Genomic DNA, 144179 nt, shown 5'->3' on the forward strand with positions numbered 1-144179 from the left:
TCAGAGGCACTCAACCACTAAGCCACATCCCCAGCCCTATTTTTTTTTTAATTTTTTTTTAGTTGTTGATGGACCTTTATTTTATTTATTTATATGCTGTGCTAAGAATTGAAACCAGTGCCTCACACACGCTAGGCAAATGCTGAACCGCAACCCCAGCTCCCCAGGCCTATTTTTTAGGGACAGGGTCTCACTGAGTTGCTTTTTGCAATTCACTGTTGCTGAGGTTGGCTTTGAATTCACAATCCTGACTCAGCCTCCAGAGCTGCTGGGATTACAGGTATGCACCACCCCTGAGCTGGGCAAGCATAGCATTTTGGCTACAACATTTTTTTTTAGTTCATTTTGTATATTTCATTGATATTTTAATTTAAAAAAAATTGGTTTTGTAGTTGGAGATGGACATACACCTTTATTTTTTATGTGATGCTAAGGAATGAACCAGTGCCTCACACATGCTAGGCAAGCACTCTCCCATTGAGCTACAGCCCCAGCCCTATTTCATTAATTTTAAGATGCACTTTTTTTCATATTACAACAGTGATGTCAGGATTCACAATTAGAGATGCTGGGACTGTGGGTGCGGCTCCATGGTAGAGAGCTTCCCTAGCACATGCAAAGCCCTGGGTTCAATCCACAGTCACACACACACACACACACACACACGATGCCATCTTACATTCAATGAAATATGATAGCCAATAATTCTTATTAGCTCTATCTCAGCTGCCTTCACCAGTTTGCATATGGATCATTCTACTAGCTGTGGGCACTGTAATACACCAGTAGGTTATCTCCCTCCCTGGCCCTTAGAATCTAGCCAACATCCAGCTGATTACTCTGCATCTACTCTCTGTCCTCTGACCCAGAGCCCACTCTATAAGTTATCTGTCTAATATGCAATCAGGCTTATTACTCCTCTGCTTGTCTCCTATTAGGGTATGATATGGGTCCTTTATCTATTAGGGACAAAGTACTGTAGGGACAGCAAAGAGTGTCAGATGCTGCTTTTTTTTACTTCTATTTGTCTATCAAATCTTTGCCTAAAGTTTCATTTTTTTCTGAAACAGCTATTTATTCTCTCCCCTACTGGGCCAGGCACTCCTTGCAACCCTTGTCTTGCATAATGCCTGGGACATAAAATAGGGCTTGGGAAGTATTTGTTCAATGAAAAAACCTTCTTCCCCAACTGGTCACCTAGCCAGCACAGGATCTTTAGGAGGAAAACTGAGGCAAGAACTTTCTTTAAAAAAAGCACACTGGTAAATACATGGGCACGTAAATGGTTTCAGGGAGGAAAATCTGGTTTCTGACTTTATTACACATCCACATCAAAAAATATCTGCTAGGGGATGTAGCTTAGCGGTGGAGTGCTTCCTAATTTTAAATAAAACATACTTCTTACACAAGAAATCTAAACTGATGCAAAATATTTATTCCAAGTTAGTTATTTTATGCAGTAGTTTTTCCCCTCAACAGACTTGTGATAACCACATCTTTTAAATCTGTAAATAATGTTATCAAAATAATCTTAATCTTTGAAATCTCACAAAAATTTATATTTTACAATCCACCCTGAATATCAAGGCTGCAAGAATAACACAACATTTCCTATATCCAAATATTTTACAGCTGTACCCGAAAAGGAAAAAGAAAACAAAAACAAACAAACAAAAACCACATATGCTTTGTTAAGGGCTAAAGTTACCCGAGCAGCCAAAAATAAAATAAAATATCCAAATTATTAGCATTAATTTAATACAATTATAACTTCAATAGTCACTTTGTCATTGACAATGATTGCTTGAGCACGGGGGTGAGTGCCCCAAGGGCTGGTAGTAGAAGCTGTTGCTGCAGACCAGTGTCTCCTCTCTGCATCTCTGCACTGCCAGCTCCCACCTGTGCATCGCCCCATATGTACTGTGTGTGTGTATTTAAAAAAATTCCCACCACACAAACTTCTATTAAGCAGGTAACAGGGAAGAACAACAACAAAAGCTAAACAAGCCAACTGCTCTTTCTTTGGGATATGATTATTTCCCTTGTGCATGAAGTATTCAACAACATTAAGAAAAGGAAAAGGAAAAAAGAACGATTTCTTCTGTATATTCCCTAAACACACAAGCTGAGTTTACTGGGTCAGATTAACTGTGAGCATTTATATGCCTACTTCCAGGCATCATCATCTGATGTTTCACTGCTACTCGTTTCTGTGTCTGAGTCCTCGAACTCTGCTTTGCAAGTGCTTCTCCAAGGGGAGAACAGGCTGGAACTGCGGCTCTGCAAGAAGCCATTCTTTCCAAAGCCATTTCTTCTCAGCTGTAGTTAGTACAGGAGAGAAAGAAAACGACCCATCAATGACAACACTGGCCTGTGGGACACAGGAAAAACCCAGGCCTCAATTTGACTGGAGGTAGAATGGGACATGGGGGAACCTTAGATCTCTTAAGATCTTTGAAGATATCTCACAGTAGGGCTTTTCAAACTTTAATGTACAAATAATTATCAAAGGATGGCTTTTTTTGTATTTTTTTGGTACTAAGGTACTGGTAATTGAATCCTGGGGTGCTTTTACCACTGAGCTACATCTCCAGTTCTTTTTATTTTTTGAGATATGGTCTAAGTTGCTTAGGACTTAACTAACTTGCTGAGGCTGGACTTGAACTCATAATCCTGCTGCCTCAGCCTCCTTAGTAGCCAGTAGGCATGTGCCACCATGGCAAGGACCTTTTCAACATGCAGATTGTGATTCAGTATGCGGAGGTGGGATTTGAGGTTTTCTGAGTTTTGAGTGGTACGGTCTTATGTTAGTTTGTATGTTTTCCTTCTGTAGGACTTATCCAATTGTCATTTATATTTTAAATGTATGTCAACAGAATGTAAACTCAAAGAGGTTTACAGAAGCTTCATTTGTTTTGTTCATGGTTGTAAACCTAAGGATCTGGCAGTTTTTTTTTTTTTTTTTTTTTTTTTTTGCAGTGCTGGGTGCTGGGGATTTAATGCAGGGCTTCACCTATGTAAGGCAAGAGATCTACTAGTGAGCCAAATCCCTAGCCTCTGGCAGTGTTTTATTCAGAGAAAGTGGCCACACATTTGTTGAATAAATTCACATGTCTTTTGGTTTCTTAGTTCTCACCAGAGCACCAAAAGGACTATAAGGCTGAGTATAGAGAAAGTTCTGGCTGCTTCATAAACAGAGCTCAGACCTTTGGAATACAATCTTGAGGTTCTGATAAGGGGTTAGAGCTGTGAGGATGAAAGAACATGTTATCTTCTGGAATCTGCTAGTCACTGGCCTCGTTTATATATCTAACACTGGAGATTCTTTTGCTCAGGCAGTTTGATGCTCCTTTATACTTCTACTAGGATAATTATTTTATACTTTCTTTTTCAAGGTCTCTATCTCATTTAGGGCTTCCTGAGGGAAAGGACTGTCCTGACTCCTTTCTTAGTAGCTAACTGGTCTCCAGGGAAGATTTATGACATACCTGCTCTGTCTTCATGTGGAACTCTTTTAGCTCTTCCTCTGTGAGAGGAAGGCAATTCTCATCATTTTCAGGATATTCCTGCCATCCCATTGCTTTCAGTAACCTGGTGGAGGCAGAAGAACAAAGAAAATATGACAACAGTAAGCCTAAGTGGGAAGTCTACAGCTTTTCACAGAAAATTGGGACATTTTCACATGTACCTAAAGGTCTTTCAATTTCATGGGATTGTGGCCTCTCTCAGAACCTAATCCTAAAGTTCCTCTGGAACAAGAGCCTTCTTTAGGAAAATACTGCCATACTTGGCAGGCTCCACATGCTATTAGCTGTGCCTAAGAAAGCTGGCTACTTTATGTTCAAAGGCCTCATTTAAGCACCAGGCTCCATGTATCAGGGTTTCAAGCTTTCCAAGGCTCCTTGAAAGGGATTTTATGGTAACTGCTGACTTGGGCCAGCACCACAGTCCCAGGAAACAGATTCTCATTTCTCTCCCTCTCTGACTGCAGCCACAAACTGAGTCTGAAATTAAATGACAGGAAAACTATGGCTAGGAGATAGTGAAAAACTTGTCCAACTCTGTGAGAGAATACCCAGTTGCCAATAGGTCAATCTGGAATAGTAAAAAAGTTATAGTGCTCAGTTCAGTGCTATCCAAGATGTCTTAAGAATTTCAAGGTCTTAACAGGTCACACACAGCATTCTTTGTGATCTTGTACTCACCTGTGCTCTGCTTCCAGAGAGTGTGACAAGACCCCCCCTTCTTCTACCACAGGGAGAGAAAGACCATTCTGAAGACAGCCTTCCTCTCCATTTTCCTTTGGTTCAGGTGTGCTGTTGTCCTCCAACTGCAATAAAGAAAAGGAAGGACACACTTGATTTAGTGATCCTTTTTTTTCTTTCAGTGCCACGGATTAAAGCTAAAGATGCTTAATTACTGAGCCACATTCCCCAGCACCCCCCCCCCCCCCCGCCCTTTTTTGTGGTGCTGGGAATCTAACCCACGGCCTTGTGCTTGCAAGGCAAGCACTTTACCGACTGAGCTATATCCCCAGCCCTCCCCAGCCCTTTAAAAAATTCTAAAATTTGAGGTTGGTTTCAAATTTGTAATCCTCCTATCTCAGCCTCCAGTTACTGGGATTGTATGCATGCACCACACCCAGCTTAATGATCCTTTGTGATAAGCAACTTATAAAATCAAGGAGTCAGAACCCAGGAAAGTGCTTTCTGAAGAAAACCCCAGCCCACAGGTTTTTCCCTCTTAAAAATGGGGACCTGCTATATAAAAAATGGAGTCTCAAAGCCTATATGGAGGTGCTGGGGATGTGGCTGTGTGGTAGAGCACTTGCATAGCATGTGTGAGGCACTGGGTTCGATCCTCAGCACCACGTAAAAATAAAATAAAGGCATTGTATCCATCTACAACTAAAAATATATTTTAAAAAATAGCCTATATAGAATGGCAAAAGATCCAGAATAGCTGACACGATATCTATTGAAAGAGAAGAACAAAGTTGGAAGACTGATATTACCAGTCATTAAGGCTTACTGTAATAGCAAGAATAATTAAAAGACAGTGTGGTTATTGCAAAATAGACAAACAGCAATGGAACAGAGTCCAGAAATACATAGTAAACTGATCTTTGAAAAGGGAACAAAGGTGATAAAATGGAGAAGACAGTTTTTTCAACAAAGATAATGGAAACAATTGGACATCCACATGCAAAGAAAATGAGCCTAACTGAAGACTTTACACCCTTCACAAAAATTAACTCAAAATTATAGCTCTAAATTTAACTACAAATCCATAAAACACCTAAAAATAATATAGGAGAAAATACAGATGACTTTAAATATATCAATGATTAGTCTACATACAACATCAAAGGCATGATCTATAAAAACTGATAAGTGGACTTTATTAAAAACACATATAAAAAATTTTCTGCTCTGCAAAAGACACTGTCAAGAAAATGAAAAGACAAGCCACACAGAGGGAGGAAATGTTTGCACATGAGATATCTGATAGAAGGACTGTTATCCAAACTCCACAAAGAACTCTTAAAATTCAACAATAAAGCAACCTGATTTAAAAATAGGCAGAAGATCTGAACATAAAATGTAGATGACAAATAGGCATGTGAAAGGATGTGCCACATCTCATATCATTTAGGGAAATGCAAATTAAAACAATCAAGATACCATTATATACATAGAAGGGTCAAAATCCACAACATGGATAACATAAAATTCTGTTATGTGGAGCAATCGGAACTCTCCTGCATTACTGGTAGGAATGTAAATGGTACCCCTTTGGAAGACAGTTTGGTGGTTTCTTACAAAACTACATATGCAACCAAATACAGTGAGGCATGTCTACAATCCCAGTACTTGTGAGACTGAGGCAGGAGAACTGTCAAGTTGAAAGTCAGCCTTGGCAATTTAGCAAAAGACTGTCTCAAAAAATAAAAAGGGTTGGAGATGTAGTTCAGTATTAAACTGCCCCTGGGATCAACTGCCTGTACCCAAAACAAAAACAAACCAAACCCCTCATCCAAACCCAAAACCCCTCAACGTGCTCTTACCTTAAAATCCAGCCAGCACAGTGGCTGGTATTCACCTAAAGGACCTGACAACTAATGCCCATATAAAAACTTGCACACAGTTGTTTATAACAACTTTATTCATAACTGCTAGAACTTGGAAGCAATTAATATATCCTTCAATAGATGAACCCAGTGATCATTAAAATAAATCCTAATTTGAATTTCTGATGAACAATGAATTAAACTCACTTTACTAAAGGTTCTAGAAGGTCGATACTCTTACAGATACTATATACATTTTAAAATCTTGTCACTTCTTTCACTCTTGAAGGGTGGTGGTGGGGGGACCACCCACATATAACAAAGGAAAATACCTATACTATCCCAGAAAACCCCTATGCTCTTACATCCTCCAGCTTGTCGCAGTCTCTGTTCTCTGTAAAGTCTCCATTCCGGTCATCCTTCAGAGTCTTCAGGAACTCACTTTTTCTGTCAGTGGTTCGGCGGGTCAACTTGGTCAGCCGAGAGGAGCTGATCTCAATTGGAGGGGTAATGCTGGAGGGACTCTAGGCAAATATCACAAATAGGTTGCTCCTGACAGCAAAGAGCAAGCACTGGGATTCTTTAGATTATTTCTTACATGGCATGGTTTCCACAATTTGGTAGCCCATTTAATACTCTCACCTTTTACCAAAAAAATAATCCTTTTATTTAACAACTTATTTTTGCAGGGTTTTTATAGTTAAGACTTGCTGGCCTATATAGCACCTTTTTGATCCTTCTACAGACACCAGAATGCTGGGGTAGGTCTATCACAGAACATTTACCCTGCTCAGCTATTGCCCACTTTTGGATGCTCATAATGGGAGACAATAGCAAAGAAATAATTCTCAGTTAAGTAAAATTACCAAAGAAATGGCATTACAGCCACATAGTCATGCTGCCTATCTTAGTGTAAGTAAGTGGGAAATGGCAACTTTAGAAAAGTGTGTCCTGCATCATCCTCACTCACCTCTTTGGGAGAGCTGAGAACTGCGCCACCAGCCAGTACCACTGGTTTGGTAACAGAGATTGGATTGGTAAATGCAGACTCCCGGCTAGAGGAAAGGGATCCTGATTTGTGTTCCATTCTGCTAGATTTCCATGCATTGGGCTACACAGGAATAAATATATCAGTCAAAATAAGCACATAAACAGGAACTCAGCTTGTAAAATCATAAAGCAAAGAGTGAAATGTTATTTGGGAATGTAATTTCCCAGAGCTTACCTGTCTCAACATGTTTGGGAGGTGTGCAAACCCTTTCTGAGGTTAGACACTTGAAGGATAAAGGAAGATGGGAAACAGAGGAGCCATATGGGATGTTAACAGGTATTTCTCAAAAGAGCTCTCTACTTCAATCAGCCTGAGAGGTGCTGGGGTGATCAAAGTTCAATGGCTCTCATTACTGTGCTATTTCTCAAAGTGTTTAAATGCACAGATGAATTTGACAAGATGTCCCATTTTACCCAATTTTTCTTTTATGATGTTATTAACTTCCACAAAACACATCAGGAAATGCTGTTTTCTAGGAACTTTGAAGGCAAGAAGCTACTTCAAGGCTATCCGGGTCTTGTCAATAGCTGGACAATCCTGTTTTAGTCAAGAGCCCCCTCCCTCTTTTGGTACCAGCAACTGAACCCAGGGACACTTAATCACTGAGTCACATCCCTAGCCGTTTTTTTTTTTTTTTTTTTTTTTTAAAACAGGGTCTTGCTAAGTTGTTGAGGCTGATTTTAAACTTTCAATCCTCCTGCCTCAGCTTACTGAGCTGCTGGGATTACAGGTGTGCACCACTGTACCTAGCAGAGGCCCCTTTTTTTCTTAGCTTTGAGGTCTGGTCATAACCCCAACTGTGATGACAGCATATATCTGGAATGCTTCATTTTTTGAGTCAGTGACACTGAGACCAAGGAAGACGAAGCAGGTCAATGGAACAGGGCTGAAGCAAGAGGAAAATTTCTACTTATTTTTCCAGACTAAAATATTAGAATCAAGAGATTAAATAATTCCTTTCTTGGGTTGAGGGCACTATAGATGACATAGTAACTTTACAAAAGGAATTAATTTTACTGAATATCTACCAGGGGCTTGCCATATAATTTTATTCTTAAACACATCAGGTATAATCAGTATTATTTTTGTGGGATCAGGGACTGAATTCTAGGGTGCTTTACCACTGAACTACATCCTCAGTCTTTATTTTTTGAGACAGGGTCTCATTAAGTTGTTGAGGCTGGCCTCAAACTTGCAGCCCTCCTGTTCTGCCTCCAGAGTCATTAGGATTACAGGTATGTGCCACTGCCCAAAGCTTAGGTAAATTATGTTGATTTTACTTTATGGAGAACCACACTTACTTGAGTTTCTGCTACAGTAGTACAAAAGGTTTACCAGATAGTCTTACATGTAATAGAATGCCTGTATCTATGCTTAATTTTATTCCAACTTAATCTTTAGTAACTTAAACATATTTTGTTCCCTGCAATACTTACCTCTATCCCCATTTTTATAAAACGGCTCTTTCATAAATAACCAAAAATCTTATCCTTACATTACAAAGGATAGCTTTCAAAAATATTTCTTTGGGGAATGATATATTGCTCACTGCCAAACTTTTCTAAACCTATCTCTTCCCTTTCTGGAGTCCCTGATTCTCTAGGTTTTGTTCTTACCTCCTGAATTCCTTTCAGTCTTTTCAACTGATACAGGAATTCTATAGTTTTCTATGCTCAGTACTTTTTTTTTTTTTTTTTTTAACCTTTGTTTTATTTATTTTTATGTGGTTCTGAGGATCAAACCAGTGCCTCACACATGCTAGGTAAGTGCTCTACCACTGAGCTACAACCCCAGCCCCTGCTGTTATCTTTTCCTAGGTGACTTTCATTAGAAAAACTAATTCTGTGGAACCATTCAATCGGTTTAAAATAAAATTATGTAGATAATTTGTAAAACTGTATCTCTACCCCCAGCCTTTCCCCTTTTATAAAGGCCTACCTAAAGTCTTCTTTGTCCATCACTTCACTCATACCAGCCACACAGAATCACTTGCCTCCTCCCAAACATGGCATGTTCTGCCTCCATTTTTGGGTAATGGTTCTTTTTGCCTAGAATGTCCCACCCATTTTATTTGGTCTCTAACAAACTCATACTTTTAAAACTTTCATTTACTGAGCAATTAGGATGAGTCAGGAACTGTATTTCAGTATCTTTAAAACTTTAACTTCATTCTTTCACAATTATGTGACAGATATAATTAACTCTTTAATTTTTTAGGGAAAAGTTAGAAAAATTAAATAACTTCAAGATACTAGCCCTAGAGAGTGATACAAAGATTCCAACTTAGTCAACTTTTAACTCTGAAGTCTGAATTCTCAACTTCTTTTCTATTCTTCCTTCAAGATGGGAGGCATTCTGGAACAGTACCAAGAGGCCTGCTGTTAAGTTAGACCTGGTTTAAGAGTCTTGACTGTATTTTTTTTGGTACAGGGACTGAACCAGGGGCTCTTAACCACTGAGCCACATGCTCAGCCCTTTTTTGTATTTTATTTAGACAGGGTCTGAGTTGCTTAGGGCCTCACTAAATAGCTGAGGCTGGCTTTTAACTTGAGATTCTCCCGCCTCAGCCTCCTGAGCCATTGGGATTACAGGCGTGCACCAACACACTGGCCTGAGTCCTGACTCTTACTACTAATTAGTTATTGAATCTCAAATTACATAATTTTTTTTACCTCCCAGGACTGAGAAGTAAATGTGCTAATATGTGTAAAAGGCCTCACAAAGGTCTTAGAACACAGTAAGATGCCAACAGACAGTTCTTTTCCCTTTACCACATTTTTTTTTGTTCCCCCACAAATGGGGATTGAACCCAGGGCCTTGGGCTTACAAGGCAAGCACTCTACCAACTGAGCTATATCCCCAGCCCCCCTTTACCACATATTTGAACTCAGTTAGCTACAAAGATTTTAAGAACCCTCCCCAAGCAGAATATAATTAAAAAAACAAAACAAAACAAAAAAAAACTGTCTTTTATTTTGTGCTTCTAGTGACATAGTGCTTATTTATTTAGATACTGGGGTTTGAATACAGGGGTGCTTTACCACTGAGTCACATTCCCAGCCCTCTTTTGGAGACAGGGTCTCACTAAGTTGCCAAGGTTAACCTTGAAATTGCGATCCTCCCACCTTGCGCCCCCAAGCTGCTGGGATTATAGGTGTGTGCACCATGCTCTGTTGAGTATTCAATATATAAATACTAAATTTTAGTAACAATTGCTAATAACCAGATAAAATACATAAATGGAAAAATCAACATCTACCTATTAGTCATCTCATTTCTGCCTTCCTTTAACGTTTCACATTCAGGGTACACAAAAACCATACTCATCAATTTTCCTAAAAACTGATTTTCCATAGTTAGCCCAGTTTTTAGGTAAGAATGCTCAGTGTACTCTGCTTTCTTTCTCTAATATTCTTACAGTGTATTCTGTTTTCCCACTATAGGTCATTACCACCTCCCTTCTCTGTGAACTGTCATCATCCTGTTCAGGCTTCGTAATCTTCGAAAAGGACAGTAATGACACCTTTACATAGTTTTCTCTTCACTTTGCCTAGAACAGGACTAAAGTAATGTTATGCTCTATATCATGATTTTTATCCTTGAAGACAATGACATTGTCTTACTTATTTTTGTAGTTTCTATGGTCTTAACAGAATGCTTGCAGACATCTCAAATGAAATAACTTATTAAAACTCTCTATATACTCTTAGGGATGGGACAAACATTAAGGTATATTGACATGCTGGTAACAGGTACCATTTATTGACATTTTACTATGTGTCATTTTAAGTACTCTATTACTTAAGTCTCATTTACTCCTCACAAAAAACTTAAAAGGTGGGTATTATGTTTATAATACCCTATTTTATAGATGAAGAAACTGAAACCAAGAAGTTACAAAAACTTGCTTAAGGTCATACTACAAGAGCAAAATGGGATTTATTTATTACTCCAAAGCCCTGCTATTAACTTCCATTATAGAGTGTTTCTTCATAATACCTGCTCTCTTCACTTGAATTAACATTCTTTCTCTTCTACATCAGAGGAGTAAGTATCCTAAACCCTTTCAAAGATAATTCATACTGTTTAGATTTGAAAAGTCCATTAAAGGTAATGTGTTGAAGGACTGCTTTCCAGACCATGGGGCTATTGAGAAGTGGTGAAATTTTTAGGAGGAATGGCCTAGTGAAAGGAAGTTCAGATCATTAGGGGTTTCCCCTTGGAGGGAATATTGAGACCCCAGCCCTTTCCTGTCTATCTCCTTGCTCTCTGGTCACCTAGAGTTGAACAGTTCTCCTGTGCCACACATTCCCATCAGTCATAATTGATGCTAGACTTCTTTGTATTGTTCATAAGTATCAAACACAGTGCTTGTGCACAATGGTAAGTGAATTAATGCTCACTGGTTCTTCTTTTAAGAACACTAACTTTTAATTGTTTCCTTAGGCTATAATTCATTCAAGAAATTATGTGCTTATATAAAGGTGATAGGAATATAAATATGAAGAGGATTCAAAGCCTGCCCTTAAGGAGGTTATACATAGTTGTAAAAGAAAAAGACTTATAAAGAAGTTGGCATGACCTTGAAGAGAAAAGAAGAGAAAAAAGGGGCAGTAAGATGAAAAAGATAGAAGGCACTTAGGTTATGAAGAATTAATTATACTTGTGACCACTAAGTAGTTCGAACACTGAATTATCAGGTGAAAAATTGACAACTACCATCCTGAAGTGTTTTTGTATGGCTCAGGAGCTAATTATTTTTACATGTTTAAAGGGATACAAAGTAAGATGTAATACATAACAAAGACCATATGTAACCAGAAAAGACTAAAATATTTATTATCTGGCTCTTCATTAAAAAAAAAAAAAAAAAAAAAAAAAAAAAAAAAAAAGTACCAATCCCTGCTATAAATGGTTTAGAACCACTGAAAGGATTTAGGAAGGGATATGATATATTCAGTTTTTCTTTTCTTTCCTTTCATTATTTTTTTTGGGGGGTGGGGGTGGGGGGAGGATGGAGTCTATGTTGCCCAGTCTGGCCTCCAACTCCTGGGCTCAAGTGATCCTCCTGCCTCAGTCTCCTTAGTAGCTGGGACTATAGGTGCGTGCCACCGCGCCTGGCTGTATTCAACTGTTTTAGGATGATCATTCTGGCAGTTCTGTGGAAGATGAATATAGGAGAGATAAGAAAATAAAAGAGTACACTGCAACACTAAATGTGAGATGACAAGGTCTTAAACAAGAACAGTACAGAGGGAATCACTGATAGGGACTTTATAATTACTTGGCTGAGGGGAATGAGTGAGAAGGGTGAGGAGGAAGAGGAAAGATGCAGCCAAGGTAGTCAGCAGAGTGATCAAATGAATGTTAATGCTACTGGTGGAAAAGCAAACTAGGAGGAGTAGGTTTATGAGATGAAGCTAATCCAGCTGGCAGCTGCAGAGAGTCTGGAGATAGTACAATGCTACATATAAGGTACTGAATGAATGTCTGATGAATGATGTTTGATAGGAAAAAAAAAATTTACTAAAATGTTTTCTGATTTACTCCCAAACTTATGTTGTACAGGTTCTTACACTGATTCCAAATTATACCTTGGAAGGAGGTGGTGCAGGCTTAGGAACCAAGTTCTTATAAACACTTGGAACCATGGTTGACAATTTGTTCCCATTTGCATGGTGAGATCCTGGTGAGGTGAATGCAGCAGAGAAGGCAGCAGCAGGATCCTCTTTGGAAACTTTTTTGATAACTAGCATCTTGGAGGGTTGCTTGGCACTAGGTGGATTTTCTGTGAAATACAACAGTGGAGACATAAAAGAATATCACACTTGTTGAGTAACATAAAACATGGTTTATACCAAGGTCTCACCTTCAACAAATAAGGTGAGAGTTGAGACCAAGAGGCAAACATTTCCTGGTGTTCACTTAAAAGATATTCTTAAAAGCAAAACTACTTGGGAACTATAGGGAAAATGGCAGCATATGAAGCATGTGGTATTAAATTCAAAAACCAAACAAAAAGCACAAAGATGTTAGCAGTCTTAAGAGACAAAATTTGTCTACTGTACAATGTTATCAGTCAGACAAGGACTATATAAGAATATATCCAAAGATAGCAGCTCCTGACAGCAAAGGGAGTGAAGAAATGAGGTAACTGGGGAAAGAAGTCTGCCATGGAACTCTGTGGTGAGCAACAATAGAGCAAAGTCATACACCCCTAACAAAGAAGAGGTACAGCAATCACTCTTAATTCTATAATACTGGATTCAAACCCAGGATTTAGATATGGAAAGTCTTCCTGAATAATACACCTGGCTATACACAGAACCCATCTCATGAAGGGGCCAAGAGAGTTCAATTTGTAAATGTCAAAGGTTACAATGCCACAGATCATGTTTTGAGATACCCCGATTCTTTTTTCTTTTTTTGTGGTGCTGGGGATTGAACCCAGGGCCTTGTGCTTGCAAGTCGAGCACTCTACCAACTGAGCTATCTCTCCAGCCTTACACTGATACTTATTTCAATTTTTTGTGTATTATTATTCACCCAAAATACAAATAAACACATGCACTTATCTTTTCCCCTTGCCCTACACATTTATAATTGCCAAAAACTCAGCAACTGGAACTGAGATGCACCGGATGTGGTATTATACCACCTTTCAAAGAATTCTTCTTTTTAAACTGCTGAGGATTGAACCCAGGGCCTTGCTCTTGCCATTGAGCTATATCCCTAGCTCTCAAAGAATACTTCTGAAGTGTATGTAGTAATATGGTGGAATATTCAAGATTATACTGTTATGTAGACTCACATATATTTATGAGATATTCACAACACATAAATATAATAACAAAAAATAACTATTTTAAATGAATTAGCAATGCTAACTTTAAAATTACTTTTTATGACTTTATATTATTATTCCTTTACTTAAAATCTCCTTCCAAAATAAAGGTTCTAAAAGCTTTCAATTATCTGTACTCTGATTACATTTCAATGGTATTTTGAGGGGCAGAGTAATCTGCTATTCTTTTAGACACTTAAATTAGTGAAGAACTAACAGGAGTTAGTTACCAAGGGCAAATGGATGAGATGAGATGAGAAGCAAGAGATAAAGAAACAAGAAAAAGAATTTTTGCTCCTCTCCCTGGTAAGAAAAAATTTAAAGTTTTGCCTTTAAAATGGCAAAATCTACCTACCCCACACTCCAGAAGGGGTCCCAATAGGTCTGCATGGCTGATTCTGTTTGCCAGCTTCTGGATTCAAAGAAGGCTAGGAAAAAAGGGATATGAATGGTTGATATAAAAAGCTTATCATTTTGGGACTTTTGCAAAGTAGCCATCACCATGGAACCTATCAAATAATTACAAGTTATTAGCACTAATTCAATGTTGTATTTAAAATTATAATAAGTGTTGAAATGCAAAACCAACAGGTGTTATGTTGTATTTAGGCTCTCTTGAGTTTTACTTACTCTGATATAAGTGGGATTTATTTTGTATATTAACAGACTAAACGTCTAAGTTCCCACCTTCCTATGATAGGTACTCTACATAAGGAGGCACAGAAAGTTGAACAAATAAGGATGTGGGATCATCTTTCACAGATTTAAGGAAGATAATCTGATCAGTGAAATGCATAGTATTCAATGCACTTCTAAGACTCCATTACAGTGAGGTCAACCATGTGCCAGGTCTGGTCAGTGAAATGCATAGTATTCAATGCACTTCTAAGACTCCATTACAGTGAGGTCAACCATGTGCCAGGTATTGCTAGGAATAAAAGGCAAAAAAGGGCCTTTGTCAAACCTCACAGTTACCATATCACTATAAAGATAAACTTGTAGACACAAAAGTACCATAAAAGGTTCCAGAAACTATGATAAAAATTTGCATTAGGGAAGGACTGCTGAGGGAGGAAAGGATAATTCCACTTGAAAGAGAAATGTTGTCAGAAAAGGTTTTGTTTTAAGTGAGAACTAAGAAGAGTCTTAGATAAATTCCAAACTGGAAAATGGGTGATTCAAGGACAGAAAGTGCAATGACATACCAAATAGGAAAGCATGAAAAAGAACAGTGTATTGAGAGATCTGCAGTTAGCTAGCATGATTAGTGCTACGGAATAAAAGGAGGTCTTCTACAGGAAAACAGGTATCTGGCAAAACTGGCAACAGCTGACTTGTGGGAGCATCTTTTAGGGAGATTGTTTTATTCTATAGTAATGGGGATCCACTCTTCAGGCACAGAGTTAACATGATCCAATCATTAATTTATAAGTCACTGTGGTAGGAGCTTGGAAAGATGGCTGTAAACATTTAGTTTAAATATCGAGACTATTAGGAGACCAACTGCACAGCCTGGAAAAGTAATCAAAGCAACAGGAGTAGAGGAAGAGATGAGGGGAAAGACAGAAAAGAATTAAGAATAATAGACTGGATTGTATGTGGGTATGAGGATGACACCAGTGTTCAAGACCAAACTTTACAATGTGGTAACAGGGTAGGAAAATATCTTTCCAACACAAATGCCTTTAGAATATTAAAGAATAAAAAGACACTCAGAGGGCTGGGGAGATAGCTCAGCTGGTAGAGTGCTTGCCTCACAAGCACAAGGCCCTGAGTTCGATCCCCAGCGCCTCAAAAAAAAAAAAAAAAAAAAAAAAAAAAGACACTCAGAATCTAGTAGAAAGCATCTAAGCCAGAACCTCTAGAACAGTCAAGAGAAATAAAATAAAAGTTGTATCCCATTTGTGTACAATGAATCAAAATAATAATTAAAAAAAAGTTAAAAAAAAGAATCTCTAAAGGTGGGGTCCCAGCTGGAATATATTCCTTTGTCAAGGTGAGAACCATTAGAAGTACAAGCACAAATACATGTGACCTAGTGAACATCGTAACTTAGTCAAGCCTACCTAAAAACACTGCTTACAACACTTACATTAGCCTACTCCTACAGCCAGGCAAAATCAATATGAAGCCTATTTTATAATAAACAACACAGTCTATTTTATAATAAAATGTAAATATCCTATGTATCCTAAGTGTAAATATCCTATGTAAAGTGTCAAATATCCTATTCAGTAACTTACGTTACTTACGTTACTGAATACTACGCTGAAAATGAAAAAACAGAATGGTTGTATGGATATGCTTTTGCATCACTGTGAAGTTAAGTGGAACCATCAAAATTGGGACCATTTGAATTAAAAGATAAACACCCCATAATTTCTCTTTTAACCCTATTTGGTTTTGATTCTACAATTAATCACTTTTCACTGCTGAGTGATGCTTGAATCCAGGGCCTCACATAGACCAAGCACTCTACCACCAAGCTATACCTGCAGCTATTGACCACATATTTAATATTTACCACCATTGTTTTTGTTAGTGTCTTTCTGGTTGTCTGAAGTTTGTTCTTTAGTAACTTCCTTAGGAAAAGCAGTAGGAAAAAAATCCTGAGTTCTTACACATTGATGTTTGTGATCTTTATAACTGAGAAAGTTTCATAGAATATAAACCCTTTTTTCATATATTCTAACTCCATTTATTTTTGTTATAAAGTTTTGCTGTTGAAGCACTCTACCACTGAGCCACAACCCCAGTCCCAATATTTTTTTTTGTCTTTTTAAAAAATTTTAGTTGTAGGTGGACACATTACTTTTTTTTTTTTTTTTTTTTAATTTTTATGCGGTACTGAGGCTAGAACCCAGTACCTCATGTGTGTTAGGTAAGTGCTCTACCACTGAGTTACAACCCCAGCCCAGTCTTTTAATTCTTGAAAAATGTGTTCATTCTTTTGTATCCCTTTTTGCTGAGTCTTTTTTCCCTGGAATCTTTCACTTCTTTCCAGAGATCTAGTACCATAAGCATTTCTGGATTATGTTGTTCTTTACCATTTTTAAAATATCATTTAAAGTTTTAAGAGAATAAGTTACAGTTCTTATCTGTTTTGTGGTTATGTCCTACAGGTGTACTTTACTTTGTTAGGATGTTACTCTTTTAAAAGAAATTTTTTTTTTAAATAATAAGGTAGGGGCTGGGGATGTAGCCCAGTGGTAGGGTGCTTGCCTAGCATGTACAAGACCCTGGGTTCAGTCTTCAGCATATCACACACGCACGTGCACGCACACACACAGATACACACACACACACAAAGGTAGAAAAGGAATTTGACCTTGATTCTTTCATGTTGCTCATTTATATGTGATTAGCTTCTGTGGATGTGGTTCTAGCTAGCTTTTCATGCTCTTGTTTTCATAGTGTTCAAAAATATAGTAACTTGCTTTTCTTTAATGCTGGATGTTCTGCCCCTCCCCCCCTTTTATGTGAAATTTCCCTTTCCTTTGTCTATTATGTGTCTTTGCACAGCTCAGTCTGGATTATATTTCCAACAACTGGAGACTTTGTTGTAAATAGGAATATCAGGGGGCTGGGGTTGGGGCTCTGTGGTAGAGTGCTGAGGCACTGGGTTCGATTCTCAGCACAAGAAAGATTCTCAGTACTTCCCCCCTCAGAGAAGCACCTCAACAATTGTTCTGCCATTCTGAGAGCTATAGCTGAGTACTTTCAAACAGGGTCTGAACACATTTAATAACAATAGCAGTGACCATTAAAAAAAAAAAATCTATGTGTCATCAGGTATAGTGGCACATGCCTGTAATCCCAGCAATGTGGAAGGCTGAGGCAGGAGAATTTCAAGTTTGACCCTGTCTCAGTAAAATAAAAAGGGCTGGGGAGAGAACTGAGTGGCAAAGCATTTCTGTATTTAATCCCTAGAACAAAACAAAAACAGAAAAACCCAACTATACGTCAAGATCTGTACTAAGTGATTCACATACATTATTTAACATACATCATAGTACAATATTGTAAGGTATGCATACATTACTATCTCTACCTAATAATTCAGGGACAATTACAACAATTTAACTTGCTCAAGGTAACAATATAGGACTATTTTAAAACAAAAATAACTTTTTATTAATGTAAAGTAATACAGAAAACCAGCTCTGAACAATTCAGTCCCCAAACACCTTAAAACCTATAAACAGTGCCCCCTCACCACAGGGATTTGGGGATTGAACCCAGGGGCACTCTCCACTGAATTACATCCCAGCCCTTTTCATTTTTTGGTTTTGTAACAGGGTCTTGCTAAATTGCCCAGAGTGACCTCAAACTTGCAATCCTCCTGCCTCGGTCTTCTGAGTAGCTAGGATAGGCAGGTACCATAGCACATGGCTAATTTGTAATTTGTATATTACTCCTCTTTCTTGATATATCCTTTTCTTCTTTGGCTAATCACTTTCAGTTCACCTTATTGCTATTCCACAGGTTCTGCTCTAAGCCATCTCCCCCTCTTACTAATATATTACGTTCCTTTAGTGAGTCTATCTGCCCCAAACTGCAACTGTTATTTCTATTCCAAGGGCACATCCTTCTCACTTATCTCTTTGGCATAAGTTCTATTACCTTCTCCCACCAATTATGCATTTTCTGTTTTTCAAGTTAATTACATATCAGTCATAAATTCACTTTGGATAGATTCCTTACTTTTGACTCTTCCTTCTCCAATTACAATACCTCAGTTCAAGTCCTCTAGATTTAGCCTCCAAAACAAGGGCTTTTACAACCTAAATGTCCATCAACTAGAAAATGGATAAATACAAATATATTTACATAATAGGGTATTTACTACATAGTAATGAAAAAAATCCAGAGCAAGTTCTTTCAATCATGGTACTAATGACCTTTTGGGGTGGCTATATGTTTTTTATGGGATGTCCAGGACATTGTAGTTGTTTAGTAACATCCCTGATATCTACACCCTAGATGTCAGTAGCACTAATTCCAGGTATAACAAACTGCCTCTAAATATTATAAATTGTCCCTTGGGGGCTAAAGAGTCCCAGGTTGAGAACTACCAAACTGGAACCATATGTATCAACATATATAAAAGTCGAACAATTTTATACAATTGAAAAGAATTATAGTATGAACTACTATTCATACACAGTTCATAAACAGTTCCAAAGTTTATGGATGTATATGTACATGGTATGATTTTATCCAAACGTGCCTGAAGAAGTTAAAACAGTGTAATTAAAACAGTCATTACCTCTAGGAGGACAACAGAATTAAGGAAGCCTTAACTGTGTGCCTAGTATCTTGTCTTTTTCTAAAAGAATAGTCTAGAACAATATTTGGCAAAATGTCACTATTCCAGAGTTGAGTGATATACATAGTGGGTAGTTTTTCCCTCATATTTTTTTGTGTCTTTATTGCATAAAAATGTAAAAGCAAAGTAATTTGCCCTTATTCGTCTTTTTTAAGGTTAGATTGACAGCAAACTTCCCTTTAAATCACTTAACAGGTGAAGACAATGTCACCTTAATAAAAATTTTTTCCTGATGTCAATTAGTTTCCCAATAGGAATATTGAAGGTCTAATACAGAACTGAGTTTAAACTTCAACTCATGTTATTTCTTTTTTCTTAATATTTTTTTTAGTTGTAGATGGACACAATATCTTTATTTCGTTTATTTATACGTAACGCTGAGAATCAAACCCAGTGCCTCACACATGCTAGGCAAATGCTCTACTACTGAGCAACTCCAAGTTCCTGCATTATTTCTTGTTTGTCACAATCTTCTCTTTTTTACCAAAGCACAGATGAAATTAAAAGTACTGGGAATTCAAATAAACTTGTTTTCTATATGCTCAGTCAGCTATGGTTATAAGATGTATTTTAAACATTTTAAGTCAGATATAAATTATGTCATCATCGTGGGCTCAATGAATTATGTGGAATAAAAGCATAAAGGAAAGTTATATAAAAGCAATGTAATGGGGCTGGGGTTGTGGCTCAGTGGTAGAATGCTTGCCTAGTATGTGTGAGGCACTGGGTTCAATCCTCAGCACTGCATATAAATGAATAAAATAAAGGTCTTTCAACAAACAAACAAAAAAAGCAACATTAAGGGCTGCGACTGTAGATTGTAACTCAGTGGTAGAGCGCTTGCCTTTTGTGTGTAAGGCATTGGGTTCAATCCTCAGCGCCACATGAAAATAAATAAAGGTATTGTGTCCGTCTACAACTTAAATGCAATGCAAAATTTTTTTGTTGTTAAAGTTTTTGTTATTGGTTTGAAGGGAATTTCACAATTCCCTTAATTATGATGAGCAATTAAGACCATAGTCATTTCCACAAGTCTTTCTTGTATTTCCTCATAAATTTAATGCATAAGTAATGAAAATTACAATTTGGTCTTGTAGTAATTTGTATGCTACTGGATATCTGGGTCATTCTGGATAAACACGCAAGAGTTTGTCACGGAACTATAGACTTCCAAAGATAAAAGTTTTGAAGGACTTCCTGGAGACAGGAATTAATATATAACATTTACATCAAGGACCCTAGGACTTTCAAGACTTGGGGAAGAGAGACTGATGTTCAAACTTGACTTCTCTTTAGTTAATTTTTTAATTTTTTTGGTGCTGGGGATTGAACACAGGACCTTGTGCTTTGACAGACAAGCGCTCTCGTCACTGAGCTGTAAGTTCCAACTTAATTAGTTGACTTTATTGTTGAAGGGCTGTAATGGAAGTTTCTGGTAACTCAAGATACTGAGGCAGAAGGAGTTCAAATCTGAGGCCAGCCTCAGCAACTCAGTAAAACCCTGTTGCAACATAAAAAATAAAAAGGTTGGGGATGTAGCTCAGTGGTAGAGCTAGGTTCAATCCCCAATACCAAAAAAGAAGTGGTGAATGGTTAATATGCTACTTGAGTTGTACTATTTAAATAACTACATAGTTGCTACATGTAGTCATTAAGCACTAAAATGTACCTACGATCTATGCTAAGATGTGCTATAAATATAGAAAACAAAGTAAAGACCTAATACAAAAAATAATGCACATTATCTCAATAATTTAAGGATAGAGTACATGTTAAAGTGATAATATTCTGGATGTATTTGGTCAAATAAAATATTTTGTTAAATTTTAAAAATGTACTCTTAAAAATTCCACTTTTCATTAGATGCCAAAAAGTATATAATTCAACACGATTGCATTAAAATCTTATTGAACATATGTAACAGCTTAAACACTCAAAATTGCATATTCCTAAAAATTACTATAATTTTATATAATAGAGAGCAACATTGAAAGGAAAAAGTCTCTTATGATAATTTATGTTTAGATACCAAACTTTAGAAAACTTAAGGAAAATTATAATTTTTTTTTAACATTCCAAAAGTCTAATAGTGAAAAATGTAATAAGATTTGCCCTAAGTCACACAGGAACTTCAGTCATCATCTTCAAAGTAATCAACTCAACTCCTTTCCTTTAAAAATAAACCTAATAGGGACTCCCTTTTCTGTCATAGTACTAATAGAGTCTTGTATTTAAGACCTAATTTATTGGGTTTTAACTACAAACCTAGGGCTTCATACTTACAAAGTCTTCCTCTTCAAACTGCAACTTATCCACCTTGTCTTCTTTCTTTTCTTCCCTAATCTCTGTAGGTGGCTTTTCCTGAAAGGCACAGCCTTTCCGGGAGTGAAAGCTGCCATTCCAGTGTCGATGGTTCCCTGTGCCACCTCCACTACGCTGGCTCATGCCATCATGACCTCGGGAAGAGCTGTGCCAACCAGATAGGTTCCCTGTGATTCCAGCATATGCTCCCTTAGAGACACCAGAGTCCACAGAATCATGGCGGAACAGGGAGGGCTGGTGCCAGGAATCTAGAATAGTAAGAAAAAATAACACAGCAGATTGTTTGATTCCTGGAAATTCAGAAATTGACTGGGCCAGATGCTTCCTGATCTGGTTTATGGTACTGCCAAAAGGCCTTCAGCTGTTCAGTAAAAAGTCCATACAAAGAAACCACTAGATAAATCTTTTGTCAGACAAGTTCTAAATGAATTCTTGAACTAAAAAGATGATTAATGAGATCATAAAAGTGTTAGACCTAGGGATGGGGTTATGGTTCAGTGGTAGAGCACTTGCCTGGCCTGTGTGAGGCACTGGGTTTGAGTCTCAGTAACACATATAAATAAATAAATAAAATAAAGGTCCATCAACAATTAAAAAACTACTAGAGGAGCTAATCAAGAATATGGTCACAAAGGATTCTATTTCTTAGATATAGATACGCACTAAAGCCTGGGCTTACTTGTCCTGGACTATATAGTTTATATATAGTCATGTAAGTTGGACATAGCTCACCTCCTGTAGTTCGTAGGGGCCCATTGTTAAAAAAGCCATCAGAGGAATTGTGTCGGCGACGGCTCACTCCAAATCTACCTTCTCCTCGGGATAGGTGCTCTCCGTGCTTTTCAAAGGTGGATGTAGGTGACTAAGACGATAAAGTACAGAGAGGCAAATAGGTAAGTAAATTAGTCTCTTTTGATATTTTAATAGGTTTTGTATCAGGTGTTCAAAAAATAAGTAATAATGGTGGCAGAAACCTGCATTATGAGTATACAGATCTTAGGAGTACCATAGGACTCAAAATTAATTTAGAGAAGTGCTAGGTTACTTAAGTATTAACTCACTACCTTCATCCCAAAAGGGGAGAAAAGGTGATCACTTATTTGCCTAAGAAGGGGGGGTCATCAATATCCCTAAGTAATAAGCCCCCAAATTTTATACTTACAAATATTAATCTTATGATAGAGTAAGAGAAAAAGCAAGATGCCTGCCTTGAAAATAATTCTGAACAGTTTTATTAATTCTATAAATTAATCTAGAATTAGAGAAAAAGCAATGGTTCAAATATCACTTTGGTAACCATTAACATCTACAAAGTTTTATCTGCAAAGATTACTTAACAATAACAATTTTTGCATTAAAACCCATTTTACATATGAGAAAATAAGTCAGGGAGATTAAGTCTTTGAATTTATATAACTCAAAGAAAGCAGTTTGGCAAACATTATAAATTAACTCATATTCATTCATATTTCAAAGAACTGAATTCTATGGCTTTTTTTTTTTTTTTTTTTTTCCATGCTGTAAATGATAGTTTGTGATGGTTGATTTTAGTTGTCAACTTGTGAAGGGATGCCTAGAAAATGGGTAAAGCATAGTTCTAGGTGTGTCTATAAGGGTATTTCCAGACAAGATTTGTGTTTGGATCAGGGGACTGAATAGGAAAGACCCACCCTGAACATGGGTGGCACTGAGGGGCCTAGATAGAACACAGAAGTAGAATAGGGAAGCTCTCACTCACACTTCTTGAGCAGGTGTGGTTTTCTGCTGATATTGCTACTGCTTCTAATTTTGTGGCTTCCTGCTTCTTAGATGGAGCAGCTACCAGTTTTCCTGGCTCTCAAGCAGGCAGATGGCCACTGTGGAACTATTGAGTCTCTCTGTGTGAGCCAATAACTTCTTAGAACTATACATTCTTGTTGCTTTTATTTCTCTGGAGAAACCTAATACTATTTAGTCATGAAAAATATGGGTAGGTTTGACAATGACTTATAGAAAAATTACAGGCAGGAGCACAGACATTTTTACATCTATTTTCTTACTATCAATATCCTTAACAATACTTGCTATTGTCAGTCTTTTACCCATTCCAGTGGGTTACAAAGATCTTTTCCTATGATTATGTCCTAAAAGTTTTACTGTTTTAGTTTGTTAAATTTAGATTTTAATCCATTTCAAGTTAATTTTTGTGTAGATAGAGGTTGCAGTGCTCCACCTCACCCAGTTATTCCAGGACCATCTGTTAAAACAAACAAAAAACCAAGCAAAAACAAAACATCACTTCCCCATTGAATTTTTACCTTGGCAATTAAGTCAAAAGTTAACTGACATTATATATACAGGCCTATTTTGCATTCCCTATTACATTTCATTACTTTTTATGTCTATCCTTAACCCCAAACCATATAACTTTGCTACTGTACCTTTATTGAAAGGGTTGAAATAATATCTTTAAAATCTGTTATTTAGTTCATGGTTCTAAAACAATTATTTGCTTTTTAAAGTGTTTTTCTGGATCTAACATCCCTTCCCAAAGACTTCAGACTAGACTAAATCATGAGATTTTGGGAATTTTAAGAAGACAATTCAAAATGAAGTTCTGAACATAAGGTTTTATGCCTAGAGGAGACCAGAAACATCTTCCCCAAAATTAACATTTAAAAAAAATTGACCATTTAAAAAATACTGCTTATTAATTTTTTTCTCCTTAATTAGTTGGCAAAATGGAAAGCACTTTTAATTTTACTAGATTCACAACGGTTTCCTTTATCAACAACCCAGGATTTCTTCTGTGTCCTGTGAGTAGGTCTGCTTTAATCATATGAACTGGTTGTTCCATTTGTCTTTACCCCCAATACAAAACACATTTCCTTCCAAATGATTAATGCCTCTAAAAAAATTTCAAGGATTTTTTTTTTTTTTTAATTTCTAGGATTTAATATGAGAACCACCTAGAAGCTGAACAATCAATGTCTACCCCCTTTTCCTCCTCCTCTACTATCATAGTTGAATGTGCATTCATGCCAAAGTTCTATTTTCCCAAGGGTCATTTCCCTTTTACCTCTGCCTCTTTGTCAAGTCAATGGGTTAGGAGGTATATTATTACCAAAGTTTGCTGCAGCTAATGCAAAAAGGCTTAAGGGTACCATGTAATGATGCGAACTGCCTATTTATATGCTGTTTAAAGAAAGGTAATGAGTCTATGAAAACATTTTTTAAATCTTTAGGCAAGACTGAATACATATTAAAAAACAAGCAAAGACAATCTATGTTTTACAAATTATATCCTAATAAAGTATGTTAAAAAAGAAATCAAAGGCCTGGGGATGTGGCTCAGTTGGTAGAGTGCCTGCCTCCCAAGCACAAGGCCCTTGGTTCAATCCCCAGTACTGCCAAAAAAGAGAGAGAGAGAGAGAGAGAGAGAGAGAGAGAGAGAGAGAGAGAGAGAGAGAGAGAGAGCGCGCGAGAGAGAAAGAGAGAGAGAGAAAAAAGAAATCAAAAACCAAAACCAGTTTGAGTCTGTAAAACAGAGGCCACAGGCCAGGAAGGGAAGAAAGTAACTGGTATTTGAGTATATACTAGAGGGATGGAGATGAGTACCTTAGCTGACTGTGGTGTTGAGAAATTTAGCCAAGCAGGAACAAAGTCATGCTGCGCCATTTAGGTCCAGTGTCTTTTCAGCAAGGTGAGGCATCCAACCTCATGGCCAGGATCTGAAAATGGGAAAACTCAAATCACTTACGCTTTTAAGACTCTGATACCAGATTATAAAGTAATCTGTGATTAACCTATGATCTTTCTTTATAGAAGCCCTGTCCTCTGAGACTCTCTATAGAACCCTCTAAGGGTTCAAATTTCATAGAAGCTATAAACAAAGCAATGGTCTGTAAATATATGACCATGAAAAACATATAAACAGAAAACTATGATATAAGTTTGGAAGGTCATATGAAAGAATCTAATGCATTCTTGAGTTACAAGAGAAGAACCTGAAGAATAAATACCTGAACACAAAATAGATACTTATGAAAAGAGAACAACTTGATTCAGTCAGGTACTTGGATAAATTCTGACCAAAGAAGTAGAAAAGCTCTTCCTAGAGAAGGAATATATAACCTCTCAAGAACTTTTTCACTTAGTTCACATTAATTTCCTCAAATACCCACTAGTACCAGTCTTCCAGAGATTTGTTGTTTGAAATCCTATTGATATTCTCCAAAATTAAATACTGCAGAAAGCAACGGATATTTTTCACAGCACACATACAGCTTTCTTCCAAAATTAACGCGTCCGGAGAATATTTACCCCAGAGTGAAACTCTGTGGTCCTGTTTTCCGAATTCCTTGACGCTACCAGTTGGCTCCCTCACGAGGTCTTCTTGTTAAAAAGGTGCTTAAGCAGTCTGGTCAGCAGCACGACTTGTGATGAAGCACAAAGAAGCCTGGCTCTATGTGGCTCACTTTCTGAGTCCCTCTAATTGCTCATCCTAAACTACCTAGTTCCTGACTCGCTTCCAAAAAGGGGAAGGGGGGAGGGGAAGGGGGAAGGGGAACATAAAAAGTATTTGTTACATTTAAAAAGGGGGGTAAGGGGAAAGAGCTATGTCTATGTTCACCTCATTCAACTTCCTTGAGTAATGGCACTATGATGATGCTTAAATAGGTAATACATGGACATTTGCACAGTGAGTGCGAACTGTTCATAACAAGGTCATAGCTACACAGGTCGCCTCATGTGTGGGCAAGTAATGTCATCAAGGTGACAGATCAAAAATATAATATTAAAGCACTATAAAAGATCTGAGTAATCAACTCCAGTGGCAAATAAACACATAACAAAGCCCTTAAAACATAAATGTCATTATTCTTACACAACTGCTAAAAATAGTGTGCAGATATGTATTTATATTTGTCTTAAAGTTTAAAATCTATACATATATGAAATCTTGTTAAAAAAAAAAAAAAATCAGACAGGAACTTGATATACTTTTCCCTCCAAGAATAGCAGCTTTCAAGGCAAATTTCTTGGTATAAAGCTCCTAAATGTATATTCTATTTCTTTGGTCTTCAATATTTATAAATTCAGAACAAAATTTTAAAAAGTAGAAAGACAGGGGGTAAGGAATAGTCAAGAAGTTCCAAAATGAGGTTTTCTTCTTTTTCAGTTTTCCGTATTTCACTTGTTTTGCTTCTTCCCCAAAACTGAATTCAGCTACTGGAAGGTGATATGAAGAATCTTCTACTGCTTTGGTAGAGAAGTCACTTTTTATTTTGGATCCATTTCCATCATTACTCAATCATTAAAAAGGCCACATGAATCTACCAATCTGTAAAAAGAAAAAACAAAATAACACATACACTCTCAAGAGGAAAAATCACTGTCATACACAATTGCTGAAGTGAGACACAAATGGAGGCTGGGGGGTGCATTCTGGCAGAGGGACAAGGCTAAGCAGACTGAGGGGCTTACATGCAGCAAGATGCCTTGGACAGGTGTTGCAATCTAGGTGTGGTGAGAAGAGAATCCACACAAGAGATAGGTGGTAACCAGAGGTTGATTACATACTGGGAATTGATCAAAAACAGTAATAAGGAAAAATGGGAGCCACATTTCTTACTGTAGAAGAAAGGAGACAATGCTAAAATTTCAATACTTAAATGGAATCACAATGAGTAAATCTGCAAAATAACAAAAGCAGTACTTAACTGACCTAAAGCATTCTTTTTTTTTTTTTTTTTTTTTTTTTGCAGTTGAACCCAGGGCCTTGTGCAAGGCAAGCGCTCTACCAACCGAGCCATATCCCCAGCCCCTAAAGCATTCTTATCAATAAAATGGAAAAAAAAAAGAAAAAGCAATAAAGCAAACCTAAAAAAAGAGGAAAGGGGAGGGGAAAGAGGTAGCAAAAAAGAGAGAATAATAAACATAATTATTTCAAAAACAATAAAGATTATTTTTAAAAAGATAAATAGGAGGGAAGCTGGTAAAATGATTAAGGAAAAGGATACAAAATAAGGACAGCATGAAAAGGAGGAAATAAAACAACAAATTAAGAAATACCACAAACAGCTGGGTACAGTGGTGCATGCCTGTAATCCCAGGAGCTTTGGGAAGCTGAGGCAGGAGGATCAAGAGTTCGAGTCAGCCTCAGCAAAAGTGAGGCACTAAAAAACTCAGAGAGACCCTGTCTCTAAATAAAAATACAAAAAAATAGGGCTGGGGATGTGGTCGAGTGCCCCTGAGTTCAATCCCCAGTAGCAAACAAACAAACAAACAAACAAAACAATCAAACAAACAAAATGGAAAATCTTAAACTAAATAAATCTCTATGAAATAGCAAAACTGGCCCAAAAACATAAAACCTGAATAGACCGTAAATGTTATTATATACCCCCATGGACACTGAAAGGTGAGATAGAAAGACCCTCCTCCCTAAAAGGACCCAGGTAAAGAAGCTAAAAGTTTACCCTATAGTTTGCCAAATGGGTGCCAGTGCTGAGACAGGGAAGGGTTTATACATTGACCCAGAACTGGAGTTCTAGGCTACCCTATAGAAATAACAGCTAGTAATAATAGAGGTTCTGTGGTCCAGTCTATAGATTTTTATCAAAACTTATTGTTAAGATAGACTCTGCACAAGATCAGATTTTAATATAGACAGATTTTTAAAGTCAATTCGTAAAATATTTAGAAAAAAGTAAAACCAACAGGACTTGCTAACAGATGAGACATTGGGGGTAAAAGAGAAATATTGGTTCTACTTTCTAGCTTGTTCAACTAGGTTACAGTGTTCACTGATATATGGAATAAACAGACTGGTTATTTATTTTTTTTCTTCAGTATATTCAGTAAAAAATTATTATTCCCAAGAAAAAATGATAATACTGTCACTATAATTCATTTATTTGGGGAAAATATCAATCAAATCAAGTTTCTAATGGAAAAGACATAATTAATTGTTACATACTTTTTGTCATTAAGAACTCTGGTTGAGCCAGGCATGGTGGCACATGCCTGTAATTCCAGTGGCTCAGGAGGCTGAGGCAGGAGGATCTCAGGTTCAAGGCCAGCCTCATCAACTTAGCGAGGCTCTGTCTCAAAATAAAAAAGGACTGGGGAGGGGGCTCCGTGATTTAGCACCTTGGATTCAATCCCTTGTACCCCAAATAAAACAAAAACAAACAAAAAACCTAAGTTGAAACCACAGAGAACCTGAAGATCAAGGTAAGGATGTGACTCACCCATTAGACACAGAGAAAATGCAATACTGAATTCAGACCATTTCTCCTTTTAACACTACTTAAGACATATTCTGGTTTTCCAGTTGACACATACCACCTTTTCAGTTCTTTACATAATTCTGAGTTTGCATAGCCAACTGATGCAGTGATTGCAAAAGAAATACTGACTGGCAATGCTTTGCTACTGGTATGAAAATTCTAAAGTTGGTATATATCCCATTAATAACTACTTACCTACCACTCTCATTATACAAACATATATACATTATACATATTATACAACAGTATGATCTATGCATTCATGTGCAGAGTATGTGATGGGAGGGAACACATAAATCAGTGTTTAGTGGAAAGAAACTGCTGTAATTTGGATGTTGGAAGTCCATGTGTTAAAGGCTTGGTCCTCAGGGTGGCACCATGGGGAGGTAGTGGAACCTTTAAGAGGTGGGGCCTACTGAGAGATCTTTAGGTCGCTGATCTTTAGGTCACTGGGAGTATGACTCTGAAAAAGACTGTGGAATCCTGGCCCCCTCCTAGCTCTGCTTCGCTTCCTGGTCCAAAAGGTGAGCAGTTATGCTTTGCTCTGCTCTCCCACCATGATGTGCTGCCTTGCCACAGGCCCAAACAGATCATGGCTGAAAACCTCCAAAACTGTGAGCCAAAATAAACATTTTCTCTTTGGAAGCTGATTCATTTCAGATATTCTGTTACAGTGACAGAAAACGGAGGAACACAAGAACAAATAAAATAAGATGAAAAAGGAAAGATAAAAGAAAAATTCTTGTTCTGGAAGTAAATGACTAAAAAGAAACATGCCAAAATGTCAATAATGGTTTTATTAGGAGTCAGAATTGTGGGCATTTTGCTTTATGTTCTTCATCAGTCAAATGCTTTTTAATAATAAAATTACTTTGCTCTGCAAAAAATTTTAACAAAAGTTTGTCATTTTTCTTTTCTTTTTTTTAACTAAGGATTGAACTCAGGGCATCACAAATGCTAGGTAGTGCTCTACCAATGACCCACATCCCTAGCCCTTTTTGTTTTGAGATAAGGTCTCACTAATTTGTCCAAGCTGGCCTTAAAATTGCTATCCTCCTGCCTCAGTCTCCTGAGTAACTGAGACTAGAGGTGTGTACAACCTCTAGTTTACTTGCCTGGCAAGTAAAGTTCTTTTGGGGATGTGGCTATTTGTATACAGTGACTAACTGGAGAGTTTATGCTTATAACCGAGAATTTAAAAAAAAAAAAAAATACATGTTTTTAGTTGTTGATGGATACAATATCTTCATTTTTACACACACACACACACACACACACACACACACACACACACACACACACACAGTGCTGAGGATCCAACCCAGTGCTTCACGTGTTATACACCTGCTCTGCCATCAAGACATAACAACAGCATGATTATTACTGAAAATTTTTGAGAAAGAAAAATACACCACTTAAGACTATCTTAGAACTTTAAAAAACCATGAAAGACTAGATAGGAGGGGTGATTAAGATTCCTTTTTTTATTTGAACATTTGAAAAATGAGATGTCAAGCATGTGCTCTGGAGCTCAAAGGACAAGTCTGTTTTAAAGGTATAGTTTGGGGAATTTCCAGTGTTTGGTAGACAATGTAGTAAGTCAGAAGAGATGAGACTGGGGACAAAAAGACTACAAAAAGAAAAATTCTCAAGCCTGTTTCATTAATTTTCCATGTCTATCTGTCACTCTTCTGTCTCCAATGACAACTCAAAAAATTAACACTTTTACAAAAGCTAGTTTTTTAGGTACTAGCCTAATCTATCAGCTGACATTCTTTGTTTCTAAATTCAGGATCAAATTATATTACTATGGTGCTCAGTAGTGCCTGGTTTTTCACCAGCAATAAAATAGAATTTAAAAACATGACAGACAAGAAATAAACTTTACCACCTCTCAAGAATAACCTAAAGTCATGTCTAAGATCCCAGTGACTCAGGAGGCAGAGTCAGGCTGGCAAGTTTGAGGTCAGCCTCAACAACTGAGACCCTGGCTCAAAATAAAAAATAAAAAGGGCCAGGGATGCAGCTCAATGCTAAAGTGCCCCTCTTGGGTTCAATCCCCAGTACTAAAAACAAAAACAAACAACAATAAAAAAAATAAGCCCAGTCTCCTCTAGTTCTCTATCTAGAAGATATCTCCCCCTCTGAAATCCTAAAAGTACTATAATTATGCCTTGTAGGGCATAAACTCTTGCTCCTTTCAGAACAGTTATAAATATTTGTCTAAGCTACATGTAAGCCAAAAACTTCTAAGAATCCTGCCCTTGGCCTTCTTTGAAATGCACACAGCCTGTAACTATTGTGGTACTTCATATATGTTCACCAACAGATGAACAGATCTATCAAACACAAACACAGTATAAACATACAACAGACTATTTAGCTATAAAAACGAAGTACTGATTCATGCTATAACACGAACCTTGAGAGGGTATGGGTGCTTATAACTTAAGAGGTTTCACTTTAGTGTAATAAAAGTTCTGGAACTAGACAGCCAGCGGTGTCACGCAACACTGAATGTACTTCATGCTACCAAACTCTATAATTTAAAAATGGTTGCAATGGTAAGCTGTATGTATTTTTCCATCACTTAAAAAAAAAATTATTACACTAGAGATCTAACCCAGGGCCTTACACAGTGCTAGGCAAGAGCTCTGGTCACTGAGTCACATTCCCAGCCTACTAAATGGTTTTAATAAGGCAGTTATCATTAAATAGAATCTATACTTTAAAATATAGACAATGTACTACATCATACTTTTTTTCAGGTTTTATGTTTTTGATCCCTCCCTATGATGTGCATATAGAATCACGTGTACCTGAATACTTGATCTAGCTATTTATATTTGCTAAATACTTCAAAACCTGACTTTTCTGGTGTTCATATGTTAGGAATGTCCACAAAATATTTAATTAATTTAATAGCCTACACTGCTAGGAAAGGAGGTCCCTGTTATTTCTTCTACCTTAGGTTTCCTTTAAAATAGGTTATCACTCTGCCTCTACTCCTGAACTCAAGCACTTTAATTTTCTCCAGTCTCTGGTGTCACCAGTTACTGCTTCTGGTAACTTCAACCTCTATCTGCACTGGTTCCACCTACGCTAACAAAAAAACTCACTTCTCTCACAACATAAAACAAAATCCTTTCTAGAGCCTGTATTTTCCTCTAGGTATCTACAGTCTTTTCTCTTGGGTTTTAAAAATGCTACAGAGAGCCAGGCCTGGCAGGGCATGGCTTGGGAGACTGAAGCAGGAGGATCATGAGTTCAAAGCCAGTCTGGGCAATTTAGTGAGACCCTGTCTCTAAATAAGATACAAAAAAAGGACTGGGGATGTGACTCAGTAGTTGAGTGCCCCTGAGTTCAATCCCTGGTTAAAAAAAAAAAAAAAAAAAAATGTACAGAGGAAAGGCTACCTAACTGTCTTCATTTTCTCTCTCCTATTCCTCAATCCATAAAAAATTTAAAAAACTACTTTCCTTCCACAACTCTAATGAACACTGATATGTCCTAATTTCAAAACAGTCTCATTAAGTTACTGTATTAAGTATATGATAGGAATGAGTAACTGGGCAAATGTTTGATGACTGACAATATAAACAAAGATTTGCACTTAGGTAAAAAAAATGAATATAGATTTATAGTGTTTAAAACATTATGGGAAAAATATATATATGAAAATACTAAAAAATATTCCTAGCAAAGTAAATTAAAATGCATTTTGGGGGGATAACCAGGGACTGAACCCAGGAGTGCTTAACCACTGAGTCACATCTCCATCTCTAGCCCTTTTTTTTATATTTTCTTTAGAGACAGGGTCTCACTGAGTTGTTTAGGGCCTCTCTAAATTGTTGAGGCCGGCTTTGAACTTGTGAGCTTGAGATCCTCCTGATTCAGTCTCCCAAGCCGCTAGGATTATAGGTGTGTGCACTGTACCATGGCCCCTAAAATGTGCTTTTTCTAAAAAAGATTTTCTTAGTTGTAGATGGACACTATATCTTTATTTGTTTTTATGTGGTGCTGAGGCTTGAACCTAGTGCCTCATACATGCAAGGCAAGCACTTCACCACTGAGCTACAGCCCTAGCCCCTAAAATGCACTTTTTTTAAATTCTCAATTTTTATTTGTTCTAATTTGTTGTACAATGCAGTAGAATGCATTTATACATTTTGATAGATCATACATAAATGGAGTGTAATCTCTCATTTTTCTGATTAAACATAATATAGGATCACATCAGTCATGCAATCATATATGTACACAAGGTAACAATGTCTGTTTCACTCTAATATCATTCCTACCCCATACCCCTTCCCTTCCCTTCACTGCCCTCTCCCTAATATAAAGTAACTCTATTCTTCCCTATCCCCTCCCGGTACTTATGGTGAATTAGCATCTGCAAATCAGAGAAAATACTGGGCCTTTGGTTTTCTGGGTTTGGCTTATTTCACGTAGCATATTCTCTAACTCCATCCATTTACCATAAAATGCACTCTTAAAAACAGAATTACAAATATTCTTGAAAGGCAATTCAGGATGCAATGTGCTGTCTTTGAAACAAACAAAAAAACCCTTTTAATTCTTCCTTGTAGATAATGTAAACCATCTTAATTGTCGAAAGCATAATTTTAACTACATCTTCAATCATAAAATAAAATTTCTATTCTACAAATGCTATATAAAATAATTGAGAAGTGTTGTCTCTGTAATGCTGTTGCAGTGTGGCTGGAATATAGAGATTTTCCTCTTAATATACTATGGAAAAATAAAAAATATGCCAAGTCTGACTTTTAACCAGTCTTGTTTAATTTTGGCTCCATAAAACGTGCTTTTAAGTACAAGAGTAATAGATTCAATTTGGTCACTTGATAAGACTTCTTTGGTACAAGTTTTTGGGTATACCCCATTAAACTGAGAAGAGTTAGTTAACTAATCATTTCATCAATCAGGTAGTTTACAATCTCTGTAACCCACAGAATGGAAAAAGGATATGATCCAGTTCTCAGCTAAGAGATTATCGAAACTAATTGACAATGGTTCATGAAGTATTTGTCAATAAAAGGACTCAAAGAAGTGCATGGTACATAAAAATAGTATATTGTATAATATAAAGGTGAAAAACATGAAGTTGATTCAATATTAATTTTTTTTTAAACTAGGGATTGAACCTAAGTACTTTACCACTGAGTTTAGCTTATTCTTTTTATTTTTTGAGACAGGTCTCCCTAAGTTGCTGAGACTGGTCTCGAACTTGCGATGCTCCTGCCTCAACCTCCCAGATCCCTGGGACTACAGGTACGGGCACTGTACCCAGCATGTATTTCTTTTTATTTGCAAAATACATAGTTACTTTTGTTGATATTTCTTACTTACCTGCCATAAGAGAATACAATATACTGACCCTTTGATTATGGGTTAGAAGTATCTTCCTCCCTCTTCATGGGCTTTTTATTTATTTATTTTACTGTATTTTTTAATGAACCAAAGTTCTTAATTTTAGTCAAAACTGTACATTCCCTTTATGATTCTCATTTCTGTGCCTTATTTATAATACCCTTTCTTTTCCAAAGTCAAAGCATTTACCTATAATGTCCTCTTGGTTTTATACTTTTGCTTTTCACATTTAAGACTTCAAACATTTGGAACTGATTTATATACAGTTTAAAATCCATGTGAAATTTTATTTCTTTCCCTTTTTGTTTTTTGGTATCAGGAATTGAACCCAGGGGTGCTTAACCACTGAACCACACATCCCCAGGGCTTTTTACTTTGAGATAGGGTCTCACTAAGTTGCTTAGGACCATGCTAAGTTGCTGAGGTTGGTTTTGAAACTTGCAATCCTCCTGCCTAAGCCTTCTGAGCCATTCAGATGATAGGTGTGCACCACCTTCACGAAATTTCATTTCTTTACATGTGAGTAAGCAATCATCCCAGAAGCATTCTTTCTCCAATTACTTACAAAGCCAGCTCCATCATAAATTATTTCTACATATGTATGGGTCTATTTTCAGGATTCTGCTTCATTGGTCTTTTAATCTGTTCTTCCACTACTACCATTTGTGTCTTACCTACCTTGGTTTTATAATATTTTGTTATATAGTAGGACAAGGCTATTCCCCTTGTTCCCCATTAGTATACTTTTATTGAAGGCCTCAGCTAATGGCTTTCTCATATAAATCTTTAAATATCAGTATCAAGTTTGAGGGGGAAAATCTGTTAAGACATTTCTTAGAATAGTAATGAATCTAGATCAATACGGGAGAACTGACATCTCTATAAATCCTCCAAGATATATATGCCATCTTATATATAAAATTTAAAAATTTTCTCCATAAAGATCTTGCACACCTTTAAAATGATTTATTCTTACTTTTTTTTAAAAATAAAAGCCTTTGTTTTATGTTTTTTACATATTTTAACTCAATTTTTTTTTTTTTTTTTTTTTTTTTTTTTCCCCTGGAGGTGCTGGGATTGAACCTAGGACTTTGCACATGCTAGGCAAGTATTCTACCACTTTACTACTCCCCTGGTGCAAAAATGATTCTTTATATGATTGTTGATGAAGATGTGGTGCAAACAAGGAATTCCCACACATTGCTAGCAGAAGTGTTAAATGGTACATGACCACTTTGGAAAATAGTTTGGTGAAGGGGAAAAAAAAAAAGCTGAAGTGGTGAAACTTCTGTGACCCACTGTTTTAGTCCATTTGTTCTGCAATTATAAGATACCCGAGAATGGATAAGTTATAAAGACCAGAGACTTATTTCTCATAGTTCTGGAGAAATCGAGGAAGTCTAAGTTTGAGAGGCTGACATCTGGAGAGAACCCCTATGTGTTCATTGTCCCATGGTAGAAGGGAAAGAACATGGAAGAGAGGGAGAGGAAAAATGAGGCCTGAACTTATCAAAACAACTAATGCACTCCAAAGAAAAAGAACACTTAATTCATAAGGACAAAGCCCTCATGACATAGTAGCCTCTTAAAGGTCCCACCTCTCAACACTGTTGCCTTGGGAATTAATTTCCAACAATTTCCAACTTTGGGGGAATATATTTATAAACAGTAGCACTCACCAGTCTTAATCACACAAGGTCACAAGAAGTACTGAAGCATACTACAACATGGATGAACCTTGAAAATATTATGCTACATGAAAGAAGCCAGATACAAAAGACCATGAAGTATATGCTTCTGGATAGATGAACTACAATAGAGTACAAAAGATAGAAGAGGGGCTGGGGAGATAGCTCAGTCGGTAGAGTGCTTGCCTTGTAAGCACAAGGCCCTGGGTTCGATTCCCAGCACCCAAAAAAAAAAAAAAAAAAAGATAGAAGAAAGTAGATTATCAGCTGCCTAGGGCTGGAGAAAAATGGGAGGTAACTGCTAATAGCTATGAGATTTCTTACTGGGGGCAAGAAAAATGTTCTAATTAGTGGTAATCAGTGCACAATTTTGTAAATATCCTATGTACACTTTAGATGGGTGTGTTTAAAAAAATTTTGTAGTTGTAGATGGACAGCATGCCTTTATTTTGTTTGTTTCATTTTTATGTGGTGCTAAGGATCAAACCCATTGATGAATTCTGTGCGTGCCTCACACATGCTAGGCAAGCGCTCTGCCCCAGCCCTGGGTGTGTTTTGTTATATAAATTATAGCTCTGTATAATTTATAAATATTTACATAAATTGTACTGTTATATAAAACTGCCCTCCTCCCCAAAATCACGCTAATGACAAGTGATTGAGAATTCCCTTAGTGCCAAATGCAACACAACACAAATTATTTGTTGCAAAAGAGGAAGACTCTCTGCCTCTCATGGATCAGACTACCATTACCTTAACCGAGAATCAATCCTAGCATTACTAAAGTAGGTCAACCAGATATTATGTGTTTTATTATATGAGTAAAATGAGAAATGGTATATTCTAGCCAAAAATGTTCAAAAGTAACTACTACTTCATGCCATTAACTGTCAACTGCAGCCCCTCTTCAGTTCTGGGAATTGAACCCAGGTATACTCTACCACTGAGCTACATCCCTAGCACTTTTTTATTTTGAAGTAGATCTCAATAAACTGCTAAGGTTGACCTTGATCTGGTGATCCTCCTGCTTTAGCTTCCCAAGTGGCTGGGACTATATAGGCATGTGCCACCATTCCTTGATGACCTGTACTTAAGTTTAGAGAAAAATACAGGAATGTAAAAGGAACAAGTCACATGATGCTATAAGGATGCACTCACACAACTTTCTAAAATAGCAAGTTGATTTCATTTTAATAAAATAAAGATAGAAACCTGCATTGTGCTTAGACAATGATCTAGAAAAAATGCAGTGTTAGTAGTAGTTTCTGTAGAGGAACTATCAGTATTTACCTTTGTGTATATATACATTTTAACATCACATACTACATATACACTGCTCGTAATACAAGAATTATTACAGCAAATAATCATGTGGGAGCTTTAGTAAAACACTGATGCTCAAGCCTTACTTCAAACAAATTTTAAAAGGTTGAAAACTCCTGCTTTAAGAATTGGGGTAGAGGCTGGGGTTGTAGCTCAGAAGAGTGCTTGCCTAGCACACGTGAGGCACTGGATTGGATCCTCAGCACCACATAAAAATAGATAAAATAAAGGTATTGGGTCCATCTACAACTAAAAAAAAAAAAAAAAAAAAAAAGAATTAGGGTGGGACAGGCACAGTGAGACCCTATTAGAAGATAAATAAAATGTAAAATGGGTTGGGATGTAGTTCAGTGGTACAGAGCCCCTGGATTCAATCCTTAGTAACTAACACACACACACTGGGGGAGGATAAAACAAAAATTATTATCTATGATTGGTCTGTTAAAAAAACAAGGAAGGGTGGGGATATAGCTCAGTTGGTAGAGTGCTAGCCTCACAAGCACAGGCCCTGGGTTGAATCCCCAGCACCGTACAAAAAACAAACAAGACATTTTCAACTTATGAGTTAGGAGACAATCCTAAACAAAAGCAGTAACAAATCTTTCCAGGAATAGCAAGCTTAGAGGAGCAACATACAAATGAAAATAGACTTAAGATTGCCAGTTAATTGCAGTATTTGGGACCTGGATCCTAACTCAAAGTAGAAAAGTCAACAATCATATTCCCTGGTTGAAAATAACAATATTTAGGTAGTCTAACAAGAAAAGGAATTTATCAAAATACCCACTGAGAGTTCAAAGAATGAATGAGAGGATCCTTGACTTGGCAAATATGCAAAAAACCAAGGGAAGTGAAGCAGTCAAAACCAATGCCAAAGCTGCAACACAGGAAGAGCCTGCTCAGGAAACTGGCCCAGCTAGCAATGTCACCATCAACTGGAATGAATTCCAAACTGTCATTTTTTTTGCATCTTACTTCAGATGCACATTCCCAGTCAAGTGCATCTGATTGGCACAGCTTGGGTCACACAACCCAGCTTGGCTGTCGCGGGGGTTCTATACGTTATGTATACACAGTCTTTCCAGCTCCTCTCCCACAAAAAGAAAATAAAGGGGGTTAAAATGATAAGACAAAAGAAGTAACAAAGATAATTTTAAAGCCCAATTAGTACAATGTCCAACACAGGAATCCTGCTAGTCTTGCCACTAATAATAAACTTTAAACATTATGCTTTCTTATGCTTTACTGTGCCAACAAACACTTCCTGAAAAGTAATTTCAGAAGGTAGTAAATAATATTTATGCCTTCTCCAGGTAATCTTCTTTCTAATATTCTGTAATTCAAAGGTCATAAGAATTCACTGCCACCAAACCTAAATACTCATTATCCCACAATGTTAAAATAAAAAAAGCAATCTATTTAAATTATACAACAGTTCCAACTAAGAATGGCATGCTAAAATAAGACCAAGATAAGGTTAATTATATCAGAACCCAGGTTATTAAACATAAAACAGAAGTATATTTATTACCTGATGCAATCTGACCCATTAAATTCTGAATGTAAGATTCAGAAAACTAAACCAACGACATTCATACAAAATCCTGAAAACATAGGTTTTGTTTGTTTTGCAGCACTGAAGATTGAACCCAGTGGCAGTCCACCACTGAGCTGCATCGCTAGACCTTTTTCTTTCAAGACAGGTCTCACTAAATTGCTTAGACTGGCCTTTAACTTCCAATCCTGCTCAGCCTCCTACATGGCTAGGATTAAGGCACATGTCACTCACTGTGCCTGGTTAACTGCAAAGTTTTAAGACAAGCAAACTTGTTTCGATGGCATTTGCTCTGAAGTCACTATATCAGGCACACTACAAACAAGTAAGTCTTTCAGGAAAGATAATTTTTATTAAACAGTTTCAACTGCCCTGACCTTGAAAGGGGTGTTTCCTATGAATATAACTAAATAGACTATTGGTGACATTTACAAAACTACACAGTTTTCTTAACTGGTTTAACAGGAGTGACTACTATGGACTTGGGAGATTGGGGCAGGAGGACCACAAGTTCAAGGTCAGCCTCAGCAACTTAGCAGGGCCCTAAAGTAACTCAGCAAAACCCCGACCCAAAATAAAAAAGGGCTGGGGAGGTGTAGCTCAGTGGTAAGTGCCCTTGGGTTGTTGTTTTGTGTGTGTGTGTGTTTGGGGGGGGGGGGGAGTGTTTAAAGCCAACCTCGGCAATTAGCAAGACCTTGTCAGGGTAGACCCTCAGTGGTAGAGGGTCTCTGGGTTTAATTACCAGTTATTCCCTCTACGGTTTCACCCTCCAACTATTAGCAATTTATCCCCCCACTCCAGGGATTGAATCCAAGAGCACTTTACCACTGAACTACATCTCCAGTCCTTTTTATTTCTTCTTCTTTTTTGTGGTGCTGGGGATTGAACCCAGGGCCTTGTGCATGTAAAGCAAGCACTCAATCAACTGAGCTATATCCCCAGCTTTATTTCTTATTTTGAGATAGTGTTTTGTGAAGTTGCCCAGGATGGCCTGGAACTTGGGATTCTCTTTCCTCAACTTCCTGAGCTGCAGGGATTACAGACATGCAACACTATACCAGGTTCAAAAAATCCAATTTTAAGAAATTTTTAGACCAAATAGGTTTCGAGAAAACTGATAGCCAAACCAGGAAATAAAGCCACTGCAAACCTATCATAGTTGGTTCAATTTTATAGTATACAACCAGGAAAAGAAAAGAAGAAAAAAAAAAAAAAAAAAAAAAACAGGCAAACAAACTAGCTGGGAAAATTAATATTGAATTGGGCAGCAAAAGCAAACCAAACTTTTCACTTTACACAGCATATCAGAGGATAAATAACCAATACAATTACTCTATGCTGTTCAATGGAAAACTGCAAGGAAATTATATAGATGAGAACCACTGAATAAACTAGGAAAAAAAAAAAATACCCAAATTCACAGAATCACCTACACTCCTTCCCAACCCCACATCAAATTGCAATCTAAGCCTGTGTATCAACTACCAATTTACAGGAAATCAGGAAAATCTAGAATGTGAGAAACTCTGCAGAATAAATGACCTGGTTTCTTTAACAAAGTGCAAGGGAAAAAAATGAAAAGAGGTTTAAAAGTACGTTAGCCAACTGAAGTATCTGGGAACCTGGATCCTGACTCAAATTAGGAAAGTCAATAGAAAAGTAACATCTAACAAAGAAAAACTACTCTATGTGCCAAGATATCACTGAATTTCACTGGAATGATATGCAAAAGGTTCATTAATGACAATATTATCAAATAAATCATGAAGTTCTTATCATGATGAGACAATGTTTTAAGAACTCTACAAATATTACTATAACAACAACCCTAGGAGAAGGTACTATTTTCCCTACTTAACACAAGAAACACGCATAGAATCTTATCTAAGTAACTCTTCTAAGGTCACAAAGGTGTACATGATGAAGTTGACATTCAATCCCAGGTTCTCTACAAAGTTGGTGCCTTTTACTACCACATTATCCCATCTCTCTATATGATGTGGTGAAAACTGTCCTTCTGAATCACACAGAAAACTGCCCAAATCCTCATTTCTCACCATGTTACCAGATTAATTGCCTTCTGGAAAAATGTATATAAATCTGTAGAAGAGTTAATATAATTGATTTTAAACAATGTTGAAAGGAATGAGATTATGAACTGGGCTTATTTTATAGCATCTAATATGAGGTCCACAATAAATGGTTCCCACTGCTCTACCTACCATAACAAAGTAGAATAATTCATCAGGAGAATGAAAAGAGGAATAGATGTAACTTTGTGAGATTAAATCCAGGATGTCCTGAATGCTAAAAAAGTGCTCTACCTGCAAGCCAGCTCTTTGAATTCATCAACTGAAAAGCCCCAAACCAACTTTTCTGCATACTTATAAACTTCAAGGACAGCAATTACTTACAAGTTTTTAATATGCTGAAATTTAAATTTAAAGAAGCCAAACAAGGGTTTGCAAGTTAAATTTAAAACATACACTTTTTTTCCCCTTGATACTGAGGACTGAACACAGGGGTAATACTTTACCACAGAGCTATATTCCCGGTCTTTTAATTTTTGATTTGAGAGAAGGTCTTGCTAAGTTACTGAAAGAGCTTTGCTAAATTTCTGAGGCAGGACTCAGAAGTTGTGATTCTTATGTCTTAGCCTCCCCAGTCACTGGGGTTACAGGTGTGCACACCATGCCTGGCAAGATACAATCTTAAGATTTTTCTGGAGAAAAAAAAAATTTTTACTCCGCTATAATAAAATTATCGTCCAACTTTTGTGTGAGTGTGTTGGTGGAGGGGTTCTGGGGTTTGAACCCAAGGGCACTATACCACTAAGGTACCTCCCTAGTTCTTTTTATTTTGAGACAGGGTCTCAGTAAGTTGCTGAAGCTGGCCTTAAACTTGCAATCCTCCTGAGTAGTTGGAATTGTAGGGGTGTGTCACTGCCACCAACTGTCCAACTTTTTTCATTGTGGTAATTCTCTATACAGAAGTGTAGATTAACATGAGTCAATGTGGTTTTATCATAGAAAAAGAAGTGAACTTAATGAGCATATTAAAATTAACTTTTCTAAGAAAAGATGGTTGGGCTAGGGAATATAGCTCAGTGGTAGAGAATGTGCCTAAAATGTGCAAGGCTTTGGGGTAGAGCCCCAGCAACAACAACAACAACAAAAGACATGGTGTTATCCTGTAAATATTATAATGCTTAATACATTAAACTGTAAAGTTCTTCGGTGGAATAAATGTTTTATATTCATCCAAATATTCCTGGCTTCTAGTACACGGAAACTGCCACGAAAGTACAGTCTCCAGTGTTTCTTAAAAGAATGACTGATCTCTTTTGCTGAAAAGTGAAAAGTTTGCCCAATAGTGCAATTAAAGGCTGATTATTTGCTTTAGTAAAGGAAAACAACAGACACCTTTAAATACTTCTCTAGTATAGCCGAAATTACCTATAAAGATTCAATTTACATTATATTAGGTATATATGTTGCTTATTAGTTAAGGTATACCTATGGACAAAAGTAGTTCAATTCCTCTTACTGAATTTTTTTTTTTTTTTTTTTTAAAGTTTAAATATAGGCAGTTTCGTTTGGGGCAGACTTAGTGGGAAAAAAAAAATCACTGATTCAGAAGTAACGAAGCATAAGGTCTCCAACAGCATAATCACTAAAATACTAAAATACAGACACAACCAACTATAAGAACTTCTGAGGGGCTGGGGAGATAGCTCAGTCGGTAGAGTGCTTGCCTTGCAAGCAGAAGGCCCTGGGTTCGATTCCCAGCCCCCCCCCCCCCCAAAAAAAAGAACTTCTGAGACAGCAAGCATGTAATCTGTACCGTTACCTAGATTCCAACAGACCCTCATCTGTCTGAAATGTCACAAACCAAAATTTGCCCTTTTTATGAACTACTTTTTAATTTGGGATTCCTGAAAAAGATTTTTTGTTTTGTTTTGTTTCTCATCTTTCCAATAGTCTTACTTTTATGTTTAAAGGCAGCAGCCATAGGATCAAGCACAGTAACTAAGAGGTTTCTGAAATGGCATCTGTAGCTCAGAGGTAAATGGCACAGTCCTGGGTTTGATACCCAGCACTAAAAAGGAGTAGAAGGAGTAGAAGGAAAAACAAAACAAAGCAAAAAACAACAACAAACCCACCACATTGCTTAGGCTCAAATATGGTCTTCTACCTACTAGCTGAATGAATCTCGCCTCATTCTTCTCATCTCTAAAATGGGAGAATAAAACAGTATCTGCCCATAGGCATAAAAAAGTTATAAAAAGAACTTTGAGCAATAGTTTCAGTCCCGCGTACATTAGACAACAACCATAAAACCAATATATGCAATCTACTGAAATATGATTCAGAAATGTCTTATCTTTAAGCATTTAAAAATGAATTATAGGCTGTGGTTATAGCCTGTGCTTGCCTACTATGCACAAGGCCCTGGGTTCAATTCCCAGCACCATAAAAAAACAAAACTAAACAAAAAACAAACAAAAAAACCCTCATATATAAACAGAAATGTACTCTCACATTTCTCATCATTCCATATTTATTAAAATGGATGAACATGCCCTCCTCAGTTAAGATTTTTTTAAGGTTTATTGATTTATTTAAAAAAAAATTTTTTAGTTGTTGATGAACCTTCATTTTATGTATTTATTTGTGGAGCTGAGGATTCAACGCAGTGTCTCACACATGCCAGGCAAGCACTCCACTGCTCAGCCACAACCCCAGTCCTCAGATAAGATTTTAAAACAGCCACTGGTAAGAAAACTTTTGAATTCATTCAAAATAAAGGCTTCCCATCCCCCACTCCCAAAGTTTCAAGAGCTCTGATAAAAAAAACTATCCAGAATCAACTGAAAGAATATTTTTATCAACATGTTCAGTTTTGGGTACCCTGTAAGGTCTCACCCAAGTACAGTAAACACCATGTCAAAACACAAAGCAAATAATTTGTCATTTTTATAAAGAACTTTAAATGATTTTGTTGTAAAACCACCAAAGAAAGAACAGAAAAATTGCTAGGGGGATTAACAAAATAAATATGTTTGAAAGAATATATAAAGATATGGAAATTGACTCCTAAGGAAGAGGACTGTTTTACTACTAACTTAGAAGTTCTCTTTCACAATAGCATTTTATTTTTTAAAAGAGCAACCTGAAACTCAAGCTCCTTTCCAAATACTGAAATTTACTGTTTCTTGTTTCCAATCTATTAATTTTTTTTTTGCAGTTAAATTTCTTAATCTACTTTTTTGTTGGTTTTTAAAAAGTAAACAAAACGACAGTCTGTTTTAAAAGGCACAACAATCAGGTGCTACAAATCTAAACTGTTTTCACTCAAATGTCTTACACCATTGTAAATGTTCCGAATTTAACAGCACCCGATTTCAAGTATAGATAATCCAACAAATTATAAATTTAAGACTTTCACGTCATTTTGGGATGTAATTTATAGAGGCAAGTACGTTGTTATTAAACTGAAACACGACGAACTATTAACTTCCCGTTTTCCTGGTAAGCAATAAATATCAAAGTTAAAAGCAAGTATTTCAATAAATAAGCCAACCTCAGAACGACGATAGCAGATAAAACTGACACTACAGCACAATTTAAGCTATAAGCAATTACCAAAATAAAAAAAAAAAACAAAAACCGCACCCATTCTTAAGTAAACTTTTGGAGTAAGCAAACTTTCTGAGCCCTACCTTTGTTTCCACCTAATTAAAGTCTTCAGGACACCAATAATAGAAAACAAGAACAACTAAAAGAGCAGAAGATCCAGTCAATGTTCCATAGAGAAAAACGACTAAAATGTTACGACATGTTAACAAATTTAAGTTATCCAAGAACAGGGTACAGGGTACTTCCCCTCGCTACAGCCATTTTAGATTCAGCCTTTCTTTTGGATTCCACGAATTAGAGAGTAGATTTAAAACCGGGGAAAACACTGATTCGAAGACTTCAGGATCCACCAGCTTTCTCTCTCCGGGGGAGGAGGCTTGGCAGACACTGGAAAAGACAATCTAAATGAAAACACCCTCCTACCACGGAGAACCGGGACAGCGGACGTGAAAGTTCCTCTTTTCCCCTCAGATATTCCACATCTGACTCACACGACTTTTTCCTTTAAGGTTTTCCTTAATAGGAAAATAAAAGCCTTTGGCTCTCATTCTAAGGAAAGAAAAAAAAAAAAATGTAAACCAAGCCACTTCACCGCCACCAAGCCTAACGCCTGGAGAGTAAGGAGCCAAAGAGCCGCAGGTGAGCGTTCCGACTCAAGACCAGAGTGAAGTAGGCGCGCTCTCGCGGCGACGCTCGTGTGCAAAGCTCCACGCGCGCGGGGGAGGGGTGCCCGGTCCGAACTACGCGACCCATGGGTTCCGCTCGCCTCTCCTCCGGCGGACCTGCGCTCAACCACCTGTGAAAGACCTTCCTCCAACTAGTTTTAATACACGGGCCGGTGAGGCACCGGGCGGAGCCCCGAGCTGAGAAGGTATCAGGGTCCCCTACTGCTCCGTTGTCCGGAACTCCCACTCACCGAGCAGCGGCGGAGCTACAGCCAAGGACGAGACGCGGCGTCTAAGGACGCGTCCCTGGTTTCTTGGCCCTGCAAAGGTGACTAGCCCACAACCATAACAAAGCTCTTCCCAAAATGGCTGCCCGGCCCACAAGGCCCAGGAGGGGCAGAGTGGGTGGAGGAGGAGCGACAAACCAGCTCGGTCCTCCCCCACTCTCTCCGACTCCGCCTCACACACGCCCACCTGCAGGAGCGCATGCGCACAGGACCTCCTCCGGGGACACTGCCGGGGACCGAAGCGTCTCGGGCTGTCAACGTTCGGCCGAGGGAATGGCGGTTGTTCCCTGCCCCGCCCCCAGCTCCCTTCGGCATGGTTCAAGGAGGTGCACGGTCGCTCCTTCTCCTGTGCAGAGTAGAATCCTTTGCCTTTCCTCGTGCTGAAGGGCAGAGACCAGCCGAATTTAGTAGTCTTCCTTTGGATCCCCCGAGCCAACACTCGGGCCTGGGCGCGTGTGAATGAGTGAGAGCGCATGTATATGTGTACCCGGTCTTCCCCGCCCATTCTTTTATCAGCCTCCCACACCCAGCCGCTGGGCTAGCTCGCATCGCCAAACTACCTCAACCAGAACTAGGAAAATGATATTGGAGAGGCCTGTTTCCCGACCACTGCCCACCTTCCGCTTCTTCACGTGTGCGCGTCCTTGAGACTCCAGCCCCCAGCGGGCCTCAGGGCCCTGCTCCACAGGCCTGCGAGGGTCGACACGGCGCACTACCCGCCGGGAGCCGTAGTTCCTGGGTTCCACAGCGTCGCGCCCCCGCCCCAGCGTAGACCGGGCCTGCGCCTTTGCCAAAGCGAAAAGCCGTTTCTTCTACCCGACGTCTCATTGGGTATCGCAGGACGGGAAGGGGCGGTGCTACCATGACAGAGAACGAAACAAAGTGAAAACCAAGTGGACTTGAAACAGTACACGTAGAGTTTACTGAGGTCCTGTTCTGCACCGGTAGCTATCGGAATGATGGTAACCAAAAAGGTGGACAAGCCAGAATCCGGAGGAATGGAGGAACTGCCCGGCGTGGGCATCTAGACAAATGAGCTCTCCAAACTGTCTTCGGCTTTATCCTTACAGACGGAAGGACGCTCAAGTTGTCTGGTATCATTTCCTTTGACAGATTGATATAGAGACCCAGAGAAGACAGGGAACTTGCCCGAAATCACAGAGCCAAGAAATAAATTCAGGCCGAGGGTGGCAGGAGGAACGATATGACTTTATGGATCAGCCCCCAAACCCAAGGTTCTTAACGCTAACCTTAATTCTTGGAAGTGAAGATGCTGCCTCTTTGTGCCCTTTATTCCTTAGTGAAGTTTCTAGGTCCTAGGAAAGAAAATGGAAGTAAAAACACTCCCTTCCCAACAGTAGTAAAGAACTATAACGCGGAGTAAAATGTGTCCGGTCGACTCAACCCCGTTATTTTGCAAAGTAAAATTAGTTCCGGAGATGGCAATTTGGCCTAAACTCCAAGTCGCCTACCTTCCTCCACAACTGAGATTGTTTTAGTAGCTGTACTCTACCTTCCCGAACCCTGCAGGCAGATTTTGTTAGCTTGGAACCCTGGAAGAGAGAACAGATACCCTGTTCAACTCGATGTCAACTAGAATTAAGAATAACTTCAAGACAGAAAGTCAAGCGTGGGAACCAGTTAGCGCAAAGTCAACTTCCCACCCGGACTCATTTTTTCGGGTTCTAGGATGTGGGGAGTGGATAACTCCATTTTCCGGAAATGTGCTTTTCCGCTAATCCCTGTCCTTGAAGTTCAGCTTGCCATATACCAGCGGGACGCTGAAAAGTAAGTATCTGGGCCACGAGGGTGCACGTAGGGAACGCAGTCATCAAGGGATTGGTAGTAAATAGAAACGGGTACTCTTAGCCCCGATTTCCCGAAGATCCTTGCGTCCAAGCTCCTCCTCTTTCATAAAATGTCGGCTCGAGCCTTGCAGTTTGCACTTTTTCGGTGGAGGAAATGGGAACATTTGAAAGTTTTCACCTGAATTGGAGCCGTACGCCGTGGCAAACGCCAGCAGCTCGGGAGGCTGAGGCAAGAGGATCACATAGTTGAAGCCGGGCTCAGTAACTTAGTGAGTGAGGCCCTAAGCAACTTAGCAAGACCCTGTCTCAAATAATAAAAAGGGCTACAGACGTTCAATACCGGTGCCGAAAAAAAAAAAAAAAAAAAATCTCACCCGAATTGGGTAGATTAGTCCTGGGGTCTTTGTCCTTTATCTCCGTAGTGTCATCGGTCGTCTTTAGGCTATCAGTCTTTGCTTTAATACTCAAGAGTTGGAAATCAGGTGCCACAGTGTTCAGGGAGTTCCTGAAGGTGAGGGGAGGGTTGAGATTTTAAATGGTATGATTTGGAAAGTCCAAACTAAGAAATTGACTTTGAGCAAAAGTGAAGGAGTGGGATGTCGAGGTGTGGGTGTTATCCAAACTACTTGGAAGCCAGTGATTACTGGAGCTTTCTATCCTCCTGCCTCAGCCCCCTCAGTCACTGGGAATACAGGCCTGTGCCTCCAAATCTGGCAGTTTTGTTTTTTGAGACATCTCGTTTTTCAAGAATGGGACTGTCAGGGACTGGGATTGTAGCTCAGTGGTAGAGTGTTTGCCTAGCATGTGTGAGGCCCTGGTTTTTATCCTCAGCACCACATAAAAAAAAGTTATCGTGTCAAAAATCACATTGTGGGCTGGGGATATAGCTCAGTTGGCAGAGTGCTTGCCTTGCATGCACACAGTCCTGGGTTCAATCCCCAGCGCCACCACCACCAACAAAAAAATTTTTTAAAAAATGGGACTGTCACACCTAGATTCATATTTTCACTCAGTCTCTTACTGGTTGCTTAAGTTAATCAGGTGGTTAACCAGTCCCTCCAGAGTAAGGCAAAAAAAAAAATTTTTTTTTTTTTTTAATCCGGGATTGAACCCAGTGGTGTTTAACCACTCAACTATATCTCCAGACTTTTTGTATGTCTTTTAAAGACAGGGTCTGACTGAGTTGCTTAGAGCCTTGCTAAATTGCTGAGGCTGGATTTGAACTCCTAAACCTTCTGTCTTAGCCTCTGGAGCCACTGGGATTACAGGTGTGTGCCACTGCACCCGGCTTAAGAATAACTGTTATTATTGAGTGCTTACTTTGTGTTAGATAGTTCACAACTATTACATTTATTAACTTACTAAATTTTTATAACCAACTTACGAAGTAGCTGTTTTTACTCTTGTTTGTTTTTGCAGTGCCAGGGATTGAACCCAGGGCTTCCCATGCCCAGGACAGTCACTCTACCATGGATCTACATTCCCGGGCCCTTTATTTCAAAGATGAGTGAACTGCACCATAACAAGGTTGAGTAACTTATCCACAGCTAGTAAGGAGTGGAGCCAGGGTTCCAACCTGGATTGTTTGGCACCAGAGTATACCCTCTTAACAGGTCAATCTCAGTATCAAGTCAATGAGGTTATTCTGAACAGTAGAGTTAAAGCATATAAAACATGTAGTTTTGGTGCTTGACTCACAGCTAAACTATTTGTTGCTGCTATCATTATTTTGCCCCTGTAAATGTTAAGCCCCAAAGTAGATAACTAAGATTACTAAAAGGAACAGAGAAGTTCTGACCTTCAGTTTTAAAGATGGGACTCAAGAAAAAACTGTGACCAACAATCACACAACTAGGGAAGTGGCAGAGGTGGTGTAAAATTCAGATCTTCTGTGTCTCTGTGCATTACTCCTGTTAAACCGAACAGCCAAAGCTAAAAGAACAGTACAGGGGAGAAAAATATGTGTTGCTGATTCTTTGAAAATGTTCTTTTTTTTAATAAAAAAAAATTTTTTTTTAGAGGTTGATGGGCCTTTATTTTATTTAATTATTTATATGTGGTGCTGAGAATCGAACCTGTGCCTCACACATGCTAGGCAGTTGCTGTACCACTGAGCCACAACCTTAGCCCCAAATGTTGATTCTTTTCAAAGGAAATTCTATTGTATGGAAAAATTCTCATGAGTTACTACTTTTTGAAAGTTAACGTATTAAATGGAACGTGATTGGTACATATCTGTAATCCCTGTACTGTGGAGGCTAAGGCTGGAGTGTGCAGGTTCAAGGCCAGCCTCAGCAACTTAGCAAGACCCTATCTCAAAAATTAAAGGACTGGGAGTATAGTTCAGTGATAGAGCGCTTATGTAGTGTGCAAAGCCCTGGGTCAATCCCCAGCACCACATACACATAAAATAATAAAAATCAAAAAGGGGTGGGGATATTAGCATGCACAAGTCCCTGGATTCATTCCCAAGTACTGAACAAAAAATGTGTAAAATGAAAACTGATATCTTGTTTTATACACAGCAGCATGCTTCTGATGTAACCCCTCCACTTAGCTGTAAACACACAGTAATCAGAACTGCTTGGCATCTTCCTGAACAAGACTTAATAGGGGCCAGTATGCTTCACTTCATCCAGAGGTTTTCTCAAGCATCTTCAAAGGTTGGTTTATTCAGCAAATATTAAGCACTGTTTGCCAAGAACTGCTGTGGCTGAGGCAGTAATAGTAAAAAAGACAAAAATCTTTATTTTTGTGTATTAAATGGGGGAAGAATTGGATAATATACAAAGTAAAATATTTAGTAAGTCAAGTGGTAAGTACTATAGAGAACTATATAGCAGGAAAAGGGAATAAGGAGTATCAAGAATAGTGTTGCATATAGAGGGATCAGAAATGAGGGAATGGACCATACACATAGCTGAAAGAAGAGTATTCCAAATGGATACAAAAAGGGGAAAGATCCCAAGATGGGTCATTCCTAGTGTGTTTGAAGAACCATCAAGATTCTTAAATAACTGTTAACATTTTTTTGTTTCATTCAACATTTTTATATTATTGTTGTTCTGCTTAGTTGAAGTCTAGCATCTGCTTACGAAATCACTGAATAAGAAGAAAAGGTTATTACTTTGGCTATGTACCTTTAAAGGCAGTGAAGAAATATGGTCCTATTTCTCAAATCTAGTGAAATGACAGTTAACACATAGTTTTCATTCACTGTGAGAAGAATTTTTGAAGTTTGCATAGATTTACTATAGGAACCTAAAATCAGACTGGAGAGAGGTTCAGGAAAGCTTACAGACAAATTTTGAGAGATGAGGTGTAAATAGTAGGAGCTAGAACTCTAGGCAGAGACATGTATAACGGCATAGAGCTATGGAAAGTATGCAGTGTTCATAAAGCTAAATTGGAAGGTAGGTTTTTTTGCATAAAATAGCCTTCTTACAGTAATCAGCATTGCTTCTTTTGCAATTTATAAATAGAAGAGGCAGTTTAGAAGGGCTAATGCTAGAGACCTAATCTTTACCTGCTCCTCATATAGGTATTTCTCCATGGAATAAAATTAGTGGTAGGTCAAAATAGACCACTGGTTCTATGTGCTAGTTTCTTTTGCAAATTGTATAGCAATTTCTGTGTTTCAGTAAGTTTAATTATTACATATTTTTAATTTTTAGTTGAGAGTAATAATACATGTTTATGGGATATAGTATATACCTGTTTAATACCAACAGGAGACTGAGGCAGGAGAATCACAAAAAACAAAACAAAACAAAACAAAAACAACAATAACATTACTCTAGCAACGTCATGAGGGAAATTTCTAGTCAGTTAAACCTATCTGTAAAGTTGGATGTGCTAGTAGAAAGTGGGCGGTAGGGTGGGAATTGTTTGCTTTTTTGTTGTTGTTTATTTCAGATTGGAATTAAATGAGAAATCAGGTGCATTTCTTTTTTTGTCTGTTTTAATTTTGTTTTCTGGTTCTATTTTCTTTATAGATGCTGAAGTACCCATTCACAATGAGCATGGGAACCAGAAGAATAGATGCACTTTCTCTGAAGACATCTCTTCAAAAGAACCTATCCCTTTTGTTTCCAACCCCTTATATTTTCCCATCATTTCCAGGGTGTATGAACAAGACACGATGGTATCATACATCCCCATGCAGCTTTAAGAAGAAGCAGAAGCAAGCAGTACTTCCAGCCAGGCCACCAAGCACCATCACTTACCTGCCTGATAGCCCAAAACCAGCATTATATATAACTCTGGCAGGACTAATCCCTTTCATTGCTCCACCATTGGTCATGGTCATGACAAAGACTTATATTCCCGCATTAGCTTTTACTCAGATGGCTTATGGAGCCAGTTTCCTATCTTTCTTGGGAGGGGTCAGATGGGGTTTTTCTCTGCCAGAAGGTAGTCCAGCCAAACCAGACTACCTTAATTTAGCTAACAGTATAACTCCTATTGTGTTTTCATGGTTTGCCTTCCTTATTTCTGAAAGACTCAGTGAAGCCATAGTCTTAGTAATAATAGGTTTGGGGATAGCATTACAGGTTGAACTTTTTCTCTTGCCCCATTATCCCAACTGGTTCAAGGCCCTAAGAATAGTTGTCACTTTAGTGGCTTTTTTTTCATTTGTAGTCACTTTACTACTTGAAAATATTTATCCAGAGAAAGGACCCAAGAGACCTGGTCAAGTAGAATAAATATAAAACTGTTTTGTAAAGTTGCATTTTCGTATGACCTTTTTAAATTGTTTGGTTCATTTTTTTCCTTCACTAGTGGTAGTTCTTTATATGTTGTTTTTCATTTCTAAAATTTATTTCATAGTAATTGTTTGAGCAAGAACTCCAAAAATCCCTAACAGGGCCTTGTCCTGCCATATTAGGTTAGTTTACATTCAGTCTTTCTATGAATGATATGTCACTTAAACATTTCAGTGTTTTATCTTGAAAAACGTAAAATAAAAAAGGTTAAAAATCCTGTTAGAACCTTATAATTATTAAAACAAACATGTACAGCTGGAATGCACTAATAAAAACATTTAAAGAAAAAAGTATTCAGTGGCTACCCCATCATTTGTAGTATTAAAATAAAACTAGGAAATGGGGCACTAGGGATTTATACATAGGCATAAACACATAAGTTGAGCAAGGAAGTAAGTGCTCCAAATGTGTTATAGTGGTTTCCTCTTAGGGGTTGGAGAAGGTCCTTGTAAAGTCCTTCCTTACATGTGAATTACCTGGCATTAATGATGAACTGCTTCTGGGCCTGGACAGTGGGTATTTTATTTCAAAAAAATTGACTTTGAATTTATTGACTTTGAACTATATGTTTACATTTTCATATACTTCAGGGCAGAAATTTCCCAATTAAAAAAAATAATATTAAAACATAACACATATTCTCCCATTTCACAAAGAAAATGTGCATCTGTGAGTGCCTAAAAATAGGTGTTTGTATGGCATTTTCACTGCAGTTGCCCCTGGGAATTTTATGTCCAAGCTTATTTTACCTGGTATAACCTTGTTTTATGAGCTAAGAGGATCTGTGGCTCTAGAGTCAACAGGGAACAATATCATGAGGGAGAGCTATATTTAAAGAAGAGATGGATACCTACCAGTTTTTATGAGGCTGGGCATGGTATATATAGATGCAACTTTACCTCTTTAACACCAAACAAAGCAAAAAACAAAATCATTATTACATATAAATGATAAAACTCAAGTATAGCCATTTTAGTATTCTATTGTAGTTCTACATCTTTTAATTGATAGAGAAGCTTTAAAAAAAAAAAAAAAAGCAAAAGCAATACCTTGGATTTTAATTTGAAAATCTAGTCTTGAATTTCTAGTTTCACAAGAAATATGTGGTGTTAAGGACAAATCAGAAAATCATATCACTTGGTGTGTGCTATCTTTGTATAATACAAGTAATTACCAGTTAACATAAATTATATGATTTCTGTTCCAATGATTCCTACTGTGAAGAGATATATTAGAGCAGTAATTTTGTTTACTTTCTTATGGGTTGAATTGTGGGTTAAAGTCTCCTTAATCCCCTTAGCATGTGACTTTACTCAGAGATAGGGCTTTTACATAGGGAATAAGGTTAATCTGTAACTCAGATTCTATTCAGCTCCAGTATTTAGATGAGGAACTTCTTTGCTTCTAAACTGCATGCATACAATACTGAACTTTTCCTTAGTTAACTATGTTAACTTCCAAAATATGAACAAGTCATTTTTAAGATAACTGCCTAATTTCACTTAAAAATTGCTATTTTACAGGTGAATTAATGTATTCCTAAAACTGATTTTTAAGTACATTCAATTAAGTACATTGGACAGGTTGGGGGTTTTTGTTTTGTTTGTTTTTTTCTTTTGTAGTACTGGGGATTAAACCCATGGCCCAGAACATGCTAGGCAAATGCTCAACCACTGAGCTATGATGTCTCTAGCCCTTTTTATTTTATTTTGAGACAGGGTCTTGCTAAGTTGTCCAGCCTGGCCTTGAACTTATTTCTTTTTGTTTCAGCCTCCTGAGTAGCGGGGATTACAGGTATGTGCCATTATGTCTGGCTTTTTATTTTTTTTCCTCATCAGTACATTTATTGTACTTTTTATTTGTTTACTTGCTTATTTATTTTTACCCCCAAGATACAGTGTCACAAATGTTGTCCAGGATGACCTCAAACTGTTGGCCTAAAATGATCCTTTGCCTCAGCCTCTGAGAGTAGCTGAGACTACAGGCATGTGCTACTGTGCCTGTACTAAACAGGGTATTTAGAAGCATACTGAATTGTCAAATATTTTGAAGAAAGACTATTTTTAAAAAATATTTTCTTTTGTTGTTATAGATGGACACAGTGCCTTTATTTTATTTATTTTTATGTGGTGTTGAGGATCGAACCTAGTACCTCACACATGCTAGGCAAACTCTTCCACTGAACTACAACCTCAGCCCCAAGGAAAGACTAATTGTTGCTCATAAAATGGAATTAAGTGTAAAACTAAATATGTAATCCTACACCAGTTTGGAAATTCAGAAATGCAATTAATAAACTAATAAGTAATACAAGGAAAAGAAAAAAGCTAGATACTTTATTAGTACATTTTTTAAAAAAATCTGTCATTATCTGGGAAACAATAAGCATGTTTTACACATAACTATTTTCAGTAATCTGGACCTGTTAAAGCTAAACACGAATTGTTTTGATATTACATTTCTGCCATAGCAGTGTAAAACATCTCTCTTCATAGTGCCATTTTAGGTAGGTTAGTAGGCAATAATGAGAATGAAACTGTAGGAGTATTTTGTAAATCTGCTTTGAACCAGAAGGTAGATTTTCTATAACTAGAAATATTAAAGGCATGCGAGTTAGGGCTTATGTAGTCTACAGATCATCTTGATACTTATTCTTTGATATCTTACAGATTCCAACCAGGCATCTGTGACCCTTCAGACTCCCAGGATACCTAACAGAAGGGGACACAGGCTTCTCTCTACATAAGCTTTTCCTAATACAAGAATTTAAGTTATAAAAGAAAATATCCTTGTGGGCTAAACCAATACATTTAGAAATTAATGCTGATTAATTTCTGATCAGAGTCTTTAATGCTGATCAAAGGTTTTCTGTCTAATTAAGTTTTCGATGCTTCTAACAATATATGGAAGACCTTAGTAAAGAAATAGGAAATCAAATCCTTGAATTAACCTTAATGTATGCAGAACTTCTAATACATATGGCGAGTAGGAATAAAAGTGATTATCCATAAACACGATAAATCTTCAGAAATGAAAATAAAACACTTCTTTAGAATGCTTCTCAAGGGAAAGGAAGAAATTTTGAGAACAAATTTTGGAGGAGAAGGGTGTTTCAGCTTATGAGTCATTATCTATAAAAACTCACAAGTACAAGGTTGAGTATTCCTTATCTGAAATGCTGGGGACCAAAAGTGTTTCAGATTTTGGAATATTTACATAGATTTTACTAGTTGAACATCCCTATCCTGAAAATCTGAAATTAAAAATGTTCCAAAATCCAAAACATTTGGAGCATTATGTTAGCATCTCAAAAGTTTCTGACTAAAGATTTCAGATTACGAATTCAGCCTTCTCCAGGCAATAACTTGGTAGTAAACTCATACTTAGGCTTGTCTAAGTACAAATAAATTTCACAAAGCTTGATAATCTAATAAAAGTCCCTCTTCCTAAAGCCAAGCAGATAATTTTGGTGACTATCTAGAAATTAAGGAAGAAATATCTAGATGTGAAATATGCCTTGCTGTGCTCCATCACCCATTATAACATCTATTTCAATCAAAGACTGTCACTAAGGACCTCCTATCAATTACCTACTTGCATTCTCAGACTCAAAGCAAAAAATGAGGAGGTAAAGGCTTTTCTTAGGCTATCAACAAGCAAAAATTTACCTATTTAATAGCTACACACCTTCCTACTATACCTGCTGCCAATAAAATGTTTGGGGCTAATGAAAACTGCCATCAAATAAAAGTAGGAACTTGTTTCACAAGCTTTTCTCTGCAGGTTAAACTATGGCCATGGAAAACCATGCTCTGCATTGAATCAAATCTTTAAACTGTCTCATGGATCTTATTCCTACATAATGTACAGATTATGTTACAATTTGAATTGCACTGGAAAAACAGCCAACAGGGCCATTTTTCAGAAGCTTCTAGCAAACAATTCTTACAATTAGGACACTTTTAAAAAAAATTTGTAGATGGATACAGTACCTTTATTTAGTTTATTTATTTTTATGTGGTGCTGAGAATTGAACCCAGTGTTTCACATGTGCCAGGTGAGTGCTCTACCACTGAGTTACAACCTGAGCCCTTTAGGACACTTTTTAATTGGACAATTTCAGAGCATAAACAGCAATTCTATTGTTGGTAAGTCTGGCAATTTTGTGTGAGTTCTTTATTAATTTAGGATATATTCCATATCCTTTCTCATTCACATTTTTAGGAAAATTACTCTTCAGTCACTTATCTAACCAATACATGTTAAACTCATTAGAATGAAAGGTCCTATAACCAAATATATGTTTGATTTGTAAAAGGTTAGATCATACATTTTCAAAATGTTCCTTGTGCTCTTATGCCTCATGTTTCATAGTACAGCAATACCCCCTTCACAACGACTAGTGATCATGTTACCAATTTCTGTCCAGGTATCTGAATGAGGGTTATAAACTTCAACTGAGTCCAAGGTACCTGGGGCCAAGAAATCATGACTAGAAGAGCGACCTCCAGAAACGTACAGAAGACCATTGACTGCCACAACACACATGCCTGCTCTAGGCACTTTCATTGAGGCAACTTCAACCCACTTTTCCTGGTTAAAAGAGAAAAATATAAATGTTAGTGGTATCAGAAAATGGTAATAGAGTACCTCTCTTAAGAAGTCAGTATTCTGGTTCTTCTTAAATCTCAAACACATTTAAATCTCAAACTCACAATACAGGCAGATAAACATTTAGAACATTTTTAAATGAATGAGTAGGCATGGACAAAATAGTGAATTTAGAGGAAAATAATGGAAAATATGTTTGATTAAAAATTGTGATCAGGCCTCCTCAGGTTGTGGCTCAATGATACAGCACTTGCCTTGCACATATGAGGCACTGAGTTTGAGTCTCAGCACCACATAAAAAAACTAAAGATATTGTGTCCATCTACAACTAAAAATATTTTTTTAAAATTATGATCAGGAGATGATCTAGAAATCATATATAGGATGGAGTTCTGAGAAAGTAAGTCTATGGAATACAAGATTACTAATGTCTTACTTCAGGAAAACTGTCTATTCCAAAAAAACAGAAAGCTAATGATTAGGGCAAGTGGCTAGGTAACAAAGAATAGGTTATCTGTAAATGAAGTATACCATGAACTCATTTTTTTAAAAGCATAAAAGTGAACATTGGTGGTTGGGGTTGTGGCTCAGTGGTAGAGCACTTTCTTAGCACATATGAGGCACTGGGTTTAATCCTCAGCATCACATAAAAATAAATAAATAAAGGTATTGTGTTCAATACAACTAAAAAAATTTTTTTAAAGTGAACATTGATGCTAAAAATGAAATTTTTGGTAGAGATTCAATGAGCTTTTCACCTTAATACCCAGTTCAGCATCAACATATTACAGACAAATCAGAACTTCAATGAAATTCTGAAATACCAAAACCAGGGATAATTCTTTGAAATTGAAGGATCATATTAAATTTGAAAGTTATGATCACCTATAATTATGGAACACATCACAAAGCTAACAAGGCTGAAAAAACTACATCTTAACAGATAGATAAATGCACAAAATACCCATAACTGATTAATATAAATTAGGATGCTTCAGGGTTAAGTTTATAATTAGAACTAACGTTTACGCTCTCACAAAATGCCCCCAGACCCGAACGAAGGGACCATGAGGTTCGTTCTGTACTGCTGTTGTTTTTTTTTCCATTTCTATTTGTGTAATAGAACATCTGCTTTTTAGTCCAAGTGATCTCAAAATAAACTTTGTAAGACCAGAAGCATATTATATATCTTTAGGGTTTGGATCTATGGTGTAAGACTTTAGTAGATAGCAAATAGCAATATAATTTCAGATTAATGCATTAAAAAACCAAGGTAACTTATTGAAAAGGAATGATTTTAGAACTAAAACCTATTTATTTCACAACCATACAGAAAAATTAGCAACAGAAAATATCCTCAAAAAAGTTCACTTTCTATATTACATAGAGCCAAATGAGATCAATGTAGAAGGTGAAAGTTACTTGAATTATCACCAAAGTTTGAAATTTATCATAAATGAGAATCAAAATCCTTATTCTTTACAAGATATGGATGCCCCATTTTGCCACTTCTATTCAACATTGTAATAGAGGTTCTAGCAGGGAAATTAGGAAAGAAAATTAAATAAAAGGAATCTAGATTTAACACAGATTTACAAAGTAAAACAATATCTATTAATGGATGATGTAGTCTTGTATACAGAAAAATCCTGAGATACACACACACACACACACACACACACACACACACACACACACACACATATAACTCTATTAGGAATGGGTTATCTTAGTGGTACAGCTCTTGCCTAGCATGCGCAAGGCCTTTGGTTTGATTTCCACAAAATAACCACCACAACAAACTACTAACCTACAAAGACAGCAAGGTTGTCATCAACAAGATCAATATCCAAAAGTTACCTGCATTTCTACACACTTAAAATGAATTTTTGAACATGAAAATAAGAAAACAATTCAGTTTACAATAGCATCAAATAAAAGGGCTGGAGTTATACCTTAGTAGTAGAGCACTTGCCTTGCATGTGTGAGGCACTGGGTTTGATCCTCAGCACCACATAAAAATAAATAAAATAAAGGTGTATATCTACAACTAAAAAATATTTTTTAAAGGAATAAAATACTTTGGAATAATTTAAAACAACAAACTGCAAGGAACCCTCTAAAACATTGTTGAAACAAAATGAAGAAGACCTAAATAAAAGGAAAGATAGTCCATGTTTATGAATTACAACTTAATATTGTTAAGATGACAATACTGTCCAAATTGATCTCAGGTTCAATGCAAGCCCCACCCTCCCACCAAAAAAAAAAAAAAAAAAAAAAAAAACTCATCTGGCTTCTTTGCAGGAATTGATAAGTTGATTCTAAAATTCATATGAAATTCAAAGGATACTCAATTTTTTAAAAGAAGATAAGGAGGATTCACATTTTCTGATTTCAAAAGTTATCATAATGTTGCAGTACTCAAGACATATGTTCAATCAATTTTCAAAAAAGACATCATGACAATTCAATGGGGATAGAATAATCTTTTCAATAAATGGTACTGGCACAATTGCCCAGAGGTGAAAGAATAAAGGTAGATCCCTACCTCACACTATATATAAAAATTAAATCAAAGACCTAAATACAAGAGCTAAAACTATGGGACTTTTAGAAAAAATATAGGTGTAAATTTTCATGACCTTAGATTAAGCAATTTTTTAAAAATTACAACACCAAAAGTACAAGTAACAAATGAAACAAACATACTGAACATCAAAATCTGAATTTGTGGTCCTAAAAATACCATGAAGAAAGTAAAAAAACCTTTGGCTGGGTGAGGTAGTGCATGCCTGTAACACCAGCAGCTTCGGAGGCTGAGGCAGAAGGATGGAGAGTTCAAAGCCGGCCTTAGCAAAAGCAAGGTGCTAAGCAACTCAGTGAGATCCTGTCTCTAAAAAAAATACAAAATAGGGCTGGGGCTTTGGCTCAGTAATCGAGTGCCCCTAAGTTCAATCCCAGTACCAAAAAAAAAGTAAAGAAAATTCTTAGAATGACAGATTTTTTTTTTTTTTTTTTTTGGGTGCTGGGGATCAAACCCAGGGCCTTGTGCTTACAAGGCAAGCACTCTACCGACTGAGCTATCTCCCCAGCCCCCAGATTTTTTAAAAAAATCTTTTTTTTTAGTTGTAGACAGAATACCTTTATTTAATTTATTTATTTATATGTAGTGCTGAGGATTGAACTCAGTGCTTCCCACATGCTAGGCAAGTGCTCTACCACTGAGTTACAATTGCGGCCCCAAGATAATTTTTTTTGCAACATCATATATCTGATAAAGGACTTGCATCTAGATTATATAAGGAACTCTTACAACTGCATAATAAAAAGATAAATAATCCAATTTTTAAATGAACAAATTAAGTAGATATTTCTTCAAAGAAGATATAATAGTGACCAATAAACTCATGAAATGCTGCTTCAAATCCAAAATGAGATACCAATTCACACCTAATTGGAGAGCTATTAAAAAAAAAAAAAAAAAAAAAAAAAAAAACAAGCCTTGGATGTGGAGATACTGGAATCATTATATACTGTTAGGTTATGTAAAATAGTGAAGTTACTTCATAAAACATTCTGGCAGTACCTAAGAAGGTTAAAGATATTTACCACATGAACCAGCAATTCTACTCGTAAGTATATACACAAAAGCAGTGAAAAACATGTCCATATGAACACTTACTGTACCTGAATCTTCAAAGCAGCATTGTTCTTAACAGCCAAGAAGTAGTAACAACCAAAATGCTGAATTATTTCCCAATAAAGCTGTTAAATGCCGGGTATGGTGGCACACACCTGTAATCCCAGTAGCTTAGGAGGCTGAGGCAGGAGGATCACAAGTTCAAAGCCTGCCTCATCAACTTAGCAAGGCCCTAAGCAACTCAGCGAGACCCTATCTCTAAATAAAATATAGAAAAGGGCTGGGGGGTGTAGATCAGTGGTTAAGTTCCTCCAGGTGTAATCCCCAGTCTCCCCCCCACAAAAAAATCAAAAATTGGAAAAAGTCTCTCTAACCTACAAGTCTAGGGCATAACAAATCTTGTACTTCATTGTACTTCAGTATCCTAGCATTTAAAGTGTTTTAATGTAATTGTCTATTTACTTCTCCATATTCCTCATTACAGTGTAGCTTCCTTGAGAACAGTGGTCATATATGTTTAGTTTGTTCTTGTTTCCAGGCACAGTGCCTGATTCCTATTTACATACTGTGAAATCTGTAAGTATTTCTGAGTGGATAGATACACCCAACCTTTTCCTGTCTTTTTCTTCTTTTCCCTTCCAGCCAGTAACTGAGAGCATGGAGGGAACATGGACAGTACAAGACAGGTAATACATGGAGGTGACAGGTAGAGAAGGCAGAGTATGGTAGGGAGATTGGTTTCATTTAGTAAATAAACTGAATGAACAAATAAATATATTTATAATAATAGGAGCCAAATTTTTAACTGACAGAGAAGGTAGTATATAAAAATGGAAAGGAGGAAGGGAGGAGAGAACCTGAAGTGTACTGGAATTAAAACTGTCACTAGGAGCTCATGGTTTTAAAATACAAAGGCACAAAAACATATATTCGGAGTTATGGAATAATATATGCCTGAATATGTACACACACACATACATACATATAGTTCCTAGCTGTGTTTACTGAGTGCATAGAAGGAACTCCTCAGGAACAGTTAGGAACTGAAATCTGAGTTCTAAATACTGTTTTTCACTAAGAGGAGCTGGGGCTTCTTGGAAAAATGGCTGATTCCAGGGTTAGAACAGAAAAAGTATAAGATGAACTTAAAAGGTTTTATTTTGACAGAAAGTAAAGAAATGGTCAATGGATAATGGGAATATATCAAAAGTACACAGGAAGGATTTCCACTTTCAGACATGATAAATTGTTATCGAACATGCCCTCCTACCATTAAGACCTAGAAAACTGGACAAAACAAATGAAACAGTACTTTGACACTGGATAACTGGTAACATAAATCTGTGATCCCTGAGAAAAAGGAAAAAGTAAGGCAATTTTCACACCTGGGGATGCTTTTTCAACAGTAGCACAAGAAGGGGATCCCAAGTGGAGCATGATAGTCAAGATAGCTTAGGAGACAAAGATCAGTTTTAGAGAGTCTGAAGCACCTGAAATTTGCAAGTAACAGTGCCAGAGGATAGAAGTCCCTAAAGTCTTGGACTAAATACTACTCATTGGTGCATGGCTAAGGTGAGACTCCATGAGAATAAGCAAAGACAACTAATGGCAGGTGTGTGGCTGAACAATTCTCACAGCTCATACAAGGCTGGGTGATGTTACAGTTCTAACTAAAGCAAAGAGAACACCTGACAACATGTATCCCATTTGTTTACAATAAAAAAAAAAAAAAAAAAAAAAGAGAACACCTGGCTCATTCAAAAGAGGCCCAAGAAGGGTTATGCTTTAGTATTAAGCTTAAATTAAACCTGAAGGTTAGGCCATGCTAGACCTTCCCTATGAAGTTTAAGAACAAGTCTCAAAAGGATCGATATGATTTGCAAATAATTAAATTATGTACTGAAACTAAACACTAATGGAAGAAAACAAAATCCAAACATTCAGCAACATAACATTCACAATATTCAGCATCCAATCAAAAGTTACCAGATGTGTAGAAGCAGAAAAAATGTAATTCAAACCAGGAAGAAAAACAATCAATGGATACCCCAAAATTATAGAAATAAAGAAGTTAGCAGATAAGGACTTTAAAACAGGTATTAATATGCTCAAGGATCTAAAGGAAAACACCAATGTGATGGAGAGAGTACAGAAAAAAAATCTTATAGAGCTGAAAAAACATAATATCTGAAATGAAATATTCTATAGATAGGATTTGACATTGTAGAAGATTAATGAACTTGATGACAGAAGAAAAGAAATGATCCAGGCTAAAGCAGAAAGAAAAATGACAGGGAAAAAATTGACAGAGGCTCAGTGACTGTGGGACAATATCAAGTGGTTTTATATACAAATAAATGGAATCACAGAAAGAAGGTTGGAGAATATTTGAAGAAATAAGACAGAAAGCATTCTCACTTGATGAAAGCTATAATCCCAAAACTTTGAGAAGTTTAATAAATTCTAAGTCAAATATCAAACTCAAACAAATCACATCATAATTAAGTTACTAAAAAACCATGATAAAGGGAGAGTCTTAAAAGATGCCAACAAAAAAAGACACATTACATGTGGGGGAACAAAGACAAAAATCAATATGGACATCCCATCAGAAACAATGCAAGAAGAAACTAAACAGCATTTTCAAGGTGCTGAAAGAAAAAAAAAAATCAACCTAAAATTCTACTCAACAAAGTATCTTTCCAAAATGAAGGCAAAAAAAAAAAAAACAAAAAAACAAAAACAAAAACAAAAAAACAATAACAACAACAACAACAACAACAACAAAAAAAAAAACAGGAAAAAAAGGTCAGAAAATGAAAGTTCAGAGAATTCATTTCCAAAAGATTGCACTAAAGTATCCTAAGAAATTTTTGAACTGGGGATATAGCTCAGAGGTAGAGTGCTTGCCTATCATTCAGGAGGTCCTGGGTTCAATACCCAACACTGCAAGTTCCTGGGACTAAGGGAAAATGAAACAAAATCAACTCTTTAGAAGAATGGATAGAACTGGAAATGATAACTATATGAATAATTATAAAAGACTCATTAAAATTTTTGAATTACTTAAAATATATCATGAGACTTACAACATACAGAAGTCAAATGTATAAGAAGAGCACAAAGGAGGGCTAGAATTCTGGCTCAGTGGTAGAGTGCTTGCCTAGCCATGTGTGGGGCACTAGGTTTGATTCTTAGTACCACATATAAATAAATGAATAAAATAAAGGTCTATCAACATCTAAAAAAATTTTAAAAAAAGAATAGCATCAAGGATGGGAGGGGGAAATAAAGATACATTTTAGTAAGTTTTTTATATTACAAATAAAGTGGTATGTTACTATTTGAAGGTAGATTTGATACATTAAAATACATAACGCGAACCTGGAGATATATAGCTCAGGGGTAGAGTATTTGCCTAGCATGAGCAAGGACCTCGGTTCAATCCCAAGTACCTAACAATAATAATAATAACAACAACAATAACAATAATAATAACATAAACACTGAAGTATTCATTAAGAAAACAGTGAAGAGGCTGGGGTTGTGGCTCAATGATGGAACACTTGCTTAGCATGTGTGAGGCACTAGGTTTGATCCTCAGTACCACATAAAAATAAATAAATATATAAAATAAAGGTATTGTATCCATCTTTTATGACCAGAAAAGTATCAATTCATCAAGAAGATACAATAATCTCAATGTGGGGCTGGGGAGATAGCTCAGCTGGTAGAGTGCTTGCCTCATAAGCACAAGGCCCTGAGTTCGATCCCCAGTACCACAAAAAAAAAATAAAATAAAATAATCTCAATGTGTACATATCTACTAATGGAGTTTCAAAATATGTGAGGAAAAACCTGACAGAAATGAAAAGAAAAACAGACAAATCCACAAATACTGATGGAGATTTCAACATTCCTTTCTTGCTAACTGACAGAACGGTAGGACAAATCAGTCAGACTAGGGAAGACTTAATAACACTAAAAACTAACTTTACCTAATCTACATAGGAACTCTACACACAACAATGTGAGAATACAAATTCTCTTCAGGTCCACATGGAACATATCAAGACAGAATATAAAATATATTCTCTGATCAAAATGGAATTAAATGAGAAATCAATAACAAAGAGATATCTGAAAGATCCCTACACATTTGTAAATTTGATAACACATTTCTCTTTTTCTTTCTTTCCTTTTTATTTTTAATTTTTTATTTTTTTGGTGCTGGGGATTTAATTCAGGGTCTCACACACTTTACCCCTGAGCTATACCCTCAGCCAAATAACGTACTTCTCACTAGTCAAAAAAATAAATTACCAGGGAAATTAGGAAATATTTCAAGATGAATACTAATCAAAACATAACATATCAAAATGTGTGGAATACAATTAAAGCAGGGCTTGATAAAACATAATTTTAAAGGCTCATTATACAAAAAAGATCAATCATCTCTGCTTCTACTTTAAGAATCTAGAAAAAGAAGGGCAAAATCCAAATAAATCAGAGAAAGGAAAAAAATAAGAACAGAAATCAAGGAAAGGGAAAATGAAAATCAATAGAAAATAAATCAATGATACCAATGTTGGTCCTTTGAAAAGAAAAAAAAATAAATAATCAAACTCATTAATGGAATAGAGCACATCATTACAGATCTTATGGATATTAAAAAATAAAATAAAACCAGGTTCTAAACATTTGAAATCATTCAACCTACCTCTTCAAAGGAATATTTTTCTACAGTATGAAGAGCATCTTGTGTCTCATTCCACCCTCCAATAGAATAGATGCAGTCATTGAGGGCAGCCACCCCAAGATATGCTCTCCTGGTTCCCATCGGAGGAAGTGGAGACCAACGCTTAGAAAGTGGATCATAAACTTCAAAAGAACGAAGCTCTATTCCTTCATTGCTGATTCCCCCAATTACATAAATTAAACCTGGAAATGGAATGTTTTTGCTCAGATGCTATAGAAAATAAGATAAAACAATGAAAAGTAATGGTTTGTTTGCTATGCCAGTGCTATATTTAATTCCAGGGCTTACTATATTATTTTTTTTAAATCAACTTCAGTCTAGATTTTCACCTTCACATTTAAGCAGGTTGCAAAAAATTAGGGATATAATTTAAAGTGACATTGAATTCTCAAAGGACCCAATGATATTATAACAAAATAATTTGTCAGACAAGGATTTTCTATTAAATTGTCTGCTTGATGATCTCAGGTTCCAGAACCAGTGCTACCACCCATAAATAAAAAAGGAAAGGGACATGGAACACTCCCCAGCAAATGGCATGCTGGGAATGACATTGCCTTTTCAACAACAGCTTACCTGTTGCTCAAATGGATATAAAATAGAGACTTTAATTTAGAATAGTTACATATATAGGTAACAGGATCAATTACTAAAGTACAATAGAATGAATTTACAGAGTTCCTTATTAAATTTGACTTCAAGTTTTAATGGTTCTGATGATCCGAAATTATTTTTGAGTTCCTAGTGTTATTTCTCATGATCTAAACTGAGGAGCTATAAGTTATAAAAGAATGACACCTTAAGAGAACAGATTAAATGTTAGTAAACTTGGGTTTTAGCTCCAGCTTTGCCAGTAATGACCAATGAGAAAAGACAACTCACAACTTTGCTCATCTTCGGCTTTCTCATCTATAAATTAAAAGGGTTTAAATAGGTATAATTCCCAAGAGCCCTCTTTAATTTTAGATGGTAAGATAAAATATATTAAATACAATCAGAGAATACTATAATGTTAAATAATAAAAATGTAGTCTGATCATATAATTTGAACATTTAAATGCTGGTGGAAATCAGAAAAGGTACAATATCCACTAAGCAGAAGGAACATGAATTATAAACTAAGTAGGCTGAGCTGTCATACAACAATGGGAAAATTGCTTCCTACTCCACATATACATATAATTTGCTCTCTAACCTTGAACAGAATTGGGTTCTCTTTGTCAGTGCTTGCTACCTACCTCTTAAGAGTAGACAAAATAATGTCCATGCACCATTTTAATATGTAACACAGCTTTTTTTTCAAATCTGTCATAGGATTATATTCTGTGTGGATTGAATTGTGGGAAAAAAAAAAAACTAAACAAGTCTGTAAGTAGAAACCATGAAAATTGTTCTTTGGTTTTTTCATTTGTTTTTTTGGTAACAGGGATTAAACTCAGGGGCACTTTACCACTGAGCCACACCCCCAATCTTTTTTTTTTTTTTTTTTTTTTAATTTTGAAACAGGGTCTCCCTAAGTTACTAAGGTTGGCCTCCAACTTACAGTCCTCCTGCCTTGGCCTCTAGAGTCATGGAGATTACAGGCATGTGCCACTGTGCCTGTGGTGAAAACTGTTTTTGATGCTATCTCCCCAACTTTATTTTTTTTTAATTTTTATTTTTTTGGTACTGGGGATCGAACCCAGGGCCTTGTGCTTGCAAGGCAAGCACTCTACCAACTAAGCTATCTCCCCAACCCCTCTCCCCAACTTTAAAAAACTAACTCGGGTGTTCATAGGAGAGAAAATGATAATAATGGATGACATTTGAAATGCATAACCAGGTATGTCTGCCTATCTGGAATTTTTAATCTAGCTTTGTTTATTATAGAAAAAAATAAATTGTTTTGGCAATACTGAAATAAAGGTCAATAATATGAGGTAAAATATTGAACTTCTATACTCCTAATGTCAATCATTTAATACTAACAGATCTAAAATATATCATTATGAAAATAAAGCCCCAAACTCACATAGTTTAAAATATGTGTATGTGTACAGACACAGGCACGCATACACACACACACACACACACACACACACACACACGCATACACATATTTCCACATATATCTCAGGGAAAAATAGTTTATAAAGTTATTACCTTGCATTTCACAGCATCCAAAGTAGTAGCGTGACACAGCCATGTTGCCAACTACTTCCCATTTATTTTCGTCAGGATCAAATCGTTCAATGGTGTTCCCTATCTCAGCTCCAATCCATCCACCTGCAATCAAATAAAAAAAATGTTTATTTCTGGGATAAAGGAAGTTTATTTATCACCAGGACTTTAGAAAACATCTTATCTAACTACCTCACATTATGGATGAGTATTACATGAACGGGAGAGGTAATTTGTCCAAGATGACATGAAGTTAGAAAATGATTACAAGTAAAACTCATTCCCTATCTAGTCTTCACTAGACAGTAAAACGAAGCAAAAAGTTCAACATATTGCAAAGGAAATAAGGTATTTTGTAAAAGTGCCTTTCAAAATGACTTCTGCAAATTCAGAATGGTTATACTAATCAAGGCTAGTTCTAAGCCTAATCCGAGCATAACTGCCTATTTAGCATGAGTTTAGGAGCTTCAAAGAGGCCCTCATCTCCCAAAAGTATTTTCTTATCATTCTTCAATTTTTAAAATTAAAAATGTTCTTTTCTGTTATTTGAGGTATAATTGTAAAATGAAAGTACTTATGGGAGTGATAAAATATAATGGACTAAATTCACATTGAGGTAACTGGTATCTTTTCCAGAATAGGTTTTAATGGTGAGGTAGGGGGAGGACACTGAGTTCCATACAGTGAATTAAAGAGTAAATGACAAAGAAAAAAAGGGGAGACTACTATACAGAGTGCTAGAAATGTCATATACTGAATTAAAATCATGAGATTTAGCCAGTCAGCTACAGTGCTTCTTTGGATAGCTCATCTATATTTTATCTCTATCTCCTTTTAAAACTTTATACTTAAAATAAAAAAGAAAAGGTCAAAAGGAGTGATAATAGAGAAGCCCAGTAAAAACAAATCAAAACAAGGGCTGGGGTTGTGACTCAGCGGCAGAGCGCTCACCTAGTGTGTTCTAGGCACTGGGTTTGATCCTCAGCACCACATAAGAATAAATAAATAAAATAAAGTTTAAAAAAATTAAAACAAAATAAAACCCCACATTTGACAATATTCTTCAAGTAATACAAATTTGAGAATAGGAATTAATAGTTCTGAAAAGATACACATTTTTTATTGGTGGGAAGGAACATCTGTAAAGTAACCAGAATCTAAGAATTCAAGTAATATTGGTTATCCTTAAACTGAACAGCATAATTACCTAAAGCATAGATAGCCCCATAACACACACACACTCCCAAGCCACAGCGAGGGTGATTCATTGAAGCTACAGTTGTCCACTGTTTAGTAACTGGATCATAGCATTCAGTACAGTCAAAAATCATTGAATCCTTTTCACCTGGTTTAAATAAGAGACACACATCAAAAGGTTTAATAATGCTAATGGACTAGAATATTGAATACAATATTCAATAACATTCTGTTTTCAGCAATTTAACCATTATGTCTGATTTTAAAATATTAATTTCATTTGCCCATCAAGCATTACTTTGAACCTACAGCACTGTCATTAAAGCCTATTTATAAAACAAAGACACAATTTTCTCATTTTAATTCTACCACTCAAACAATCCATGTAATTTGAGGGGTGGGTACTAGAGATTGAACTCAGAGATACTTTACTTCTGAGCTATATCCCTAGTCCTTTCTATTTTTTATTTTGAGACAAAATCTCACTAAGTTGAAGAGCCTGGCCTGGAAATTGTGATTCTCCTGCTTCAGCCTCCTGAGTGGACAGGATTACAGCTCTGTGCTGCCACACCCAGTTAATCATGTAATTTTGAGGACACAATTTACATTTCAACATTACTATATTTTTTTCAGGTATTAGTTTGGGTAGCTGGCCCGGTACAATTTTTGGTTTAATGTAACCATAATCCTATGTAGCAACAAACAAAGAAAATTTAGAAATACATACATAAAATAGAATTTTAAAATAAATACTACACTTAAAAGTAAGTAGCTCAGTGGTAGAATGCTTGCCTAGCATATGCGAGGCACTGGGTTCGATCCTCAGCACCACATAAAAATAAATAAATAAAATAAAGGCATTGTCCATCTACAACTAAAAATGTTAAAAAAAAAAAAAGGTAACTCTAGGGGCTGGAAGTTGCTCAGAGTAACAGCATGTGCTGTGTACACATAAGCTGTGGGTTTAATCCCCAGCACCACAAAAATAAATAATAAATGAAAATTTAACCAAAGATTGTACGAGGCTTCAATACGTAAGACTTATCAACTTTATTTGGATAAAAATTTAAAGTAAGGAACATGTAAATAAATGAAGAAAAGTATCATGTTCATGAATTATATGTCAATATAAACATGATAATTATGCTTATTGAGCATAACTTCTTGTTGAGCACCGAATATATGCCAGATAATAAAAAGCTAAAAAATGGGGCCATGAGCAGTGGTGCATGCCTGTAATCCCAGCAATTTGGGAGGTTGAGATTGAATGATCTCAGGTTCAAAGTCAGCCTCAGCAAAAGCAAGGTGCTAAGCAACTTAGTGAGACCCTGTCTCTAAATAAAATACAAAATAGGGCTGGGGATGTGGCTCAATGGTCAAATGCCCCTACATTCATTCTCTGGTACAAAAAAAAAAAAAAAAAAAAAGGTTCATTTTGATACAAAAAAATGGTTCTTGGTTAAAAAGATCACAACCACCTGGGCTGACAAGAATCAGTCAGCAAATACTATAAGGCTAAATAGTGAAGTACTACATAATCATACTGTCAAGTGCTTTGGGAATCCTGGGAAGATAATCGTGTTCTAATCTCCTGAATTCAGTCAGGATAGAGAGAAAGAAAACTTATTGTTGATGGACTTCTTATCTATGTTTAAGAAAGTACTGAAGCAAACTCATGATCAGAGGTCCAGTTTTTAAATAAACATATTGTTTTTTCTAACTGGTAGAAAAGTAGTACAAATTTCACAAACGTAGGTCATGAAATATTTCTCAAACGTGAATTCTATAATAAGAGCAAATTTATCATTCCACTTAAAATTGCAGCCACCACTGAATATTTGAATAAGTTTTATACCATCTTTCTTTTACAACTGAGAAACGAAAACAATTAAACTAGAATTCAGGTAACTTTTCCAAGAGAAAGGCAAGAGGGACAGTGCAGTTAAACATGAAGGGAAGAATGGTAGAAGTGAGATATAAGAGCTTTGAGAGCTAGACAAAAACCAGATATCATGTAAGGGCCTTGAAGGATATGATAGACTGGATTTGATCTTAAAAATGAACAGGAAAGTTGGGCACAGTAGTCCATGCCTATAATCCCAGCAACTCAGGAGGTGGAGAAAGTAAGTTCAAGGCAGTCTGGGCTGGGCAACATAGTGAAACTGTCTCAAAATAAAGTAAGAAGGGACAGGGATGTAGCTCAGTGGTAGAATGCTCCTGGGCACAATCCCAGTACTGGGGGGCCTGGGTGGGGAGGAAGTGAACAGGAAGCCATTTCAGAGTTCAGAATATGGCAATGACATGATCAGACCTGAATATTAGAAGAATATCACAGGCCATAATGTATAGAATAGATTTAGGGAAACAAAAATAGCATCAGGAAGCTAAGGTATAGCAATGAAGAGTATACCTGCCTATATTTTGGTGAACTGGATATGGGATATAAAAAAAAGAATGGCATCAAGTATGACTGAATGTTTGTCCTAAGCCACTAGATAAATCTAGATGGTAAACCCTGGGAAACAAACAGATTTAAGACATGAGGAAATCAAAGAATTTAGTTTAGATATGCTAAGTCTAAAGTACACATTAGACATACAAGTAAAGTTCAAATAGATGGCTTACTACATTAAACAACTTTTCATTAAAACTAAACCTAAGTATTCTGTTTTGTGAAAAATCACAGGATCCCTCTGACATTCAGCAAATTGTGTTTTCTTTCTTTCTTTAAGCAATTCAATTTAAAAAATTTACTGAGTGTAACTATATCTATGTATACCACACAGCACCTAGCATTTATATATTTTTATATATATATATATATAAAACATGTAAGAATGCAGTGAACTAGGGGTTAGGGGAAGAGGGTGCTAGTAAAAAAATGTAGCCGACTAGATTAGTAAGTGAAATAAGACATTTTTATTACTACCTCCAATAGCATAGACCATCCCTCCCAGGACAGCTACTCCTAGTCCACATCGTGCCTGATGAAGTGAAGACACAGTGGTCCAGTACTGGCTAAAGGTATCGAAACGTTCTACACAGCTGAGGGCTCTGCTATCACTCCAGCGTCCCCCCTGCAACCGTGTATATCCACCTAAACAAAAGAAAGAAAGGAAGTAAACAGAAAATCCTTTACTACTCAATATGGGAATAGCAGTAATGAGAAAAATCTAGCCCCCTACTTCTAAATATTTAGTATAACTCTTATGTACCAAGAAATAAATGCTTTATTTATGCTGCCACACATAAAAAATAATATAAAAAAATGTATTATCCTTAAATGTGCCAAGTCATGAAAGATTGTGGCTTAAATGCATTGAGAAGGTTGACCAGTTTGATAATAATAGAATGTTAGATAAAATATAAATCTAGGCACTGATTAACTATTTAGTTAGGAAATTTCACTATGACTTCCATTAGTGTCTTTTTCAACCATAAATAGTAGATTGAAATCCTTGTTTTGACTGCATATTCCATCAGTAAAAAATGACAGCACGCACTCCAACAGTGAAAATTTATGTATAACATATAAAATTATACATAAATTATATGCAATTATAAATTATACATAAAGTACTTACATAAAACTATATTATGTATATTGATGTGGAAAACATTTCACTTATATGTTAAATATTTATCAGGTTTAATGCTTTTAAATTAAAAAAGAAATTTAGTATGTTCCTCAGGTATTCTGATGGATCATACTGCACGTGATACTGGAGACCACTGGTTTCTATTGTTCTCAAATGTCTATCTATGACAATATAAATAGTTCAAAATTTTGAAATTTATTCTCCTCATTTTTCACTTGAATTCAAAATTTTAACTTTTAAAGCAAGGTTTCTTTGGTCAGTCATTTGATAACTGGCTAATCCAAGAGCCCAAACGTTCAGATCACAGAATAACAGATGTCAAAATAAGTACCTATTTATTTTTAGATGTATTTACTATATTATACAAATACAATTTACAAATCTGTAACCTAAATGCAAAATTAAATATGCCTCTGACACACTTGCAAATTCTGACATGTATGTTAATAACAACAAAATATTAAAAAGTTCTTCCTGAAAATAAAGATAATTTTTGTTACTTTTTAAAAAGTTCTCACCTACTGCATACAGGTACTTTCTTGCTTTCTTCCGAGGTCGGATCTTAGATGTTTGCAGAAAACTACAAAACTTGTTCTCTTTGGGAGATTTGCACACCTCACAATACTCTTTCAAAAGTGTTTGCAGTGCAACACGAAGATTAAAATCAGATACTCCTAAACCAATATTTAAAAAGACAATGTTTCAAACAACTCTTAAATGCTATCAAAAAGACACATTTCTATAAAAATAAAATACACCTTACAATCAAATCATCATCAAATGTTGGTGTTTACTTTCTACAACGTCAAATATTTTTCTCATTGCTACTGAGGAATATGCTTTCTTTAAATCAAAAAATTGTTTTAAAAATATGCTTCAGAGTATCAAATTTGAAAACTCATGTATGGGGAGTTCCAAATAAAAATGCAAAGTGTAAGGTATTACAATTACTTAAAAAATAGTAAAAAATTATATTTTTCACCCCAATAACAAAAAACATACAAAATCATGTCACAAACTTTAAAAAATGTTAGACAAAACAGGAAACAAAAATTCTGGCAGAATGTGGACCATCTCTCTAAAAGGCTCTTGAGTATGACTGGGTAGGTTGTCCGTGCTCAAGGGTGCTTAGCTGAGGTAAACTAAGGATGAAAGTCAACCTGTCTTATTTGCCAACTTTTAAGACCTAGCCTCACTAAAAAAGCACTGTTCTCTAATTTGAACAAGGTTCTATATATGCTAGTAAGGAACTCTCTCCTAGTTTGTTCCTATTTCCCTAGCCTTATCTCTGTTTCCCAGAAGCACTTTGAGGAAAAGAAGGTCAATGAATAAAATCTGGAGAAGCCCCACCAATAATTAAAAGTTTGGAGAAAGGATGAAATGAAATGAAAAGACACATTTCTATAAAGAAATGAAATAGCAATGAAAACCAATGAAAAAGCAAAACTCAGAAAGTTGAGGAAACTAAGCCATTAAAATAAAAAGTCTTAGCTGGCAGTACTGTAGCTCAGTAGTGAAATGTTTGCCTAGCAGGCACCAGGACCTGGGCTGAATCTCCAGTATGGTGAGGGTCTTAACAAGACCATACTAGTGGAATATATTTCTAGGTAGGTGAAGTAGGCCTTGACTCAAGATCAATAATAAGACCAAGATAGCGTGAAGGAGGCGACCAGTTGTTTCAAAGTATCTCTGAGCCTGCTGAATAGACAACAAGAGCAAAGCTTAATCTCTCCGGCTGAAAACATTTATGAACACGTTATCATTGAAATTAAATGGTGACAGACATGTTCAAGGAATATTGTAGGGATTTGAACCCCTTATGAGTCCTGTGATAGATGAATGGATGGAGATGGCAACTAGTGGGGAACAGAACAACATGGAATGGTGGTAATAACAGGAAATAGTACCATCACATTAGAAATCTTGGAACAAAATACCATTAAATATCAAAAAAAAGAAAAAAAAAAACAACCTTGGAACAAGTATAAAAATGGCTGTTTAGCAGAGAAATCTACATCCCCTCTCCAAAAGGTCTATGTAGGTATGATGTAAAAATCAGGTCATGTACATTTTCATATTAAACTTTTTGTTAAATAAACTTTTTAATAGTAAAAAAAAAAAAAAAAGATCAATAATAAGACCTCAAAAGAGAGATAAGATGCCAGGCAGGATGGCACACACATGTAATCACAGCAGCCAGGGAGGCTGAGACAGGAGGTTTGAGGGTTCAAAGCCAGCCTCAGCAAAAGCAAGGTGCTAAGCAACTCAGTGAGACCCTGGCTCTAAATAAAATACAAAAATAAGGCTGGGGATATAGCTTAGTGGTTGAGTACCCTTGAGTTCAATCTTCAGTACTAAAAAAAAAAAAAAAAAAACGAAGAAAGAGAGGGAGAGATGAGAGATAAGAGCCCAAGTTCCCAAACAAGAACATTAGCCCTAGTACCCTAGTAGATCTCTATTCTACTATTTTACCACCTTCGTATTTCAGGCTAGAAGGAAGTGGTCAGAGACAACATATAGTCCTTAAATTTTAGATGGAAGAAAACAACATAGCAACATAAAGGTAAAAAGAGCGTAAAGGAGAATTAGCTTTTTACACTATCAACTCAAACACAGGATGAGATGCATTGCTAAGGAAACAGTGAAAATTGAAGCAACAAGCTGGGCACAATGGTGCATACTTGTAATCCCATCAACTGTAGAGGCTGAGGCAGGAGGATCACAAGTTTGAGGCCAGCCTCAGCAATTTAGCAAGGTCCTAAACAACTTTACAAGACCCTGTCTCAAAATAAAAAATAAAAAGGTTTGGGGAAGCAACAGTATTGCAAACTGAGTACATTAGAAACAAACACAACAGATATGACTGAAAATCAAATTATCAATTGGAGGAGAGGCTGAGGAAGCAATTGTGACTAGAGAGAAAAAATATTATAATATTAGAAGATGATAAATATGAAAGTAAGTTCCAATAAAAGGATGAAGACAACCAAATGAAACGTTTAAATATTCAGAAATTTTGTACAGGAAAATTTCCCTAAAATGGAAGAAAAATTGAAAATTTAAAAGGAAAGAGTATATTGTAGCATCCAATGAAAAATAGCAAACTTCAAAACAAATCAAAAATAATGAATGAGAGCCCGACAAGGTGAGGCACACCTGTAATTCCAGCTACTTGAAGGCTGAAGCAGGAGGATCACAAGTTTCAGTACAGTCTCAGTGATTTACTAAGACCCGTCTCAAAAAAAAAAATTCAACAGGGTGGGCTGGAGATGTAGCTCAGTGATAGAGGGGTTCAATCACTAGTAGTACAAAGAAAAAATAAGAAAGAAGAAAAAAATGAGCTGGAGATATAACTTAGAGGTAGAGAATTTGCCTAGCAGTATCAGCCCTGTGTTCAAACCATAGGGAAAAAATTAAAAAAAAAAAAAAAGAAGAAGAAGAAGAAGAAGAATAAAAGAGAATTCTTTAGGCATCCAACCAGAGAAAGTAAGTCTTTTTTCTTTTCTTTTTTGGTACCAGGGATTGAACCCAGGCTTAACCACTGAGCCATATCCACAGCCTTTTTATTTTTTATTTTGACACAGGGTCTTGCTAAGTTGCTTAGGGCCTCACTAAATTGCTGGGACTGGCTTTGAACTCTTGATCCTCCTGCCTCAGCCTCCTGAGATGCTGGGATTACAGGCGTGTGCTACCATGCCTGGCAAAAAGGCAAGCCTAAAAACAAAAACAAGAACACTATGTCTTACAAGGTTTAAGGGGAGCGGGGAGAAAGATTACATCATCGTAATCAAAAAATAATATGCCCAGCCAAATATAATTTTATTTAAATTAAAAAACAATACACAGAAATTATCAAACTTGAAAGAATTCAAGAAATATACTAACCATGAGTTTTTCTTGAAGAAAGTACTTGATGAAATCTAATCAAACAAAACAGTGAATAAAAAAAAAATACAGAGATATAAACACCATGGTTGAAAAACTGGTGGAAATCGTCAAACTCATTTAAGTACAGAGATAGAGAAAAAGGCATAGAACTAAGGGAATCATGATAGCAAATATCTATATAAATAAAGGCTATAAACCTTAACAGAGAGAGTAGGAGGAAAGAAAAATAAAAATGCTAAGTACCTCACTTTTCTTACCAGAGTTGATAACTGTTTAAAAATGGAACTATGATTTCATCTTTAAATAATTTTGCCCTTAATTTCATATGAACCTTTAAGATTATTTCTTGAAATGGAGAAATAGTTATCTGAAATTAATCATTGCTTCTGTTTCTTCTTTTAACTTTTAGTGAAACTTAACTAAATTTTTATATTATAAACAGTATATATAGGATTCTTATTCTTACTAAAATTTTTCTTCTGTTCATCCAACCATCCACTTATCATCAATCCTCATTTATAGAAAATTTAGAATGATATTTCCTATATGTGAATTAAAATTGGCTATTTCTAAGTGATTTAATAAATCACTTTGGGTGATTTATTGTTTTATTTTGCAGTGCTGGGGATCAAACCCAGGACCTTGCTCTAACATTCATTCTACCACTGAACTACATCCACAGCCCTTGTGCATATGTATATATATATGTGTGTGTGTGTGTATGTATATATATATATCTATAGATACACATATACATATATCTATACATACATATCTATACATACACACATATATACACACACATATTTATGTATATGTATATTTTTATGTATATCTTATGTATATGCCCCAGCTGGTCTCAAACTTGCAATCCTCCTGCTTCAGCCTTCAGAGTTGCTGGGATTACAGTTGTGAGCCACTGCAACCAGTTCCTGTTTGTTGCTTTTTATATATTTGTATTACCTACACTTTTTATAACAAGCATGTACCATTAATTAGGGAATAATAACTACACATTCACATAACATAATTTAACTACTTAGGTTAGTATTTTGCTCCTTCTCTGAATTTTGTGTTGTAGTCTTCTTGTTTTTCTCTAATAGATTACCCATATTTTCTCCAATATAATCAAAGTTTCAAAGTTGAAAAATATTAATGTTGACTTTTTTTAAATCCTCAATTTCAGCCCAGCATGCAGGTGTACACCTGCAATTCCAGAGGCTAAGGCAAGAGGATCACAAGTGAAAGACCAATCTGGGCACTTAGTGAAACCCTGTCTCAAAATTAAAAAATTAGCAGGGCTGCAGAAGTAACTGAGTGGTGAATCCAGGTAGTGTTCCTGGGTTCAATTCCCCAGACAACACACATACACACACAATCCACAATTTACCTCTCCCTGACACCTTTAACTTTTTTCTCCAGTAAAATACCTTTATGTGATAACTACTGGGCCTGCTTAAAAAACAGTGGACAAGCCCAGCATGGTGGCACATACCTGTAATCCCACTGGCTCAGGACACTGAGGCAGAAGGACTACAAGTTCAAGGACAGCCTCAGCAACCTAATAAGGCCCTAAGTAACTCAGCAAGACCCTGAATTAAAATGAAAAATAAAAAGGGCTGGGAATGTAGCTCAGTGTTAAAGCACCTCTGGGTTCAAACGCCATTACTAAAAACAAAACAAAACAAAAAACAGCGGGAGACTTAATTTTAATCCTAAAAAGCTGTAGGAAAATAAGCCCCAATTATAGGGAACCCTGACTTGTTCCTAGTGAAGGAATTTGCCCTCAGCACTCTGTATCCTGGGCACTTGGGAAAAGCCAACTCAGACATAAAAACCTTTATCCATTCCTAAATTCTCACAAGACTCATACAAAAGTATGTCTGGGTAATTTTTCTCCCTTGTTTTAGCATTTAAATATGGTCAATCCTCATTATTTGAGGATTCTCTATTTGTGAATAACCCTTATTCACTAAAAAGTAGTTTAACCCCAAAATTAATATTTGGAGTGCTTTTGCAGTTATTCATTGACATGTACAGAACGGTACCAAATCGGAATCTTCTTACATGTACTTTCTGGGTGAGGTCGAAGAAGGCTTCACTCTTATTTTAGCTCTCATACTGTTAATAAATACCCTTTTCAGTCTACTTAATGCCATGTTTTTTGCATTTTTTCTTCTTTTTGTTGATTTTCCTGTTTAAAATGGTCCCCAGCTGTAGTAGTCAAGTGCTACCTAGTGTCCCTACGTGCAACAAGGCTATTATATGTCTCACAGAGAAAACACAGTTGGTCCTGCGTATCTGTTATTTCCATATCCACATTCAACCAATGGCAGATAAAAATATTTGGGAAAAAATATTATCTGTACTGAACATGTATAGATGTTCTTCTTGTCATTATTCTCTAAACAATACAGTACAACAACTATTTATATTGCATTTACATTGTTTAAATATTATAAGTAATTTAGAGATGATTTAAAATACATGGAAGGACTGTGTAGGTTATATACAAAGACCATTTATATAAAGGACTTAAGTACGTGTGGATTTTGGTATCCTTGAGGGTCCAGGAACCAATTTCCCCAGGAATCTGACAGATGAGTATTTGTATTAGGTAAGCTTCATTCAGGAATAAGTTATACTGCTATTGGCTATGAGTTCAATGTTAATAATTATTAACAATATGCATTATTTAAGGCATTTTTTGATTAAAAACACACTTAAAATACTCCAGGCTTTGTACTGACTGGAGAACACAAATGTAACCAGAGGCTTGTAGGAAGCTAACCCTACATATCGTCTAGGAGAAATAGCTCAGTATTTGTTAATTTAGTGTTTGTGGCAACCTAATAGAAAATAACTATTGCAAGTAACAATTAACACTATATATACTAATAAAAAATATCACTCAGAAAAACCTACAAAATTCTCTTAACACTGCTAGGAGTGGAGGAAAAACTAGTAATCTATTATTCAAAATAACTTCTTCATAGAATTACACCTTAGATGCTTACTAGCGCTATTTAATTTGTAGGAAGATCATCTGTAATTGTTAAAACCTAACATTTCTTTTTTAAAAATACTTTCTTAGTTGTCAATGGACCTTTATTTTATTTATTTATATGTGGTGCTGAAAATCAAATCCAGTGCCTCACACATGCTAGGCAAGTGCTCTACCATTGCACCACAACCCCAGCCCACAACCTAATATTTCAATGCATGACAACAGTAAAAGTATCAAATTTTTAAACCATACCTAAAGAAGTTTTTTAAAAGAAATTTAAGTTTTATAATTTTCTAATACACAGATTAAAACCTACTTTATACTATGGTACAAATATTTTCAGAAAGAAGCTTAGAATTGGTCTGGGAATATAGCTCAGTGGTAGAGCACTTGCCTAACATGTACAAGGTCCTGTACAGGAAAAAAAAAATTCAAATTTAAAGATGATTCAAAGGTTACTCAGAGGCTATAATATTATATCAATATAAAATTCATATTATAATGAGAGGCAATTATTCAGTTTTGATTTTGTTTTTAGTGTATACATTTTCTTCAAATGTTGAAAATTTCAGAATGGCAAGAGGAAATCTTGCAGTGAATAATTAGTACTATCAACAATAGCAGAGCAGTGTTAGTTTTCTCAGTAACTTTATAACACTAATCTATCTTATTAATTTCAAGAAAGATACATAAGAATTTCATTAAAATAGGGAGTAGAAATACTGAAATACTGTTTACTCATCAAAGTTGTATCTTATAGAATCATTTAGTAGATGTTACTGAATCAAAAAATGAAAACATTTCAGAGAAAAAGCCATTTGATGGTCAATTAACTTGATATACAACAAGAAAGTTACCTTCTATATACTTTAAAAGCCTCTGAGGAGGTAATAAAGGGAATCTAATTGGGTCCAGCACTTCCACCACATGTTTTCTTCTCTTTCCCAGATCTTTCAGAATCCATTGCATTGCAGCTAAGAAGACCTGGTATTCATCCTCAATGCTAAGCTCTTCACTTCGTAAAATTTTGATTAGCTGATCTTTTGTAAGTGCCAGGAACTCTTCCCCATTATGAACCTCCAAGAAATGAACATGGATGTAGTTTTCTGTGAATTCCAAAAGATCATGGCAGGCAATTTGCTCAGAGAACTGAAAGATCCCAATGCAGTTCAATGGATCAATTTGTCCTTTGAGAAATTCACAGCAAAGATTAACAACTTCAGTCAACTGTAGCATGTCCGCTGCAACAATCAACTCCTGAACATTGTTCACACCTATGTTTACTATACCTGGGGAGTAGGGAGACAAAATAGCCAAAAGATAAAAACAAACATTTTATTTAACACACTCAAAAATATTTTACTTGACTACATTAAGAGTTTAATGTGGGGCTGCGGTTGTAGCTCAGTTGTAGAGCGCTTGCCTAGTTGGTAAGGCACTGGTTTTCGATCCTCAGCAGCACATAAAAACAAATAAATAAAATAAAGTTTAAATTCTAAAAATAAAAAGAGTTCAATGTTGGCAAAATAGAAGTTTAATAAAAAGGCAACAAAGGATTTTTGGAATGACCACAAAACTTAAATTTTAACACTTATGAAATACAGTGAACCAGACACAGTATTAATTCCTTCATACACTTATTTAACCTTCACTACGATTCCATATGGTAGGTATCTTTTTTCTTATTATTGTACTAAGGAAACAGAATCAGAAAGTTTAAGTAACTTTTCCCCATCTTACATAGCTAAGCAAGTTGCAGGGTAGGGACTGACATCTAAGTCCATGTTTTTGGTTTGCTGATTTGCTTTTGATTTTGCAGTACTGGGAATCAAGCAAGTACAGTGCTTACCACCACATGCTAGGTAAATGTTCTACATCCCTGGTCCTTTTTAAAAAGTATAATTTTTAAATAGGGTCTTGATAAATTGCCCAGGCTGGCCCTCGAATTTTTGATCCTTCTGCCTCAGCCTCCTGAGTAGCTGGGATTATAGACCAGAGCCACTGAGCTCAGCTGAAGTACATGCTTTTTACATAAAGATGCAGTTATGTAATAAACATCACTAAGGGACTAGGGAAAGTAAGATAAGGTCTTTACCTCCAATTATGATAAAGTGTTTTAAGTTATATAATGACTTTGGGAGGACATCAAAGAGCCAATTATATTTAATGGGGGGGGGGATCAGTGTAATTCTCCTACCTAATAAGAATAAACTCTTGGGACTGGGGTTGTGGCTCACAGGCACTTGCCCAGCATATATGAGGCACTGGGTTCCATCCTCAGCACCACATAAAGAAAAAAGAAAGAAAAGAAAAAAGTAAAAAAAAAAAAAAAGAAGAAGAAGAACAAACTCTCCATTCCATCTTATACTTTCCTTTTATTGTCTGCCTTTTATTATAATCGCTTCACCAAACTTCTTGCCCAAATTTTGTTTTCCTGATTAGATTTGTAAAGTCTGTCAGGACAAACCTTGCCTCCTCTGTATTCCCAATGCCCAGCACATATTATGGTGGTGCACAGCTGTAATTCCAGCAGCTCCAGAGACTGAAGCAGGAGGACTGCAAATTCAAAGCCAGCCCCAGCAACTTAGCAAGATCTGTCTCAAAAAATAAAAAGGGCTGGGAATGTGGCATGGTGGTAAAGTACCCCTGAGTTCAATCCCTTGGTACCAAAAAAAAAAAAAAAATTAAATGAAAGAATGGCCAAAAAGATTAAGGTGAGAGGAAGAATATGGCTCACAGAATGTAAACTGGAACTTTCCCAAAAGTATAAAAAATAAAATACAGCAAGAGGGGGTAGGTGGCAGTGGCTACAAAGAAAATTGGGTTAGACTACTGGAATGAAATGGGAATTCACTGCAAATTTGGATAAGATCAGATCATGGGTGACTGCTAGTAGATGGATAATACCTAGAGTTGCTTGAAAATAAGAAAAAGAATGCTCTTTAACTTAACAGAACTTTATAGGTTACTAAGAGCTTTCATGTTTCCTAAAATTTATCTCATTCAACCTTTACATGAACTATAAAGTGCTATGATCTTCACTTTATAAATAAAGAAAAAAAGATTCTCACAGACTTATTTCTATTTTGTAAATACCTAATCTGCACATCTATAAAGCTCTGTTAAGGCAGAGACCTTGTCTCATTTACTGTCATATTCTTAGTGCCTACCTCAAAAAAGTATTCAACAGATATTTGTTAAAAGAATGAATGATTGACTAATGTTAAATGAAATGTCTAGTATCACACAGTTAATTAGTGCCAGGGTTAGATCTCAAACTCAAATCAGTAGATTCCAAGTGAAGTGCATAAAAATCTAAGATGAGACATATACATTAAGACACGTTAGAACTGTGAATGGTTAATAAAGAAAAACAAGGCCAAAGGAGAGATAAATAGAATAATAGGTTTTGTGGTTCCCCACATCCCCAAAAAGGAAATGGTATTACAATGAAAATAAAAGAACATTATAAAGACTAATTGTGCCAATGGACTTCAAATTTCCCTGTCTAATAAATACTCAATATGCATTTGAATTTCATCCTTACTAAGGGAACCTTGACTTTGTTTTGGGTGGCAAGCATGCCCTGCTGAAAATTGCAGATAGGTGTGAAACTTTAAAAAAGTATGGCCCTCAGGATACAGGCAGTAGTTGTTGGTAAGGATTACCAGAAAAATCTTTAAAAAACATAGATTCTTACACTGGCAGGCCCTTTTATGTTTCCCCCTTCCTCCCTCCTGGCTGGAGTTCAGTGGGTAAGAGAATGGAATTTATAGATAATGAAGCAAACTACGAGAATATTGGGACACTAATGACATTATAAAGCCACCACAACAGCCTTGGAATGCCTACTATGTATTCATTTTTGTGGAAAAATAAACTCCTATATTATTAAGCTATTTTGTCTATTCCAGCAGTTATATGCTGTTCTTAACCGATACTGATTTTACCTCAAATGTCAATCCTCTACAATATTATTTTACCCCAATATGATCAGTAGCTTTTAGTTCTCAGCATTTTACCACCTTTAACTTCTTTGATGGAAGTGCTAATCACCAGCAATATGGTGATGAAGTCATGAATGAACATTCTTTAACTATCTTGTTTATCTGCTTCAGACAACAGAAGCAGAATAGACCACTTCTGACATTTCTTCGGTTTTTATATAGTTCAATACTAATTTCATGGGTTAATCTGGGTTGAGTCATAGTTTTTTCAAATAAATGAAGCAGGAAGAACTTAGGAATCATTTGGAGTAGTGAGTTCAAAATTCTCTCAATGTAAGAACTGTATTGTTTTTAGCAAATAAAAGATAATTAAGATTATCACTGTTTTCTAAAATTTCCCCAAAAAGGAATATGAAACAATAAAGAGAAAAGAAGTCACTTTTTGTCATTTTCCATATTTAAACACCATGCATGAAAAAAACAATACCTTCCTGGGCCACACAATTATCTTCCACCAATAGTCTCTTAAGAAGAGCATAGCACAGTGGCACATCCAGTGATTTTGGAGGCCAATTCAGGAGGATTCCAAAGAGCCCAGCCTCAGCAACTTAGCAAGGCCCTAAGCAACTTAGCAAGACCCTGTCTCAAAATAAAAAAACCCTAAAAGGTGCTGTGGGTGGAGCTCAGTGGTTAAGCACTCCTGGGTTCAATCCCAGTACCAAATCAAAAAAAAAAAAGAAGAGCATAGTATATTGTCAAAACTAGCCCAAATAAACAGGTGTTGTTTTCAAACTTTTTTTCCCCCTGATTTTAGGAGTAATATATATTCACTGCAGAAAAAAGTTTAAAACAGAAAAGTATAAAAATAAAAAGGAAAATCACATGTTTTCCACACACATACACTGTATTAACAATTCAGTGTATTTCTTTCAACACTTTTTTCTATGCATACGTATGTTGCATATTCTTTAAGACTATACATAGTTCTTGTATGCATGTCCTAATGTCATAGAAATGCTTCAAAATGTTTTAAAAATAAAAGTTTTGACTAAAATAATGCATGCTGATTATAAACAATTTGAGGGAAAAGGATAAAATAATCTTGCATATTCAACCACCTGTTGATAAACACTATTAACATTCTAATCTCTTTCTCATGCACAAATACACAAGTAGCTTTTTGTTTTTTTGCAAAACTTGGGTTGAATTTATATTCTGATTTTTTCCCTTTAGTATATTATAAACTTCTCCCATGAGACCATATTTTTAAAAATTATCTGAAATTTCTAAGAAATAGCAGGGTGTGGTGGCACATGCCTATAATCCCAGCAGCTCAGGAGGCTGAGACAGGAGAAATGCGAGTTCAAAGTCAGTCTCAGCAATGGGGAGGTGCTAAGCAACTCAATGAGACCCTGTCTCTAAATAAAATACAAAACAGGGCTAGGGATGTGGCTCAGTGGCTGAGTGCCCCTAAATTTAATCCCTGGTACCCAACCCCCAATAAAAAGAAATATGCCATTTCACATACACACATACACACACACATACACCATGATTTATTTAACTGTATAACCCACTGAGGGACAATTACCTTGTGTCCAATTGTATATTACTATATATAATGTTAAAATAAAATTGTGGTTCACAAAAAAAATGTGGTTCACAGATATTTGCCTGTATCGTTAGTCAATTCCTTAGGACTCCTAGGAAAGGAGCACTGGGTCAAAAGAAAAGAATTTTTGCTGGACATGATGTGTACTTGTGGTCCTCAATACTCAAGAAGAGACCTCATCTCAAAAAAAAAGGAACTTTATAAAGTTTACTAACATCTTTACTAAGTTACCTTTCATATTAAGTTAGATCTATTTTTGTTCCCACCACAGTGTAAGTGATTGCATCATTCTTCACTCAAAGTAACAGGCTCATGTAACATACCTGTGTAAATGAAATCTAAAAGTAGTTGAAAGATTCCAGCTTCAATTCCTAGAATCTGTACCACATCTTTTGAGGACTCTCTCATTCCTCCAGTGAACAAAGCTGCAAAATATGGACTACTAGCAGCCAAAACTAGTCGATGAACATTAAAAGTCTCCTTCCCAACTTGCAACTGCACATCGCAAAAATGCTGTCCATTTCTCATTTTATTGATCTGGGCCAAGATGAGTTGAGCATGTTTATCTGAAGCGAATAGATTATCACCAGCCTTGGAATGGCCTTCATTGGCCATGATGATCACAGATTAATTAAAAGGACTATTGCCCATAGTCTTCTCTTACCCTGAAAAACAAAATACAAAGAGATCCAAAAACATGTTTTTGTATTTAACCTTCCTTATGCTTACAATTTATTTAGCAACGTAAACTACACACAAAACAAATAGGACTAAATTGTATGGTACTACTTCCAATATGGTTTCAGAGAAGGGAATAAATCATGGGGGCTAAAACAACCAGGGGGTATCTCACAGAAGAAATGGGACCTGAATTGGATATTAAAACATAAACAGCATTAAAGTATGCAAAGAGGTCATATGCCCCTCTGGGTAAAGAAAATAAGGCACAACAGCAGAAAGTTTTAGCACACTGCAGTAAGGAAGCACACATCACAGCCAGAATGAACTTTCAAAAATCAATTGTGATCAGTTCAAATGTCTATTTAAAATTCTTCAATTTGAATGTTTCCCTTAACACACAAAGCCCTTTTTGATCTTTGTTGTAATCTAGCCTCCGTTCACATTTAACTTTCTACCGGAAGACTTCCCTGTCCCTCTCCCCTCTGAGTTTGGTGATCACCTTAAGTTTACACCTGTTTTACAGTCCATGTCTCACTCTACCTTGTCAGACACCCTACCATTCTAATCCCAACACACACACACACACAAAGTTTCTTGAAAGACAGTTCCTTAAGGGTAGGGAATGATCACCTTTCATAGCTCTAGTACCTATCTCAACATATATATTAGCTTTTCAAATGTTTGTCAAATGAATGAGAAACAATGAGAAATAATAACTTATGTTGGTTTTTGGTTACTGTTAGCTTCTTTACATACTAATTGCAATTCTCACAATAATTAAGAGGTGAGAAAAAAAGATAATCTTATCTAAGATGAGAGAGGAGGAAACTTTATGAAGCTCAAAGTTTCCCCCAGGATATAGTTTTAGTATAATGACTGTCTCAGTATCTGAATCCAGGTCTTTTCCCACCATATCACAGGACACAGAATTTATTAGACCAGGTTATAGAGAAAGGGCCTTGAAACTGAAGCATAGAAATTTGGACCTGAGTTTTTATAGGTTTAACAAGAGCAAACATGATAACAGCCATATTTCAGAACTGTTTGGGTTTTCAGAGGCATGATCTAGGGGATAACAAAGTCCTATTAAATGGTATTTGAGCTTCAGTAATGAGAGTCAGAGGGATAAATTCAAGTTACTTTTTGAATAAAGAAGTCATAATATCCTATAAGAGATATAGATATGGAAAGAAAGCACAGAGGAAACCTAAAATGACTAAGGTTTTGTGATTTAGGTATCAAGCAGAATTGGTAATGAGATTTAAAGAAATGATATGGGCTAACATTAGATAAAATGGTTACATTTATAGCATCTAGTCAAATTTATCAAAGTCAAAATAACTAAGCTGATTATCATGACTATCTAGGAATTAACTTATTGAGAAATCTGAGAGGTACTAAGGTAGCTACTAAGACTTCACATCAGCATATACATTTAACTAGCATATAAACACATTGTATTTGTCCCTTCGTAGATATTCAACTAGCAGATATTATTAAACATGACAAGGTTGTCAGACTTTTCTCTGGCTTTAGATTTCTCCCTGTCAGTAGATTTTGGATTCCAGTGGTACAGTTACAGGGGAACCCCTCTGTCCCCTACTTCAAGGCATCAAGCACAGTCACTGAGCTAAAATGTTGCCTCCTGCTACCAGAAAGAGTTTGCTGAATAACCCACTCGGGTAGCAGACAGCAGAAATCCTAGTCTGTTACTACTCTTCTGAGTAACTGCTGGTACAGCCAGTGGAGTACCTCACTGGCAGGCGGAGTGATCGTATTTCCAAATGAAAAGAGCAGGATTCTGGGACATTGCAGAGGGGTGTAAGAACATGCCTCAAGTGACCCAAACTTGAAAGGCAGATTAGGAAGTGGACACAATCGGAAAAACTAAATAAGACCTGTGTTTACTGGCCTTGGATGCACTGTTGAGAGTATCTGGAAGCTGCTTCAGCAAACGGTGTCAGAAAGAATTCTGGACGACCGTCGGAGAAGAAAGTGGAGGGAGGGAGAGAGGGGAGGGGAGGGAGAAAGAAGAGGGGAGGGGAAGGAGGGGGAAGGGGAGAGGGAGAGAGAGAGAGAGAGAGAAATAAAAACCAGAAAAACAAAACTGAGGTTCTTTGTTCTTAGTTTGAGTGCTGGACCTGTAGAACTGCCCATAAGCTCCTGCAACACTAAAGGTGGATAAGCAATCCGGAGCTACTAAAAGGGCAGGGAAGGGATCTCAGACAACTGAGGGGACAGCAGGGCAGCCAGGGACACGGCCCTCGTTTTCTCGAGTGGAGCGGGGAGAGCAGAGGCCGCAGCTTTCCAGATAAGAGGACGCTCCAGTGAGGGCGAAAATACTGCCTGTGGCAGCAGGACAGAAGAGGAGAAACCAGTTCCTAAGCTCCTCTCCGTCTACTCCTCCCGAGTCCCCAGAGCCGGACACAGCCGGACACAGCCCGACACAGCAGAAGAGGAAGTTCCCAGGCCCATCACAGACGCATCCCGGACGCAGGGCCTTCTTACCCGCCGCTTCCCCTTCCCGCCGGCGCCCGCTCAGGCCCTGCGCGCGCAGTCGTGACCCGCACAGGCGCGGAGAGGGCGGGGGAAACCCGGCGGGGTGACGGGGTGGTGCGGTCCCCAGAGGGCTGGCAGACAAGCCAGGCGGGGTAAAGTGTCTGCGGAGCTCAGCGGGTCTGGCTTTTCTCTGCGCGTGCGCCGGGCTCTTCCGCTCGCGCAGAGCCCTCTGCCGTGGCCCTGTGCCTGGGCTCGCCTCCCGCCGGGCGCGCGGCGGGGTTGCCAGCCTGCGCTGCTGCTGGCTGGGGCGGGCCCGCTCGCCCTTTCCATTCCGACCACGCTCCTGTGGCGTCCCAATCAGAACGCAGACCTCAGTGTTGCCAGATAGAAATTGTGCCTCTCTACCAGCCCCAGATCATTTTATGAGCCTCTGCTTGACTGCGCCCAGCACTGAAAGAATACCTACTTGAGGGAAGGGAGAACTTGGAACGCCTAGTTCTTTTTCACTGTTGAACCTCATAATCTGTCATATTAGTGACTTTCAAACTTTTTAAAATCCCAGCCCATGGTGAACAAAGCCGATTTATATCAAATCCAATTTTCATACAAACAAAATTTTCATAAAACTATCTTTACACTTACTACCCGCTATGCACTAAATTTCTTCTATTTCGTTACCAAAATTGTAGGAAATGTTGAGGACTTGGAAAAAAGCAAAGATTACCGAGTGCCTATTGAGCGTTAGACTGAGCATTATCTAGCAGAGACTAGAAGGATTTGAATCCCTAGGGACCCCTGGTTTTCTAGTGACTAAGCTGATTTATAGGAAAACCGATAGTATTTAAAGTAACTCATATAACAACATTACTTTTTTTTTTTTTTTTATTGTTAAGTAGCAGACATGAGCAGCTAGTCATGAGTTTCAGAAAATACATAGTACAGAGCAAATCAGTTCACCAACAGCCCTTTCTCGGAAGGTCTGGCAAAATAGGTATATCAGGACCCTTGTCTGATCCTGGCCCTATAAAATATTCCTCTTACAACAGGAGGAACATAGATAAATTTAGGGAAGGCAAAGATGTTTGCTCAGATGGATTAATCACTAAGACATCTTTAACAAGATCCTACACAAACAACATAGACCAGAGATTTCCAGACCTAGGAAAGCAGGATGATTAAGACTGGAGCCACCAATCATAAATTCTGTTAAACCAGTTCCAGTTAGGACTGGTCAGCCAGGCCAAGATGACCAAGACATGCCCTTGTTGTTAGCTAATCTACTCTGTCAATCTAGAGCCAAGAGGTGAGACCTTCTAACAATCTCCTTCCTACCAAATAAAAGCTGGGATACAGAAGTCAATTGTTGCTCTCCTCTCTGAGAGGACACACTTTCTCTTGAGAAGTGTTTCCTCCATCCCCTTCTTCTTTCTCTTCTAATAAACTTTGGTATACCTTCACCAAGTCCTATGTCTTGCTTGAAATCCTCTCATTTGAAGATACTAGAACTATGAACACAACTCAATCTCCAGTAAGATCTTATCTCAGGTATGATCTTATCTCCATTATCAATATTAAGATGCTTTTGCTCCTCTTCACCCATCCATTTCAACATTTCTGACTTTTAGTAAATTCATACAACATTCCTGTAACATGCTGCTGGCTCTCCTCTTAAGGGGATAAACAAAATATTTGCTATTTGTTTATTTTATATTTGAGAGTCATGATTTTACTTTTCAAAAAAATTAAGCCTCAGCACCACGAAAATTAATTTCACTATTACTATTTTACTTTTACTTACTATTGGGTTGGACTTGCTGATTTGAAAAACTATTTCTGGGTGTATGCCTAGAAAGAGAATTGCTGCAACATAGGATCTGTGCATCTTTTTTTTTTTTTCTGTGCATCTTTTATCTCACTAGAAAATACTTCTTTTCCAAACTCTCCAATCTACATTCCCATCAGCAGTGAATAGAGTTCCTTTGCTTTGCATCCTTGACAACATTTAATATTGTTAGATGTTTCAATATTATATAATCTGGTAGGTGTAAAATGGTATTTCATGTTTATTTTAATTTGCATTCCCTAATTATTAATGAGATTAAGTTGTAAAAAAGATGTTTATAGGGTGTTACAGACTGAATTGTGGCCTCTCTCTGATTCACATGCTGAAGCCCTAGCCCCAATGCCATAGTATTTGGAGATGGGGCCTTTGGGAGGCAAACAGGGTTAAATGGGGCTGAGAGTGGGACCCTCACAATGAATTTAGTACCCTTATAAGACCATAGAGAGCTCTCTCACACACACAAATACTTATAGGAGGTCATGTGAACACACAGTGAAATGGCAGCTGCCTATAAGCCAAGAGAAGAGGTCTCAGAATGAAATCTACCTTTGTGAGTGTGGTGGCACATGTCTGTGATTCCAGCAATTTGGGAGCCTGAGGCAAGAAGATTGCAACTTTGAGGCTAGATTCTGCAATTTAGTAAGGTTCTAAGCAGTTTAGGGAGAACTTACTTAAGATTAAAAATAAAAAGAACTGGGGATGTGGCTCAGAGGTAAAGTGTCCCTGTGTTCAGTTCCCAGTACTAAAAAACAAAATGAAATCTACTTTGTTGACACCTTAATCATGGACTTCCCAACCTCCAGAACTGTGAGGAATAAATTTCTGCTATTTAAATCACCTAGTCTATGGTATTTTCTTATGGTTGCTTGCACAAATATAGGCCAATTGAGTATTTTTTTCTTCAAAATAACTACTCATGACTTTTACCCATTTTTTAAATTGATTTTTTAATTGATTTGTAGGAGGATTTTTTGCATGGGGAGTTACTAGAGATTGAACCCAGGAACACTTTACTACTAAGCCACATCCCCTGTCCTTTTTATTTTATATTTTGAGACAGGGTCTCACTAAATTGCTGAGAGTTTTGCTAAATTGCTGAGGTTGACCTCAAACTTGCCATCCTCTTGCCTCTACCTCCTAGATCACTGGGATTATCATGCCTGGCAAGGATTTTTTTTTTTTTAATCATATGTGTTGTCAATATTTTCTCCCCATGTGGTTTTATTTATTGTATCTTTTGATAAACAAGAGTTTACAGTTTTACCAATTTATTAAAATCATTTATTTATGTTTCTCCTATTCATTTATTTTTGTGATACCGGAAATTGAACCCTGGACAGCCACATGCCAGGCAAATGTTCTACCACTGACCTACTTCACCATAGCCCTATTTTGCACTGTTGAAGTGTGTTTAAGAAACTTCTGAGCAACTTAGCAAGGCCCTAAGCAACTTAGTGAGACCCTGTCTCAAAATAAAAAATAAAATGGTCTGGGGATGTGACTCAGTGGTAAAGCACCTCTGGGCTCAATCCCCAGTACCAAAAGGAAAAAAAAAAAAAAAATAGAAACTCTTCCTTCACCATATCTTGTATTTTCTCCTAAAAATGTTAAAATATCTCTTTTCATATTTAATTCTTTAAATCATTAGAAATCAGTTCTTGTGTACCAATTGGTATAGAGATTCCATCTTTCCCTACCACCACCATATATATAACTAATTGTCATATATTGAATCGTTCTTATTTCTCCACTGATCTGCAATGCCAGCTCCCTCCTATATTGTATTTCACTTTGGTCTGGGATTCATTCTCATTCAATTTCATTGGTCTATTCATCCCTCCCTCACTGTTTTAATTACTGCAGCTTTTTGATAAGTCTTTACAATGAGTAGATTAACTTTCCCCATCTTGTTCTTCAGTACTGTTTACTATTTCTGGTACTGTTGATTCCTCTATACTGATTTTAGAATCAGTCTGCTTAGTTACACACACACACACACGCATATACATGCATATACATACACACACAGAAGGTGAGGCTCTTTTTAGGGTTTCAAGAACTCTGTGGGACAATTTGCAGAGAATTAACATCTCTATAATATTGAATATTTTCATTTAATAAAATTAAATTCTAGAAAATTTTTAGGTTTTATTTTATCCAGAAGAATTTTGTATCTTTTATTAAATTTATCCTGAGAGCATGTGCGTGTGTGCACACACACACGTGCGCGCACACACACACACACACACATATATATATATATATATATATATATTTTTTTTTATACAGGGTCTCCCTAAGTTTCTTAGGGCCTCACTAAGTTTCTGAGGCTGGCCTCAAACTTGCAATCCTCCTGCCTCAGTCTCCTGAGTCCCTGGGATTACCGTGCCCAGCCATTATCTTTTTAAGAATTGCATTTTATGCTTATTGTTGGGATATAGAAATTAAATTCACTTGAATATACTGATTTTATAGATGACCTTGTTTAACTCCCTTATTAATGTGATAAAATTGTCTAGAGTTTTTCAGATTTTTCTATGTGAATAAACATATCACTGCACATGACAGTTAGTCTACAAATCTTTTACTGTATATTTTCTTTTCTTGCCTTACTGCTGGCTAAGATCTCTACTGTGAGATTAATTACAGGAGTAGCATACTGTCAGAATGAATGCATAAACTTTGGAGCCAAATACCTAGGTCCAAAACCTGGCCTTACTACTCAGAAACCTTGAGAAAACTGCTTAAATTTTCTTGTAACTCAGATTTTTTCTAGTCAAATTATGTGTAATTCATGTAGTTTGTTGTAAGAATTAAATTAGTTAGAAACTGATTGCCGACCGCCAGTGGAGCACCAGCTGCCTGCTATTGCCTGGAAGTTCACTGTTACAGTACCTGCAGGTTTGATTACACGTGGCTGCCACCATTTTGAGACAACAGCCAGGCCCCATAGGACCCCTGGCCAGACTGACTGAGCCCCCTCTCCAAGATACCTCAGCCCGACAGATCACTCCTGCCTCTGGGGCCCTCACATCAACTGACTGCTCCTTGCCGCCAGGAGCCCCAGACCAACTGACTGCGCCCTATCACCGGGACCCCAGATCGACTGATTGCACCCAGCATCCAGGATCCCACAATCACACAAAACACACCAGACCTCTAGGACCCCTGCCAGACCAACCCGCATCCCGCCTCTAGGACCTCCAGCTGACCATGTCCACCCCTGAGCTGCAGCTCCCCATTTGCCAATACATTTGGAAGTCAGAGTGGCCATCTTGGATAATCCTGGAATCCGATCTTTGGGTGGGACACAACCCATCCTGAGACGCCTGCTGGAGGCTTGAAGCTCATTGTCAGGTACCTCTCATGCATCAGGCTACTGAACACTGGGAGGTTTCATTAGTATGTGACTGTTATAGTGTAGATTTTCTTTTTTCTCCTTTTTAAAAAATTTAAGTTTTTATTTCTTTACTTTTCTTGCTCTCTTTTCATTTTGTTTACCTGTACCCTCAGAGTCTCTTTCTCCCTTTTTTGCATGCTAATATCCAATTTCTTTTGATTACACTCTCACCCTTTCTATTTTCTAGAACTTCTGTATATTCTTTTCTTATCCCTTTAACAGCCACATTCTACATTCCTCTGCATTCTCTTTGTCCGCCATTAGAAACTGCAGACCTTATTGCAAACCTGTTTGTTTTACAGAAGATAATACTTGAACTCATTCTGTTTACTATGACAATTTTGTTCTTGTCTCCATAGGGGCTATTTGGTCTAGAATTGCATAGTGTCTGATTTGTGCACTACTAATATTGATCTCCCCTTAAAGAAAGAGTTTTGGAAACCTATAGGGCCACTATAAGCCTATAGGGGGAAATCTGCAATACCCCAGATCTGCACTGCTAGAGGGGAAGATACATGAACAACATGAAAAAACAAGGGAAGAAAATGATCCAAACAAATCTAGATTCTATAGTAATAGAATCCAATGACAGTATGTTAGAAGAAATGTCAGAAAAGGACTTCAGATTATAAATGATTAAGATGATTCACGAAGCAAAGGATGAGATAAGAGAGCAAATGCAGGCAATGAATGATAATGCCAACAAGCTGAAAGAGCACCTGCAGGAAGCAAAAGATCATTTCAACAAAGAGATAGAGATTCTCAAGAAAAAAAAAAAAGAAAAGAAAACCAAAGGAAATCCTTGAAATGAAGGAAACCATAAACCAAATAAAAAACTCAATGGAAAGCATCACCAAAAGACTAGACCACTAAGAAGACAGAACCTCAGACAATGAAGAAAACATATTTAATCTTGAAAATAAAGCTGACCAAACAGAGAAGATGGTAAGAAATCATGAATAGAATCTCCAAGAACTATGGGACATCATGAAAAGACCAAATTTAAGAATTATTGGGATTGAGGAAGGCACAGAGATACAAACCAAAGGAATGAACAACCTATTCAATGAAATAATATCAGAAAATTTCCCAAACCTGAAGAATGAAATGGAAAATCAAATACAAGAGGCTTACAGAACACCAAATGGACAAAATCACAACAGATCCACACCAAGGCACATTATAATGAAAATGCCTAACATTCAAAATAGGATTTTGAAGGCTGTGAGAGAAAAGCATCAGATTACATATAGGGGGAGACCAATACGGATAGCAGCAGACTTCTCAACCCAGACTCTAAAAGCTAGAAGGGCCTGGCACAACATATTTCAAGCTCTGAAAGAACGTGGTTGTCAACCAAGAATCCTATACCCAGCAAAACTAACCTTCAGATTTGAAGATGAAATAAAATCCTTCCATGATAAACAAAGGTTAAAAGAATTTACAAATAGAAAGCCTGCACTACAGAATGTTCTCAACAAAATATTCCATGAGGAGGAAATGAAAAACAACAATGGAGGTCAGCAAAGGGAGGAACTACCTTAGAGAAAAACCACTCAAAGGAGAAACCAAGCCAACTTAAAAACCAAAAACAAGCCCAAATGACTGGGAATACTGTAAGGCCCCCCAAAAAGGAAACCCCAACTCTGTCCCATGGATGGACGGCAACCCCAATCAACCGCAGGAGGCGTCACTTGATGCAAACCGCAAGAGGTGTTTATTCCAGCGCGCTGGGACCCAACTCCAGGAGTCGAGTCCCTAGCAGAAAATCTTGTAGGTTTATAAAGGCAGAAACCACACATCGGGAGGGGTCACACATGAAAGGGGGAAAAGGGGGAACAAAGCTGCCAGGAAATTTCAAAGGGGGTCTGGGTTTGCTGACAACATGTTTCACAATGTTTTACAACAGGCTGTAGATTCTGGTCAATAGTTTCTGGTAATCCTACTGTTTGAGCACTATCTGGCTATCTGGCTCAATTTACTCTTTTACTCTCTGTTTGGGAACAGAGAACAGCTTTAAGGGCTTTGTTCCCATTACTGGGAGGGAAACCTTAGGGAGTTGAGATAAAACAGACAGCTTAAAAAAATGTCCATTCTTTCATTTCCCCATTTTCTTTTCTGGTAAGTTCTAATCATGGAACTTCTGTCTCTATATACTCTTCTCCAAAGCTATTTCCTTGGCGGAGGGACTGGTATTGTTGCCTAAGCATTAGTACCTATACAGCACTTACTCTTTCCCTGATGAAGGTGACTAGGTGATTTCAGGCAGGCAAGAGCCCAGGGGGCGGGCCACCAATTAGCAGCCCCTTGTTTGCAGTCCTTGGTAAACAGTCCTTGATAAAGGCAGGTAAATTTGGTAATCAATGGCCTCCGGAGATCCTTGACATTCCATTCTTCCAGGGGCAGTCTCCAACTTCCAGAGGCAGATGATTTTATGGCCATTTCCTCGATTTGACCCGATCCCCTATTTCTACACTAACTACCTGTTCCCAATTCTGGCTTCATTCCCCCCTCTAATCTCAGGAACTCCATGCTGCTGGGGAAGGAGGTCGATGACCGCTCTAGCTTCTTCGAGCTGGAAGTGGGTGGCGTGGGGCAAGCAGCTTGGAGTTCCTTTTCTAAAAATTGGGTCAATCAAGGGGTCCCAGGAAGAAGCCTGGTTGGGGAAGAGCAGGTTGTAAAGTCATCTGGGGGCGGCTGCTTCTATGATAGAAGAACAAAAAGACATGAGTACTGAAATGAGATTAGCACAAAGTAAATGTTGCAGCATCTGAAACCTGCCACTGAGTATCATGAAAATGGCAGAAGTTAATCTCTCACCAGGAGGTGGAAGAACTGAGAAATTGTTCCCATAACTAGGCCTAGCAAAGGCTGGAGAGAACAAGGCCTTTATTTGGGGACTTTAACATTGTCATAGATGTCCCCAGAAAATATAGTTAAGCTACTTAATGTCATCTGATTTTGTAAAATATCCCTTTATTGGTATAACCTGTGTTTACTAGAGATCTCTATACTTCTGTTACTTAGGAATAGATAATCATACTAGCAAACATAGATTAAGTCTACCTGTGTAGCTTAGGAAGGTCTTAAACTGACTAAAAACTTCTGACTCTGGCAGTTTCTCTTGATAGTTATCAGGCATATTTGCTGAAGAATCTTTCTTTCATTTGTAGCTTCCAGCCTTTATTCTAGTGGGCTAATACAAGTGTACATCTTAAGTTACATTTAATTATTATTTCCTTTAAATGCCCAAGAATGGCTATATTTTGGTTTTAACTGTTTTGCTGGGTATCTAAGATCAAGTTGGTCAAATTGACCTGGTTCCTGTCTTGTTAAAGAGTCAGCTGAGTTCCCACAGGGGTCACTCGTACAGAACTTAAGAGCGGCTCCTTAGCTCCACCAGTGACTTTGATTAGGCAGGGTCTCTTGATGAGGTGACTTCCTTTAGAAACATCAAGGGATGTTTCCCCTTTTCCATGACCCTCCTCTGCAGCAGATGCACTGGATAATTTTTCATCCTCTAGTCTCAACAATCTCCTTGATCAGGAGGTTGTGTGACCCAGAGTTGCAACGCTCCTTAGAGAAGTTCTCTTACTCCCTGGGTTCAGGCTAACGTTGAGGGCAAGACCCAAATATGGACTTTTCTTGACCTCTGTATTTAACTCCAATTTCTAAGTTTGATCTTAATTATCCAGCAAGCCAGTCTCACCAGTCATAAATTAAGAGTAATGAGCTTTAACTTTAATGTCCATAACTTTACAGTTATTTACCCTTTTATCTAACTGGAGTCTGCATTAGTACTGGAAGTTACCACTATCTATTCTATAGGTGATGGCTTATTATCACAAGTTACCTAGGTTGTTTGTTCTTGGAGCAGCTACTTCTGCAAAACATTAACAGATAACAGTTTTACAAAATGAAATTAGCAAGAGTAAAAATATATTCAGCTTGTATAAGAGCTATCTTGAATTTTGATTGAGAACTACATTCTATCCCCTATTTGAGATCACAGTACTTTTACAACAAGAACCAATCTTTTGACTATAACTTTAAATAAGCTGAAGTCTGGCTTATTTTGGAGCTATTCTACACACAGTGAGGTGGGAGGCAGAGCCTTATCTCAGGTAAGGCATGGCTCTTTACAGATCTTAAGTGTTCTAATTCTGATGTTGATCTTTGCTTCTTTTCCTTAAATACCATTAAGTAGTTTACATATACTGTTTCCTGAGTCTATATAAACTTTATAATTAACACAATTTAACATAGTATCTAAAACATGAATCAAAGAAAGGCTGAGAGAGCTTTTAACTTTCCTTTTGTGTGATTAAGTGGCAAAATGTTTTCATGTTTCTTTCATATTTCACAATATTAACCTTTAAACAAATCAGACTCTAATGTTTAGAAATACATTTACATTTGAAATTCTTTATCCCAGTGTAAAAAGTAACAAATTTTACACATACCCTATTGATAGCAGGTCCTATAATAGAACATTAAATGATAGAAATAAATCCCCAATAAAATTTACTCTTTATAAGTTTAAGATTACCATTACAGACAAGTTTAATCTGGAGGATAGCAGAGCTTAATAAATTCCTTGCTTTAAAAACTTGTGGTCCTGAAAAATGTGAACACATTTAATATACAACTAGTGACCCTTTCACAATTACCTTGACACTTTTATCTTACCAAATTGAGTTTTTAAAGAGAAATGTAGACTCTGTAACAAAGTACAATACTCTATAATAGTTGTTTAACCATAATTGTATACACCCCAATTTTTAAGACTAATTGTTCTAAAGAATAAACTTAATAGACACAAAGTTAAGAGTAAATTAGTGTTTCAAATCCTTGTCATTTTACCATGTCATTTTACCATATAGATTAAACTTTGGTTTATATCAGAACGTTAGTATTTCACCTTAGGAAAAACCTTCAATAGTTTTAGCTGTCTCACATACATATAACCAACTTAGTTACACACAAACTTGTTGAAACTTGCCCTTTACTTACACAGACTTTCTTAGCACTTACTTAGACCCTCATGTATTTCATCACACAAGCACTTTCTTACCCAGAAACACTTCCTTTTTCCTTTTACTAAATATATTTCCATACCCAGAACCTTTTATTTTCTCTTTCCTATTCATTGTCCCCTTTTTGTTCACATTCTGAAACAACTCTTATGAAATTTCTGAATTTAGATAAATTACTCTATTTTAATAAGATTAAATATTCTGTTGTTTATAGTACTCTAATTGAAACACAGTTGAAACTTTTTGGGACCCTTTGTATATAGAATTGCACTTGTTAGGACATAACTCTTAGTAACCTTGTTTTTAGTTTAGTGATGACACAAAACAAGTTTAAACCCTTTTATTTACCAACCTATGAAAACACCAATAATGTTTAAGTATGATACCCCATGGAATTTAAGGAGTTAAAAGTACTCGATGTTATTTAACAATTAGCATTTTAACTTTGTAAATTAATCAGATGTCTCTACAAACACATTAGAGTAATCCCATACATGTTAACTCTAATTCACTTATTCTGTAAAAAAACCAAGATATCAGACAAGTGTCCTGAACAGTATTTGCTGTCTCTTCCCTGTTGAAGAAAAGTCCTAGAAACAATTGATATTAGACATTTTATTAACATCAATATTTTATTAGCTTGACACCTAGAGACTTGCAAGTTATTTTCAAAGACATTTTACTTTTATTAGTTTACCCAATTTGAACCCTTTTTAAATCACGTGAATTAAAAGTATCTGGATCCATTTTTAAATTTTAATTTTAGGAGCGCTCAGTTTTGATACAGACAAAACATGACATCAGACAGCACAACATACAAATAACACAAAATCAAGCCCTTGTAACTTTATAGGTGAATCTCCATTGCAGTGTAACAGATGTTCAAAAACTCTAGTTGAATAAAAAATAGAACTGATCAAAAAATCATGAGCTCAAAAAAACATATAATTAAAAATATAGCATTTACTTTGCTGGAGTTTTAAAGACTCTTTTTACCTTTTCTTTCCCTGGGTTTGAGACCGGTCTCCTACTGAGCCTTTAGGCTTCTTTTATTTATATTTCAATGTAAGCCTTGACTGAGATCTGGAAGGATCTAACAGGTTTTAACAGAAACTCTGTGTCTAAGGCATTTTAGCCACCTCATCAGGACAGGTTGGATGTTAAAATTATGAGACCTTATTTTTCATTACTTTTGAGACTGAAGCTACTTTGCTAAGTTACCCTTCAGGGCTGTCGGGAGGGGGAGTCCAGAGAAGGAACCTTTGGGGTCCACCCGAGAGTAGCCCGGGGTGAGAACCCCGCAGTTGTTCCAACCCTTCCTCCACCTCCGCCACAAACACACAACAGAACCAGATACAGACGGGCGCCAATCTCTGATCCACCAATTGAACCCCATCAGCGCCCTTACCGACGGAGACTACCAGGCGTCCCTGGCTCTCCTTCCACCCTTAGGGCGTCCCCCAGGGCTGCAACCTGTGGCCCCCCAGGCACGTCTGCCGGCCACTGTTCGGCCACTCTCACGATCACCGAACGGCTGCCACCGAAACCGAAAGCGCGCTCACAGAACCAGACCAACTAGCAAAACACAAGACAAAGACAGACAACTTCGGGGTACCCCTTTTTACCTCCAAGGTCGACTCCGCGGATGAGGGGGGCCATCTTATCCCGGACGAGCCCCCAAATGTAAGGCCCCCCAAAAAGGAAACCCCAACTCTGTCCCATGGATGGACGGCAACCCCAATCAACCGCAGGAGGCGTCACTTGATGCAAACCGCAAGAGGTGTTTATTCCAGCGCGCTGGGACCCAACTCCAGGAGTCGAGTCCCTAGCAGAAAATCTTGTAGGTTTATAAAGGCAGAAACCACACATCGGGAGGGGTCACACATGAAAGGGGGAAAAGGGGGAACAAAGCTGCCAGGAAATTTCAAAGGGGGTCTGGGTTTGCTGACAACATGTTTCACAATGTTTTACAACAGGCTGTAGATTCTGGTCAATAGTTTCTGGTAATCCTACTGTTTGAGCACTATCTGGCTATCTGGCTCAATTTACTCTCTTACTCTCTGTTTGGGAACAGAGAACAGCTTTAAGGGCTTTGTTCCCATTACTGGGAGGGAAACCTTAGGGAGTTGAGATAAAACAGACAGCTTAAAAAAATGTCCATTCTTTCAATACAAATCATATCTCAATAATAATCCTGAACGTTAATGGCCTAAAGTCATCAATCAAAAGACATAAACTGGCAGAATGGATAAAAAAGAAAGACCCAACAATATGCTGCCTGCAAGAGACTCATCTCATAGAAAAAGACATCCACAGACTAAAGGTGAAAGGATGAGAAAAAACCTACCACGCACATGCACTCAGTAACAATGCGGGGGGTTCCATCCCTATATCAGATAAAGTGGACTTCAAACCAAAGTTAGTCAGAAGGGATAAAGAAGGACATTTCATACTGCTTAAGGGAACCATAAATCGGGAAGACATAACGATAGTAAATATTTATGCCCCAAACAATTGTTCATCCCTGTACATCAAACAAATCCTTCTCAATTTCAGGAATCAAATAGATCACAACACAATAATTCTGGGTGACTTTAATGCACCACTGTCACCACTAGATAGATCTTCCAAACAAAAACCAAACAAAGAAATCATAGAACTCAATAACACAATCAATAACCTAGACTTAATAGACATATATAGAATATTCCATCCATCAACAAGCGGATTCACTTTCTTCTCAGCAGCACATGGAACCTTCTCGAAAATAGACCATATGTTATACCAAAAAGCAGCCCTTAGGAAATGCAAAAAAATAGAGATACTGCCTTGTGTTCTATCAGATCATAATGGACTGAGAGTAGAAATCAATGACAAAATAAAAAACAGAAATCACTCCAACACCTGGAGACTAAATAATATGCTATTGAATGAAACATGGATAACAAAAAACATCAGGGAGGAGATTAAAAAATTCTTAGAGATCAATGAGAACGACGATACAACATATCAAAATCTCTGGGACACCATGAAAGCGGTACTAAGAGGAAAATTCATTGCATGGAGCGCATTCCAGAAAAGAATGAAGAGTCAACAATTAAATGACCTAACATTACAGCTCAAAGCCCTAGAAAAAGAAGAACAGAATAACAGCAAAAGAAGTAGAAGACAGGAAATGATTAAAATCAGAGCTGAAATCAATGAAATTGAAACAAAAGAAACTATTCAAAAAATTGACAAAACAAAAAGTTTGTTCTTTGAGAAAATAAACAAAATAGACAAACCCTTAGCCACACTAACAAAGAGAAGGAGAGAGAAGACTCAAATTACTAAAATACATAATGCAAAAGGAAATATCACGACAGACACCACTGAGATACAGAACATAATGAAAATCTGTATTCCAACAAAATAGAAAGTACTGAAGACATTGACAAATTTCTAGAGACATATGCTTCTCCCAAACTGAACCAGGAGGACATACACGATTTAAACAGATCAATATCAAGTAATGAAATAGAAGAAGCCATTAAAAATCTACCATCCAAGAAAAGCCCAGGACCAGACAGATTCTCAGCCGAGTTCTACAAGACCTTCAAAGAAGAACTCATTCCAATACTTCTCAAAGTATTCCAGGAAATAGAAAAGGAGGGTACCCTACCAAACTCATTCTATGAAGCTAATATCACCCTCATACCCAAACCAGGAAAAGACACATCAAGGAAAGAAAATTTTAGACCAATATCCTTGATGAATATAGATGCAAAGATCCTTAACAAAATATTGGCAAACCGTATCCAAAAACATATTAAGAAAATTATGCACCACGAGCAAGTGGGGTTCATCCCTGGAATGCAAGGATGGTTCAACATTTGTAAATCAATAAACGTAATCCATCATGTCAATAGACTTAAGGATAAGAATCATATGGTTATTTCAATTGACGCAGAAAAAGCATTTGACAAAATACAACACCCCTTCATGCTCAAAACCCTAGAAAAAATAGGGATAGTAGGAACATACCTGAACATTGTAAAGGCTATTTATGCTAAGCCCATGAAACATCATTCTTAATGGAGAAAAACTGAAACCATTCCCTTTAAAAACAGGAACAAGACAGGGATGTCCTCTTTCACCACTTCTATTCAAAATTGTCCTCGAAACTCTAGCCAGAGCAATTAGACAGACTAAAGAAATTAAAGGGATACGAATAGGAAAAGAGGAACTTAAGCTGTCACTATTTACGGATGACATGATTCTATATTTAGAGGATTTAAAAAACTCCTCCAGAAAACTTCTAGACCTCATCAATGAATTCAGCAAAATGGCAGGCTATAAAATCAACACGCATAAATCTACAGCATTTTTATATGCAAGCGACAAAACAGCTGAAAGGGAAATGAGGAAAACAACCCCATTTGCAATAGCCTCAAAAAAAATAAAATACTTGGGAATCAATCTAACCAAAGAGGTAAAAGATTTCTACAATGAAAACTACAAAACATTAAAGAAAGAAATTGAGGAAGACCTTAGAAGATGGAAAGATCTCCCATGTTCTTGGATAGGCAGAATTAATATTGTCAAAATGGCCACACTACCAAAAGTGCTATACAGATTCGATGCAATTCCAATTACACTCCCAATGACTTACCTTACAGAAATAGAGCAAGCAATCATGAAATTCATCTGGAAGAATAAGAAACCCAGAATAGCTAAAGCAATCCTTAGCAGGAAGAATGAAACAGGGGGTATCGCAATACCAGAACTTCAACTATACTACAAAGCAATAGTAACAAAAACGGCATGGTATTGGCACCAAAATAGACAGGTAGATCAATGGTACAGAATAGAGGACACGGACACAAACCCAAATAAATACAATTTTTTAATACTAGACAAAGGTGCCAAAAATATGCAATGGAGAAAAGATAGCCTCTTCAGCAAATGGTGCTGGGAAAACTGGAAATCCATATGCAACAGAATGAAATTAAATCCCTACCTCTCACCCTGTACAAAACTCAACTCACAATGGATCAAGGACCTTGAAATCAGACCAGAGACCCTGCATCTTATAGAAGAAAAAGTAGGTCCAAATCTTCAGACTTAGGATCAGACTTCCTTAACAGGACTCCCACAGCACAAGAAATAAAAGCAAGAGTCAATAACTGGGATAGATGCAAATTAAATAGCTTTCTCTCAGCAAAGAAAACTATCAGCAATGTGAAGAGAGAGCTTACAGAGTGGGAGAATATCTTTGCCACTCATACTTCAGATAGAGCACTAATTTCCAGAATATATAAAGAACTCAAAAAACTCTACACCAAGAATACAAATAACCCAATCAACAAATGGGCTAAGGATATGAACAGACGCTTCACAGAAGAAGAGCTACAAGCAATCAACAAACATATGGAAAAATGTTCACCATCTTTAGTAATAAGAGAAATACAAATCAAAACTACAGTAAGATTTCATCTCACCCCAATTAGAATGGCGAGTATCAAGAATACAAGCAACAATAGGTGTTGGAGAGGATGTGGGGAAAAAGGTACACTCATACATTGCTGGTGGGGTTGCAAATTAGTGCAGCCACTCTGGAAAGCAGTGTGGAGATTCCTTAGAAAACTTGGAATGGACCTACCATTTGATCCAGCTATCCCACTCCTCGGCCTATACCCAAAGGACTTAAAATCAGCATACTACAGAGATACAGCCACATCAATGTTCATAGCTGTTCAATTCACAATAGCCAGACTATGGAACCAACCTAGATGCCCTTCAATGGATGAATGGATAAAGAAACTGTGGTATATATATATACAATAGAATATTATTCAGCTATAAAGAATAATAAAATTATGGCATTTGCAGGCAAATGGATGAAATTGAAGAATATCATGTTAAGTGAGATAAGCCAATCTCAAAAATCCAAAAGAAGAATGATCTCACTGATAAGTGGTTGATGACACATAATGGGGGGTTGGAGGGGGGTAAGAATGGAGGAAGGAGGGACTGTATAGAGGGAAAAGAGAGGTGGGAGGGGTGGGGGAAGGAAAAAATAATGGAATGAATCAAACATCATTACCCTATGTAAATGTATGATTATGCAAATGGTATGCTGTTATTCCATGTACAAACAGAAACAACATGTATCCCATTTGTTTACAATAAAAATAAATTTTAAAAAATTCATTAACATATGTACTTAGAGCAGCACCTGGTTACTTCTATCTTTTAAAATTATTAATTTTAAAAAAACTATTAATAGCAAGTATCCTTCCATAGTTCTTGGCTTTAAATAATGTTTTGCCATTAAATGTAATATTTGCTGTATTTGTTTTGTAGATACTCTTATCAGATTAAGGAAGTTCCCTTCCATTCTATATAATACTACTTAATACTGTAGTAGTCTTAGTGCTACTACAACTAATAATAATCAGAACACCTAACACATTTATTTATTATGATTTGTGTGTGTGTGTGTGTGTGTGGTGCTAGGGATTGAACCCACAGCCTTGTGCATGTAAAGGCAAGCACTCTACCAACTGAGCTATATTCCCAGCCCTATTATGATTTTAACCCCTATATTTATTGCATCTCCTGAGTATTTCACAAATGATTACTGACTCTTAGCAAATGTATTTTCTTATGTATTTGAGTGGTCAGATAGTCTGTTTGACGCCATCCTGCGGAGTCAATTTGGCGCGGGAGACAAACGGGCAGCGAGACTCTTGAATTTGAAACAGTTTATTGATGATTCAGGAACCTGGAACACCGGTGCTCGAGGAGAGCCAGCTTATATTCCCTCCAGGAGGCGAAGGGTAGGGCCAATGCTAGTTATGCCAAGATCAGGCAAGGAGCTAGCTGTCCAATCACGGTAAAGTTCAAATAGGCAGGAGCAGGAGCACTGGGGAATACATGTGCACACGTTGTGTGCGTGGACTTATTTGAATACGCCCAATGATAAAACATTTGGGTGTGTCTATGTTAACGGACTTCCTCACCACCCATGTGATCAAAACAACTTCTGGCTGGTTGCCAGGCGCCATCTTGGCGTAGTCCGCATGGCATAGCCCCCAACATCTGTTAATATGCTAAATTACTTTAGTAAATTTTTAATGTCAAACCAATCTTCATTTCTGATGTAAAGTTTACATGTGTCCATTATTTATTTTACATTGCTGGATTTGCTTTGCTAACTCTTTGCTTACAATATGTGCATCTGAATTAATAAGTGAGACTGACCTTCAATTTTCCTTTATTATATTATTTAAAGAACTAACTTTACTGAGGTATATTTGATACACAAAAACTGCATATGTTTAAAATGTACAATTCGTCAAATTTGGACATATGCAAACATCTGTGATACCATTCCCATAATCAAGGTTATAGACATCTCCAACTCGTCTCAAAGGTCCCTTATATCCCTTTATTTGTTTTCTTTTTTGGTTTGTTTGCTGTTGTTGTTATTTTGTGGTAACAACAGTTAATATGAGATGAATTCTGTTAAAAAATTTTTAAGTAAACAATACCATATTGGTATGTATTGACATTGTGTTATACGGTAGATTTCTAGAACTTATTCATTTAAGCATAAGTAAACTTTGTACCCATGGAACAACTAACCTCCTAACATGGATTTGGGGGCATTTCTTGTCTTTTGTTTGCTGTATGAGTTTGATTAAGACTGAAAGATGTCACTCAGCCATAAAGAATAATAAAATTATGGCATTTGCAGGCAAATGGATGCAGTTGGAGAATATCATGCTAAGTGAGATAAGCCAATCTCAAAAAACTGAAGGACGAATGATCTCACTGATAAGTGGATGATGATACATATAGGGGGTGGGAAGGGGACAAGAATGGAGGAAGGAGGGATTCTATAGAGGGATAAGAGGGGTGGGAGGGGTGAGAGGGGTGTGGGGGGGAAAGAACAGAATGAATCAAAAACTATTACCCTAGGTAAATGTATGATTACACAAATGGTCTGCCTCTACTTCATGTACAAACAGAGAAACAATATGTATCCCATTTGTTTACAATAAAAATTAATTTAAAAAAAAAGACTGAAAAATGTTGAACTCACTTAAAAAACTGTGTGAGTCTATTGCTTCCTTTATGTAGAGTTTTTTGTTTTGTTTTATTTTGCTTTTGCAGTACCAAGGATTGAGCCCAAGAGTGCTTTACCATTGAGCAACATTCCCAGCTCTCTTTATATTTTATTTTGAGACAGGGTTGCTAAATTACCTAGGTGGGTGTCAAGCTTGCAATCCTCCTACCTCAGTCTCCCTAGTCGCTGGGATTACAGGAGTACACCTCCTGTACTGGGTTTATGCAAAGGTTTTTAACTGTTGATATAGTCTCTATAATAGCTGTAAAACCATCATGTTTTCCATTTATCCTTGGATCCATTTTGCTAATTTACAGTTTTTAAAAATTTGTCCTTTTAAGTTAAATTTTAAAACTCAATAGCACAAAATGAAAACAATATTATTTTAAATAATATTCCTAACTTTTAATTTCTATGATATCTGTAGTTATTATTTCTTTTAAAATATTATTTGTTTTTGTCATCTCCCTTTGTTTCTTTTTTTTATTGTAAACAAATGGGATACATGTTGTTTCTCTATTTGTACAAGATAAGATTTTTTTTTTTTTTTTGCGGTACTGGGGATGGAACTCAGGGACTTGTGCTTGCAAGGCAAGCACTCTACCAGCTGAGCTACCTCCCCAGCCCTGTTTCTTTTTTTAAAATTCTTCTTAGTTGTAGATGGACACAATACCTTTGTTTTATTTATTTGTTTTTATGTGGTGCCAAGGATCAAACCCAGTGCCTCACACATGGTAGGTAAGCACTCTACCACTGAGCTACAGTCCCATCCCTATTAATTTCTGTTCATATGCTTATTATTTTTTCATTTTGTCTTTCTTGGATTTGTTCTGTTTTCCTTTTTTTCAGTTTCCCAAATTTTCAGTTGCTTCTTTTCTGACTTTTCAGCATTTCTTCTTTTCTAAAGCTATAAATATCCCCACTAAATATTGTTTCTAATGTGGACATGAATGGTAGGTACCCTTGGGAGTCAGGCAATAAGGTAGTCCTATTGGTGATAGTGTAGTCAGTGAGAAAGATAGAGTTCGTTAGGAGAACATAAGTAAATTACCCATCAATAGTGACTGAAAGCACAAGCTCTGGAGTTGCAATACTTGAAATGAAAATTCAGACTGTCTCTCACTAGCGTGTGACTTAGTTACCTAACCTCTCTCTATGCTTCAGTTTCTTCATCAGTAGTGGAATGAATACCTACCTTATAGTAGTGTTATAAGTATCAAATAATGCTGCAGACTGAAAGAGCATGCTCCCCACCAGATTCCTATGTTGAAATTCTAACCTCCACGGTAATGGTTTTTAGAGATGGGGCCTTAGAAAGGTCATGAAGGTAGAGACCTCATGAATGAAATTAGAGCCCTCATGAAAGACATCCAAGAGAGTTCCATCTCCCCTATAGTAAAGTTTAACTTATAAATTAGGCACAGTAAGAGAATAACAATAATTAATAATTAAATAGAATAATTATAACAATATACTATAGTAAGATATTTAAAATTTGTGAATTGTTTATTTCTAGAATTGTCCATTTAATATTTTTGGATTATTTTTTATTTTGAGACAGAGTCTCAGTAAGTTGCTAAAGGTCTCACTAAGTTGCTGAGGCTGGTCTCGAACTTGCCATCTTCCTTCCTCAGTCCCTTGAGTCATTGAGATTATAGGCATAAGCCACCACACCTGGCTTATATTTTTAGCAGTGCTGGGGATCAAACCCTGGGCCTTTCACATGCAAGGTAAGCACTCTACCACTGAGCTGTATCTTCCTTTTCCTTTTTCTTTTTTTCTTTTTTTTTTTTTTTTAGGTGCTGGGGATTGAACCCAGGGCCTTATACATGTGAGGAAAACACTCTACCAAATGAGCTATATCCCCAACCCTTCACTGGGATGAACTGAGGAAAGAAGTGGAAGGTGACTTGATAATGGTTTCTGGAGAAACATTGGTGAAAAGAAGGAGGAGTCACAGGATATGAAAACATGCTAAGAGCAGTATCATGTAGTGCCTTGGTATGACAGGAGAAGGGCTTTGGCTTCTGAGTGTAATAACTATGTTATCAGTGTGTGCATTTTGTTTTGTGTTTGTGGTTATTTGTTGTTTTGTTTTGTTTGAATGACAAATGGATCATACACATGTCAGCATATAAAAACTCAGTGGAGTTGTCTGAGGTCACAGTCTATTGGTCCTTCAAGAACTAGATGTACCCTCATGATCTGCCTGTTGAGCAGAGAGCACAGGCACACTAGGGCCAGCTTCTCTTCTTAGCTTAGGCACTCTTCTCCAATGTCTTGATCTTTTATCTGTCCCTTTTACTTATATTAGTTGTAAACTTCAGTCCTTAAGACATTTGTGTCCCCAGTCAATTCTGAAATACCAGGACCACAGATTTGGGTAGTAGCTGAGCGAATAAGTTGTAAGATTAGGTGGATGTGGTCATTGTGGGATGTGGAGCTTCAGCAGTTCTAGGTGGCAGTCTGGCCTTGAAAGTGAATGCTTTATGTAGAGCAGAGAATCTCATCTGTTGTTGATAAATGTCTAAAACTCACATAACATTTAAAAGTCATTTATTGAGGTATGGTAGTAAAATTTGCCCTTTTGGGGCATATAGTTATGAGTTTTGCTAAATGCATTGTTATTCCAGGTTATCCTGGAAGCAGATACCAATATGGTACTAAACATGCAAAGTTTTTTTGTTTTGTTTTGTTTTGTTTTGTTTTTTGTTTTTTATAGAGAAAACACTTGTGATAGAAATGAGGGCAGATCCAGGAAAGGCTAAGAGAGTCATATGACCACAATGCAAACGTGATCCTAAGTGATCAGAGAAAAGTGTAGGAGTGTACCTAAATAATAGGAAATCTAAGAAAAGTTTGGTGGGTGAGGCCATTGGGATTTTTCGAGCTTAAGTCAGTTTTCCGAGGCACTCTCAAAATAGATCCGTCTTGGTATTTTTGCTGTCACTAATCACTGTCTGAAAACATCCCATTGAATTATGCCATTGGTTCAAATGTACTGATAGATTTCTGAGCCAGGAGGCAAAGGCACTAAGTCAGTTATATTCCCTGTAGTTGAAAATCTTCAAGGCACAGTCATAAGATCATCACAAGTATAATGTCATGTAACCTACCATAATCAAGATATAAATTATTTCCATTACCTCATAGAACAAATCCAGGACTTTGTGCAACCTAGGTAAGCACTCTGTTGCTGAACTATAACTGCAACTCCAAATAAATTTTTTAAATTAACACAGTATACGTGTACATATTCATGGAGTACAGTGTGATATGCAGACAGGTGTACAATGTGCAATGAACAAATCAGGGTAAATAGCATATAGATCACTTCAAATATTTATCATTTCTTAGTCTTGGAAACATTAAAAATCATCTCTTCTCATTATTTTGAAATTTATATTAAGTTATTGTTAATTCTAGTCACCCTACTGTGTTATAACACACTAAAACTTAATTATTCTCTCAAATGGTATTTATTTTTCAAGTTTTACTTTTTAAATTTGTTCTAATTGGTTATACATGACAGTAGAAAGCATTTTGACACATTGCACACAAAGGGAGCATAACTTCTCATTCCTCTGGCCGTGCATGGTGCTGAGTCACACCAGTAGTGCAATCAGACATGTATATAGGGTAATGATGTCTGTCTCATTCTTCCATCCTTCCCATTTCCACTGCCCCACCCCTCCACTCAATTCCCTCTGCATAATCCAAAGCTCCTTCATTCTTCTCTACCACCCCCAACAATGGATCAGCATCCACTTATCAGAGAAAACATTCGGCCTTTGGTTCCATCCATTTACCTGCAAATGCCATAATTTCATTCTTCTTTAAGGTTGAGTAATATTCCATTGTGTGTATATGTACTACATTTTCTTTATCCATTCATCTGTTGAAGGACATCTAGGTTGGTTCCACAATCTAGCTATTGTGAGTTGAGCTGTTATAAACATTGATGTGGCTGCGTCACTGTAGTATGCTGATTTTAAGTCCTTTGGGTATAGGCCAAGGAGTGGGATAGCTGGGTCCAATGATGGTTCCATTTCAAGTTTTCTAAGGAATCTCCACACTTCTTTCCAGAGTGGTTGCACCAATCTGCAGCCCCACTAACAATGTATGAGTGTACCTTTCTCCCCACATCCTCGCCAACACTTTTTATTGCTTGCATTCTTGATAATTGTCATACTGACTGAAGTGAGATGAAATCTTAGTTTTGATTTGCATTTCTCTTAATTGCTAGAGATGATGAACATTTTTTCATATGTTTGTTGATCAGTTGTATTTCTTCTTCTGTGAAGTGTCTGTTCAGTTCCTTAGCCCATTTATTGATTGGGTTATTTGTTTTTTTGGTATTAAGTTTTTTGAGTTCTTTATATATCTTAGAGATTAGGAATCTATCTGAAGTGTGTGTGGTAAAGATTTTTTACCATTCTGTAGGCTCTCTCTTCATGTTATTGATTGTTTTCTTTGTTGAGAAGAAGCTTTTTAGTTTGAATCCATCCCATTTATTGATTCTTAATTTTACTTCTTGCACATTAGAAGTCCCATTAAGGAAGTCAGGTCCTAAGCCGACATGATGAAGATTTGGGCCTACTTTTTCTTCTATTAGGCACAGATCTCTGTTCTAGTGCCTAAGTCTTTGATCCACTTTGAGTTGATTTTTGTGTAGGGTGAGAGAAAGAGGTTTAATTTCATTTTGTTACATATGGATTTCCAGTTTTCCCAGAACCATTTGTTATATATGCTATCTTTTCTCCAATGTATGTTTTTTGGTGCTTTTGTCTAGTGTGAGATAACCTCAAATGGTAGTTTTGTATCCATTACATTTAACATAACTTTTGAGGATTCATTTCCCTTTTCTCCTAACCACAAGTATTTTCATTATCTCTAAAGTCCTTTTGCAAATTGCTTGGTATACTTCTGGGACCAATTATTATAGTCAATCTCAACAACTTAAAATATGGTTTCCATTAATAAATGAATTCATCATACCAAAGAGGCAGCTCCTTACTCCCAGTGGACAGTTTAGAGAGTAGGATATTTGTATCTAGTGTATAGAGTACTTTTAGTTATAGCAAATATACTTTTATACCCTCATACCAATTAGTCATTGGTTTCCAAGGGTTGCCCATCATTTAACCTCTCCCATATCTCTGAGTCATGAAACTAATGTCAAAAGTACAATTGTAAACCAATACCTGCATGAGCTGGGGGATGATTTATCAGGTTACAAGCCTAGTAAAGAAGATCTGAGAAGGACACCAACATTATCTGCCATGCTCAACATCACATTCAACTGTTGCAAAGTTCTATCTAGAGAGTTCTATCCCTTATTTTAATTTATTTGTTTATTTTTTGCAGATTGAACCCAGGGGTCCTCTAACTCTGAGCAACATCTCCAGCCTTTTTCATTTTTCATTTTGAAACAGGGCTTCACTAAATTGCCCAGATTAGCCCTGAATTTGTCATTCCCTGCCTCAGCGGGCCCCCCACAACTCCCCGACTGCCACGTAGCTGGGATTACAGGCAGGGCACACTTACAGGCATGCATCACTGTGCCCTGCCTCTCTTTAGTTATGTAGCAAAATAGGCTAAGTATAACCTACAATGGTTAATTATACATTGCAAAATTTGAAAATTCCTGATATATAGAAATGATAACATGAGAAGATGGAAATGCTAATTAATCTGATTTGATCATTTTCATTGCATACATATATTGAATTACAATACTGTACCCCATAAGTTGGTACAAATATTATATGCCAATTAAAAATAAAAAATTTTAATAAATTTAATAAATTTATTAACCCATAGACTTCATTTTCATTGTTTTCTTTTACATTTTCCACAGTGAACACTTGTTTACTAATTAGAGAAACTAATAAAAAAGTAAAAATACATAACACCATTATGAAATATGCTTATGTCATGCCAAACTGTATACTAAGCACTTTATATATGTTATTTCATTTATCCTTTGAGGTAAATACAAATCCTATGAAGAAAGTACTATTATTATCCCCATTTTAAAGATGAATGGATGTAGTTTAAACAAAACAAAAATATCTTCATCCAGTAATTTTATTAGATCTGATTAAATTATTTTCTAACATTTAACTAAACAGCAACCACTTAAAGTGAAAAATAATCTAAAAACAGAGCCTCAAAGTTCAGACTTAGACTCTGAGTTCAGATTCAGAGAAAGAGAAGGAAGAGATTTGACTATGATCAAATCAGGACACTGATAAATTGGAGATTTTGTGCCACACCTTCTAGTTTTCCTGATGTGAGCAGGAATTCTGAGACCCTTACACTGAACTCTATGCCATTTATAAACTGTGAAGGGAAAATGTTCTTTTCTAGGGGATTACACCAAGGTATGTTTAAAATTAATTAATTAATTGGTGCTGGGGATTGAATCCAGGAGCACTTAACCACTGAGCCACTTCCCCACCCCTTTTTATATTTTATCTAGAGACAGGGTGTTCCTAAGTTGCTGAGGTTGGCTTTGAAACTTGCAATCCTCCTGCCTCAGGCTCCAGAATCGCTGGGATTACAGACGTGAGCCACCTTACCCGGCTCAGCATACCTTTTAAATCAAGTGTCTCATTTTGTAGCCTTTTTTTTTTTTTTTTTTTTTTTTGGTGATGCTGGGGATTGAACCTAGGGCTTTGTGCACGTGAGGCAAGCACTCTACCAATTGAGCTATATCCCCAGCCCTCATTTTGTAGCCTTCTTCATGGAAAGGAATGCCCCATACTGCAGTCATTGGAACATGATTGATTCACGGAAGCCCTTTGCACCACACATTATTGTTTTAAACATATACATTCTTTCGCTTGACTCTGACAGGTTGGCATATTCTCTGTATAAAGTGAAATATTCTCAGCCTTCTGGACGTGTATTCTCTGCTTGTTGTGATCCAGCCAATGATGTGTCTATCATCTCAGTGCTTCCAGCAATGTGCCTGGATGCCAATGTCTCTGGTAGCCATGACGGAAGATGATGATTGCCTGGCAGAGAATCACCTGGAAATGTATTAATTTGGCAAAACCATCAGAAGCTAGTTAAATCACTACTCAGTTTAGCTGGGGTAGGCTTGAAGAAAACTGGGCTATGTGCCCGCCAAGTAAAAAAGGGAACCGAGCTGCTGGTGGAAGGACCTCCCTGCAGTCATGCCACCCAGTGGATGCTGCTCAGGTGCTTCGGCCTCTGGAGCTGGTCCCTGCGCGCTGGGCCAGCAGGCGGCAGGGGATGCTGAGGCACATAGCACGGAACTCCCAGCTACCACTGAGCCCAGGCCACTGCCATAGAGTCCTTACCCCATAGACTTTGACATTATTCAGAGTACTGCATTTGTGGCTTCCTAGACATACAGGTGTCATAGCAAAAATATCGTAATCGTAACTGAATTAGTGTATTTGATGTAAATGTGGTTTTAAAGTAAAAAAAAAAAATGCTTAAACTTGATTTTAAAATAATTAATGTCCTTAAAAATAATTTTAAAAATAAATGAGGCTGGGGTTGTAACTTAGTGTTAAAGTGCACACCCAGCATATTCAAGGCCACAGATTCGATTGACAGTACTGGGGGAAAAAAAAAGTTGTACCTAAGAACTGTAAGACATGGTAGACAGAAAACGAAGGTAATATAAACAAAAAAAATCCTGTGTTCATGAATCAAAAGACTTGATCTTGTTAAGGTGGTAATACTCCTTAAGCTAATTTCAGTTTCAATGAAAACCCTATAAAAAATCCAACTGGTTTCTTTGAAGAAATTGGCAAGTTGATCATAAAATTCATATGGAATCCAAGAGACTCATAGTGCTAGACCAGTTTTTAAAAAGAACAGACTTCCAGTTTCCATTTCCAATTGCTTTGATCTGAATGTGTCCTTGAAAAATTTACAAGTTAAAATTGAATCCCTGGGCTGGGGATATGGCTCAGTGGTAAAGTGCTTGCCTGGTGTGCATGAGACCCTGGGTTCAATTCCCCAGTATACGGTGGTGCACTGCCCCCCAACCCCCATTGAATCCCTGATTTGTTGGTATTGTGCAGTGAGACCTTAAGGAGGTGATTGGGTCTTGAATGATAATTTTGCTCTTATAGAAGAGGCCTGATGAAGCACTTTGCCCTTCTTCTGTGTGAAAATGCAGCCAAGAAGGCACCATCTGTGTAGCTGATAGCTTTCACCAATCTTCACTCTTAAAATTCGCTAAGACTCATCTGCAACTATCCTCCTCTGACATCTCATTTCTGAAGGAACTCTCCTCCACATGTGAAGGTGAAGACAGAGAGACTGTAGCCTCCTGAGGAGGAGAGATAAGAACTTGGTCTCCTATTTGAAGAGGTTGAGCCAGGGGGCCAGACAAAGGTTTAGGCAGGGAAGGGTCAGCATAGACTCATAGAAATGCTCAAATGTGGTTTAGGAGAGGAACGGATATACGAGAAGGAAGAAGGGAAGGAAGGAGCACTATCCCAGCAGGAAGGATAGGACGACCGTACATCAGCTCGAAAGGGGAAATATTAGCAGTTTTCTTTGAAGTGAACGAAGAAGAGCAAGAGACAGGAATTTAACCCAGTCAAGGTGATGTTCTAAAGAGAGCTTGGTTAAGACATTTTTAAGAGTTCAGTTGCTCTTTCTACTTTACCTGATGACTTTGGGTGAAAGGGAATGTGGAAATGCCAAGGGACCCCAAGGGCCTTGGCAAGTGGGGAAACTTGGGAAATGAATTCAGGCCCATTATCTGACTGGAAGGAAGTACGTACTCCAACATGAGGAATGATTTCATGAAGAATGAAGGTAGAGATGGTTAGTGCCCTTTTGTTGGAGGTGGGGATGGCTTTAATCCATCCTGAGAAGGTATCTACCATAACCAAAAGGTATTTAGACTTTCTTACCGTGGGCATGTGAGTGAAATCAAGTTGCAAGTCTACTCCTGGAATGGTGCCACGGGCTTGGTGAGTTGGAAAAGTGGGGGGTTTGACAGCTGTAGAATTGGTTCGTAGGCAAACTTCACATGTGGAGAGTCCCTTCAGTAATGAGATGTCAGAGGAGGATAGTTGTGGATGAGTCTTAGCTAATTGTAAGAGTGAAGAAAGGTTGGGGTGGAACAAACAGTGGAGGTAGGAAAGTATCTCCCTGTTGGGGGGGGCAGTGAAGATAAGGGATCATGGAGAGTCAAAATGGGGGATGGCATGGATGACAGGGCAGCCCTTTTAGCCTCCTCATCTGCCTTGTTGTTGCCTGAAGAGATGAATGATTGGTCTGTCTGATGGACTGGGCAATGTACAAGTAGGCCTATGGTTGCTGGGAGGCAAATAGCCTCAAGGAGGTTTAGGATGTAGCTAGAACTGGTGATGGAGTTCCCTTTTGCAGTAAGAAGGCCTCTCTCTTTCCAAATAGCAGCATGGGAAAGGAAAATGTGAAAAGCAAATTTGGAGTCAGATTGTGAGGGATTCTCCCTTTGCGAGGGCGAATGCGCGGTGAGGGCAATTAGTTCCACCTGTTGGTTGGTGGTGTTGTTAGGTAGTGGTCCTGACTCTACAACCTTTTCCAGAGAGACAATGGCATATCCAGTTCATTGGATCCCTTCATGGAGAAAAGAGCTTCCATCAGTGAACCATATGAAAGTAGGGTTGTGTAAAACTCCCTCCTGAACATTGGAGGGACATGGGAGTAACTCCTCCAGAGTCTCAAGGCAGCTATGTTGTAAGGCAGGGGTAAGAGGCTGGCTGGATTTAAAGGAGGACATGTTTTAAAGGAAATGGAAGAATCCTCAATAAGAGTGGTTTGCAAGGCTAACACCCGACAGGGTGGTAGAGTTTGCAGACCCTTATAAGTAAGAAGCTTGGACAGATGATGAGGTGAGAGCACTTCAGTGGGAGCCCCAAAGGAAAATTTCTTTGATTCCTGGATTAAGACAAATTCTGCAGCTAATACTCTAAGGCATTGTGCCCAGTCTCTTATGGTGGGGTCTGACTTTTTTGATAGGCATGCCACTGGGCCAAAGGGGACCAAACATGTGTCCTAAGACCCCCAGAGCGAACCTACTTTTCTCAGAGACAAACAGGTAGAATGGACTGGTTATGTCAGGGCCTGGTTATGAAGGAGGGCCTTAGGGTCTGGAAAGGGGCTTCCACTGTGTTGAGGAGAGGTTCAGTGGGAGTGCCCTTTGAAGCCTCATATAAGGGAGTTGCCAAGATGGAAAAATTTGGGATCCAGGATCATAAATATCCTGCTAACCCCAGAAAGGATTTCTTCCTTGGTGGATGGAGTGGGCATGTCCTGCAGCAATGCTTTTCTCTCTATAGTGATGGCCTTAAGTCCAGGTGAAATGCTAACTCCTAAGTAAATAAACTGAGGCTGGGAAAGCTGCACCTTTGCTGGATAGACCCTATACCTCCTGTCAGCCAGAAAATTTAGAAGCTTAACTGTGTCTCTTTGGGAGTCCTTGAGAGAGGGACTACATAGAAGAAGATCATCAACATACTGTAAGAGGGAGGAAGAAACGAAAGTGAGAGAGGCAAGATCCTGAGACAGTGTTTGGCCAAAGAGGTGAGGGCTGTCTTGGAATCCCTGTGGGAGAACTCTCCAGGTTAGCTGAGAAGAAACTTGAGTGAGAGGGTCAGTCCAGGTAAAAGCAAAGAGATCCTGTGAATCAGGGTGAAGAGGGACATTGAAAAAATGCATCCTTCAAATCTAGCACTGAAAAGTATGCGGTGGAAGAAGGGATAGAGGAAACCAGAGTGTAAGAATTGGACACAATGGGAAAGATGGGGACCACTGCTGAGTTAATGATGCGGAGGTCTTGTGCTAAACGGTAAGATCCATTAGGCTTCCTAACAGCCAGGATGGGAGTGTTATAAGGTGAGTTGGCAGGGCGCAGGAAGTCTTTCTGCCTTAAATCCTGGATGACTGGTTGAAGTCCTAAGAGGCTTCCTTGGGAAAGGGGATATTGGGCCTGGGCTGGGTAGGATGTTGGGTCCTTGAGGCGAATGAGTACAGGTGAGCATTTGGTTACGGAGGGTGTGTGGGTGTCCCAGGCCTTGGGGTCAACAAGGGAGGGAGGGAGGGGATATGAAGACTCAGTTTGAGTTGTATATTCCTGCAGAGTCATAAGGAGAGGAATAGCAGAGGAGTCTTGGTGGAGGCGCATGGTGGATGAGAAGGAAATAGAGGCACCCAATTTGGTTAGGATGTCCCTTCCCAGGAGGGAAATGGGACACATAGTAATTATCAAAAAGGAATAAGTGAAGCAGATTTGTCCTATGTGGCAACTTATTGGAGGGGTTCATTGCGGGTGGTATTGTTTTCCCTCTACCCCAACGATAGAGGATTTGGCAGGGGAAGTGGGCCCTCAATACTCCCACAACACTGAGAAGGTGGTTCCAGTATCTATAAGGAAAGGGAGCTGCTTGCCTGCCACCATTAAGGGACACCTGGGGCTCCTGAGCGGTGATGGTCATCAGGTGTAGAAGTCCTGGGCCCCTTCAGTCATCCATTGCCAATCCTAGGAAGTCACTCTGGGGAGGGAGCAAGGGTGACCTGGTACTTCTCTGAGCACCAGGGCAATCCACTGCCCAATGTCCCAGTTGGTGGCATTTTGGACAAGGACCTGGGGGCTGCTGGGGGTTGGGGCAGTCTCATGCCCAGTGGTCCTCTTTTCCACACTTGAAGCATGGGCCTGGAGGTCTTCTGGGAGCTAGGGTCCCCTAGTGGTGGCCAGTTGGGTAGGTCTAGCTGGCTGAAAAGCTTTGGCTAGCATTTGGTATTTTAATTTTTTTTTTCTTCCCTTCCATTATAAACCTTGAATGCTACTGCTAGAACCTCTGACTATGGGGTAAGGGTTCCCCTATCCAACTGCCTCAATTTAGCCTTTATGTCTGGGTAGCATTGGGAAAAATAGTAAGTCATAAGCAGCTGCCGTCCCTCCGGAGTTTCAGAGTCCTGATTAGTATATTTGAGCATGGCCTCTGTGAGGCAACTCAGAAATGCGGATGGGTTTTCAGTTTTGTCCTGTATTACTTCCTGAAGTATTATAATTAATGGGTTTAGAGGCAGCTTTTCGGAGACCTGCCAGGACACAGGTTTGGAAATGGTCTCACTGCCATTACCTGGCCCCCATGTTATAGTCCCACTGGGGCTCCCTATCTGGTACTGCTTCAGCCCCAATGGGGTAGGCCGGGGTCAATTGGTGAACCTCATCTGCATAATTGCAAGCCTGTTCCCAGACTCTCCTGCGCTCCTCGGGGGTCAAGGTATTGGACATAATCATGTAAACGTCATGCCAAGTAAGGTCATAAGATTGGGTAAGATATTGAAATTTCTTAATGAAGGTCATGGAGTCAGAGGTGAAGGAGCCTAGCTGCTTCTCTATCTGGGAAAGATCGGAGAGTAAAAAAGGAACATGGACTCTTATCACCCCTTCCACACCGGCAACCTCCTGTAGGGGGACTAGAACTTGTGCTCAGGACTGTGTGGTGGGTGGACTGGGTGGAGGGGCAGAAGGAGAAGTAGAGTGGAGCAAAGGAGATGGAGAAGCAGGAGCTAGAGGGGCTTCCTCTGCAGGAGACCGGTATGGGGGTGGTTCAATTGCCAGGTCGAACTCAGAAGAGGACGAGGGATCAAGAGAGAGAAGAAGCAGTGGAAAGTGAGGGTTTCATTTCCAAAAGGAGGTGGTCAGGCTTGCAAGAAGAATAAAGATCAATTTTAGTGAGCAAAAAAGAAAAAAAAGAATATAAGGAATCTCTTTCCATTTGCCCAATTGCTCACAGAAGTTGTGTAAATCCTGTAAAATATCGGGGTCCAGGGAGCCATTTATTGGCCATTTGGATTGACTATCTAAAGGGTGCTGTGGCCAAATATCATTACACAAACAAATAAGTTTTGATGGCTTTAGGCTGGGGGTCAATGAAGGGTTCTAAAGTTGTCTAATAGACATCCCAGGGGTGAATCTGCTGGAATGGAGGATCCAGATCCCATGGTGGAGACCAATAAACAGCCAAGTCAGTGCCTGCGGTGTCCTGAGGTTAGACTAGTTGGCTGAAGATGAGAAGGCAGCACAGTGATGGGGTCGTCACCTAAACATCAGTGTGTGTGGGGCAAAAGCCGAGGGGGTTAAGGACCTGGTGCCAGGAATTTCAAGAGGAAAACTGAGAAAAGGAGCCTCAACCCCGAGAGGGAATCTCCACCATAAAGATCAGGAACCCACCCATCAGATAAGACCAACTAAGGGGGCCACTGTAACTATAAAAGTCTTGGCTAAGGGTACCCCCACTCCTTAACTGCCTCGAGGGCCCTGGATACTCAACGGTCACTTCTCAGGTCAGCAGAGAGTGTTTAAGTTGGCCTAGGGGAACTCGCCTAGGGAACCCACCAATCTGAAGACAAGTGATAGATGCAGAACGGAGCGTCCAGGTGAATGAAAGGTGAGGCCGTGTCCGGGGCACTGGGGCATCAGATGGGGTTCCACTTGCCTCAGTGGGAGAGCCCATCCAAGTCACGGCACCAATGTAAGAAAAATGCAGCTCAGTTCGGGTCCCAAGGCAGCTCAGGCCATTGAATCCAGGGGAGCAAGCACTCTGGGGTGCCCGGTCTGAGTCGTGGTCCAACAACAGCACCCAGAAAGACACTCCAGACATGGGAACTCACACCAGAGATTTTATTAAGCAGATGACCGTGTCTGCTCTCAGGGCTTGGGGAGAGAGAGAGAGAGAGAGAGAGAGAGAGAGAGAGAGAGAGAGAGAGAGAGAGAGAATGGTGCAGGAGCTTCTCCTAAGTAGTGAAATTTCGTGGGCTAACAATCAGGTCAATTGCTGAGAAGGGGGCTTGCAGGCTGACTAGTGGACCAATAGCTGACTAGGATGTTCACAGACTGACAATCAAGGTTGTAAGATGGGAGAGGGAGAAATGGCTGCAGCGTAAAGCAGGGAGCAGTTTTATATTATACTGAGTAAGAAATTTCTACTGTTTATAAACTACCCAGTAGAAGTTATTTGTTATAGCAGCCTGAATGGATTAACGCACACATATGAATTGCTTGGAAGTCACCACTCTATCTTAACAACTTATGAAAACAAACAAATGAACAGACAAAAAAAACTTAAAAAGCCAAAAAATCTGAAAATGTGACAAGTGAAGTCACAGAGCAAACAGCTGCCCCCAGAATTGGAGAGAATCTCAATATATTGGAGCAGAAACATCCTTGAGAATCAGTATCAGTATTGGAAAACCTGAATTATAATAGACAAACTGCTTAAAAGTAGGTGTGGAAAAGTTTGAGAACGAGAACTCTGGGGGTGGGGGGCACCTACTTTGCTGAGTTCAACCCCCAGGAGTTTGACCTGCTTCTCACAGTAACCATCAGAGAAAAATCCCCTATCTTCCAGGATGAGGAATAGAAAAGGAACCACATTGAAATAGTCAGGTCTGCCTTTAGGAGAAACTAGTTAATCAGTATCTAACAGGCTGGGCTTGTATCAGAACCTAAGTGACCTTAGAGGAGGGGAATACCCAACTCCAGCTGACTCTGGCCTTCTTATCCCCTCCAAGAGGGGAGAAAAAGACTGAGAAGCACTTGTGAAGTTCATAGTTCAGAGGCATAGGCTCACTAAAGATTGAGACATATGATTACTGAATGTTTTCCCTATCTCCACATCTCACCACCATAATATTAAAGGCCTATTTATAATAGTGCCTTTTACCCAGAATATCATTTCAATTTATCAAGAACAAATTATAAGACCTATTTAAAGGCAAAAATTTTGAAGAGAGAGCGCCAGAAGCAGTAAAGCACAAATATTAGACTTATCAAGCAGGGCATTTAAAATAACTGATTAGTATGCATACAAAAACAGAAGGGTAAAGTAAGCAGAGAGTCATAAATGCAGTAATGGTAAAGACTAAAAACACCATGACAGAAATAAAGAATACCTTTGATGGGCTTATTAGTAAACTGGACATGATTAAGGAAAGAATCCCTGAGCTTGAGGATATATGAATAGAAATTTCCAAAACTGAAAAGTAAGGAGAACAAACTGTGTGTGTGTGTGTGTGTGTGTGTGTGTGTGTGTGTGTGTGTGTGTGTGTGTTTCCAATATGCCCAAGGACTGTGGGACAACCTCTGAAAGATGTAAATATACTTAATGGGAATTTCAGGAAAAGAATGAAAGAAACAGAAGAGCTATTTAAAATAATGATCACAGAGCTGGGGAGATAGCTTAGTTGGTAGAGTGCTTGTTTTGTAAGCATAAGGCCTGGGGTTCAATCCCCAGCACTGAGGGGGGAAAAAAGTGATTATGACTGGTAATTTCTCCAATTTTATGTCAGTCACTAAACCACATTTATAGGAAGGTCAGAGAACACCAATTAAAACAACAACAACAACAACAAAATTGCCAGGTGCCATGGCATATGCTTGTAATTCCAGCAAGTTCAAAGACAACCTCAGCAATTTAGTGAGACCTTGTCTCAAAATAAAAAATAAAAATAAAAAGAACTGGAAATGTAGCTCAGTGACAAATGTCCCTGGGTTCAATCATTAGTACCAAGTAAACAAACCACAACAACAACAACAACAACAAAACCCCCCAACACCTAGGCATATGATTTTCAAACTAAAGAAAATCAAAGATAAAGGAAAAATCCTGAAAGAGAAGAAACTTATAATCTGCTTCTCCTTGGAAGCCTTGCAAACAAAAATAGGTGAAACATTTAACATTTTGAGAAAACACAACCATCTACCTAGAATTCACTATAAAACTATACACTATACACTATAAAACTCTCCTTCAGAAATGGAGAGAGCTGAGAGCTGGGTGCAGTAGACTAAGACTATAGTCCAAGCTACTTTAGGAGATTAAGGCAGGAGGATTGCTTCAGTCCAGGATTTTGCAGCAAATCTAGGCAACATAGTGAGAAATCATCTCTTAAAAATTAAATAAAAGGAATGATACATGATGACCAAGGATGCAAGGTAAGAATATGGAGGTTACTCAAAAAACTAAAAATAAAACTATAATATTGTTATGGTTTGGATGTGAGGTGTCCCCCAAAAACTCACCTGTGAGACAATGCAAGAAGGTTTAGAGGAGAAATGATTAGGTTGTAAAAGTATTAACCTAATCAGTGAATTAATCACTGATGGGATCAACTAAGAGTTAACTGGAGGCAGGGGGAGTGTGGCTGGAGGGAGTGGGTCATTGGGGGCATGGCTAAGCCGTATATATTTCGTATCTGGACAGTGGAGTCTCTCTCTCTCTCTATGCTTCCCAATGATGCAAGCTGCTTCCCTCTGTCACACTCTTCTACCATGATGTTCTGCTTCCCTTGAGCCCTGAGGAATGGAACCAGCCTTCTATAGACTAAGACCTCTGAAACCATGAGCCCTCAAATAAACATTTCCTCCTTTAAAATTGTTCTGGTCAAATCTTTTAGTCACAGAAGCTAAAAAGCTGACTAAAACAAATATGATCCAGCTATCCCACTCCTGGGAGTACATATTCAAAGGAAATGAAATTAAAGTAAAAATATGATACTTGTATACCCATATTTAAGCAGAACTATTCACAATAACTAAGATATGAAATGTGCTTGAGTATCCATCAACAGAAGGATACAGAAAATATGGTAAATATACATAATGGAGTATTATTCAGTTGTAAAGAAAAATTGAAATTCTGTTATTTGCAGAAAAGTGGAAGGAAATGGAATATCTCATGTTAAGCAAAAAAAAAGCCAGACACAGAAAGACAAGTACTGCATGTTTTCTCTCATATGTGGAAACTGAAAAAAAAAAAAAAAAAAAAAAAAAAAAAAGAGGTAAATTCAAAAGTAGACTAGTAATTACTAGAGACTGGAAAGTGTTCTGAGAAAGGGCCAAGAAGAGTGCATGGATATGATCAATGCACACTGTATACATGTGTGGAAATATCACAGTGAGGCCCATGAATGTGTACAGTTAGTAGGTGTTACTAAAAATCTTAAATCAAAAAAATCACATGATCCTATCAACAGATGCAGAAAAATCACTTTACAAAATTCAACACTACTTCATGATAAAAATAATCAGCAAACTAGGAATAGAGGGGAAATTTGTAAAGAACATTTACAAGCTGAGTGCTGTGATGTACACCTGTAATCCCTGAGACATAGAAAGCTGAGGCAGGAGGATCGGGAGTTCAAAGCCAACATCAGCAAGTTAGCAAGGCCCTAAGCAACTTAACAAGACCCTGTCTCAAAAGGAAAAAGAAAAGGGCCCGGGATGTGGCTCAGGAGTTAAGCACCCCTGGGTTCAGTCCCTGGTACCAAACAAACAAAAAAAGAACATTTACAAAAATTATAATTAACATTTTATATATTTACTAGGAAAAATTTCACACGAAGTTCAGGAAAAAGAGGAGAATGTCACCTTTCCAACATATTACTGGAAGTCATAGCTAACACAATAAAACAAGAAAAGGAAATAAGAGGAATACAGATTGCGAAGGAAGAAATAAATTATCTTTATTCCAAGATAACATGATCATCAGTGTAGAAATCCAAAAGAAAAAAAATAACAAAAACTTTCTGAAACTAATAAACAATTATAGCAGCATTGCAGGATACAAGGATAATATGCATAAGTCCTATATACCAGCAATGAACCAGTGGTATTTAACACCAAAAACATACATTAGTACCCCACCATAAAGAGAAATACTTAGGAATAAATCTCACAAAATAGATTCAAGATCTATAAGAGGAAAACTACAAAATCTCATGGAAGATATCAAATATAAGTAAATTAAATGATATCCATATTCATGGATAGGAAGGCTCAATATTATGAAGATATCAGTTCTTTCATACTGCATCTACAGATTCCATACAATTCAAATCAAAATCCCAGCAAGTTATTTTGTGGATATCAACAAACTGATTCTAAAGTTTGTATGGAGAAGCTAAAGACCTGGAACACTAACACAGTATTGAAGTAAAAGAACAAAGTTGGAGGACTGACTGACACCACATGACTTTCAAATTGACTCTAGGGTTAGGGATGTGGCTTAGTGGATAGTGCTTGCCTAGCATGTGTGAGGTCCTGGGTTTAATCTCTAGCACTGAAGAGAGAAAGAGAACTATAAAGTTGCATTAATCAAGACAGTGTGGTATTAGTGAAAGAATAGACAAATCAATAAAATAGAATATAGAGCTCAGAAATAGACCCACGAAAATATAGTCAACTGATCTTGAACAACAAACACAATACAATGGAGAAAGTTATCTTTTTCAACAATTAGTACTGAAACAACTGCATCTACATGCAAAAAATCTTATACCTGTCACAAAAAGTAATTAAAAGTAGATAATACACTTAAATACAAAATTACAAAACTAGAAAATAACATAGGAGAAAATCTAGATGACCTTGAACTGGTGATAACATTTTAGATACAAGACCAAAGTCATGATCCATGGAGGAAAAAACTCAAGTAGGTTGGATTTCATTTAAAATTCCCTATCAAGAGAATGAGGAGATAAGTCACAGACTGGGAGAAAATAATTCAAAAAACATCTGATAATGTACTGTTATACAAAATATACAAAGAACTCTTAAAACTCAACAATAGGAAAATAAGCAATCCAATTAAAAAATTAATCAAATTTTTAAAAGGGTGAAAGACTTTAATAGATGGTTCACCAAGTAAGACATACAGATGATATGGCAGACACTTAAAATACTAATTCTTGAATGAAAGAAGCTGTATGGTTTGGTATGGTGTGTCTCTCAAAGGTTCAGTGCTGGTCTCCAGTGTGGTGGTATTGAGGAGGCAGGACCTAATGGAAGGAATTGGTCATGGAAGTTCCATTCCCATGAATGAAATAATGCTGTCTCAAGAGAGTGGGTCTGTCTCATGGGCCTAGATTAGTTCCTATAAAAATAGGTTGTCATAAACCATTCCCTCACCTTCCCTGCATTCCTTTCATACATCTCCCGCCATTTTGATGCCATCTGCCTGAGGCCCTCACCAGAACCAAGCAGATGTATGTATCATACTGTTGAATCCCAGAACAGCGAGCTAAATAAACCACTTCTTTACAGCCTTGAGTATTTTGTTAGAGCAATATAAAATGGACTGAGACAAAAGTGAATCTGAAAAAGCTACATACTATGTGATTTCAACTATATGAGTTTCTGAAAAATGAAAAACTATGGAGATGGTTAAAAAAAAAAAATCAGTGGTTGCCGGAGATTTGTGGGGAGAGATGGATGAACAGGCAGAGCACACAGGCTTTTAGGGCAGTGAAAATACTGTGTGATACTATCATGGTGAATACATGTCATTATAAATCTGTCCAAAACAGCAGAATGTACACCAAGAGTGAACTACCAGGGGCTGAGGTCATGGTTCAGTGGTAGAGCACTCACCTACCATATGTGAGGCCCTGGGTTCAATCCTCAGAGCCACATTTAAAAAAAAAGTGAACTACCATATCAATGTATCAATGATGTGTCAATGAAAGGTTCATCAGTTGTAACAAAAGTATCACTCTGGGAGGGAATGTTGATAATTAGGAGTCTCTCTGCATGTGTGAGGCAGACAGTATATGGTTTATCTCTGTACCTTCTCATATCTATGATCAACTGATTTTCAATAAGGGTGCTATGATAATTCAATGAAGAAAGAATAGTCTTTTCAAAAAATGGTTCTGGGACAATTGAATATTTATATGCATAAGAATAAAGTTGATGTTATAAAATAACAAATGTTTTTATATTTGGTTCAACTCATAGCAATCATTATTATTTTTGATACTTATCCCATTTTTAGCTGGTGGGAATTCCTCTCTGGTTGACTCCTATATTATTTTGATGTAACCCAGTAGTCTTTGTTAGCTTTCTTACTTTCAGGCACACAAAAATAATTTCAGACTCATCTTGTTATTTCTTGCCCCAGACCTGAAATCAGCCATTGCTCAAAAAAGTTGTAGATCCCTTTTTAATGGAAAAAAAAATGGTATTTAGAGACCACAATTTGGGCACCAGAGGGGACTAATTGCTACATTGTTAAATACATTATCTTAAGCAGATTCTGTGTTGTTAATATACAGTTTGGATAATAAAACTTTTCCTTGGGAGGTTATGATAAAGACTAGAGAATGGGAGGCTTTCCAATTAGGCAATATATTTCACAAAGAAATAGTCTAATTATATTAATCAAAAAGTGAATATTATGTTAGCACACAAAAAAACTGAGACAGATGCAAACTTTATGAATGAGCTTAGCTTTTTTATTCAGGAACAAAATTTCACACAGGATCAGGGGATACAGAGATGAAATTGCACCAGCGAACTCACTTTTCTGTTGGAAAATGAGCTCCAAATAAAGAAAGGGATTATATTCGAATGAACCCATATAATAAAACATAGGGATTTAATACACATGCAGTGAGGTAGAATTCTTTATAAAGGCTTATATAGGTTATCCTGAGAGGTGGTCTAGTGAGCATATCAGTTTTCTTGGGCACTCAGAAATTTGGGGTCTGTTTTATTGCTGAATGAATGTGTCAGTTTGAGTGCTCAGGAATTTGAACTTTTTGATTTGGGGGGTCTGGGTTCCACATCTGGAGAGGATTTACTCTGGGGGAGGTCACTGCCTCCCAGTGCCTCCCAGAGACTGTCACTTTAGGTGTGATGAAACACCTCCTCCCCACCTGCAGCCAGCATCTAGAAAACATTTGTCTTGTGAGATGAAGGCCGTCAGCACGTGGCTTTCTCTTTCACTCCCTTTTCTTAAGCCTCATTATTTTGGGGGGTTTGTCATTTTCCATATCTAATATTCCAGACTCTGAAAGGAAGAAATGAATTGGATGACGAAGTCTCTAGCTTCTTCCTGCTGGGAGGGGACAACATAGTAAGGTTGTCTTTCTTTCAGCGTCCTGGAAATGGATATGGTGGGCATACCAAAGGGGACGTGTTGGGGAAGTCCTGAGGTCTTTGTGAGTTATGTTAACCCCTTTTATGCTGCTCCAGGAGATCAGGCAGTAAGCAATGGGAGGAGGGATGTTCTGGGATGTTTCTCAGCAGTTGCAGCTGAGATAACCACTTTATTAAAACCAACCAACCAACCAACCCTGTAAAACTAAAAATAGGGAGAAGAAAAACATTATAGTAATATGTAAGATTAACTAGTTTTTTAGGTTAAGGGAAACAATTGTAGCATACAGAATGAAAACTAATTAGCTTACTAATATTAAGGGTATAATTCTAGTGTAAAAGTCTAATTTGTCAGTGCTAGGAAGATGATTTTTGCATGTAACATAATTGAGGGCTTTCTTATATTTAATCATGGCCCAATCAGATTTGGGATGTTTTCCCATGAGTTCATGGACTCTGTTCTTTGGCGTATAGGAAGCATGATTAATCTTGGAACCATATTTTCCTGGTGATTTGGCAGTTTTTCATCTTGCTCAACAAATTGCATAAAATAAGGCCAGGATAGTATAGTTAAGTATAGTATATACTTAACTATATATAACGTATATAACTAGTATAGTTAAGGCTAGTTATCCAGCTACATATATGTGTAGAAAAATACTTAAATCGGTTAAGGGAAGATATCCTTTCAGCTAAACTGCTCCAAATTTCTTCATTATCAAAGTAGGTGTTTGGGCATTAACCATGACCAGGACCCGAAACTGTAATTTTAAAACATCCAAAGTAGCATTATGGAAAGGATCAAGTCCCATTAAATGATTACATACACTCTGCCATTGAATCTCAGTGTCATTGTTTGGAAGTCTAGTAACACAAAAGTGAGTAATAATGAGTATAACAAGTAATAATAAGTGAGTATAATGACCCTGAAGTCTCTGAGTCCACCATAAATCTTGTACTTGCTCTCTTAGCCATATAACAGAGTCTTTCAGTTGCTAAACCTCACTTAGAATTTCCTAACCAGTATGTACTTGATTTTGCTGGTTTAAGTATAATTCTTATGAAATTGCTGAAGGTAATGTGTGGTTTGAACCTCTTGGAGTAGGGCCCCTGCTGCTGTGGAGGCAGAGGCAGTGAGGTCAGTCAATCTAACAATACGAGCTACTCCAGTGTTTAAAATGGCTTAGCAACTCTTGCATGAATGCTACTGAAGGTGTTTTCTACCACGGTTCTTTTAATTTTACAGGGAGTCAGATAGCTACTGGCCTTTTAAGAATCATAACAGTTTGTTCTGGGTTCTGCCATATGGTTGTATTCATACAGTGCTGCAACATAACAGTTTTCACATTCAACATAATATATATTTTTGTGAGGCATTATATTTGAATGAGCCAGTATAATAAAACATAGGGATTTAATATACATGCAGTGAGGTAGAATTCTTTATAAAGTGAAGAGTTAGGTAAATAAGTTTTTGATTTCCCATATTGAGACTCACCATTCTAGACCCAAAAAGGCTCCTGAGTTTCCATATTCCAGGTGGTCCTGGAGTCATTTAACCTTATCTCTTACCATTCCTGATTGGTTTACCTCCATCACTGGTTTTGTAGGATGACAGATGCTAAGGAGTCCAATTGATTTTGTAAAGTTAGTACCCAATCAGTGACCTGTTGGATATCTACAATAACCTGTGCTATTTTTATAGTGAATAGAGGTTTCTAATCCCACTGCTCCTGCATTAATCCTGAATGTTTCTAACCTAATGAGTAAGGGAATAATTTGGGAGGTTATCCTATTTCTGAGGTGTGCTGTTATTAGAATGGGTAGGCTTTGGTTTTGGGGTTAAATGTCAATTTGAGGAGCAAGGAAAATCAAGGTACAGAGGCTAGTTTAATTTTGGTAGATGGAAAAATATGAGCCTCGCACAAACCTCTGAAATTTGGGGGCATCAGGACTGTGGGACTGACACAAGTGTGCATCTTAAGTTTTATTTAAGAGAACTATTGTTTTTCTTCTAAATGCCCAGGTATGTCTTTATTTTGGTTGTAACTGTTTTTGCTAGGTGTTCAAGACCAAGTTGGTCAAACTGACATTGTTCCTTTCTGCTGTTAAGAGTCTGCTGAGTTCCCATTGAGGTTACTCTTGGGGAAGTTGAGAGCAACTTCTTAGCTCTTTTATTGCCATGTGCTAGGTTTGGTCTCCTTGATGAGGTGGCTCCCCTTGGAAGCATGAGGGATGTCTTCCTTCTCCAATGACCCTCCTCTTTGCAGCAGGTGCACTGATTGGCTTTCCATTCTCCAGTGGTCTCATTGATCTCACTGGTCAGGAGGTCATGTGGCCTAGAGTTGCAAAACTCCTTTCGGAAGTTCTCTAGTTCTCTGGGTTCAGATTAACTCAGAGTGCAAGAGCAAATATTGGTTTTCTTGGCCCTTTATTTTAACCTCAGTCTTTAAGCCTTGGTGTTAAACATCTAGCAAGCCAGTCTTACCAGTCTTAAAGTAAGAATACTGGGTTTTAACTTCAGTGTCCAAAACCTTACAGTCATTTACCCCTTACATTTAACTGGGGTCTGTATTAGTACTAGAAGTTAACCTTACAATCTATCTGTCCTGAAGGTGAAGGCTTATTATCTCAAATTAATTCAGGTTGTGTGCCCTTAAATCAGTACCTCTGCAAAACACTAACAGGCAACAGTTATAGAGTTTACAAGGAAAATACAAAACGAAATTAACAAGAGTGAAAAGATGTTCAGTTTGTGTAATAGTTATTCTTGAATTTTGGCTGCATTACACATCGTATCCCTGTTTGAGATCACAGTAATCTTTACAACAAACACCAATCTTCTGAACACAACTTTAAATGAGCTAAAGTCAGGTCTATTTTGGAGTCATTCTAACATGCAGTAAGGTAGGAGGCAGAGCTTTATCTTAGGTAAAGTGGGGCTCTTGACAAATTTTAGGTAAAGTGTTCTAGTTCTGCAGCTGATCTTTGTCTCTTTCCTAAATGTCATTTTACAAAGTTTGCATATGTTGTTTCTGGAGTCTACATGAACATTAGTTAACATAATGTAACACTGTACTTAAAACATGAATTAAAGAAAGGCTGAGAGAGCTTTTAACTTTCCTTCTGTGTGAAAAAATGGCAAAATACTTTTATGTTTCATGATATTAACCTTTAAACAGATTAGGTTCTTATTATCCTTTAGAAATACATTTACATTTTTATCCCAGTGTAAAAAGTAACATAAGATTTAGGTTCAGTTACAGAATATTAAATGATATAAATAAATCCCCAATAAAGTTTGTTATTTTCAGAAGTCTAAAATTACCATTATAGACAACTTTATTTTGGAGAACATCGGCTTGGAAAAAATGTCCTTTTAACCTTTCTAAGACTTGTATAGTTGGAAGATATGAACACATTCATTATACAAAGAACAGTAATAGCACCATAATTATGTTTTTATATTAACCAAGTTTAGCTTTTAAAGAAAAATCTAGACTCTGTAATGTAGTACAATACTCTAAACAGTTGCTGTTTAACCAGAGTTGTATAAAACCTTAATTCTTTGAAAACTAGTTGCTCTAAAGAATAAAACTTAACAGACATAATGTTAAGAGTGAATTAATGTTTTAAGAAATCCTTGTCATTTCAACATATAGATTAAACTTGGTATATACCAGTACATTAATATTTAACCTTAGGGAAAAACCTTGAATAGATTTAACTGGTAGTTCCACATACGTATAACCAATTCAGTTGCACATAAACTTGTTGAAATTTGTCCTTCATTTACATAGATCTTCTTATCACTTATTTAGATACTCAGGTTGTTTATTTCATCACACAAAGACTTTATTATCCAGAAACATTCTTTTTCCTTCTACTAAATATATTTCCATACCCAGAACCTTCCAATTTCCCTTCCTATGTGTTGACCCTTCTTTTTGTTTGCACTCTGAAACAACCATTATGAAATTTTTTAGATAGATTACTCCATTTTAATAAGAAGTACTTTAGGCTGTGGTTGTGGCTCAGTGGTAGAGTGCTTGTCTAGCATGTGTCAGGCACTGGGCTCAATTCTCAGCAAAGTAAATAAGGGTTCCTCAACAACTAAAAATATATATAAAATGTAAAAAAAAAAAAACCAGTGGAAACTTTTGGACACTGTACATCTATGAAAACACAAGCAATGTTCAAGTATATCATGCCATGGAATTCAAGGAGTTAGGAGTACTTGATGTTATATTTAACAGTTAGCATTTTAACTTTGCAAATTAATCAGATGTCTCTAGCAAACACATTCATGATTAATCTCATATGTGTAAAACCTAATTTATTAATTTTACTGTAAAAATCAAGGTATCAGACAAGCATATAAAACAGTATTTGCCACCTCTTCCTTATTGAAGAAAAGTCCTAGAAACAAATGATATTAGACATTTTATAGACATCAACATTTTATTAGTTTGACCACCTAGAGAGACTTGTGAGTTAAGTAACTTTAAAGACATTTTACCTTCATTTGTTTACCCAATTTAAATCACACCTTTTTAAATCACGTGAATTGAAGGTATTTGGATCCATTTTTAAAATTTTAATTCATAAGCACTCATTATCTACATACCAATTTTGATGTCACATACATGATATATGAACACACATATATAGACAGACAACATGATACACACATCACACAAAAGCAAAGGCTTGTAGGTTTTTGTAGGTGACTCTCCATTGCAATGTTATAGGTATCTAAAAAAACTCTATAATTGAATAAAAATAGGACTGATCAGAAAAACATTAACCTAGGTATGTAGAATCAAAATCATGAGCTCAAAAAAAAATATGGAATTTAAGAGAAAACAAGAGTCCTAGATAAAATTACATGGCCATTAATCATTTTAGTAAAGCAGCATGAGAGTGACAAAGAGGAAGGGAGAGAGATGGATGGTACGAGAGAGAAAGAGTCTTGGAATCAGTTTTTCTTTTCTTTTTCTTTCTCTCTCTCTCTCTCTTTTTTTTTTTTTTTTTTTTAAGAAAAGTGGTTTCAGCTTTTCTCCACCTTGCACTGCTGCCATCTTGTACAGCCTTACCTCAAGCCCAAAGCTGCAGTCATTCTGAAACCTCTGAATCCATCATTATTATGCATCCTGCTCTAGCAGTGGCTTCCAGGAATAGCCCTACTACTTTGGGGCCAACTTTTCTTGGGTCCTGACATCAAGCAGCAAAGCCTGAGGTTGTGCTGAAGTATCTCAAGGAGTAGTCTGATGTCCAGTGCCAATGGGTCATAGAAGAGAAACAAGACTGGAAGTGGACATTGTCAAAATTTTCTTTTGGAAATGGAAAACTAATCATCAGGCACATAATATCATAATTAGATTCTGTTCTCATCACCACTCAGTCAAAAACATTTTTTCCACTTAAGCATATGCTTGATAGTGCAGCATATCCCAAGTAGTGCAACATATTCCATTGTAAATACACCTTGCTTTTTTCTTTTGTGATGAAAAACATACAAAATAGTTTGTTGGAATTCCTTGCCTGGAGGATCTAGCCCAGTGCCTGACCCATGTGGATCTAGTATTGCACCCCCACACAGATGTGCTGCAGCTCCCCATCTATCATCACATTGGGACACCTCTGCCACCATCTTGGATTATTGCTGCTGTCACCACCATCTTTCGTTGGGGCAGCTTTCTATCTTGGGACACCTGCCAGAGACTAGAAGCTCATCATCAAGGTACGACAGGTTCATCACTGCTGCCACCACCAACTTGGGACATGGCCACTTACATCCAGGGAATAATAGCCAGAACCTGAAAGATCATCACCAAGGGCACTGCAGGTTTGGTTACATCAGAGGTATCCCTTCTAGGTGTGCTAGTAGCCACCATCTTGCTACAGAGGCAGGAGAGAGCCCTGCAAGGGGTTGGTAGATGGGAAAAGGGTGTGAGGGCATATTGATCTCAGCTCGTCCAACCAACCAGCTCAGCACCCACCCAGATCCCAGAGACAACTTGGGCAGCACTTGCTGGGACCCAACATCAGCCTGGTCCACAACTCCACCAGTCACCTGTTCCACCAGTTTGGTAATCAACAGGACCCTCTGGTTCCTCAATTCTCAGGCTCCCAATCATCCCTTAGCCACCAATCCAGCTTAGCACCAGCAGCTGTATGACTGGCCCACAACTTTCAACACCTAATTCTCATTTGCCAATACAGAATAGCTTTCAGAGACAGGCTCACAGGTCCTAGCACTTAGCCCTCAGGACCTCCAGAGAGAGAGAGATTCCTGATTGGGAAGTCAAAAGGACAGGGCAGGAGAGATACAATTTAGAAACTAAATTATAGACCAGGAATTGTGGGGTCCACAAGTGAAGGAAGGGGCTAAGCCTGCTCCTGTGTCACACCAGTGAACCCCCAAAGGAGAGTCCTGGGGTTCAGTCTTTCAGAGGGATTGGCAATTGCTACAACATGCCTCCAGGAGTCCAGCCTCCAAGTCTAATCCTCCCACTTTAGTAGCTTTCATCATCCTGAGTGTGGAGTTACCAGCAAACTGCAGACAATACCACCTATCAGAAGAGGAGGGAGGCAGAGAAGATATTAAACGCCAACAGAAACAATTGTTCAATTTTCCTTCTAGAATCTTTTTTCCCCCTATTTTTTGTTTTGTTTGTTTTTTGTTTCCCACTCTCACATCCCCACCATCTTTGAAATCAAGTACTTTTCATGCATCAGGCTATTGAAGACTGGGAGGTTTGAATAATATATTACAGTTTTATTGTAGATTCTTTTTGTTTTTTTTTTTTGTTTGTTTTACTTACTCTATTTTCCTCTTATTTATCTGTTTCCTTGGAGTCTCTTTCTCCCTTTTCTCCTGCTAACAACCAACTTCTTTTGATTCCTCTTTGACTCTCCCTATGATCTAGTACCTCTATAGTCTTACTTCTTACCTCATTAACATCATATCCTACACCCCTCCCTGTCCTCGTTTTGTCTACCATTAGAAATTGTGGACCATACTGCAAACCTATTAATGCTGTAGATAATAATCAAACACATCATCTCTGTTTATTATATCAATACTATTAACATCTTAATAGGGGCTATTTTGTTTAAGACTGTGTATTGTTTGCATTGGGTGCTGTTATTATTGATCTCCCCCTTAAAGGGAAGGTATTGGAAACCTGCAGGGACACTATAAATCTAAAGGGTGGCGGCTGTAATACCTTGGATCCACAATGCTGAAGGGGAAGATACACAAACAACATGAAAAAACAAGGGAAGAAAGCACCCCAAACAAACCAGGATGCTACATTCATAGAATCCATTGACAGCATGGTAGAGGAAATGTCAGAAAAGGAGTTCAGAATGTATATACTCAAAGTGATCCGAGAAGTAAAGGATGATTTAAGAGAGCAAATGGCAGCAATAGAAGATCACTTCAATAAAGAGTTAAAAGAGCAAATGCAGGGAATGGATCCAAGATGGCGGTCTAGAGGGAGGCTGCGTTCCTTGTCGCTCCACAACGCCGGATTCAAACAGAGGATATCTGTTTCTCGGTGAGGCAGTTTTTGCTGCTTATCGATCCCCTGCTCTTTACCCCATTTGTCTGCTGTGATCACCTGCAATCTGCCAGCAAATCGACGCCTTTTTTGAGAGCAGATTGCTCACTGTCAGGCGTCTATCATTCGCCATTTGCCTGCCTCTCACCTGTCCATCGCCTGCCTTACCCCTATCCATCACCCAACGCTCGAGGTTCACCTCCTGATCGTCCAACGCTGCCAGCAGATTGACCGCAGACCGCCAGTGGAGAACTAGCTGCCTGCTGCTGCCTGGAAGTTCACCGTTACAGTATCTGCAGGTTTGATTACATGTGGCTGCCGCCATTTTGAGACAACAGCCCCAGGCCCTGTAGGACCCCTGGCCAGACTGACTGAGTCCCGTCTCCAGGATCTCTCAGCCCAACCGATCACTCCCTGCCTCTGGGGCCCTCACATCAACTGACTGCTCCCTGCCGCCAGGACCCCCAGACCAACTGACTGTGCCCTATCACCGGGAACCCAGACCAACTGATTGCACCTGGCCTCCTGGATCCCACAACCACACCAAACACACCCGACCTCCAGGACCACTGCTGGACCAACTGCATCCTGTCTCCAGGACCTCCAGCTGACTGCGTCCACCCCTGAGCTGCAGCTCCCCATTTGCCAACACATTTGGAAGCCAGAGCAGCCTTCTTGGATAATCCTGGAAGCCGTAGCTCCGATCTTCGGGTGGGGCAAATCCCATCCTGAGACGCCTGCTGGAGGGTTGAAGCTCATTGTCAGGTACCTCTCATGCATCAGGCTACTGAACACTGGGAGGTTTCATTAGTATATGACTGTATACTGTAGATGGAGGAAGGAGGGACTGTATAGAGGGAAAGGAGAGGTGGGAGGGGTGGGGGGAAGGAAAAAAATAATGGAATGAATCAAACAGCATTACTCTATGCAAATGGTATGCTGTTACTCCATGTACAAAGAGAAATAACATGTATCCTGTTTGTTTACAATAAAAATAAATTTAAAAAAATAAATGAATAAAAAAAAAGAGCAAATGCAGGAAGCAAAAGATTATTTCAATAAAGAGATTCTGATAAAGAAACCAAACAAAACCTTGAAATGAAGGAAACAATAAACCAAATAAAAAACTCAACAGAAAGCATCACCAACAGACTAGATCACTTGGAAGACAGAACCTCAATGAAGACAAAATATTTAATCTTGAAAATAAAGTTGACCACACAGAGAAGATGGTAAGAAATCATGAACAGAACCTCCAAGTATTGTGGGATAACATAAAAAGACCAAATTTAAGAGTTATTGGGATTGAAGAAGGTATAGAGATACAAACCAAAGGAATGAACAATCTATTCAATGAAATTATATCAGAGAATTTCCCAAACCTGAAGAATGAAGTGGAAAATCAAATACAAGAGGCTTATAGAACACCAAATGTACAAAATTAAAACAGATGCACACCAAGGCACATTATATTGAAAATTCCTAGCATACAAAATAAAGATAGAATTTTAAAGACTGCAAGAGAAAAGTATCAGATTACATATAGGGGAAAACCAATATGTATATCAGCAGATTTCTCGACCCAGACCCTAACATCTAGGAGGTACTGGGACAATATATACCAAGGTCTGAAGTAAAATGGATGCCAACCAAGAATATTTTTTTAAATATATGTTTTAGTTGTATATGGACACGGTACCTTTATTTATTTATTATTTTTATGTTGTGCTGAGGATCGAACACATGCTAGGCAAGTGTTCCACCAGTGAGCTACAATTCCAGCCCAGCCAAGAATCTATGTCCAGCAAAACTAACCTTCAGATTTGATGACAAAATAAAACCTTCCATGATAAACAAAATTTAAAAGAATTTACAAATAGGGGCTGGGGATATAGCTCAGTTGGTAGCAGGCTTGCCTCGTAAGCACAAGGCCCTGGGTTCGATCCCCAGCACCACACACACACACACACACACAAAAGAATTTACAAATAGAAAACCTGTACTACAGATTATTCTCAGCAAAATATTCCATGAGAGGAAAATGAAAAACAATAATGAAAGTCAACAAAAGGAGGAACTACATTAAAGGAAAAGCCAGTCAAAGAAGAAACTAAAATTCATGATGAAAAAGGAAAAAACATAGCAGACACTATATAAATACAACACATAATTAGAAGCTATTTTGAAAATCTATACTCCAACAAAACAGAAAACCTTGAAGACATCAACAAATTTCTAGAGACATATGAAACAACCAAAGTGAATCAGGAGGACATACCCAATTTAAACAGATCAATTTCAAGCAATGGAATAGAAGATGCCATCAAAAGTCTATCAATCAAGAAAAGCCCAGGACCAGGTGGATTCTCAGTTGAGTTCTACAAGACCTTCAAAGAGAATTAATACCAATACTCCACAAAGCATTCCATGAAATAGAAAACGAGGGAACACTTCCAAACTCATTCTATGAAGCTAGTATCACCCTGATACCAAAGCAGACAAAGACACATCAAGGAAAGAAAACTTCAGACCAATATCCCTGATGAACATAGATGCAAACATTCTTAACAAAAATCTGTCAAATTGCATACAAAAACATATTAAAAAGATAGTGTACCATGATCAAGTAGGGTTCATCCCAAGGATGCAAAGTTGGCTCAACATCCTCAAATCAATAAACATAATATATCACATCAATAGACTTAAAGTTAAAAATCATATAATCATTTCAATAGATACAGAAAAAGCGTTTGATAAAATGTAGCATTGCTTCATGTTCAAAATACCAGAAAAAAAAAAGGGGGACAGTAAGAACGTACCTCAACATTGTAAAGGCTATCTATGCTAAGCCCACAGCCAACATCATTCTTAATGGAGAAAAACTGAAAGCATTCCCTCTAAACACTGAAAAAAGGCAGGGATGCCCTCTTTCACTTCTATTCAACATTGTTCTTGAAACTCTAGCCAGAGTAATTAGACTAAAGAAATCAAAAAGAAGAACTCGAACTATCACTATTTGCTAATGACATGTTCCTATATTTACAGGATCCATAAAACTCCACCAGAAAACTTCTAGAACTAATATATGAATTTAGCAAAGATATAAAATTAATGCTCATAAATCTAATGCATTTCTATTCATAAATGATGAATCCTCTGAAAGACAAATTAGGAAAATTACCCCATTCACAATAGCCTCAACAAAATAAAATAAAATACTTGCGAATCAATTTAACAAAAGAGGTGAAAGATCTCTACAATGTGAACTACAGAACACTAAAGAAAGAAATCAAAGAAAACTTTAGAAGATGGAAATATCTCCCATGTTCTTGGATAGGTAAAATTAATATTTTCAAAAGACCATACTACCAAAAAGCACTATACAGATTCAATGCAATTAAAATTCCAATGACATTCCTCATAGAAAAACAGAAAGCAATCATGAAATTCATTTGGAAGAATAAGAGACCCAGAATAGCCAAAGTGATCCTTAGCAGGAAGATTGAAGAGGAGGTATCACAACACCAGACCTTAAACTATACTACAGAGCAATAGTAATAAAAACGGCATGGTATTGGCACCAAAAGAGGCAGGTAGATCAATGGTACAGAATAGGGGACACAGAAACAAACCCACATAAATACAGTTATCTCATACTAGACAAAGGTGCCAAAAACATACAATGGAGAAAAGATAGCCTCAACAAATGGTGCTGGCAAAACTGGAAATCCATATGCAGCAAAATGAAATTAAACTCCTATCTCTCACCCTGCACAAAACAGAACTCAAAATGGATCAAGGACCTAGGAATTAGACCAGAGACCCTGCACCAAATAGAAGAAAAAGTAGGCCCAAATCTTCATCATGTTGGCTTAGGACCAGACTTCCTTAACAAGACTCCCAAAGTGCAAGAAATAAAATCAAGAATCAATAAATGGGATGAATTCAAACTAAAAAACTTTATCAGGAAAGGAAACAATAAAAACATGAAGAGAGAGCCTACAGAGTGGGAGAAAAATCTTTACCACATGCACTTCGGATAGAGCACTAATCTCCAGAATTTATAAAGAACTCAAAAAAACCCAATAATACAATGATTCCAATCAATAAATGGGCTAAGGAATTCAGCAGACACTTCATAGAAGATATACATTCGATCAACACATAGATGAAAAAATGTTCAACATCACTAGTAATTAGAGAAATGCAAATCAAAACTACCCTAAGATTTTATCTCACTCCAATTAGAAAGGCTATTACCAAGAATAAAGCAACTATGGGTGTTGATGAGAATTTGGGGGAAAAGGTACACTCATACATTGCTGGTGGGGTTGCAGATTGGTACAGTCACTCTGGAAAGCAGTATGGAGATTTCTCAGAAAACGTGGGTTTTGACCCAGCTATCTCACTCCTCAGTTTATACCCAAAGGACTTAAAATCAGTATAATACAGTGACACAGTCACAGTAATGTTTATAGTAGCTCAATTCACAATAGCTAGATTGTGGAACCAACCGAGGTGCTCTTCAATAGATGAATGGATAAAGAAACTGTGATATATTTACACAATGGAATATTACTCAGCCATAAAGAAGAATAAAATTATGGCACTTGCAGATACATGAATAGAATTGGAGAACATCATGCAAAGAGAGATAAGCCAATTCTAAAAAACCAAAGGTCAAATGTTTTCTCTAATAAGTGGATGCTGGAAAGGTGGGGGGTAAGGGAAAATCAGAGAACTTTGGATTATGTAGAGGGAAATGAGGGGGGGAATGGGTAAGGGGTAGGAAAGATGGTGGAATGAGACAGACATCATTACCCTATGTACATTTATGATTACACGAATGATGTGATTCTACATTGTGAACAACCAGAGAAATGAAAAGTTGTACTCCATTTGTGTACAATGAATCAAAATGCACTCTGCTGCCATGTATATCTAAATGGAACAAACAAAACCTTTTTCTTTTTTTTTTTTTTTAATTTTTTTTTAGTTGTCAATGGACCTTTATTTTTTTTTATTTATTTTCAAGTGGTGCTGAGTATCAAACCCAGTGCCTCACACATGCTAGGCAAGCACTCTACCACTGAGCCACAACCCCAGCCCCCACCCTCCCAAATCATTTTTTCTGTGTTACAGGCAGGGAGAAGTTAAAAATGACATTTTAATTTTATTTTTTTCCTTTAGTTTCAGATTGGTTCCCCAACACCCCTTGCAGTTTACATTCCAATGCAGGCTTTAAAGTGGCCTGGCCAAGGAAATTGCTGCCTAGGATTTTTAACCCTTTTTCCCCAGGTTGGTAATTAGGCCAGGTTCAGATGCAGAAAATTATGAAACATTATCTCCCATTACTTTTAAGAATGAGGACTGAGATATGTTGTGCTGGTTAGGGTTATTTTTCCTCTCAGTGATAAATAGGTTAAATTTTTGTTCCCAAGGGCTAGGGGTATAGCTCAGTTTGTTGAGTGCTTACCTTGCAAACACAAGGCCTTGGGTTTAATCGCCAGGACTGCAAAAAAAAAAAAAAAAAATTTTTTTTTTTGTTTGCTCCCTAGGTAAGCTGAGGGTAGGAGCATGATTTTGGGCTGGGACCTCGCTCAGAATGGAGGATATTAATTAACCTTTTGATAATTATTTTAAGTTAAGGGAGGACATTGACTAGCTGTTGTGCCCTTAAAAATCTCTTCAGAAGGGGACTATTTGCCTGCTGCTTGGCTGTTCCTATAACCTAGGGCTCCTCAGATATATTAGAGGACTTGGGATCTGACTGCACCGAGGGGAGGGATGATTTTCCCTGGGGACAGTCCACCTTCCAGTGTCCCCACTGCCCATATTTGGGACACAACTTGGTGGGGGGCCTTGGATTCTGACAAGCTCTTGCCCAATGTCCAGTTTGCCCACATCAGAAACAGGGCCTCAGGGTACTTTGAAGGGTCCAGTGAGGTCATGAGCTATGGGGGTATTAAAAAGTTGGGTTGGGACATAAGCCATAGGGGCTTTCTTTGGACCCTGAATTACAGAGGCCAGGAGGTGATATTTAACTTTAAGATGCTTCTCTTTTTCCTTTTTGGCCTCATCCTCCTGGTTGTTAAAAATTTTGAAAGCTTTTAAATAATGGTTGAGAACACTCAGGACCTCTCTCTAGCTGCCTCAGTTTCTGGAGGATGTCAGGTGTAGACCCGCTGATAAAGTTAGAATGTAGAAAGAGATTGCTACCAGGACTGTTGACATCCAAATTTGTATATGTGATGACTGCCTCAGTAAGTTGGTCCAAAAATAGGGCAGAATTTTCATCAGGTCCCTGGGTAATTTCCTTTATCTTTTCCTAGTTTACTTGGGTGTGAGAAAGAATTTTTGACATTCCCTCATGGAGACAAGGGACCATATCCTGTAACCTGATACCCCCGGGGGTCTTGAGGTTGGTATGTTCAATCGGGTTCAACTGCCGGGTAGATTCTGGGGTTTTGGCCATGCAAGAGATCTGCATGATCTCTAGTAGCCTGCCAGATTTGGGCACGCTCATCATTGGTTAGGGTGCAAATTAATATACGATATACATCTGCCCAAGTAAGATATGCCCAAGTCAGATGAATAAAGTCCTTCCTACATTTGGCAGCATTTTCTGAAAACGAGTCTAATTTGTCTTCGAGACATGTCTGCCATAGAGAAGGGGACATGAACTCAGATGATCCCTTCAACCCCAACCATCTCCTGGGGAGGGAAAATATATTTTACTGGGAGTTTTGACAGTGTACGGGAAGGGGATGGTAAGGGAGAAGGAGACTGTGAAGTTTGCAGAGGGAGGTCTGCTGGGAGAATTGTAGGACTTTGGGGAGGAGGGTCTAATGGGGGAGTGGTGGGGCTTTGGGGAAGGGGATCTGTGGAGAGGAAGAGGTCTCAGGGGAGGCCATGGGGCCCTGGGATCTGTAGGGAGGGGGTTCCTCAGCTATCTTCAGGGCTGTGAATGAAGAAAAGGACTGTGAGTTTGTAACTAGTAACAGCAAAGTAGTGCAAGGTTGGTATAGGGAGGGGTTGGAGTGGAGGAGGAAAAAGGTCTAGAGGTATGGGAGTTCTAAGTACTTGCCATTTTGGATTAAATATTTTTTCAAAGCCTGAAGAATTTCTTGACTGAGAGTTCCATATTTGGGCTATGTGTGCTGACTGTCTAATTTGTATTGTGACCAAATTTTCAGTACCTAACCTAATGAGGCATTTAATTCAGATGTCAGTATGAAAATAGAGGGTTTTAAAATTGGCAAAGAAATAGCCCAAAGGGGTTGTCTCTCTGAGAATTGACTGAGTAGTTCCCATCTTTGGAGAGGCTAGACGAAAACGGTGACAATAGAGGGCAAAGCATCCGCTGCACTCTTTATGCCACTGATGTGCCAGTCCTGGACTGTACTTCTCCCGAGAGGGACTGGGGAAATGTCTTTCTCTCAATCCCAGTGGTAAGGGACAGGTTCCCAGTTAGCCTAGAGATGGAACGAATGAGGGACAGGTTCCTGATTAACAAATGGGGTCTTACCTCTCAGAAGAGATGAGAAGGCCACTGGTGGATGCAGAAGCAAAATGGCAAGTAGATCCCTGATTTGTGAAGTTTGCTTACTCTCAGTTCCTGGTCAGGCAACCAAAATTGTTAGCACAAAAAGACCAGGATGGTTGCAAACTTGAAAAATCAGATCGGCTCTTTTATTCAGGAATGAAGTTTCACATAGGAACAGGGGATGCAGGGATGAAATGGCGCAGCTGGTGGACTCACTTTTGTGGTGGAAAATAAGCCCTGAACAAAGAAAGGGACTGGGCTTATATAGGTTATCCTGAGAGGCAGGCTAGGGGCATGTCAGTTTTCTCAGGTACTCAGAATTTGAACTTTTTGGGGCGGGGAGGTCTGTGTTCTGCATCTGGAGAGGATTTACTCTGGGGGAGATCAGTGCCTCCCAGAGATGGTCACTTTAGGTGTGATGAAACACCTCCTCCCCACCTGCAGCCAGCATCTGGAAAACATTTGTCTTGTGAGATGAAGGCTGTCAGCATGTGGCTTTCTTTTTTACTTCCTTTTATCAGGCCTCATTATTTTGGGGGGATTGTCATTTTCCATATCTAATATTACTCTTTTTTTTTTTTTTTGTGGTGGTGCTGGGATTGAACCCAGGGCCTTGTGCATGCAAGACAAGCACTCTACCAACTGAGCTATTTCCCCAGCCCTCTCTTTTTTTCTTGAAAAATAATAGTTTGGGCTGGAAATGAGGAGTAAAGGCAAAAGACAGTTTAATAAAAAGAACCTGCTTTCAGGATTGAACAGAAAAATTGCTGTAGAACTAGCAGAGGCAAAGACCACAGAATTTTTTTTTTTTATGTTAGCCAAAGAAATATATAACCTTGAAATGCAGGGGAGAAAGAAAACCATGCAGTGGTTCCTTAAGAAGAGGATTAGAGGGTTGAGGATATAGCTCAGTTGGTAGAGTGCTTCCCTTGCAAGCACAAGGCACTAGTTTCAAACTGCCCCCCCCCCCAAAAAAAAAAAAAAAAAAGGATTAGAGAAGGAAAGAAGAGACAGTAAATTACATAGTGTACCCACTGCTTGTTTCTGGTGTCCAGTCCAGGAGTACTCAGTTACTCTGCAGAGTCATTGTATATTACTAATTTGGCAGGCAGGCAAATTAACAGAGAATCAAAAGATAAATAAAGTAGCTTATTTACGCACCAGAACAGAACTGAACTCAAAGTTCAGTCCACCGTTGTCCCTACTTCCCTCCTAACCCAGAACTTCTTGAATCTTGGTTGAGGACCATATTGCATTTAAAACACATGTTGGTTTTGATTTTTATCTAACACTCATGGTTTTATTTTGGTTAAGAGGAAAGAGGTGGATGCCAGCTGAACACCTTGTGATCTGGATTGTATTTCCTTTAGGGGTCAGTTTCAGGGTTTCCAGGAGTTGGGGTTAGCCAGAGAAGCACTCTCCAAACAGGATGTTTTTCCAACTGGGCCTTTTTTCACAAAGTACTTTCCAAAGACAAATTGCCTATTTCATAGGCAGAAGTTTGCAACACTGGCCGTCTATTAGAATCATCTGAGGAGGTTTTAAAACAAGACTATGCCTAACCCTAGGAGATACTGATTTAATTGGTTTGGGGTGAGGCACAGGCACCTTATGTTCTAAAAAATTCCCAAGTGATTCTAATACTGTATTCAACTAGGGATGAAAACAACTGTTCTAAATAGTGGAAAAACCTGGAGGCTTTTGATAATAGGGTGGGGGGGAAAAAGATATAGAGAACAGTATATGCCAACTTGTTTGATTATATATCCCATCGGTAAAAAACATTAAGTGCCTTTGTGTTAGTTATATGTAACACAAACTATAAAGCTAAAAGATGATAAATCTAAACTTTTAAATAGTTTTATTTTATTTTATTTTTAGTGGAATAAAAACTCTTAAAGGAATGGGGGTGGAGCTTAATGGTAGAGTTCATGTTTATTACGTGGGAGACCCTGGGTTCAGTCCTCAGTACCTCAAAAACAAAACAAAACAAAAAATCTTTTTACTTTTTTGCTATTGGGAGCAATGAGACAGAATGGGATTCATTCTTTTAAAAACTTGCTTTATGGCCTGGGGTTGTAGCTCAGTGGTAAAGCACTTGCCTAGCACACGTGAAGCACTGGGTC

At 37.6% G+C, this 144179-nt stretch overlaps 3 protein-coding genes across 18 annotated transcripts; 1 reads left to right on the forward strand and 2 right to left on the reverse strand.

Moving 5' to 3' along the window:
- Positions 1-1624: 1624 nt before the first annotated feature.
- GPBP1L1 (GC-rich promoter binding protein 1 like 1) lies at positions 1625-25326 on the reverse strand. The gene is made up of 10 exons (XM_079116135.1): positions 25214-25326; positions 22349-22478; positions 21578-21864; positions 14321-14393; positions 12716-12909; positions 7041-7181; positions 6436-6594; positions 4206-4330; positions 3489-3591; positions 1625-2319 (listed from the first exon to the last, which is right to left on the reverse strand). The coding sequence occupies exons 1-10, from the start codon at positions 25271-25273 to the stop codon at positions 2167-2169; spliced, it is 1425 nt and encodes a 474-aa protein (XP_078972261.1). The 5' UTR covers positions 25274-25326; the 3' UTR covers positions 1625-2166.
- A 747-nt stretch (positions 25327-26073) lies between these two features.
- Positions 26074-87898, reverse strand: IPP (intracisternal A particle-promoted polypeptide). 9 transcript variants are annotated; one of them, XR_013760025.1, is made up of 12 exons: positions 87628-87896; positions 84762-85103; positions 79737-80168; positions 72503-72658; positions 71315-71482; positions 68396-68533; positions 67171-67293; positions 64990-65210; positions 56488-56608; positions 52870-52916; positions 47624-47754; positions 26074-26939 (listed from the first exon to the last, which is right to left on the reverse strand). XR_013760025.1 is itself a non-coding variant. In XM_079115984.1 (11 exons), the coding sequence occupies exons 2-10, from the start codon at positions 85051-85053 to the stop codon at positions 52876-52878; spliced, it is 1692 nt and encodes a 563-aa protein (XP_078972110.1). In that variant the 5' UTR covers positions 85054-85103; positions 87628-87896; the 3' UTR covers positions 49062-49181; positions 52870-52875. The 9 variants fall into 9 exon arrangements, 5 of the variants coding, with proteins under 5 accessions (XP_078972109.1, XP_078972110.1, XP_078972107.1 ...); XR_013760026.1 differs by lacking the exon at positions 52870-52916 and having other exon boundaries at positions 87628-87895; XM_079115984.1 differs by lacking the exons at positions 26074-26939; positions 47624-47754 and adding an exon at positions 49062-49181.
- On the forward strand, positions 46351-52207 carry TMEM69 (transmembrane protein 69). Of its 8 annotated transcripts, XM_079116507.1 has the most exons (5): positions 46351-46535; positions 47131-47229; positions 48669-48776; positions 49775-49912; positions 51245-52207. In XM_079116507.1, the coding sequence occupies exons 3-5, from the start codon at positions 48696-48698 to the stop codon at positions 51953-51955; spliced, it is 930 nt and encodes a 309-aa protein (XP_078972633.1). In that variant the 5' UTR covers positions 46351-46535; positions 47131-47229; positions 48669-48695; the 3' UTR covers positions 51956-52207. The 8 variants fall into 8 exon arrangements, with proteins under 8 accessions (XP_078972633.1, XP_078972635.1, XP_078972637.1 ...); XM_079116509.1 differs by having other exon boundaries at positions 46351-47229; positions 49778-49912; XM_079116511.1 differs by lacking the exon at positions 48669-48776.
- Positions 87899-144179: the final 56281 nt, after the last annotated feature.

This window comes from Sciurus vulgaris (assembly GCF_902686455.1).
Source record: "Sciurus vulgaris genome assembly, chromosome: 1".
NCBI lineage: Eukaryota > Metazoa > Chordata > Mammalia > Rodentia > Sciuridae > Sciurus > Sciurus vulgaris.

What these genes read in the sequence shown, in the direction of transcription:
- GPBP1L1 (XM_079116135.1), bottom strand. Translation starts at nt 25,273, where the DNA reads ATGGCGCAGCATGACTTTGTTCCTGCTTGGCTAAATTTCTCAACACCA. An exon ending in GACCCCTTCTGGAGTGTGGG is followed by an intron (nt 12,910 to 14,320) that starts GTAGGTAGATTT and finishes TGTATTTCACAG; the next exon opens with AAAATCCACCTAGTGCCAAG. An exon ending in TCCACATGAAGACAGAGCAG is followed by an intron (nt 2,320 to 3,488) that starts GTATGTCATAAA and finishes TACTAACTACAG; the next exon opens with CTGAGAAGAAATGGCTTTGG.
- TMEM69 (XM_079116507.1), top strand. Translation starts at nt 48,696, where the DNA reads ATGCCCAGGACAGTCACTCTACCATGGATCTACATTCCCGGGCCCTTT. An exon ending in GTGAACTGCACCATAACAAG is followed by an intron (nt 48,777 to 49,774) that starts GTTGAGTAACTT and finishes TTTTATACACAG; the next exon opens with CAGCATGCTTCTGATGTAAC. An exon ending in TTTCTCAAGCATCTTCAAAG is followed by an intron (nt 49,913 to 51,244) that starts GTTGGTTTATTC and finishes TTTTCTTTATAG; the next exon opens with ATGCTGAAGTACCCATTCAC.
- IPP (XM_079115981.1), bottom strand. Translation starts at nt 85,053, where the DNA reads ATGGCCAATGAAGGCCATTCCAAGGCTGGTGATAATCTATTCGCTTCA. An exon ending in TTTAGATTTCATTTACACAG is followed by an intron (nt 80,169 to 84,761) that starts GTATGTTACATG and finishes CCTACTCCCCAG; the next exon opens with GTATAGTAAACATAGGTGTG. An exon ending in GATGGTCTATGCTATTGGAG is followed by an intron (nt 68,534 to 71,314) that starts GTAGTAATAAAA and finishes TATTTAAACCAG; the next exon opens with GTGAAAAGGATTCAATGATT.